Source organism: Hypomesus nipponensis, chromosome 13 (assembly GCF_054491055.1).
Source record: "Hypomesus nipponensis isolate SF chromosome 13, ASM5449105v1, whole genome shotgun sequence".
In the NCBI taxonomy this organism is placed as follows: domain Eukaryota; kingdom Metazoa; phylum Chordata; class Actinopteri; order Osmeriformes; family Osmeridae; genus Hypomesus; species Hypomesus nipponensis.
Window position 1 is genome coordinate 15,440,943 of NC_140373.1, and position 116,060 is coordinate 15,557,002.

The window sequence follows — 116,060 nt, forward strand, 5'->3', positions numbered from 1 at the left end:
GACCTATGGGTAATAGTGGGCCATTTGTGGTGTGGTAGTTACTCTTGGACTATACTATCAATGTTTCAGGATTTTTATAACTTTTTAACATTGTATACAAAATCGGAAAAGCAATACCAACAAGATCCACATGGGCTTTTTGTTAAAGTGTTTCTTTGCCTATACTATCTATGTTTCAGGATTTTGAGACCTTTTTACCATTGCATACAAAATCGGAAATGCAATACCATCAAGATCCACATGGGCCTTTTTTTCAAGCCAATAAGTGAAGGGAGGGGGCTTGGTGAGCCTATCCATTCCAGAAAGCCTTGTATCTTTGTGCTTTTGGGCGTGGCCTGTAGTGCCACCTATGGGTAATGGTGGGCCATTTGTGGTGTGGTAGTTACTCTTGGTCTATACTATCAATGTTTCAGGATTTTTATAACTTTTTACCATTGCATACAAAATCGGAAATGCAATACCATCAAGAGCCACATGGGCCTTTGCTAAAGACCAAGGAATGAGTGGGGGCTTGGTCAGCCCACACTCTCCTGAAATGTTGCGTGTGCGTCTTGGCCGCGCGTGTGTCAAGGGAAGGCTGAGTGTGTGTGAGATTTTGGAGCACGCGCGGGGAGGAGCAAGGGAGACATTCATTGGAAATTTGCCTAGAAATTAGCCAAGCAAGCATGTTTCAAATATTCACCAAAAATCGACCTTTCATCTTACAGTCAACTTTTTCACAGATTTGTGTTATGAACATTCTCAAGAGTTTTCATATGAACTTGTGATTGAATCAGAGTATCAGTTTTTGAATGGCTGATGTGTAAAGCATAATTTTAGCGTTAGCGATAAGTTCAATTTGCTTTATATCAATCATTGTTTGAGATATGAATTTGCCTTTGCACATGGTAACATGTTGTAGTGTCTTCCTCCGATCTACCAAGTTTAGTGTTGATATCTCAAAGATTTGCTGAGACATGACTTCACATCCTGTTTTGCGGCTTTTCTGATGAATTTGATTGGCTGTACCGGACAGACGGTTATGAGGATCAAAATTCCTTTGATAACTTTTGTGAGGCTTGGTCTGAAGATCATCTCTGGTGATTTTGAAGAAGATATGACAAAAATTGTAGGAGGAGTAGGCTTTCAAAGGTTTTTGATAAAACCGGAAATGGCGGGAAATCTATATAACCGGAAATTAACGCCATGGTGTGCGTTGAACTCGGCTTGATCCAGGGAATCCAATGGTACCTCATTTTTGAAAATGAGTCATACGGTTCAAAAGTTGCGTGTGTAAACACAAGTCCAACTTTGACCCATTGGTGGCGCTAGAGTGGTCTAATGGGAGACATGAAACTTGGTGTAGGTATAGAAGAAACTGTCCTTAATGAGTGTGCCAAATTTCACAAAAAGTTGTCGATGGGGTCTAGGGGCTGCCATTGACTCCCATGGTACAAGAATTACAAATAATAAAACCACCAATAACAATAGGTTTCCTCCTTACGGAGGAATCCTAATAAATATAACTGCAAGCAGTAATGGCGGATTCCTCCAAACACTGCGAACCATTGAAAAATGTTTATTTTTGACAAATTGTAACTGTATAGAAAAATGTATGCTGCAGAATTACCAATGGCATACCAAATCTGAAATGCAATACCATCAAGATCCACAAGGGCCTTTATTTCAAGCCAGTAAGTGAAGGAAGGGGGCTTGGTGAGCTTATCCATTCCAGAAAGCCTTGTATCTTTATGCATTAAGGCGTGGCCTGTAGCGCCACCTATGGGTAATGGTGGACCATTTGTGGTGTGGTAGTTACTCTTGGCCTATACTATTAATGTTTCAGGATTTTAAAAACTTTTTACCATTGCATATAAAATCGGAAATGCAATACCAACAGGATCCACATGGGCTTTGGGTAAAGTGTGGTAGTTACTCTTGGCCTGTACTGTCAATGTGTCAGGATTTGGAGACCTTTTTACTATTGCATACAAAGTAGGAAATGCAATGACACCAAGGTCCTCAAGGGCCTATGCTGATATTCAAGGAATGAGTGGGGGCTTGGTCAGCCCACACAGTCCTGATATGTTGCGTGTGTGTCTTGCCAAGCCCGCGCGTGTCAAGGGAAGAATGAGTGTCTGAGAATTTGGAGCATGCGCGGGGAGGAGCAGGGGACACATTTCATTGTAAATTTCCCTAGAAATTAGCCAAGCATGCATGTTTCAAAGATTCACCAAAAATCGACCTTTCATCTTAGAGTCAACTTTTTCTCAGATTTGTGTACTAAACATTCTCAAGAGTCTTCATAACATCAACATCCACAAGGGCCTTTATTTCAAGCCAAGAAGTGAAGTGCTTTGTGCTTTAGGGCGTGGCCTGTAGCGACACCTATTGGTAATGGTGGGCCATTTGTGGTGTGGTAGTTACTCTTGGCCTATACTATCAATGTTTCAGGATGTTTTTAACTTTTTACCATTGCATACAAAATCGGAAATGCAATACCAACAAGATCCACATGGGCTTTTGTTAAAGTGTTGTTGTTACTCTTGGCCTTTACTATCAATGTTTCAGGATTTGGATAACTTTTTACCATGGCAAACAAAATCTGAAATGCAATACCATCAAGATCCACATGGGCTTTTTGTTAAAGTGTTTCTTTGCCTATACTATCTATGTTTCAGGATTTTGAGACCTTTTTACCATTGCATACAAAATCGGAAATGCAATACCATCAAGAGCCACATGGGCCTTTTTTTCAAGCCAATAAGTGAAGGGAGGGGGCTTGGTGAGCCTATCCATTCCAGAAAGCCTTGTATCTTTGTGCTTTTGGGCGTGGCCTGTAGTGCCACCTATGGTTAATGGTGGGCCATTTGTGGTGTGGTAGTTACTCTTGGTCTATACTATCAATGTTTCAGGATTTTTATAACTTTTTACCATTGCATACAAAATCGGAAATGCAATACCAACAAGATCCACATGGGCTTTTGTTAAAGTGTTTCTCGGCCTACACTATCAATGTTTCAGGATTTGAGACCTTTTTACCATTGCATACAAAATCGGAAATGCAATACCATCAAGAGCCACATGGGCTCTTTGCTAAAGACCAAGGAATGAGTGGGGGCTTGGTCAGCCCACACTCTCCTGAAATGTTGCGTGTGCGTCTTGGCCGCGCGTGTGTCAAGGGAAGGCTGAGTGTGTGTGCGATTTTGGAGCACGCGCGGGGAGGAGCAGGGGAGACATTCATTGGAAATTTGCCTAGAAATTAGCCAAGCAAGTATGTTTCAAATATTCACCAAAAATCGACCTTTCATCTTACAGTCAACTTTTTCACAGATTTGTGTTATGAACATTCTCAAGAGTCTTCATATGAACTTGTGATTGAATCAGAGTATCAGTTTTTGACTGGCTGATGTGTAAAGCATTATTTTAGCGTTAGCGATAAGTTCAATTTGATTTATATCAATCATTTTTAGAGATATGAATTTGCCTTTGCACATGGTAACATGTTGTAGTGCCTTCCTCCGATCTACCAAGTTTAGTGTTGATATCTCAAAGATTTGCTGAGACATGACTTCACATCCTGTTTGGCGGCTTTTCTGATGAATTTGATTGGCTGTACCGGGCAGACGGTTATGAGGATCAAAATTCCTTTGATAACTTTTGTGAGGCTTGGTCTGAAGATCATCTCTGGTGATTTTGAAGAAGATATGACAAAAATTGTAGGAGGAAAAGGCTTTCAAAGGTTTTTGATAAAACCGGAAATGGCGGGAAATCTATAAAACCGGAAATTAACGCCATGGTGTGCGTTGAACTCGGCTTGATCCAGGGAATCCAGTGGTACCTCATTTTTGAAAATGAGTCATACGGTTCAAAAGTTGCGTGTGTAAACACAAGTCCAACTTTGACCCATTGGTGGCGCTAGAGTGGTCTAATGGGAGACATGAAACTTGGTGTAGATATAGAAGAAACTGTCCTTAATGAGTGTGCCAAATTACACAAAAAGTTGTCGATGGGGTCTAGGGGCTGCCATTGACTCCCATGGTACAAGAATTACAAAATATAACTGCAAGCAGTAATGGCGGATTCCTCCAAACACTGCGAACCATTGAAAAATGTTTATTTTTGACAAATTGTAACTGTATAGAAAAATGTATGCTGCAGAATTACCAATGGCATACCAAATCTGAAATGCAATACCATCAAGATCCACAAGGGCCTTTATTTCAAGCCAGTAAGTGAAGGAAGGGGGCTTGGTGAGCTTATCCATTCCAGAAAGCCTTGTATCTTTATGCATTAAGGCGTGGCCTGTAGCGCCACCTATGGGTAATGGTGGGCCATTTGTGGTGTGGTAGTTACTCTTGGCCTATACTATTAATGTTTCAGGATTTTAAAAACTTTTTACCATTGCATATAAAATCGGAAATGCAATACCAACAGGATCCACATGGGCTTTGGGTAAAGTGTGGTAGTTACTCTTGGCCTGTACTGTCAATGTGTCAGGATTTGGAGACCTTTTTACTATTGCATACAAAGTAGGAAATGCAATGACACCAAGGTCCTCAAGGGCCTATGCTGATATTCAAGGAATGAGTTGGGGCTTGGTCAGCCCACACAGTCCTGATATGTTGCGTGTATGTCTTGCCGCGCGTGTCAAGGGAAGAATGAGTGTGTGAGAATTTGGAGCATGCGCGGGGAGGAGCAGGGGACACATTTCATTGTAAATTTCCCTAGAAATTAGCCAAGCATGCATGTTTCAAAGATTCACCAAAAATCGACCTTTCATCTTAGAGTCAACTTTTTCTCAGATTTGTGTACTAAACATTCTCAAGAGTCTTCATATGAACTTGTTTGACTGGCTTACATGTAAAGCATTGCGAACCATTGAAAAATGTATATTCTTGACAAATTGTAACTGTATAGAAAAATCAATGCTGCAGAATTTCCAATGGGATACCAAATCTGAAATGCAATAACATCAAGATCCACAAGGGCCTTTATTTCAAGCCAAGAAGTGAAGTGCTTTAATCTTCACAAGAAGTGAAGTGCTTTGTGCTTTAAGGCGTGGCCTGTAGCGACACCTATTGGTAATGGTGGGCCATTTGTGGTGTGGTAGTTACTCTTGGCCTATACTATCAATGTTTCAGGATGTTTTTAACTTTTTACCATTGCATACAAAATCGGAAAAATATACCAACAATATCCACATGGGCTTTTGTTAAAGTGTTGTTGTTACTGTTGGCCTTTACTATCAATGTTTCAGGATTTGGAGAACTTTTTACCATGGCAAACAAAATCTGAAATGCAATACCATCAAGATCCACAAGGCCTTTGCAAAAGACCAAGGAATGAGTGGGGGCTTGGTAAGCCCACACTCTCCTGAAATGTTGCGTGTGCGTCTTGCCAAGCCCGCGCGTGTGTCAAGGGAAGACCTATGGGTAATAGTGGGCCATTTGTGGTGTGGTAGTTACTCTTGGACTATACTATCAATGTTTCAGGATTTTTATAACTTTTTAACATTGTATACAAAATCGGAAAAGCAATACCAACAAGATCCACATGGGCTTTTTGTTAAAGTGTTTCTTTGCCTATACTATCTATGTTTCAGGATTTTGAGACCTTTTTACCATTGCATACAAAATCGGAAATGCAATACCATCAAGATCCACATGGGCCTTTTTTTCAAGCCAATAAGTGAAGGGAGGGGGCTTGGTGAGCCTATCCATTCCAGAAAGCCTTGTATCTTTGTGCTTTTGGGCGTGGCCTGTAGTGCCACCTATGGGTAATGGTGGGCCATTTGTGGTGTGGTAGTTACTCTTGGTCTATACTATCAATGTTTCAGGATTTTTATAACTTTTTACCATTGCATACAAAATCGGAAATGCAATACCATCAAGAGCCACATGGGCCTTTGCTAAAGACCAAGGAATGAGTGGGGGCTTGGTCAGCCCACACTCTCCTGAAATGTTGCGTGTGCGTCTTGGCCGCGCGTGTGTCAAGGGAAGGCTGAGTGTGTGTGAGATTTTGGAGCACGCGCGGGGAGGAGCAAGGGAGACATTCATTGGAAATTTGCCTAGAAATTAGCCAAGCAAGCATGTTTCAAATATTCACCAAAAATCGACCTTTCATCTTACAGTCAACTTTTTCACAGATTTGTGTTATGAACATTCTCAAGAGTTTTCATATGAACTTGTGATTGAATCAGAGTATCAGTTTTTGAATGGCTGATGTGTAAAGCATAATTTTAGCGTTAGCGATAAGTTCAATTTGCTTTATATCAATCATTTTTTGAGATATGAATTTGCCTTTGCACATGGTAACATGTTGTAGTGTCTTCCTCCGATCTACCAAGTTTAGTGTTGATATCTCAAAGATTTGCTGAGACATGACTTCACATCCTGTTTTGCGGCTTTTCTGATGAATTTGATTGGCTGTACCGGACAGACGGTTATGAGGATCAAAATTCCTTTGATAACTTTTGTGAGGCTTGGTCTGAAGATCATCTCTGGTGATTTTGAAGAAGATATGACAAAAATTGTAGGAGGAGTAGGCTTTCAAAGGTTTTTGATAAAACCGGAAATGGCGGGAAATCTATATAACCGGAAATTAACGCCATGGTGTGCGTTGAACTCGGCTTGATCCAGGGAATCCAATGGTACCTCATTTTTGAAAATGAGTCATACGGTTCAAAAGTTGCGTGTGTAAACACAAGTCCAACTTTGACCCATTGGTGGCGCTAGAGTGGTCTAATGGGAGACATGAAACTTGGTGTAGGTATAGAAGAAACTGTCCTTAATGAGTGTGCCAAATTTCACAAAAAGTTGTCGATGGGGTCTAGGGGCTGCCATTGACTCCCATGGTACAAGAATTACAAATAATAAAACCAACAATAACAATAGGTTTCCTCCTTACGGAGGAATCCTAATAAATATAACTGCAAGCAGTAATGGCGGATTCCTCCAAACACTGCGAACCATTGAAAAATGTTTATTTTTGACAAATTGTAACTGTATAGAAAAATGTATGCTGCAGAATTACCAATGGCATACCAAATCTGAAATGCAATACCATCAAGATCCACAAGGGCCTTTATTTCAAGCCAGTAAGTGAAGGAAGGGGGCTTGGTGAGCTTATCCATTCCAGAAAGCCTTGTATCTTTATGCATTAAGGCGTGGCCTGTAGCGCCACCTATGGGTAATGGTGGACCATTTGTGGTGTGGTAGTTACTCTTGGCCTATACTATTAATGTTTCAGGATTTTAAAAACTTTTTACCATTGCATATAAAATCGGAAATGCAATACCAACAGGATCCACATGGGCTTTGGGTAAAGTGTGGTAGTTACTCTTGGCCTGTACTGTCAATGTGTCAGGATTTGGAGACCTTTTTACTATTGCATACAAAGTAGGAAATGCAATGACACCAAGGTCCTCAAGGGCCTATGCTGATATTCAAGGAATGAGTGGGGGCTTGGTCAGCCCACACAGTCCTGATATGTTGCGTGTGTGTCTTGCCAAGCCCGCGCGTGTCAAGGGAAGAATGAGTGTCTGAGAATTTGGAGCATGCGCGGGGAGGAGCAGGGGACACATTTCATTGTAAATTTCCCTAGAAATTAGCCAAGCATGCATGTTTCAAAGATTCACCAAAAATCGACCTTTCATCTTAGAGTCAACTTTTTCTCAGATTTGTGTACTAAACATTCTCAAGAGTCTTCATATGAACTTGTTTGACTGGCTTACGTGTAAAGCATTGCGAACCATTGAAAAATGTATATTCTTGACAATTTGTAACTGTATAGAAAAATCAATGCTGCAGAATTTCCAATGGGATACCAAATCTGAAATGCAATAACATCAACATCCACAAGGGCCTTTATTTCAAGCCAAGAAGTGAAGCGCTTTAATCTTCACAAGAAGTGAAGTGCTTTGTGCTTTAGGGCGTGGCCTGTAGCGACACCTATTGGTAATGGTGGGCCATTTGTGGTGTGGTAGTTACTCTTGGCCTATACTATCAATGTTTCAGGATGTTTTTAACTTTTTACCATTGCATACAAAATCGGAAATGCAATACCAACAAGATCCACATGGGCTTTTGTTAAAGTGTTGTTGTTACTCTTGGCCTTTACTATCAATGTTTCAGGATTTGGATAACTTTTTACCATGGCAAACAAAATCTGAAATGCAATACCATCAAGATCCACATGGCCTTTGCAAAAGACCAAGGAACACTCTCCTGAAATGTTGCGTGTGCGTCTTGCCAAGCCCGCGCGTGTGTCAAGGGAAGACCTATGGGTAATAGTGGGCCATTTGTGGTGTGGTAGTTACTCTTGGTCTATACTATCAATGTTTCAGGATTTTTATAACTTTTTACCATTGTATACAAAATCGGAAAAGCAATACCAACAAGATCCACATGGGCTTTTTGTTAAAGTGTTTCTTTGCCTATACTATCTATGTTTCAGGATTTTGAGACCTTTTTACCATTGCATACAAAATCGGAAATGCAATACCATCAAGAGCCACATGGGCCTTTTTTTCAAGCCAATAAGTGAAGGGAGGGGGCTTGGTGAGCCTATCCATTCCAGAAAGCCTTGTATATTTGTGCTTTTTGGCGTGGCCTGTAGCGCCACCTATGGGTAATGGTGGGCCATTTGTGGTGTGGTAGTTACTCTTGGTCTATACTATCAATGTTTCAGGATTTTTATAACTTTTTACCATTGCATACAAAATCGGAAATGCAATACCAACAAGATCCACATGGGCTTTTGTTAAAGTGTTTCTCGGCCTACACTATCAATGTTTCAGGATTTGAGACCTTTTTACCATTGCATACAAAATCGGAAATGCAATACCATCAAGAGCCACATGGGCCTTTGCTAAAGACCAAGGAATGAGTGGGGGCTTGGTCAGCCCACACTCTCCTGAAATGTTGCGTGTGCGTCTTGGCCGCGCGTGTGTCAAGGGAAGGCTGAGTGTGTGTGAGATTTTGGAGCACGCGCGGGGAGGAGCAAGGGAGACATTCATTGGAAATTTGCCTAGAAATTAGCCAAGCAAGCATGTTTCAAATATTCACCAAAAATCGACCTTTCATCTTACAGTCAACTTTTTCACAGATTTGTGTTATGAACATTCTCAAGAGTTTTCATATGAACTTGTGATTGAATCAGAGTATCAGTTTTTGAATGGCTGATGTGTAAAGCATAATTTTAGCGTTAGCGATAAGTTCAATTTGCTTTATATCAATCATTTTTTGAGATATGAATTTGCCTTTGCACATGGTAACATGTTGTAGTGTTTTCCTCCGATCTACCAAGTTTAGTGTTGATATCTCAAAGATTTGCTGAGACATGACTTCACATCCTGTTTTGCGGCTTTTCTGATGAATTTGATTGGCTGTACCGGACAGACGGTTATGAGGATCAAAATTCCTTTGATAACTTTTGTGAGGCTTGGTCTGAAGATCATCTCTGGTGATTTTGAAGAAGATATGACAAAAATTGTAGGAGGAGTAGGCTTTCAAAGGTTTTTGATAAAACCGGAAATGGCGGGAAATCTATATAACCGGAAATTAACGCCATGGTGTGCGTTGAACTCGGCTTGATCCAGGGAATCCAATGGTACCTCATTTTTGAAAATGAGTCATACGGTTCAAAAGTTGCGTGTGTAAACACAAGTCCAACTTTGACCCATTGGTGGCGCTAGAGTGGTCTAATGGGAGACATGAAACTTGGTGTAGGTATAGAAGAAACTGTCCTTAATGAGTGTGCCAAATTTCACAAAAAGTTGTCGATGGGGTCTAGGGGCTGCCATTGACTCCCATGGTACAAGAATTACAAAATATAACTGCAAGCAGTAATGGCGGATTCCTCCAAACACTGCGAACCATTGAAAAATGTTTATTTTTGACAAATTGTAACTGTATAGAAAAATGTATGCTGCAGAATTACCAATGGCATACCAAATCTGAAATGCAATACCATCAAGATCCACAAGGGCCTTTATTTCAAGCCAGTAAGTGAAGGAAGGGGGCTTGGTGAGCTTATCCATTCCAGAAAGCCTTGTATCTTTATGCATTAAGACGTGGCCTGTAGCGCCACCTATGGGTAATGGTGGGCCATTTGTGGTGTGGTAGTTACTCTTGGCCTATACTATTAATGTTTCAGGATTTTAAAAACTTTTTACCATTGCATATAAAATCGGAAATGCAATACCAACAGGATCCACATGGGCTTTGGGTAAAGTGTGGTAGTTACTCTTGGCCTGTACTGTCAATGTGTCAGGATTTGGAGACCTTTTTACTATTGCATACAAAGTAGGAAATGCAATGACACCAAGGTCCTCAAGGGCCTATGCTGATATTCAAGGAATGAGTGGGGGCTTGGTCAGCCCACACAGTCCTGATATGTTGCGTGTGTGTCTTGCCAAGCCCGCGCGTGTCAAGGGAAGAATGAGTGTCTGAGAATTTGGAGCATGCGCGGGGAGGAGCAGGGGACACATTTCATTGTAAATTTCCCTAGAAATTAGCCAAGCATGCATGTTTCAAAGATTCACCAAAAATCGACCTTTCATCTTAGAGTCAACTTTTTCTCAGATTTGTGTACTAAACATTCTCAAGAGTCTTCATATGAACTTGTTTGACTGGCTTACGTGTAAAGCATTGCGAACCATTGAAAAATGTATATTCTTGACAATTTGTAACTGTATAGAAAAATCAATGCTGCAGAATTTCCAATGGGATACCAAATCTGAAATGCAATAACATCAACATCCACAAGGGCCTTTATTTCAAGCCAAGAAGTGAAGCGCTTTAATCTTCACAAGAAGTGAAGTGCTTTGTGCTTTAGGGCGTGGCCTGTAGCGACACCTATTGGTAATGGTGGGCCATTTGTGGTGTGGTAGTTACTCTTGGCCTATACTATCAATGTTTCAGGATGTTTTTAACTTTTTACCATTGCATACAAAATCGGAAATGCAATACCAACAAGATCCACATGGGCTTTTGTTAAAGTGTTGTTGTTACTCTTGGCCTTTACTATCAATGTTTCAGGATTTGGATAACTTTTTACCATGGCAAACAAAATCTGAAATGCAATACCATCAAGATCCACATGGCCTTTGCAAAAGACCAAGGAACACTCTCCTGAAATGTTGCGTGTGCGTCTTGCCAAGCCCGCGCGTGTGTCAAGGGAAGACCTATGGGTAATAGTGGGCCATTTGTGGTGTGGTAGTTACTCTTGGTCTATACTATCAATGTTTCAGGATTTTTATAACTTTTTACCATTGTATACAAAATCGGAAAAGCAATACCAACAAGATCCACATGGGCTTTTTGTTAAAGTGTTTCTTTGCCTATACTATCTATGTTTCAGGATTTTGAGACCTTTTTACCATTGCATACAAAATCGGAAATGCAATACCATCAAGAGCCACATGGGCCTTTTTTTCAAGCCAATAAGTGAAGGGAGGGGGCTTGGTGAGCCTATCCATTCCAGAAAGCCTTGTATATTTGTGCTTTTTGGCGTGGCCTGTAGCGCCACCTATGGGTAATGGTGGGCCATTTGTGGTGTGGTAGTTACTCTTGGTCTATACTATCAATGTTTCAGGATTTTTATAACTTTTTACCATTGCATACAAAATCGGAAATGCAATACCAACAAGATCCACATGGGCTTTTGTTAAAGTGTTTCTCGGCCTACACTATCAATGTTTCAGGATTTGAGACCTTTTTACCATTGCATACAAAATCGGAAATGCAATACCATCAAGAGCCACATGGGCCTTTGCTAAAGACCAAGGAATGAGTGGGGGCTTGGTCAGCCCACACTCTCCTGAAATGTTGCGTGTGCGTCTTGGCCGCGCGTGTGTCAAGGGAAGGCTGAGTGTGTGTGAGATTTTGGAGCACGCGCGGGGAGGAGCAAGGGAGACATTCATTGGAAATTTGCCTAGAAATTAGCCAAGCAAGCATGTTTCAAATATTCACCAAAAATCGACCTTTCATCTTACAGTCAACTTTTTCACAGATTTGTGTTATGAACATTCTCAAGAGTTTTCATATGAACTTGTGATTGAATCAGAGTATCAGTTTTTGAATGGCTGATGTGTAAAGCATAATTTTAGCGTTAGCGATAAGTTCAATTTGCTTTATATCAATCATTTTTTGAGATATGAATTTGCCTTTGCACATGGTAACATGTTGTAGTGTTTTCCTCCGATCTACCAAGTTTAGTGTTGATATCTCAAAGATTTGCTGAGACATGACTTCACATCCTGTTTTGCGGCTTTTCTGATGAATTTGATTGGCTGTACCGGACAGACGGTTATGAGGATCAAAATTCCTTTGATAACTTTTGTGAGGCTTGGTCTGAAGATCATCTCTGGTGATTTTGAAGAAGATATGACAAAAATTGTAGGAGGAGTAGGCTTTCAAAGGTTTTTGATAAAACCGGAAATGGCGGGAAATCTATATAACCGGAAATTAACGCCATGGTGTGCGTTGAACTCGGCTTGATCCAGGGAATCCAATGGTACCTCATTTTTGAAAATGAGTCATACGGTTCAAAAGTTGCGTGTGTAAACACAAGTCCAACTTTGACCCATTGGTGGCGCTAGAGTGGTCTAATGGGAGACATGAAACTTGGTGTAGGTATAGAAGAAACTGTCCTTAATGAGTGTGCCAAATTTCACAAAAAGTTGTCGATGGGGTCTAGGGGCTGCCATTGACTCCCATGGTACAAGAATTACAAAATATAACTGCAAGCAGTAATGGCGGATTCCTCCAAACACTGCGAACCATTGAAAAATGTTTATTTTTGACAAATTGTAACTGTATAGAAAAATGTATGCTGCAGAATTACCAATGGCATACCAAATCTGAAATGCAATACCATCAAGATCCACAAGGGCCTTTATTTCAAGCCAGTAAGTGAAGGAAGGGGGCTTGGTGAGCTTATCCATTCCAGAAAGCCTTGTATCTTTATGCATTAAGACGTGGCCTGTAGCGCCACCTATGGGTAATGGTGGGCCATTTGTGGTGTGGTAGTTACTCTTGGCCTATACTATTAATGTTTCAGGATTTTAAAAACTTTTTACCATTGCATATAAAATCGGAAATGCAATACCAACAGGATCCACATGGGCTTTGGGTAAAGTGTGGTAGTTACTCTTGGCCTGTACTGTCAATGTGTCAGGATTTGGAGACCTTTTTACTATTGCATACAAAGTAGGAAATGCAATGACACCAAGGTCCTCAAGGGCCTATGCTGATATTCAAGGAATGAGTGGGGGCTTGGTCAGCCCACACAGTCCTGATATGTTGCGTGTGTGTCTTGCCAAGCCCGCGCGTGTCAAGGGAAGAATGAGTGTCTGAGAATTTGGAGCATGCGCGGGGAGGAGCAGGGGACACATTTCATTGTAAATTTCCCTAGAAATTAGCCAAGCATGCATGTTTCAAAGATTCACCAAAAATCGACCTTTCATCTTAGAGTCAACTTTTTCTCAGATTTGTGTACTAAACATTCTCAAGAGTCTTCATATGAACTTGTTTGACTGGCTTACGTGTAAAGCATTGCGAACCATTGAAAAATGTATATTCTTGACAATTTGTAACTGTATAGAAAAATCAATGCTGCAGAATTTCCAATGGGATACCAAATCTGAAATGCAATAACATCAACATCCACAAGGGCCTTTATTTCAAGCCAAGAAGTGAAGCGCTTTAATCTTCACAAGAAGTGAAGTGCTTTGTGCTTTAGGGCGTGGCCTGTAGCGACACCTATTGGTAATGGTGGGCCATTTGTGGTGTGGTAGTTACTCTTGGCCTATACTATCAATGTTTCAGGATGTTTTTAACTTTTTACCATTGCATACAAAATCGGAAATGCAATACCAACAAGATCCACATGGGCTTTTGTTAAAGTGTTGTTGTTACTCTTGGCCTTTACTATCAATGTTTCAGGATTTGGATAACTTTTTACCATGGCAAACAAAATCTGAAATGCAATACCATCAAGATCCACATGGCCTTTGCAAAAGACCAAGGAACACTCTCCTGAAATGTTGCGTGTGCGTCTTGCCAAGCCCGCGCGTGTGTCAAGGGAAGACCTATGGGTAATAGTGGGCCATTTGTGGTGTGGTAGTTACTCTTGGTCTATACTATCAATGTTTCAGGATTTTTATAACTTTTTACCATTGTATACAAAATCGGAAAAGCAATACCAACAAGATCCACATGGGCTTTTTGTTAAAGTGTTTCTTTGCCTATACTATCTATGTTTCAGGATTTTGAGACCTTTTTACCATTGCATACAAAATCGGAAATGCAATACCATCAAGAGCCACATGGGCCTTTTTTTCAAGCCAATAAGTGAAGGGAGGGGGCTTGGTGAGCCTATCCATTCCAGAAAGCCTTGTATATTTGTGCTTTTTGGCGTGGCCTGTAGCGCCACCTATGGGTAATGGTGGGCCATTTGTGGTGTGGTAGTTACTCTTGGTCTATACTATCAATGTTTCAGGATTTTTATAACTTTTTACCATTGCATACAAAATCGGAAATGCAATACCAACAAGATCCACATGGGCTTTTGTTAAAGTGTTTCTCGGCCTACACTATCAATGTTTCAGGATTTGAGACCTTTTTACCATTGCATACAAAATCGGAAATGCAATACCATCAAGAGCCACATGGGCCTTTGCTAAAGACCAAGGAATGAGTGGGGGCTTGGTCAGCCCACACTCTCCTGAAATGTTGCGTGTGCGTCTTGGCCGCGCGTGTGTCAAGGGAAGGCTGAGTGTGTGTGAGATTTTGGAGCACGCGCGGGGAGGAGCAAGGGAGACATTCATTGGAAATTTGCCTAGAAATTAGCCAAGCAGGCATGTTTCAAATATTCACCAAAAATCGACCTTTCATCTTACAGTCAACTTTTTCACAGATTTGTGTTATGAACATTCTCAAGAGTTTTCATATGAACTTGTGATTGAATCAGAGTTTTTGAATGGCTGATGTGTAAAGCATAATTTTAGCGTTAGCGATAAGTTCAATTTGCTTTATATCAATCATTTTTTGAGATATGAATTTGCCTTTGCACATGGTAACATGTTGTAGTGTCTTCCTCCGATCTACCAAGTTTAGTGTTGATATCTCAAAGATTTGCTGAGACATGACTTCACATCCTGTTTGGCGGCTTTTCTGATGAATTTGATTGGCTGTACCGGACAGACGGTTATGAGGATCAAAATTCCTTTGATAACTTTTGTGAGGCTTGGTCTGAAGATCATCTCTGGTGATTTTGAAGAAGATATGACAAAAATTGTAGGAGGAGTAGGCTTTCAAAGGTTTTTGATAAAACCGGAAATGGCGGGAAATCTATATAACCGGAAATTAACGCCATGGTGTGCGTTGAACTCGGCTTGATCCAGGGAATCCAATGGTACCTCATTTTTGAAAATGAGTCATACGGTTCAAAAGTTGCGTGTGTAAACACAAGTCCAACTTTGACCCATTGGTGGCGCTAGAGTGGTCTAATGGGAGACATGAAACTTGGTGTAGGTATAGAAGAAACTGTCCTTAATGAGTGTGCCAAATTTCACAAAAAGTTGTCGATGGGGTCTAGGGGCTGCCATTGACTCCCATGGTACAAGAATTACAAATAATAAAACCACCAATAACAATAGGTTTCCTCCTTACGGAGGAATCCTAATAATAAAACCACCAATAACAATAGGTTTCCTCCTTACGGAGGAATCCTAACTAACAATAACAATAGGTTTCCTCCTTACGGAGGAATCCTAATAAGAAAAGGTAGAATCACTTATGTGGCTTCGCCGCTTCGCGGCTTGGCCACCAATAATAAGAAAAGGTAGAATCACTTATGTGGCTTCGCCGCTTCGCGGCTTGGCCACCAAATATAACTGCAAGCAGTAATTGCCGATTCCTCCAAACATTGCGAAGCATTGAAATATGTATATTCTGGAAAAATTGTAACTGTATAGAAAAACCAGTGCTGCAGACTTACCAATGGGATACCAAATCTGACCAAATCCAAATATGGCTGCAAGCAGCAATGAGGTGGCCAAGTAGTCAAATGACCCAGAACACATTTTAGACATCCTCAAAAGAGGGTAACGAGTACAAGCAGCAAGTTTGGTGTGAATCCATCAAAGGTTTGATGAGATACAACCCAACTTCCTGTTTGCTGTCTTAATGGCACATTTTTATTGCCTATACCAGGCAAATGCTTTTGAAAATCAAAAAAACATATGATAACTTGTATGAGGCTTGGTCTGAAGATAATCTCTGCCAAATTTTGTGAAGATTGGACAACATGTGTAGGAGGAGTAGAGAAAATACGTTTTTTCAATGAATTCAAAATGGCGGCCGCATCAATTCAGCTATTATCACAAATTATGAGTCACATACAGGATGTCCCAAGATATCATGAGACAAAGGAATCACTTAATAAAGGCAAACAAATCAAAAGTAATTGGCCCAAACACATTTTTGCTTCCTGCAGCCACGCCCAGTGATCACATGACACCAAATTGTGTGTACATCCTCAGAAGAGGGTTCCAAGTCATCTTAACAAGTTTGGTGTTGACATCTCAAAGATTTGCCAACGTGTGATCCAATTTCCTGTTTGGCTGCTTTGTTGCCGATTTTGATTGGCTGTACCGGACAAACGGTTTTGAAAATCAAATATCTTTTGATAATTTCTATGAGGGTTGGTCTGATGATGATGTGTGCCAATTCTGGGGAAGATTGGAAAAAAATTGTAGGAGGAATAGGCTTTCAAAGGTTTTTGATAAAACCGGAAATGGCAGAAAAATCTATAAACCGGAAATTGACGTCATAGGGTGCGTTGAACTCGTCTTGATCCAGGGAATCCAATGGTACCTCATTATTCAGTCATACGGTTCAAAAGTTGCGTGTGTAAACACAAGTCCAACTTTGACCCATTGGTGGCGCTAGAGTTGGGAGACATGAAACTTGGTGTAGGTATAGAAGAAACTGTCCTTAATGAGTGTGCCAAATTTCACAAAGTTATCGAAGGGTTCTAGGGGCTGCCATTGACTCCCATGGTACAAGAATTACAAATAATAAAACCACCAATAACAATAGGTTTCCTGTACACTGTAGAAGATCGAGACCTGGGGGGTGTTTCATCAACGTCGATTAAGGGAAAGCAAGACTTATTTCGCCAAGTCAGACTTACTTTAGCGAGAGTTCCGTTCCATTAAGGTGGATTATTCTAGTTCGAGCTACGTAACCAAGGATCGGGACTAGCCTGATCCGTGTCAGGCTAAAAGTCAAGCTAAATGTGTTGCAAATAATTTCAAACAGGCGGAAACAGAATCTCAAAAGACAGTTCCGTCGAGTAAATTCCTGCGCGCAAAGCACTTTAGTCCGTGTTCGGGAACGTAAATTCAGACTTTTTGAAGTGCAGACATGAATGATTCTCGTGTTTAGGTCTACTTCATCTCCAAAAAATATAATAATATAAAATAACAAGTTAAGAAATAATGTCACTTTATCTGTTTTCAAAAGCCATTGGTTAATTGACATAAAATAAGGCCTTAGAAACTAAGCAGAGCCTCAAGACAAGTTACAATCAATTATGGCGTATCCGTTCTTTGACAAGCCTGTGGTGGATGAAGGTGCTCAGATTAGACAAAGAGCGTTTATCCCACCAGCCCCAAGGGTCTTCAGAGACAGAAGTAATGCTTCCCTGACCAGTATCTGTGGAAGAAGTATAGGTTCAGCATGCCCAGCATAGTTTATCTAGATAGATTTAATTGTCATTCTTAAATAAAATAAAACATTAATTATATATATATATATATATATATATATATATATATACAAATATATATATACTGTGCAATAACACTTTAGCAACTCTTAAGGATGGCAATGAACACATAAGAGCAGCCTACCATCCTTTGTAGAAAGTAATAGAAAGGAGAGTAGACTATAATAGTCGAAAGGAGGGTAGTAGACGGCAGTCTAGGTATGTAGTCTGCTGGAATCACACACAAGGAAGCAAACCCACTGTAGCCAAGCCTTGACACTGTTCAGTCTGTCTGCATCTGTCTGCGTCTTTGAATGTGGGACGTTCTTGAACTATGCCAGGAAATATGAAGGGTATACCTTGCTCCAAAGCAGTACCTGAATAATATCATCAGTTTTTCAGGTAATCTTGAAACACAAAGGATCAAAGAGACTTTTTATTCAATTGTAAAGTATTTTCATTGTTTAAAGTATCCTATATGTTGACAAGCCTCTATATTACCTCTCCTCTGGCTTCCCCAATATTATAGGTGCAATATACTGTCCCCATGGGTGTATCCAGGCCCATTGGAAGAATCAGGGGGTTGCTGCCTGGTGCCCCCATGATTGAAAGCGTTAATTAAAATGCCCTCGAGTGGCAAAAACTAGACCAAGTGTCCCTACTGTCTGCCATTCACATTGTGAAATATGCTTGAGTGCCCAGGATGCCCCACGCAATAAATGACAGTGTGGCCTCTATAAATGTAAAACATGTCTTAATGAGTTCCTTTATAGTATAGAAAATGTGATGCAGTACCCTATAAGGTACCCTTATAATGGCCTACATTTGTCTGTTCCCATGCCCTTACTTCCAATGGAAAAGGGTGCAGTTATGAAGTGCCCTTTATGCTGCCCCTACATGACAGTGTCCCAAATGTTGCCCTTTGCCCAAAGAAGACAATATATATATTTCCAGTAGGGCATGCTTTCCCAAAGTGAGGCTGTGACAACACTTGGCACAGCCACAGTCTGTCACTGTCCAAGCACCCTCTGGATCAGTGGAGTCAGACTATGTTAATTGGAAATACTCATAATATAATAATGATAGTCATGCTGAGCAATTTTAAATGACTGTTCTGCCAAACAAAGTGTGCCGTTTGGGTCACCTTCTGATCTAAAAAGTCAGTGCTGGATCTGTGGAATACTGTACCCATTTTTGTGAAATTCCCTATTTTCGTCATGGTTGAATTTCCCTTTTATCTTAAAGGGGCAATTGACTGTTTTTTGGGGGTATTTCACACTGTTCCTTAAGGTCTCCAAATAGGGTATGTAACATTGGTTGGGTTGAAAATGGCCCAGGTGCTGTTCTATGCCCACTGACAGATCCTCTGAAATGTTCCCGGGAAAAAACACTAGCTTTTTTCCTTTTATGGTAGGCTCATTAATATTTAGATGAGCTGCGCGCTGATTGGTTGGTTTTCAACGAGTGAAGCTGGGGAGCAAAAACGCAACACGGCCAACAGCAGCACTAGCTGAAGTTGGAGACTTGAAATGAAAATGGGCAAATAAATCTATTGTGTCTACACAACACTGTTTTCAACAGATTGACTATATATCATTTGAAATAACATTGAGATAACATTACTTGTTTCCACTTCTTTTGTTGAAGCAAACTGGATTGACTTGGGTGGGTAGAACGTTAGGCTACAGCTTAGCAACCAAACCATATCCTGATTCTACTCGGCTTCTGTTAACTAGCTAGCTCTAAATAACTTGCTGAAAAATAACATGACCAAGATCTGGACAAACATGCATTGTGAATTGTAGATTTACATTACACAGGTTATTTATTTGAATGAAACACAGTCAGGAACATGAATCAACGTTAGACCCATTGCCATAAACTAGGCTAAATTATCACACATTCTACCTATGCTCTTGTGTTAGCAAGCTAAACTTGTTTACATGCCTACAGTCTAGGTGTTACTAGTAACAGTTACTAGCAATTCTACCTCATCCTGTATGAAGCACCTGCCTTTCTCCAGTTCTTTCGAATAGATTATCTAGATAGGCGTTAGCAATAAGCCAGACTGCTGTTCGTTTTCTGGCTATTTTTCGGAAGCTTCCTTTCTAATGCCGACTACAGCTAGTCTAGCTAGAGTCATTTGATGTGTGTAGAAACTTATTTAGCTTTCTACCTATGCTATATTATACAGGAAACGTTAGCATTGCTAATAACTGTTAGCACAACATCATACTGTCCTTATAGGCGGTTGCAATGAGCATACGGTCGGAACAGCACCTCTTTCCAGGTTCAGCTTCCTAGCAAATTCTGCTTGCAATTGTCCAAGGTTGTCAAAACTGTCTTGGGTGAAATGTTCAGAGCAAATGAATGATTGAGTGTCGAACTTCGCCGGGATCTTCTCATAAGACAACAGCAGCCATGCCTGTTGAATGTTTGGCTCCTTGGGAAGACTGTGAGTGTTAGCCTTCCCTGTACAGCCTGGAACACAGCATTTACGGCCGTGGTCCATTTCCAATATCCTTGTTATAATTCAAAACGTTCCTCTTTGTAATTCCTTATAAGTAGCTTACACAGAGCAGCGCGCAGCTAAACTAGTATCGGAGATAGACGCTACCTCGGGCTGGTATGGATGTAAATTCGGGGGCGTGACAAAGATACAGACCAGAGCCAATAAGAGGGCGATCACCGGTCCTACGTCAGACCGGTAGCTTTGTTGAAAAGCTAGCGTTTTACAGCCAATTTTTTTCTTTTTGAGATTTGAATAGGAAAGAGGTGTCAATGGACTTTGATATTCACGGTATGTTCATTTTACCCACCGAACTGTCGTTATTCAACTATGACAAGGTAAAATTGGTTTTGCAGTCAATTGCCCCTTTAAAGCTCAGTATTGAGCCTATCAGTTAATAAATGTGTTTGGCAAAGTTATTTTAAAGTAATTTATTGATTTTGTTTAAGATGTGAAGACAAAAACATTATTGGCCCACATCGATGGCCTTCTTCAGTGTTTTGAATTTCATCCTACAATTTTCAATTGCTGCCACGTTCTTTTTTGGGCAATTATTCTCAATCTCCTGTTGAGAATATCGGCCATAGGCTATATAGCGTACTGTCAGAACGGTTTCAGACAGCTCATCAAATTACGCTAATTATTAGCTAATTAAATTATTAGAACACTTTTTTTGCCTCCAAAACATGATTTCATTTCATAATGTTCATGAAACATGCAGATGGTTGCTCTGAGCACAACAAATAACAGATGAAGTGAGTCATACTGTTTTTATCCACTTTTAACTGAAATATTTGGTATGTCCACCTTTTGCAGCATTACAGCAGCACATCTCTCTGGCATAGTGTCAATATATTTCCTGAGAACTTCCACACTAATGTTATTCCATGCCTTCTGCAATTCAAGCCAACGGCTGTCCTTTGAATGTACAATAGATCTGTCCTGTTTATTTTCCAACTCGCCCCAAATTTGCTCGATTGGGTTGAGGTCCGGACTTTCAGGGGGCCAGTCCATCATTTTCAATGTTCCAGCAGATTCCTTCTGTCACAGGTAGTTCCGGCAATAGTTAGAAGAATGTTAAGGGTCATTGTCCTCTTGGAAAATAAATCCAGGCCCATAAGACGATTCCCAGATGGTACTCCGTGCCTCACCAGAATGTTGTGGTATACCACTTATATACTACTTATCCATGGTGCCGTCAATTTTCACTAAGTCACCTGTTCATGAGACTGAAATGGCAACCCACACCATAATACTAACCCCTCCATGTGTAACTGTTGGCAAGAGACACTCATTTTTATATCTTTCCCCTCCCTCCGTCGAACATACACTCGTCGCTTGTTGCCAAACTATTCAAACTTGGACTCATCAATCCACAACACTTTACACCAATCTTCCTTCATCCATTTCTTGTGTTCTTTTGCAAATTTCAGGCGTTTCACTCTATTTTTCTCTTTCAATAATGGTTTCTCTGCTGCTATTCTGCCACCAAGTTAACTCCAAGTTAAGTCACTTAATGAGCAGGATAGACCTTGTACATTCAAAAGAATCACTCAGCTGTGTCCTATGACTCTTGCATCACCAGCAATTTAACCACGATCACACCTGACAATGACAACACAACTAATTTGGCTTCTTCTGTGAAAGAACATGATTGTGTGACATTGATAGTGAAATAGGCCTAGTTTGTTTTTTGTAAGAAAAATGACCTAAATCACCTTATGATGGCTATATTCTATGGTTTATACAACATAATGATGACTTTGTAGATGATGTCATTCGTTTAATGGGTATTTTAATGGCCAATTCAACAAAAACAACTGAAATCTCTTAAATATGCCAAGTGTTCTAATAATTTTGGCCACCACTATATATATATATATATATATAATTTTAAGTAGATTTGGTAGGTCTACAATGTATGCATGTTAACGGTCGTAATTGTTTGACAAGTTGTCTCCTTTGGCATGTTCATTGCGGCAACATTGCCCTTTTTGGGGACAGCTCCCCAAAAACAAAACAAATCAATTTACGCTGCTGAAACAACACCCCTCTGCTGACTTTACGCTTTACTTTTTGCGACTAAACTCCTCTTTTTCGACAATCGCCTGATCAGGGCTGCACAGCCTAAGCTTACTGAGGTCTAGCTTGAATTAGCGTTGCCTGTTAGTGGAACGGAACGTTAGTGGATCGGCTTGAGGCTTAAGTCTAAGTTGACGTTTACCCAAGTGAGACTTATTTGTGTTAACGCGACTTGTGTTAGCGATGTTGATGGAACACCCCCCTGGTCCTAACCAGATTCTCGTACATTTCATTTGTACGAGAGTCTGGCCTCGCTCCATTGACAAGCGTTGACTTCATTGTAGGCGGGTACTCTGTTGAAGTTTAAAACTATTGGATCTGCCCAGAGCCACTCTGATATGCCATAACCGATCGCTAGCGTTCGCCTTAGCCAATTTCTTCACAACTACTGTAACAGAGCTAGCTGCCATAGTTGGAAAATTAAACTTTTCCTAAACCCCGTGGGGAGGAGGGCCACAACATCATGGCCACCAACAAAACTCAAGAAAACTTGTTCTTGCTCTGGCTTTATCTGTTGGATATTCGGCAGCGTTGCCATAACGGACCGAATGGCTTCGCTGTGAGTACAGCGCCAAAATCAAAATTGAGAGGAAGTACGTTGGAAGGCAGAGCCAGGCTAGCTTCAGGGCGCTTCGCAGCCAGTGTGTCCCAGGCGTTAGCTAGATTGAATCTATGGTTCTGGATTGATTGCAATGTCTGAATGTCAGTTTCCACGCCAACTGGCCTCCTCTCATTATCATATTGGGAACAATGAATTAATAAATTAATAAATAAGTAAATGAATATATAAATGAAGGAATAAATCAATCAATAAATGAATACAAAAACAAGTACATACATAAATGTAGAATATATGTAACTATTGATTGACAACTGTGCATTAATTAATACATATATTTGTTTATTTCTGTCTAAATGCATGGATGTGGACATTTATTCATTCATAAATATGGCAGGTTTGGTCCTCCATAAGTGTGTGTATATGTATGTATGTATGTATGTATGTATGTATGTATGTATGTATGTATATATTTACAAGTATAAAAAAGAATAGCCAACAATTGTAGGTTATATTTGCTGTTTTCTGCAGTTACTGCTCTTACACACAACTCTGTAAATGTCTTCTTGTGCAAAACAGGCATCTTCTGTATGTTGTATTTGAGATGTTGTACAGAGAAACACTACATAATAGTAGTTATTTTTCTACATTTAATTTAATATGCTCATATGAGAGAATTTGAAATGCGGAATCTATTGTGGCCATGGATAATGTAAATATTTTGAGTGCACAGTAAATGTCAGTGTATTTTAGTTGAAAGATTTATATCCAATGAATACACTTGACTTTTTCCCCTCGCAAAGTTTTTTAATTCAGAATGTACAAAAACAGTAGGTAAGATTAGTTCATCACAAATGGTTAATTATTAAGTAAATTGAGGTTTAAATTTCTGATGTTCCTGAGTGAACATAAAGCTGCTAGTAAGCTTATGTAGTTCCTCAGTTACACCAACTGCATTGATAAGTCAGTCCAACATAAGTCAAAGAAGAATGTAACTGCAACAAAATCCGTTGAAGTCACATTCACATACTTGATTCCTGTAAAGATTAGAAGGTGTTCTGATGGGGACACCTAACAGATAAAAGATTGGTACTGTTATCAATAGCAGTGGACCAACACAAACTGTCTAAATGCTACATGATAAAAAAAATCAGCACCAACAACAGTATAAAGGCATCATTCTGAAATCAGAACAAACAAAAATCTAAAAGGTTTATCCAATGTAACTAAATAAAACACTATAATTTGTTTTAAATACTTAAAACATTAGTAATATATGAATACACTTTAGTTACTTATATAAGACAATAAAGGCCTTTTCAAGGTAGAAGACAGTAGACTATGGGCTACATAATGTACACAATGTCTACTCACCACAGTTTCCAGATAACATACACTATCTTGAGATACAAACTTTCCTATTCACATACAATAAACATATGGAAGATTACACAACACTCACTTGGTGTGCAAATAATGTAAAATACTTCACGTAAGTCTTACATTACAGATTGTACAGACCACACAAACAGTGCTACAAGGCTTCTACAGACAATGTACAACTTTCCTTTAGACATTTTGAAAGAAAAAGAACACTTTGGTCTTAGAATGATCAAGTTTTAATTGAGTGGTGGATGTGAAATATTCCAGGCATGTCAAAATATGTTTTTAGCCCGCACACTCTTAACCAGTGAACAATAAAGGAGCTAACAGCACAGAACAAGCAGCACAATTCAGTCAGGACAAAATGCCTTTTTGGGAAGATATGATTGGCAGCAAGGAATTTATGTGCAACAGAGTGTACATGAAATGTATTTAAAAGTGCCAAAGTAAAAGGAATTAAAAGTTAAGATTTTGAGTTGTAGAGTTAAATGATTTAACATAACATTTTCTCCTTGTCCGTTTAGCTAATTTACTAGTTAAGGGCCTAGTACTGTTGTAATGGCAAAACATGTCTCTGACATGGTGAACTTCTCTATAAAGGACTGTCTCCTGTACTTCTCGTTTAAAGTTAAATCTTTTAGCTCCAAGCAATGTATTACAACCAAATCTTTAAACAGTCACTGAATTTGACAGTAAATATGTAATGTATTCTTATAAGTTTCAAGTAATTGCGTACATACTCTGCCAAAATCATATGCTATATGTGGGCAAAACAAAGGAACTGTTATTTTGCTTGAACTTTTGAAGAGTTACTGCTTATGCTGTCCCTGAGCAAAATGGCAAGCAAAGTCATACTTATCACTGCACTTACTGCCACAGATGTTGCACTGGAACGGATTCTCATAGCTGTGGCAGCCCATGTGGATGGTGTAGAGGATGTTGTCTGCAAAGTAGGTCTGGCAGTACTGGCAGCTGTGAAGCAGCTGAGGGTCCTGTGGTGGCAGGCCAGGGACAGGTGTGCTAGGCATGCTGTTGCTAATGCTAGCTGAGCTGTGCTCACTGCTGGGGCCTGCTACTGGGCTGTAGTTCCTGCGTGCTGGGGGCTGCGGCTCTGTTGAGTTGGGGGGAGACGTGTGAGCTCCACCTGCAGACGCTTCAGCCGGTGTACGAGAGGCCTGCTGGATAAGAAAGGGTTTCTCATCCCTGTCTGGAGACACAGAGGTCTGGCATTCAGGAGGCAGGCTGGCTAATTGGCCTGCCAATGTTGACAATTGGTTCAGTGGGTTGTCCGTCATCATATGCCGTGCACCCTTGCCATTGCCGACATGTGCTTCATAAGCATTAGAATGCAGGTGGGGTAGCTCATGTGAGAGGTCATTCGGATAATCCGGGTTCTGCACCACCATGGATGGAGGACTAAAGTTGATGAAGAGCCTCCTGCTGTAGGCCAAGGAGCTGGTCCTCTTCTGCAGGACACTGAGCATCTTCCGACTGGAAAGTGTGGAGCGCGGCCCCTTCATTGGCAGCAGCTTGTGGCGGCGGCGACGGTGGTGGGACAGGTTGCTGCGGTCACTGCAGCGGAAGGAGCAGAGCTCGCACTTGTAGGGCTTCTCCCCAGTGTGAGAGCGCATGTGGGCCTCTAAGTGCCGCTCATAAGCTGATGCAAATGGGCACAGGTGGCAGCGATGGGGCTTTTCTCCTTTTCCACACCACACAAGGGAGAAGACAATAACATAAATGGAAAGATATGCATGCAAAAGATACAACATGACAAAAATAAAAAGGCATACGACAGAAGTGTCATAAAATGAGGAAAAAAAATACTACCCCATGTTAAAAATACTTTACCTGTATGGATGCGCATGTGCTCTATCAGCCGAGCTGTGCCTTTGCTGGCATAGTTGCAATAGCGGCACTTTAGCTTGCCATCGTAGGTCCTCTCAAAATCATCTGCAAGCAATCCTGAGCTGTCATCCAGTGACACCTCCACAGAAGGATGGTCCAGCCCATTATGCTCACTCTCTGTAGCAGCTGCAATAAGTACACACAGATAAAACAGAATGTCAAATTAGATGTTTCTTTTAGTGGTTTAGATTATGGTATTATTTCAGTTGATAAAAACTGTTGTTTAAAGTTTGTTTGTCAAAGTTAGGGCTTAGTCATCCTCACCAGTTTGTGGTGGAGATTCTGTTTCTCTGTCAACACCCACGGAACCAGAGATCATGTTAACATGCTGGGTTTGCTGTGTCAGATACTCTTGGAAGTCTTTCACAAAATCAAGAGGCTCTGATTTGATTTCTTCCATGATTCTCTTGTGGGTGGTGGTTACTGATTACATAAGGAAAAATACAATATTAGACAATATGCATCGTTAAAAAGCATTGTTTCCATATAATGTAAAGAACTCGCTGTCAATCAACATTATAACATGCAAAACAGTTAGCTACTGTAGCTAGCTAGTCCCACTACTGAAGCTAAGCAGCCATATCCCCCTTGCTAGCTAGTTACCTAGCAGAGCTAGATTAACTGGTTGAGGCCAACAGCTCCTCTGTCAAGTTGCTTACGTAGTAGGCAGTCACATCCGCGCTAATCAATGAAATGTCATATATCGGCGTGATTAGACATTGATTTATAAAAGCAAACTGTCAAACCCCAGCTGGGTTGAATAAAGACACTCTGCCGATGTAGCACACATAAAAGGACTCCGACTTTAAAATAGCTATATTATCGGAAGTTCCTATCTGGCGAATTGCAGGTATGGCGAACTATTGATTATTAGAAGATCATGCATCACAAACAGATGTTTAGCTTAACGTTAAGTCGTTATTATGAAAAGTCTAGATAGTGACCGCCGTGCACATGAACAAGAGGGGGACTAGTAATCAAGTCTGTATTCCACCCGGTCTACATAAATTGAAACACGTTCTTTTAAAGGTGATGTCCCGTATATAAACAACAAGAATCATGGCAGCCCCACTATTGAGGATCTCTACGAAGGTGAGGAGAAATGTAATGGAAACTGACAAGTCCATGAACATCATTGTCAAGCATGTTTTTTGTATTTTCTTTTGTCTAGCTTGACACTATAGACCCTTTTGCCGGTTTTGGACAAAAGTGGTTTTGTGTGCAAGACACGCTTATAACCCCATTACGTAACGTTCCATCTCGCAGTCCTGAAACGGACCTGCTACTACTAGCTAGCTAGATAGCTAGCCTAGAAAATTACAGTAGCTGAATATTTAACAATAATTCCATGACTCTCTATATCTGTCTGGTTCGATTCTATCGAGAATAGGGTATTATGGTTGCATGACGGCAGGTGTCTTGTTCCGCCCCAAGGACGTGCAGTTTTTCAGGGATGCAAACTCATCATGAGGAGTGAAAAAGGTGACAGTATTTGGGTTTGACAAGTGTGATGACTGCATTCCTCCACAGTTACCATGGGCTTGGACATGCAGTTGGATGAGTTACTATTCACTTTGACTTGATGGGTGTGATCTGTGAGGAATGAATGGCACCATACAATGGTGAAGGGCTACAACCAGGGATGGATTAACCAACGGGCCTACCGGGCCCCAGCCCAGGGGCCCATGAGCTCAGGGGGCCCCTAACCCAGAGCCTCTGCGTATTGTCGCTGTTATTAACTTGATATGTAGTAGTGCATTGATATGATGATATGCGCCGTAGCCGGTATATGCTAGGCTTAAGTCATTTATGTCTTTAACAGGGCCCAAAAGTCCTACTGATTAAACAAAAAAATAGCCTAAACATTCACTTTGAAGATGTCACAAGAAAGAAACCATCATGATACCTTAAGTGCAGTTTATCTATAGGACTTTAGTTAATTAGTTAGTTAGTTAGTTAGTAAGACTTCATTAATATGGCACATTTCATACAAGAATTGGAGAGAGAGAGAGATGGAGAAAAAAAAGAAAGGAGGAGAGAGGGAAAGAATATTTTTAAATATTCCAACAACGACGTTACCGGCAGTACAGTAGCTAGCTCAGATGGAATCGTGATTCAAATAGTACCATCTGCTAACTGAAAATATGCCCCCAAAAACATAAATAAGCTTGACATTCGTTTAGGGGGAAATCCCTCATTCATTAAAAGGTCAGTGGTAGCGATCATTGTCAGTAACAACGCAAAATGCGATATGGCCCTGTGTGGAGAAGTTGCCTTGGTAAATTGCATTGGTTGAATTCGATTTAACGTTCTGTTGTAGTAAGGTAGGCTGAAATCAAGGGCGTAATTATATGGGGGGACAGGGGGACACGTCCCCCCCAATATTTAAAGAAGGACAATTTGTCCCCCCCAATATTTGTTCATACTGTATGATTATGCGGGCAATATCGATGACTGCTAGCCAACGTCTTTCTTTCCTGCTCCGAAAATATCAAATCCCGGCCAGTCCATTCCCCAAATCCATTCAACTTGCCTTACACTATACATTAGCGAAACCTATTTCCCCTGATTTCCCTATAGCTTATACGTCAATGAGTGAGTTAGCAGGGCAACATCAGACAGACATTTGGCAAGTATTTATGGATGGTAAATATCCAGTATTTGGCTAACATAATCCTTGAGATAAGGACTAGGTGAATTACACAAAATCTTTTTGGAAATTACATTTGGAATTAGTGCGAATTTTGATTGCAATACTATAAAGCTTGAATGGGACTTTTGACAAGCTAGCCGGCAGCAACCTATACAGGCTAGCATGTAGCCTGGCTTTACAGCAAACTGGGATAGCAGTCATGCAGTGACAGGCTCGTCAAACTTACCAAATCTTTGATAGCGTTTTGGGCTACGTTCCTGTTCTCTGAATTGGGCTATCTAGCAAGTTATTTTAGACACCTGCCATTTGTTCCTTCTTCCTTCATCAATTTCATCCTTATGGAATTGCATTGCTGTTGTATTTTCAGTAAAGTGGCCAAAAATGAACGAGACTTCAGCAGCTGACGTCCGTTATTTCTTTGGAAATAAAAACAAAGTATGTTTCTGGAGATGTTATACATTATTAACAGAGTAGTAGTTCATTTAATATGTTTTAACCCTTGTGTTCTCCTCTGGTCATTCTGACCCATCAGTCATTGTGACCCACCGTTGTTTGCGACAACTTTACCGCATACAAAAACAAAGTGAAGCATTTTCTTTTAAAACCGTCAGGCTGTCTCAGACCCCCCACATTGCGAAGGTTAAAAGGAGAAAAAAAAAAGCTTTTGTATTGGGTAAAATTGGGTAAACACAACGATGGTTTGTTATGAACCTTTTGGTCATGTGACCCGAAGGCAGCACAAGGGTTAAGGTACAGGACACCAGACTGACATTAATAGCGCTTAACTGACATTGTGAGTGAATGTATACATCTATGGGTAAGATGGAGGTAATAAGCCCAATGCATAAAGTCCCACAGCTGTCCCCCCTCCAATGTTTGATTGACTATTTCACCCTTGGCTGAAATTAATTATTTTCATGAACAGATTGACAAAGTTTAGGCTGTAGCAATGGAGTTCAGTTTAGTAGTCACTAGTTAGATAGTTTCACCAATCAAGACTTTTGATTTAAGTAAGAGTAGTGCCGAACATGTTTTGTCCCCGTTTTGACTTCCTAAACAGCTGTGGAGATGTTTTTGATAGCCTACAGTAGCTACTAGACTAGTGTGGTTCGCGTAGGCTACAGCGTTGCAGTGAGCTACAGTGGTTTGAAACCACAGATAATGATAATTTCACCCACAAATCGTTTACTTGCTATCTAATGTCATATGAATCCTACAACGAAAATGTATTTGTGAGGAAAGTTTATTTGAACGATTGAAAACAGATGCATCATAGACTGCTGTAGTATGTGTTGCCCGGGCAACAGAGGCTAATGTCATGATGCTAATGCGTCAGTGAAATAGTAGACTACTATTTACGAAAGTAGATGTACTTCCTTAATAATATCAGCTTATATTGTACATTACACATCACAATTGTGTGTCATATCACAAAGTGAAATGAGCAAATCTTTTACACCCAGGCCTCTTGTGGCGTTTCTGCAGCTGCCTTGCAGTAAAGTAGTTAGCCTAGCCATCTCCCAGAAGTTAACGAGCTGTTTAACTAATGTTCTGCTAGAGTTAGTCAAGCAAGTTTTTGTGACGTGACGTCTGTGGCTAGGAAGTTAGCAACCGTTAGCTTCACTTTTCGCCACAAAAAATTAATTTCGACTTAAACCGTGCAACGGAACGTAAATACAAATACAAGCAAATCAATCGCTACCAAGACGAAACGTTTGACACCGAGGTTGTCTATGTAGTCCAAATATTGTGTTAATACAATGACTGTGGCTAGCAAGTTAGCAACCGTTAGCTTCACTTCGCCACAAAAACTTAATTTTGACTTAAACCGTGCAACGGAACGTAAATACAAATATAAACAACTCAATTGCTACCAAGACGAAACATTTGACACCGAGGTTGTCTATGTAGTCCAAATATTGACTGAGTTTTAGGGGTGGGAAAATAAATAAAAATAATAATAAATATATATGAGAGAGAACAATGGTTCTCATTATATATATATATATATATATATATATATATATATATATATATATATATATATATATATATATATATATATATATATATATATATATATATATATATATATATATAAAAAAATATATATAGCTGCAGGCAGCTATTCCTCCTCAACATTGCAAACCATTACAAAATTCACAAGACACATACACGTATTTCATACACGTATTTCATACATATACACAACATTTCAAGAAAATTGGATCAATGGCTTATTTTAAGTAATTCTTCACAAATTGTCTCGGAAGAGAAAAATCCATGCTGCCGACATAAGGCATGCGTACCAGCTTTCAGACATCTTGGCCTGATGGGGTCAAAATGCCACCCTTTTGAAAGGGGCAACTTTGAAGTGTGTTCTGTCAAGCCACCTGTGCTCTGGTCAGGCCCATCCATTCTTTCAAAGCTTTGATTGCAACAATAACTTTTATGAAAGTGAGAATACACTTTACTAAAGGATATGTGTAGGTTATGTATGTACTATTGCTTGCTCTGCCCACAAACTTTCCCCATCCATGCTGTTTCCCTCTTTCCCAGTGCAGGTCACACCAAGGCATGATTGCGGCGGCCGCATGAGGATTAGAAGTAGCCCAAAAAACATACCCCACACATGACACTGTTTTCAAAATTCCCCGAAACTGGTTAGAAATCCATGGTTATAGGAACTCTCCCTGAATTGAGCTCTCTAGAGTCTCAGTCATACACAACTGACAAGAGTCATGCAGGACACTGGACCATGGAAGAGATAATGTCCAGCTGTTTGCAAGTGTACCTTGTGATGGTACAGCAGCTTGACAATACTTTATCATGGTCAGACTCTCTGATCCCATTAAAACTACACAACATGCACAATCAGGATGAGTAACAATATTATAGTAACTAAAAAACAATAACACTACACACATTTAAGTGAACAAACACAACACCTGAAATCCCTTGCACAGCTGTTGTAACCAAACAATTTCCCACACCTATTTGCATTTTTAAGTGTGCACTGCATGCTGGGTACCCAAGGGTGCTGACGTTACAATATTTATCTAGCTGTCTTCCGACTGCGTAATATGATGAGATGCTAGCGATGCAAACATGAAAGCTTGTCTTGGGGGGTCATGCATCTCGCTAATCCAACTTTAAATGTATAAAAGAGAATTAAACCTAGAGGTTTAAAAGGCTACGTTTGTCTTAACTGACATGCACAAGCTCAGAGCACTGAGTTTCAACATCCATGTACACATTTTGTCTATCTTTTACTCTACTCTTAACACATGACTGTTTAACTTAATGTCAGGACTTCTCTGTTATTAATTGTCTCTGGAGTGGGGTGTGGGGGCTTCTTATCCAACAAATTACATCCCTGAACTTTTAAAACATATCAATGGCCTACTACAATTGTAAATATAATTTGGCCTCTTCTGCAATTGGGCCTTGATACAATCCAATATTTGTTGCCCATTCAGCACAGTTTTTGGGGACTTTCCACACCAGCACAATTTCCCCAGTTCCTCTATTCTGCACTAGTACACTATTTCTTTGAAACTTAATGTAGGCCCATTTTAGATTAGCAGTTACATACAATACAGATGAAACTCAGGAGAGTGAATTGGAGATAATGGTAGTGGAAAAGTGTTGTACAATTGTGCTTCTCTTTTTTGCCACTCCTATAAAACATATGAGGCACCACTGCTTTTGCTTATTAGTGTTTGCAATGTTGGGATGTAAACTATCGTATTTCTTTGATTAAACGCCGCCCTTAAATGCTGCCCTGGAATAAACACTCCATCAAAAATGAACGTTGTGTAATAAACGGCGCCCTCAATTAAACGCCTCACAAAAAAGGGTTATTTAATTGGTTAAATTTAAACATAGTATTTATTACACAAGTAAATCACAAGTGGAGTACTATAATTCCCATCAAGCACTGGCAGACACAAGTGGCTTTCTTGCTACAGGTTTATTTGAAGCTTCTTATCCAAATTTACCTGAAACTCACACTTTAACAAGAAAATAAAGACCACATTCGCTTGATATAAACATACAATGACATGTGCAGCATGTAAATTATGGAGGACCAAACCTGCCATATTTACAAATGAATGAATGAATGAATAAATAAATGTCCACATCCATGCATTTAGACAGAAATAAACGAATATATATATATTAATTAATGCACAATTGTCAATCAATAGTTACATATATTTTACATTTATGTATTTATTTATTTTGTATTCATTTATGTATTGATTGATTGATTTATGTATTCATTCATTCATTTATATATTCATTTATTTATTCATTCATTCATTCATTCATTCATTGTTCCTAATATGATAATGAGAGGAGGCCAGTAGGCGTGGAAACTGATGTTCAGACATTTCAATCAATCCAGAGCCATAGATTCAATCTAGCTAACGCCTGGGACACACTGGCTGCGAAGCGCCCTGGAGCGCCACAATATACTACGAATGGCGCGATGCTGTTCACACTAGACGCGCATTTCTCCACGCCGGTCACCAAGCCTTTCACCTTCTCTGAGATTTTCTTTTCTACATGTAAAGCTGACATGTACATAAACATGGCATAGGCTACAGGCTATTTAGGCAACTTGTTGCTCCAACAATAACCGTCGCAACGGCATCCCATTCCCAACATAACGTGGCAACGTTTGGCTTTTGTTGCCGTAGTCTTTGTAAAATATGTGCTATGGGGCATACAACTCCATTTAGGACTAAGCTACTTTTCATCTTCGATGATTAACTTTGTGTCGTCAATCTTCACAAATTTCTCTTCTGCTTGATTGGGGGCTATGTGCCAGATTGTCTATCTCGCTCTTACACACAGGACAAATATGTTGGTTTGACAATCAACAATCAGGATTTTTTATTTTAAAATGTTTACGTTTTTATCGGGTTAAACACATGGTTGGCCGGTCAGCGTAGTGAAGTTGGGTGTTAAGTGATAGCCCACAACTAACGTAGTAAAATCTTTATAACATGTTTGTTTATCCAAATATCATATATGGTGAATTAAATCTTTGTTTTCAACAAGGTCGGCCAGCCTGTCCATGTAGGCTATGTTGTCCATGACAGCAAGGATGGATGTAAGGCTACATAATCGAATACAAAGCGTGGAAAACGATTAGCCAATGGTGTGTCAAATACCGCCTACCTATTTTGATTGACACATCTCATTAACATATTGAGAAGAAGAAATACAGGAATGAATGAATGAATGAATAAATGAACACATGAATTAATAAATGAATGAATACATGAATGAATAAATAAATGAATAAATAAAAAATTAAATGAATAAATAAATGAATACACAAATAAATACATAAATACATGTAAATTATAAGGTAATATTGATTGACAATTGTGCATTAATTAGTACATGTATTCATTTATTTATGTCTAAATGCATGGATGTGGACATTTATTTATTCATTCATTCATTTTTAAATATGGCAGGTTTGGTCCTCCATAGTAAATAACATTCACCAAAGTAAAATACAGCCACAAAACAACATACGTAATTGGCTGCATGCTGTAGCCTACACAAGGGAATAGAGGTTTCCTTAGATCGCTAACGACCGCTATAACAACCTTAAACTTTTATCAGAGCATTAAATTGTCTGTGCTTTGCTTGCTGTTAGCTTAATTGTCGATTCTCACTCACAAGCATCCCAATAGGCCTTCAAAACAAAGGCACTTTACTTTTACCAAATAAAGTGACTTAATAATACTGAATGCAATTATATCTTTCAAAATTAAGACATGTGTTGAAAACAAAGTATACATTAATATAATGTAATTGCGACAATTACATTAAGGCCTATTGCAGGGGTGGGGAACGTCCGGCCCGCGGGCCGCATCATTTGGTCCGGCCCGCCATCCCAGCTAACACATTTACGTTGCCCTTACGTTGCCGCAACGTCACTCGTTGACCAAACATACGTTGGCGACGTTGCGGACCGTGGATCTGTGGGGCACCAGTAGGTTGCCGCAACGTCATCTTGTGACGTTGCCAGTCCATAACCGCAACGTTATTTTCCGACGTTGCCAGTCCGTAACCACGACGTCGTCGCAACGTTATTTTCTGACGTTGCCAGTCGGTAACCGCGACCTCCTAGCAACGTAATTTTGTGACGTTGCCAGTCTGTAACCGCGACCTCCTAGCAACGTAATTTTGTGACGTTGCCAGTCCGTAACCGTGACCTCCTAGCAACGTAATTTTGTGACGTTGCCAGTCCGTAGCTGCAACGTCAATTAAGAAACCTATATTTCTCATTTCTACTGCTTATATTGGGGCGGTTCATATGCAGACCTCATATGCCCAAAATGCTACTTGTTCTTGTATAATAGGCTACATGGTAGCCAACTTTAGGAAGACTATGTTTGTGTGATGTGTAGCCTAACTCAAGCATAAACAAGGCAGCATTTCCATGTAACATTCAGTCATTTTATTTCAAACAAAGTGCCAAACAGTGAATTAAAATCTTCTGCCAGTCTCCACTACAGGTCCTGTCTGTTGGCCCTGACAATGAAGCACAAAATAAGTTAGTGTCCTATCAAGCCTAACAAGTCATAAAAAAATCACATCTAGAATAATATACTTCATCAAAAAAAGATTATGGGATTCTAGTTTTTTGTCACATAGCCATGTGAAAGGTTGGATATGGAAGCTGCAATCATGATTCATTCACCTGGCTTGTTTTGAATGGGCGTGTTTGAGTGTGTCCGCTATGAGGAGCTCCACAGCCTTCTCTCCTAGTCCCGTCTTCCACTTCATCACAGCATCTGCAATTAGAAGTCATGAACTTATTGTTAGCACCAATTTGAACGTTGAACGCTGCGTGTAAGCCATAGTTCACGGCATCTCAAAACACCTACCACTCTTTCGGAACTCCAGCACCTTAAGGTATTCCTCAAGGTCTTGGAGTTCAGCCAGTGTTTGGGCCACCCGTAGGTCCATCACTGGCACCTCTTCAGTGTGTCTGCCCTGTCGTCGCCTGCATAGGAGAGCCTCTCGCTGGTTCTCCTCCAATGTCTCCATCTTCTGGAACATAAATCTAATCAAATGTCAAGTAGTAAATGTCAAATGACAAGTAAAACAAGTTTACAAGAGTTAACATGATTGGCATACACTATGGTTCTTCTAGATTAGCTGTAACATTGATGTAAATAACACATGTTACCTTGAATGGTTGTATACAAAGCATTAGTAAGACAATATTTTTTGTTTTGACAAATATGTATCCCCCTGCCACGATCAGAACAACTTAAGTATGCCTTACAATGAGTTGGCAATGCTATTGAGAAGCTTTGAGTGTCTTATATTTGCACTTGCCTGGCTGCCAGCTGTTTTCCTGGACCCCATATGGGTTGTCCTCCACCAGACCAGAGTTGACACCTAGGGGTCAGGTGATCCAAAGGTTTTCAGTCATGCTTTTGCTTTAAAACATAGCCGTTAGGGTTGCCATGGTTCCTACAATTATTGTCACTGTTGAAAACGGTCATTCATTACTTTACCATAATTTCCCAGGGACACAGTGCTAGGCCGTGTGACGGTGGTAGGATACTCTGTACAGAAATGAAAGTGGAATGTAGTTTAAGTACATAGTATTAGCATTTTGATGTAAATATAAAAGGATCAGCATCGCACATGTGTGATCGTTCGAAAGCAGGGCCCCACAGCGTAGCGTCGCACATGTGTGATTCTGAACATTACAACCGACTATTTTCCGATAGACAAACAATGTGACAAACGCTATAGTATGGCTTAAAAATGTACAATTAGTAGGATAACAAGCAACACTAGCAGGTAGGAACATTGCTACGAGTATTATGCTAGATTGCTAGGTAACGGAAGTTAATAAAAGCTACCTAGCTGCCGTTTTGGAAAAAACTCACTCGTGGAAGCGTCGGAAACATTTAGAACTCACGCATCTTAAGGTTAAAACAAATAAACGTATCCAAAAACAGATGGCATGTACAAATTGGAAGAATTAGTGACATGATACTTTTATAGACGCCATTGCTGTGCAAGCCATATCCGACTGATTTCAAAACGTGATCAGCCACGCGCTAGCTCCACAGTCTTCCAGAGCCAAAATAAACTACAGTATTTTCGGACAAAGTTTTTTCCAACAGTTCTGAACGTTTATTTTCACTGATTCTTTCGTGGGTGATTTGTGAGACGCTAAACTTTGTATGTATTTTCAGTATTTAACTTTCTGGAGGGTTTAGCCTTAACTCTACAGTACATTATACTAGCTTTACTACTAGCTAGTAGCTAGCGAAATCCTAACGTAAACAATGTTAATCTGAAACAGATAACCAGCCTTAATAGACTAAAATTCAAACCTATACGTAATAGCATGTTCCATCCAATTTCAGAAAATATGTTTATATATTTAAATCTATTTCTGTAAAGAAACTCACCTTTGACGTAGCTAATTTCCAGTTGAAATCCATGAGTTCAAGACGTTTGAATCCCAGCTCTTTACTGAAATCCCTGTTTCAGAGATGCGTTGAAATAGGCATGCGCAAAGTTGCTGCTCAGGAGCAGACTGAGGTGCAGCTAGGTTTGCTACGGAAGAATTGTAATATTCTGTGATGACTTGTCTTTGGTAATAAAACTTAAGAATCGCTGGCCTTTTGGTCACATTTAACAATATTGTATTTCAAAATTATTGCAGCTCAAATTTGCATTGTGTGTCATACAGCTTTAGTGTGCTGGACAAAGAATGTTTGCTTAATCATGTTACACATCACACACTGATTGCTTTTGTACATGTAAAGAATGAAATACTTATATTTTAATATAGGCCTAAGGCTAAGAATATAAGAATTATATTCCAAATTCAGTCTTTTATTTAAAGCTATATTACTGCATATGAGAAAATTGATGACCATGCTGGGACTGAGCTGCACATGAATTACATACATTTTATACATTTATATAATATTGTGTGATTGAAATTAATGTAGACTGGCTACATTACAAAAGTGTCAGAACTGAGAACAGTCCAGTGTGATCTCTCCATGGATAAACCACTGCACTCGAGATCCGTTGTCCTGCGACCAAAGAGCGACTAAACGGCAACTTAACCCATGGTACCAAAATGAATCCATCCGACCAAGGGACAACGTCACGGCAACGTTGTCCACGGGACCAAAATAACAGTATCCAACCGACCAAGGTACGACGTCGCGGCAACTTTGTCCACGGGACCAAAATTAACGTAACCAGCCAACCAAGGTACAACGTTGCGGCAACGTTGCCCACGGACCTAAAAATAACGTAACCAGCCGACCAAGGTACAACGTTGCGGCAACGTTGTCCATGGGACCAAAAAAAATAACGTAACCAGCCAACCAAGGTACAACGTCGCGGCAACGTTGCCCACGGACCGAAAATGACGTAACCAGCCGACCAAGGTACGACGTTGCGGCAACGTTGCCCACAGGTCTAAAAATAACGTAACCAGCCGACCAAGGTACGACGTCGCAGCAACGTTGCCCACGGGTCTAAAAATAACGTAACCAGCAGACCAAGGTACGACGTTGTGGCAACGTTGTCCATGGGACCAACTGGCAACATCCCCTTTATAACGTTGCTACGACGTTGCCACGACATTGCCAGAAGGTAACGTCGCGGGTTACCAACTGAGCACCTACTGGCAACGTTGCCGCAACGTCATGTGTTAGCTGGGATATGGCTCTCCATTCGACTTTTTCTTCACAACTACAGTATCGACCAAATTGGCCAAACAAGGTATGTACATTGAGCTTAAAGTGTACATGATCTAGCTCGATCGTTTTTATTTTAGCAAGTTTCACAGAAATCTGCAAAAATCGAGGCTCAAGACAGTCATAGCTAACCGTCACGAACAGACAAACCAGGTCTGGTAAGTGTTTGCTGCAGCTGGCGTTAATCCTACGAACAAACGCATCGTAACTGGAAAGTTTTTACTTTTAATTGACGATATTGAACACAGATGTAAAGTAACTTGTCTTTACTCTAAATATCTTCTCCGTTTTTAATTTGAAGTAGTAGATCTACATTCCACTTTGACACACTTGCAAGAAATGATCCGGTGGTAAGATGTAGCATGATCTTGTTATTTACTATAAAAAACTAACCAGGGACAACGACAACATCGGCAACCCTGCACTATGAATTATTATTTTGATGTCATCTTAAATTAAGTGTCTGAACAGGACTGGGTGTGCAGGCACGCATGATTAGTTTCTTCTCCGTTTTGAGATTCTAGGTTAGAAATGTTGCCAGTCTGTTGTCAATGACCAGCGGTTGCTACGTTTTTCCAGCAAGTTCCAGTCATTCCAGTGTTGTCCTCTTACCTTCAAATTTGTTCAACCCAGACTTGAGCAACTGGTTTTCTGCTCAATATTCACATTTTCCTGCAGCTCATCTTTCTGAAATGTTCTCCTTTTTGTTTAGCATTTTTCTTCTTATTTTCTTCCGTTTTCTGCCTTCATCTTGCTCCAGGTCTTTTCAAAAATACATTTCACAGCAGTATCTTCCAACTGCCAGTACTTTTGCATTTTTCTTCCCTTTTCTGGACTTTTCTGCCTTCATCTTGCTGCAGGTCCTTTCTAACATACATTTCAGGCCTTTTGAAACAGCAAATATTTTTTTGCTAAATGTTCATATTTTTATGCATTGTTTCTCTTCTTTCCGTTTTTTTTTCACTTTGTTTAGCATTTTTCTTCTCTTTTGTAGTTGTATGCCTTCATCTCAGTGTAGGTCCTTTCTAACAAACATTTCAGGCCTTTTGAAACCTGAGCAAATGACTTTCTACTAAATTTTCAAATTCTTCTGAATTTTTTCTCTTTTGAATTATTCTTCTCTTTTTTGTAGTTTTATGCCTTTGTCCAGCCCCTATTTAAAATACCTTTCGGGTGCTTTGAAGCTTCAGCTTATAACTTTCTACAAAATGTTCAGCTTTTTTAGCATGGTCAGCTATCCCCATTCAGGTTTTCAGCATTCTCACTGCTGTTTCGCAGGAACAGCCTTTTCTACTTATTGTTTATTTTCGCGCCCCTAAGGCTCAGTCAATATTTGGACTACATAGACAACGTCGATGTCAAAAGGTTTGTCTTGGTCTCAATTGCGTTGCTTGTATTTGGATTTACGTTCCACAGTTTAGGAGGTTACAACATTTTAGTGCCAAAAGTGCCTTTTGTCGACGAAGGGTAACCTGTGCTAGCTACGTCACCACGTCAACACACGTTAGCAACGACGCATGGATACAACGTGATAGAGACTTTCTAGCTCGCAAATTGGAGCTTGGATTACGAGAGAAAAATACCACCCCCAAAAAATCACAACCATTTGGCTTTGTAGAGAAAGCGATTTCAAGTGGAACTGCAATCTCGCATTTTTGATTTAGATTGTGACAGTCTTTGAAATTTGAGCGAGTGCAGGTGTCAGAAATATTAATCTATCAAGCATTGCACTGTCAGTCGGTGAACAAGTTTAAGAAAGCTTTATTGCTTGCGGCCGGCCCACAAGGAGAAAAAAACATCACACGCCATTGTGCTACAAAGTTTGTCTGGTTCACAAGTCTTCAAGTAAGACTATTTATTGTTGAGAAGTCTCCTCCCCTGCATATCAACTGTCAATATGATCGATCCCAGAGACAGAGTGCGTGTGCACGTGGAAACTTACAGAGTTCTCTGACCCTAGGTTTGACCATATGATTCACTCAGCACAGATAAGGTTAACACATTTATCGCACCTCTAGCATACTAATGATCAACCTCGATCAGTTTGTCTACGTAAGCCTAGTGTCATGTATAGGTCATGTGGGGAGAGGGTTCTCTGCTGACAAGGAATGCTGAACACAGAATCATTCTTATTACAGGATAACAGTTACATCTTCAATTTTCCCAACAGCAGGTCGCCCTTTGAGACCGCCTCGTCTTTTATGCGGCAGCAATGCTAGAAAGTGTCATAGTAGTATTTTTTGTAGCTAATTTTATAGTTCAATTTTACACGAAAAAACTGAGAGGAAAATGTTATGACAATATGACTATTGTGAAAACAGACAGGTGGTGAGATTTTAATATAAATTGCTGTAAAAACGTTGATTTATTTGCTACGTGAGAGCCTGTCAGCCTCCATTGACAATTGCGGCAGCAACAACAGTGTTGTCAACTGTCGATCTGCGACTGGTGAGTATTTTCTGATTTCGTACCAGGGTCAATTCTACATCTAAATGGACAGCAGTGTTTTAAAGATATGGCGAGTGCAAAGACAGCCAGCGGGTCAGCATAGTTTGTTATTTGTGTAAAATTTGGAATTTGAGTGAGACTACGTCTTGTTTTGACGTTAGCCACAGAGTCACAGACTTGGCTCGCCCATTGGCAGTGTAGTAGGCTACAGTACTGTCTTCAATGCCACAGCTATAGCTAAACTTTATTATGTCTTATTACACAGCTGTTCTTAATGCTGTAGAATGCTCCATTCACTTGAATGGGGCTTCCCAACGTTCTGCGGTGAATAATTTTCTCATATTTGACCGTTGCTATGCATATTTGACCGTTGCTATGCATATTTGACCGCTGTCAAGGGAAGTGGCCTTTTTGCCTCGGATTCACGTCTTTCGTAGCACTCGGCAAGTAGTCCGGTAACTTTTCAACCCCAGCGTACTCTGTTGCTTAGCGACGTCAGCTGATTTGAAGCCTAAATAATGCTCAAAGTCTATGAAGTTCAACGTCTTTGGCGAACTATTTCTCTGCTGATCAACAATACGAGTGGTACAAATACATTGTAAAAAGACACACTGTGTTAAATTATTTTTGTTGGCAAGTAGCCGTGTAATAAGCAGGATAATTTATAGAACGCAGGTCATTATCGTGGAAATAAGCCCCTTCATGGCGAAACAAAACTGGCGAAAACTCTGCTTCGCGTCGTGCCCAACAACTCCCCTTACCTGTTCTAAAATCAGAGCAGACCACGGCCTCTTGGGGCTTATTGCTTAATTATCCCTTACAAAAGAAACATTCTAATATCCTGCGCTTTCAAACAATCAGTGGAGTGTGGATAGCAACGGCAGCTAGCTTGCCTCTAGCAAACTGCTTTTGAATTAGCCATGTCCCCCTAAATTAATATCAAACTTATTTACGTTTTGGGGGGCTTATTTTCAGTTAGCAGACGGTACTATTTGAATCGTAATTCCATCTGAAATACTGCCAGTGACAACGTTGTTACAGTAGCTTGTTTCAAAGGGGGTTCCTTGTTTCAAAGGCTGTTCTTAATGAATTATGCAATATGAGTTGGCTAAATGCTTGAAAATATCACTAGAAGGGAAAAAGGACCCACGTGCATCTGAAGCAACCAAGCACACCCTACAATTTCCCCAGAAATTGTACCCTCTCTAGTTTATTTCCATATGTCATTATTTATTGTCACATTAAATTATTTCATGATTTATTTCAGGACTGTTGGTGTTTTCTGCACTGTGAAATAAAACAGTACATAAACCCAGTCAGTCTCGAATAGATTAGGGCCTTTGTGGTAGTGTAGTATTATCTCTTATATTGCCATGTCAAAAGATTGCCCTGAGCAACCCATTTGCATTGTGTTCATAGTCAGCCTAATGTTGTTTAAGGATGGGAGACAAAACTGTTACTGTTTAAATCCAGCCTCAGACTTGTGACCAATGCCATTTCTGAATTGACATATTGACATTCTTTCAGGGAAACAGCAATAGTCGGTATTTAATAGACCACACAGAAGTGGCTCAGAGTTCCCAAAAATCCATTGTAAAAACTCAACAACTATGTCTCTGTCCAGATAACATGACCTGTTTACTCAAGACAATCCACTGATCTTGTGTGCGGTTTAATGTCGGAAGTTTGGTAGAAGGAAAATAGTTCCTACATTCATCTTCTCAGAGCCAGGTCTGTGGATTACAGACTACTAACTTGTCAACTAGCTGTTTTATAATTAGCCTCATTGTTTGGTTACAGATTGGTAGATGGGTCTCCCAACCATGGGGCACTTGCCAGGTATGGCTGCAGAACAGGTCCACATGGTCTGCACCAGAGATGGCCTCAGACCAAGCTGCTGGCCTGAGAGTCTCCTACCCTCCCCTCCAGACTTTCTCTGAGGAAGAGGGAATGATGAGGGATGCTGGTGAGTGAACAAAAATGTTTGTGGGGAATGCCGAAGAACAGAAATGGTTATACCTAGGATTAGGGCTGGGAGATATCTCGATATTGTCCATTTTTACGATATTCGATGTGTATCTCAATATGTTTGCATTTGCATTTAAAAAATAAAAAATGCGATTTTCTTTTGCCCCCATTAGAAAACAACAAAAACTATTTAGATAGAACAGCTATTGTTACAAAGTACAAAATGTGTAGTGCAAATTTAAGTAGTTGCCATAACATGGTACCTGCAACTTAAAAAAATGAACTTCACATAGAACAATTCATGCAGAGGTCCTTATTTGACAGGACAAAGAGTGCCTGTGCAATTTTCAGTGAGCATGTGCAAAAACGGTGTCTGTGTGTGTGTGTGTGAACAAACACAGAGGAGCCAGATGGTGATCTTAAAACACAAGGACCAGCAAAAAAAAAAAAGATGTTCGATATTCATGATATTTGCAAATTGTACATTGTCAAATGTACAATTTGACAATGAGTTATTGCAATATTATTGCTAATATTCAATATAATCGCCCAGCCCTATCTAGGATTCTGTTTGAGTCTTGAGCCAAAGAAATCTCTTTACTGTCAGGGACTCTTTTTACTGTCCTTTTAATGTAAAAATATGTACAAATATATATTTATTTTTTTTACAGTGAAGAAGTTTGCCCAGGAGCGTATTGCCCCTTTTGTGTCTAAAATGGATGAAAACTCCAAAATGGATGATGAAGTGATATCTTCATTATTTGAACAAGGGGTGTGTGTCCTCATTACGATTATTGTTGCTGTGTCGCAAAATTTGAAATTAAGAATTAATATATGTTTGCTATTGATCTTAACAGCTGATGGGCATTGAGATAGACCCAGAGTATGGCGGCACTGGCTCCAGTTTCTTCTCTTCTATCCTGGTAATTGAGGAACTGGCTAAGGTGGACCCTTCTGTGGCTGTGCTGTGTGACATCCAGAACACTCTCATTAACACTCTGGTGGCCAAACTGGGGACCCCAGCCCAGAAAGAACAGTACCTCAGCCGACTCTCAACAGACATGGTCAGGGATATCCTTTCATTTATTATTTCAATGCATTGTATTAACTTGCACATACTGTATATCCCACAAAAATTGTGGACTGGGGTCTGACTTTCTTGTCCTGATCTTCAATCTTTGTCCTACAGGTAGGTAGTTTTTGTCTCTCTGAAGCTGAGTCAGGTAGTGATGCCTTTGCCCTGAAGACACATGCTGAGAAACACAAGGACTATTACATCATCAATGGCTCTAAGATGTGGATCAGCAATGCAGAGCAAGCAGGGGTGTTCTTGGTCATGGCTAATGTGAACCCTTCAGCTGTGAGTTAAACCTATTCACCAGTGTTGTAGTACCCGAGACCAGTCTTGGTTGTGAGACCACATATTGAAGGTCTCGATCATTTTTACTCGGTCTTGGACAAATAGGACTCTATTTCTAGACCGGTCAAGACCACAACTGTGGGAATATCACTAAATTGACTAAATTGTATTTGTCAGAAATATTAATCTATCAAGCATTGCACAGTCAGTCGGAGAACAAGTTAAGAATGCAATATTGCTTGCGGCCGGCCCACAAGGAGACAAAAGCATCACACGCCATTGTGCTACAAAGTTTGTCCACTATCATGTTGTGCTATTTAAACAGAACCGCTCTTGACAGTCACTGGTTAAAACAAAGGCATGCAAATGTCCCATGGCTCTTCCTTCATTGGCTCCCTTGCATAGACCTGGCGAGCATGTGTGCGTTTTTACGTGTGTGCATCCCCTGCAATGGACATTTACAACAACAACCCTACCCCCACTAGGTGACAAGCTAATGATCACCCCGCCTTCAGTCTTCCTTCTAGCTCTGTCAAACAGTATCTCCTTTAAATAAACAAACCCCCCTCTTCTTAGTCCTCAGCCCCAAGATAAGGGTATTGTATGTTTACCCAGAGTTCCGATTTGGGGGTAGGCCTCCCTTTGCACACCAGGAATGCTGAACAAAGTATCATTCTTATACAGGATAAGAGTTACATCTTTAACTTTTCTTACATCTCCCTCCTGTTTATCTTGAATACAATCTGTTATTCCAAAACCACACCTTCACAATCGGAAATACATAAAAATCTAAGTCAGGGGTTTCCAATCCTGGTCCTTGGGCCTCCCTGCCCTGCATGTTTTAGATGTTTCCTTGTTCCAACACACCTGATTCCAATGAATGGTCATTAGCAGGTTTCTGCATAACTAGATAACGACCCATTCATTGGAATCTGGTGTGTTGGAGCAGGGAAACATCTAAAACATGCAGGGCGGGGAAGCCCGAGGACCAGTATTGGGAACCCCTGATCTAAGTAATTGTAGCAGAGAGTCCACAGACAAAGCATGGTACCATCCACACCTTCCCCTACCCCCGACAAGGGAAGGGTCCTTCCCCTTTTGTCCTTATCTCCCAGAGTAGGAGCTTCAAATTCCTGACCCAGCATGGGGTCAGGAACAGAGACCATGGTCTCACATTGTCAGAACAAAAGGAATTACTTGAAGGAACTTACTTGTGTGGACTTACAAACATTTTCTAAAGGACTACATGGCTCATGGACACTAATTCAAGGACAGTAGTCGATGTGTTAGAATGTGTTTGTCTCATTTACCTAGAACGTTGTTAATTGATGTTTGATTATAACTTCCCTTCAGGTATAGTTAAATCAGTCAATCTTGGTATCAAAATAATTGTATCATACTAACAAAACCAGTTATGAACGTTGTATTGTTATATTCTGAAGTTTGAGCATTCCATGGACATTTGAGATAATGGAACTCAAAACTATCAGCCACTTCACACCTCTGGGCAGGTCCCAGGACAACGCCCAGGTGGAAGTAACTGACCAATGAGAGAGGTCACCTTCACAGGGATGACCCCCTGTTCTTTGGGGTATTTAACCCCCAAACGTACAATCACCCCCGCTTGTTCGTAGGATAAACTTGTGGGTGAACGCGTCACTCTCTAACCTATTCCTCTTAACCTGCACCTTCACTGAGCGCCCGGAACTTTGACGAGAGATTCCGATTCTGTTCGTTGGACATAACGAACCATTTGACTCCGTTCTTCAAACCGACAAAAGTAACTGCGATTTGCAATATTTCTTACTTGTGACATATTGGCATGTTGTGATTGAATTGTTGATGTTTGATTGTATTCTACAAATGATTTGACTTAATCATCGTTAGGTCAGTTTCCATTGATCGTCCATTGTTACTATACAAGCCTCTTCCTATCTCTACCTCTTCCTCAACTTCTCCCCTCCCCTCCACACGCGCTCTACGCAACCATTGTGTAGCGCGCTCTCATTAGAATTTAGGCCTACTGTACTGCTTTATCCCAACTAACCCATAACTTGTCTGGTATGTGTTCACTATAATTACATTCTCTTAAATAAATCATTGTGTATAATACTCGCTTATCTCTCACGTTATATGATCTGCTCTACTTTCATAGAATTTACTACTTAAGATTAGACTGATTATTACGAGTGCTATTATTCGATACTATTAAACAAGGTTTCCTCTGTCCCTTTCACGAATCAGAGGTGGTGCCCCCAAGAACTACTATACTTTATTAGAAATTAAGTATTACTAATCTTAAACGAGCAAACCACGCTACATACTGGTGCCCCGTGTGAGGCTTTGAAACAGATTGAAACGAGCGATTTATAACTGAGATTTTCCGTCTGAAACAGAACCCACCCTCCCACCCTTTTGGTTAAATTAACTTCCGTTATATTTAACTATTCCCCAAATAGCTACAGTTTTAAACACTGTTTGAATACTGCGCTGTGTACTGAATACTGATTGATTTGGCTTTGTCGTGACAACTGAATGTTTGTGGTTGCTATCTAACTTTGAGCTAGGATTGAGCGGAGGTACGCGCGTGCGCAGTGACACGGCGTCCCGTTTCATTTCATTTTGTAAATTTGAAGGCAGCGCTTCCAAGAGAAGGCATAAGAACCTTTTGACGGGTCGTAACCACTACTTATATTGGTACCATACACGCTTCTGAAGGTGTATCTTAGTAGTGTTTACTATTTTGGGTTAAGCGAATTAACCTTGCAACTGTTAAGTTGTTCCATGTCTCGTTAGGAAACAGACATGCGGTTTAGTCCTACAGGACTTTTATTTTGAAAGAGACTTAAGCGAATTCACTTTGAAACTGATAAGTTGTTCCGAGAAACAAACATGCGGTTTAGTCCTAAAGGACTTTTATGTTGAAAGACACTTCGCAGTTCTCTACTAAGCTATAGGCTTCAATATTGTTAAGCAATTGGCCATTGATTAACATAGCTTTTTAAATAAAGCTTCACTTTGTTTTGCATGTAATTCAACATTAATGTAAACACTCAACTTTCTAGAATCAATAAAGTAACAGTAAAATAATTATTGAGACAGTGGACGCTGCTTATTTAAGGACTTTTATTGTTTGCTAAACCGGAAATAGTTACGCTTCGTCAGCAAAACTTGTAATTTGATTTCATTCCGCGCACTTAAAAGTGGAAAGTTGTCAGAATATCGGCGCTGTTGACCATCCTGAACTGTAATTCTATTTACCCCTCATCAGTACCAACTTTAACACAGTCACTAAATAATAATTAAACGTAAAGTGTATTATTTTTAGTTTGCCCACTATATCTGCGAGCAGTCCAAAAGGACTTTTGTTTCGAAGTAGCCAAACAACGCAGCCTACTGCCACAAATTGTTACACAATTCTTAAATTGATAAACCCTAGCTTTCGGAAAAGCTTCACTGTTTTACATTCAATTCGACATTAATGTAAAGCCTTGCCCAATTTAAAGCTACATCAAAGATGCAGCAGCAATTTGGTTCATTATCTGTGATTTGATCTGCCAGTTAACCTTAATATTAATTTTAATTTGAATATTAATTTCACTTTTGGATTGCTAATCTTTGAATATTAATTTCTGATTTTAAGTAATATTATATATTTTTAATTATTATTATATTTTTTTTTTTTTATTATTTAAAAAAAAAAAAAAAAAAAACACTACAAACTAAAGTGCCTAAGAACTTTACCACAATAGCATTGTGCTAATAACCTCAATTAGCCAAATACATCCTTAGTTAACTAATCATGTCTCACCTCACGGAAGCTGAGAAATTGATGGCCTACCTATCAGAGAAAGAAAACCCCAAATATGTGGAAACTCTGACCGGTCTACCGTTTGAGGAGATCGCCAGGAAAACCCTGGAAGTGGTTGCAGAAAATGTGGGTCAAACATTGAGCAAGTCCCAAACCATCAAATGCTTATCCAGCCTCGGTCTCAACTATGCTGCCCAACTCAGGTTATCAATTGCGGATGTCAAAACACAATGGGCACAAGCTCTTCGAGATCAAGAAGATGCTCTCAAAGCGACAGAAAGTGAACGACAGCGCCGAGAACAATTGGAACAAAAAGCAAGCGACCTGGCTAGAGAACTGGAGAGTGCTAACACACAGCTAACGGAACAGGAAACACAACTGATACAACAGGAAATAATCCTCAAAGAGGCCCTCAAAGCAAGAGAAACAGAACAAGATCGACGAGAACAAATAGAACAGGAAGCCAGCAGCCTAGCCGAAGAACTAGAAGACGCTAAGACTCAGCTAACGCAACAAGATAGCACCCTCAAAGATGCCCTCAAAGCGAAAGAAAAAGAAAAGGACAAACGAAAACGTCTGGAACAGGACAACAGAGGCCTAGTCGAAGAACTCGAAAAAGCTAAAGCACAGCTAACGCATCAGGTTTCAACCTTCAAAGATGCCCTCAAACTGACAGCTGAGGAACAGGAAACCAGCAACCTAGTCGAAAAACTGCAAAAAGTTAAAACAAAGCTAACTCAACGGAAAATAGCCCTCAAGGATGCCCTCAAGGCTGAAAAAAAGGAACGAGAACTACGAGAGACGCTGCAACGGGAAAGCGAGGAACTTGCTGAAGAACTAGAAAACCTGAAAGACGAAATGCAGGGGGTTCAGAAAAGCAAGGACGACACAGAATCACTACTGTCAAACACAGCTAGGGTATTGAATGAAACGAATGAAAGAATATCACAATACGAAGATTTAAAACAAGAGAACAACACTCTCCAAACGAAGATCCAACGCCTGGACAATGATCTCAAACACATCACAGCGGCCCGTGAGACAATAAAGGACGAGTGGTATGAAACAAATAGGAAACTAATATCTACCACCCAAAAGCTAGATGCAGCGAATGCCAAAATCCATTCCACAGATGATATGAACACCGGCAGGAGACGGAGATTTGAAGATGCAGACCGGCTGAGCAGACGACGCGAGGACCAGGAATATGAGCATCAATTCCAAGCTGAACAAGGCCTTGACAGCATAGCCCCAGACAGATGGGATGATGGTGAAGACTCACGCTCAACCCATCAGCAAAATCCAAGAAAGTGGCAAGAATCAAAACCGGCAGTATCCCTTGATCTGCTCTCGAAAGTAAGCAGGCACATTGAAAAGTTCGATCCAGAAAATCCCACTCAGAGCATTGAAATGTATCTGGACCAACTAAACTATAATCTGAAACGCCTGCCGACAGCTACAGACGCGGACAAGCTGTACCTACTGAAAAACACTTCTTCCAGCTCAATCAGAGCCCTGCTTGACAGGCAACCAGAAGGAGAACGCGACAGCTACGACATGGCTTGCCGTACCCTCAAAGCGTGGCACTCAGAAACTAAAAGCTCTGGCTGCACTACCGCCATGCACACAAGACAAAAAACTAACGAAAACCCCAAAATATTCTATGAGAGGTTCCGGAAAGCTTTCTTTACAACAGAGAATCAACCCGGAGGAGAAGAAACTCCCATGTTCAAATCAATGTTTATAAACAACCTTTCCCAAGCCATACGACCCTTTATGATGACCTTCGCGGACCAGGAAACCATGACGGCTCTGCAAATAAGGGACATGGCATATAAATCCTGGGCGAACAACAACCGACCTCAGGAACCAAATGTCTATGTGGTGGAATCAAATTCACACCTACAACTAGAAGGAAGAGAACTCCAAAAACCCTACGAACACAGACCTGCCTACACGCAACACTCCTATAATGCACAAGACCACTCAACAACACCCGAACAATATCAAAGCAATTACAACAGACAACCCAATAACAACTACGACAACAAACAACACCCCCATCAGGCACAAAACTATTCAAACAAACGCCAAGAGTACCAACAAAAACAAGATAAACGTGACAAGGACATGGAAATCATAAAGAAAACCCTAACTGCCTTAGTTAGGAACATGGAAAGCGCAAACCAGAAAGAAGAATCGAAATCGGCATTACTAGAAGGCCCCAACGCGAATAACACACCTCAAGTGCCCCTCATTGGATGGGAAAAAGGAAAGAGGACCCAAAAACAGCACAAACCCACAAGAAGACAACCTCCAGAAACAACACACAAACAAGCGCCACAGTTACACACATTTCTGGGTAAGCTCTCCAGAAAAGGAAGAGCTCACCGAAGCTATGTCCCCGTCACACTTGAAAATGAAGTACCCTGCGAAGGATTGCTGGACACGGGTGCAGAAATCTGCCTTATTGCACCCACCTTGGCCGCCCAGCTGAAAGGAATAGCCAGGTCAAACAGAAGATGGATTACAAGTGAAAATAGTGAGTTCAACATCACAGGCTTCACCCAAAACAAAGCTCCAGTCACAGAAACACTCTACTTGAAGCTAACATTAGGGGAAATGTCCCTAATCCACCCCGTCCATGTTTCTCCGCTTGAGACCGAAAAACTGCTGATTGGACACGATCTACTCAACAGACTGGAACCCCTCATTGACTTCAAACGAAACCAGATGTGGACCAACGTCAAGAAGCCCTATCCACTGCCTCACCCTGAAGTCCACAACACAGTCTTCACAGTTGAAGGGGGGGACATCCTACGTCTGATCCACATATCTCAGAAGGAGACTCGACCCATGGACTAGATGGCCACTCCAGACCGCCCCAGAGCTACGCCACTCACTCATCGAGACACACAGTTCGAGGAAAATCAGCACTCCGCAATGACTGTCGACCAGCAGAAACCCACCTACGACGAGAAGCGTCACAGGTCCAAAAGAAGTCACATGATGCAAACTGGATGAGAGCGCAGAAAGTAGGAAGACCTACTATGGCCGATAAGCATCCCAGAAGAAGCACCCCAGCGGTGACAAGGTGGCACAAACCCCGGAAGAAACCACCACTACTCGCGGACAACAAGCCATGCACAGAGCCCTGGCCTGGCTTTATACCAGCAACCTGACCCTGTCAAACTGCTGAGGAAACAAGTGCACAACAGGTGCCTTGCCCAAGTGCCTCAAAGTTCACAAAACTAACCTTCCCTTAAACCAAAACAATAGCCAAATACCGTCACAAGACAAATATGGCTCCACCAATTTACCAAAAATAAATAAATCGGTACCAGACACCCAACATGACTGACCACAATAATATGCTACAATGCCTCATGAGCAAACTACCCTGGCCCCTTACAAATACGACTATGACTCCAGGAAGTCAAAGCCCACTCCCACTTTATTATTTTTTATTTCTATTTTTATTTTTTTATTTCTTTCTCCTTTCTTTTTCTCTTTCTTTCCTTTCAATTTTAGGCATAGGACCTTAACCTAGAGAAACTTATTAATAGGACCTAAGTTAGCCCCATTGATTCCTGCCTTGTTTAGAGTCCACTCATGCCAATGTGTCCAGTAGAAATGCTATCGTACTGTCGTGTTTGTCTTTTCTCTGCTCTTCTTACGTGCCAACAGCCCAACGACGTCGAGTCATCGGACGTTGCCAGCAGGGGGATATGTAGCAGAGAGTCCACAGACAAAGCATGGTACCATCCACACCTTCCCCTACCCCCGACAAGGGAAGGGTCCTTCCCCTTTTGTCCTTATCTCCCAGAGTAGGAGCTTCAAATTCCTGACCCAGCATGGGGTCAGGAACAGAGACCATGGTCTCACATTGTCAGAACAAAAGGAATTACTTGAAGGAACTTACTTGTGTGGACTTACAAACATTTTCTAAAGGACTACATGGCTCATGGACACTAATTCAAGGACAGTAGTCGATGTGTTAGAATGTGTTTGTCTCATTTACCTAGAACGTTGTTAATTGATATTTGATTATAACTTCCCTTCAGGTATAGTTAAATCAGTCAATCTTGGTATCAAAATAATTGTATCATACTAACAAAACCAGTTATGAACGTTGTATTGTTATATTCTGAAGTTTGAGCATTCCATGGACATTTGAGATAATGGAACTCAAAACTATCAGCCACTTCACACCTCTGGGCAGGTCCCAGGACAACGCCCAGGTGGAAGTAACTGACCAATGAGAGAGGTCACCTTCACAGGGATGACCCCCTGTTCTTTGGGGTATTTAACCCCCAAACGTACAATCACCCCCGCTTGTTCGTAGGATAAACTTGTGGGTGAACGCGTCACTCTCTAACCTATTCCTCTTAACCTGCACCTTCACTGAGCGCCCGGAACTTTGACGAGAGATTCCGATTCTGTTCGTTGGACATAACGAACCATTTGACTCCGTTCTTCAAACCGACAAAAGTAACTGCGATTTGCAATATTTCTTACTTGTGACATATTGGCATGTTGTGATTGAATTGTTGATGTTTGATTGTATTCTACAAATGATTTGACTTAATCATCGTTAGGTCAGTTTCCATTGATCGTCCATTGTTACTATACAAGCCTCTTCCTATCTCTACCTCTTCCTCAACTTCTCCCCTCCCCTCCACACGCGCTCTACGCAACCATTGTGTAGCGCGCTCTCATTAGAATTTAGGCCTACTGTACTGCTTTATCCCAACTAACCCATAACTTGTCTGGTATGTGTTCACTATAATTACATTCTCTTAAATAAATCATTGTGTATAATACTCGCTTATCTCTCACGTTATATGATCTGCTCTACTTTCATAGAATTTACTACTTAAGATTAGACTGATTATTACGAGTGCTATTATTCGATACTATTAAACAAGGTTTCCTCTGTCCCTTTCACGAATCAGAGGTGGTGCCCCCAAGAACTACTATACTTTATTAGAAATTAAGTATTACTAATCTTAAACGAGCAAACCACGCTACATAATTTATAATAAAAAATAAATAAATAATAAATACGACTATACAGCATTATAGTCTAGTAGTGTGAATTCACTTGACACAACAGGGAAACCCATGATATTGGGTCATCACACGTCCTGATGCATTCACCGGCAGACCTGGACTTCATCTCAGATCTTCTTAACCACACAAAATCAAATAGAAACAAAGATTGCAACAAATAAATCAATACAGAACTTATCAGGATACTAACATGCATACTTCATGCTAACATGCATACTTGGATGCATGCATGGTCAGTACTAAAACAATCAACCATTCCGTAAATTGTCAGTCAGGTTCTTCTAAGACAGTCTAAACCAGGCCCTGATTATGCTCTTCCTCTCCATGTTTGGTGATAAGCATTTCTCTCCAGAGGCCTGTTCCATAAAGCGAGTTTACCGAATAAGCCAGACTTATGTCAGTTAGTCGGACTCATTTCTAGTTAATTCGGGTCCATAAAGCTAGCTCAACGTAGTTCGAACTCAGTTACGATGGTAACTTTTATGCTTCGAAACTAGCTTGGTCCGGGTCAAGCTAATTTTCAGGCTTAGACCGTGTTCTTGCTTAACCAGATGTTCCTGTAACACTGACCCAACGGGAAAACGAGGATTTACCACGGACATTCTAATTTTCTTATTCTCATCAGTTCAATATGTAGGCTACATTTATAGAAAATCAACTTAAATAGCCTACATAGGCTACTACATTTAGCCTTAATTATGCATTAAACAATGATGAACAATGATTTGATACACAATATAGCCATGTTAAATGTATGGCTATATGGTAGTTTGTGATTTCAAATGTTTAGGCATCAGGCATAGGCCTATCTCAATCTAAATTATCAGAGTATAATTATCATAGCGATATAATTGTTAACAGTAGCCTACAATTGCAAAATGAACCTAAATCTATAGGCTACATCTATCCTCCATTTTACCGACACAACAACCATGTTAAAAAGTTAGGCTGCTGGGTAATGTATTGATTAATCGTAGGCTATTTATTTAAAACAATGTCAAAAAAGTCCATTTAGATGTGTGTAGAGGGTGTCAGTTTTTTAATCAACAAAGTAAATCGTTCATGTCAATCATGGCGTGTCATTTTACTTTGATGAAGCAGTGGATGAGGGAGCTGTCATAGTACACGGCTTAAAGGGAACGTTCTTTCTGGAAGAAGTCACATGGCCATGTGCATTGCTTTTGCCGTGGTGGATTGTATGATCCATGTTTTACCTTTCGGGCTGTTTGAGAATAGGGTTCACGTGCAATTAGCTTGACAACTTAAATCTTACTTGAATTAGTAGGATTGCGTGAGCTGAAATGGTCTTTTATGGAACCACTTTAGCCCTGCTTAACTAATGAAACTAATTCAAGTCTGGTTTGGGACTTTAAGTCCAGCTTTTTTGAGCGGCCTTTATGGAACAGGCCTCTGGTCAGGGAGTCATAAACCTCATTTAACCAAACAAAATCCCGTTTAACCCTTAAGTCACCCCAGATCACTCCAGATGTACTCCCCTGCAAACATACCTCAATTTTAAAGATTGCAAAAGTAGCTCATCCTTCCCCGAAGGTGATCTCCCACAGAGCAATCAGGACCTTAGGTCAACAGACATTTCTCTCCAGCCTGCTGCTAAGACGCATAACTTTGGCACACATCCTGAAATCTCATTACATGTTCTCAATGTCTTTTTCGTCAAATTAATATCAACTTTCTGTAGTACAAACAGGTTTCTCAAAAGCAAACATTAAGCTTTAATGCAACTCCCAAATAATACTTCATCAATTCACATAAATGAAACCGTATTGTTATCACCTCTTCCGACAGTCTATAACTGTTCTCAAAACATTCAAACTTCTGCCCTGGAACATAACAAAATCCACTGGAACATCATTAGGTAACTGGCAGAACGTATTCATGATAGGAGTGTTTGTACTTTAGCTTTATTGCACAGAAAAGTTTCTAACTTATATCAAGATAAAAACTTCACTTCTGAATCTATTTAACATTTGCATTGTTACCATTGTAACAGTTAAGTCATTACATCCATAGTCATAGCACCATTTACAATTGTTCATACGTTTTTCAACATACAAAACGGAATGTCCTTCCCAAGACAATTCCTATTGTTTCTCTATCACAAAGTCCAATTTGTCTGAACAACGCCATGATTGTGTGTGCATGGTGATTGTGTAATCTCCTCATAGACAATGTAGCATAGTTGATTAAAACGGCAACCTCAACGGACTGTACTATAGGCTCCACGCGAAATTTCTTTGATTTGGTACACTATCAAACCAAATGCACGCTTTGCAATGACTCACGTGTACCATGTTATCTCCTTGATCACCTCTGATACTAGCCAGGAATGACCCCATCCACCTTGGGTCATTTCCAGGACTTTACGTTTCAAATCCGTCACCACAATCCAGTGTCCTGATCTTAGGTCCTCTGACCACTCACTGGATTGGGACAGAGTCTCCCGCCTGTCTGTGAATTGCAAAATGAAATAGACTACACAGTAATTGGGTGTGCTTTGCCTTCGGCAAGGGCACAACCTTTTTGTTCTCTCACATAGTATTATTCTTTTCCCACCCCTAATCCTCAGTCAATATTTGTACTACATAGACAATAGGTGTCAAAAGTTTTGTCTTGGTTCTGATTGAGTTGCATATTTTTATTTACGTTCCGTTGCACAGTTTAGGAGGTTACAACGTTTTTGTGGCAAAGAGCGTCTTCTGTCAACGAAGGGCACTCAGTGCTAGCCTATGTCACTACGTCAGCATACGTTAACAACAACGCATGGATACAACTCGATAGAGACGTTGTAGCATGCAAGTTGGAGCTTGGATTATGAGTGAAAAATACCACCCCAAAAAATTCCCAACCATTGGACTTTGTTGAGAAAAACCATTTTGAGTGGAACTGCGATCTCGGATTCTTGATTTAGGTCATGAAAGTCTTTGTAATTTGAGTGAGTGCGGGTTGCCCGTGAGGCCGTCTAGTCTTTTAGGCGGCATCCATGCTAGAAAGCGTCATAGTAGTATTTTTGTAATTTTATAGTTACATTTTACACAAAAAAAACTGAAAGAGGGAAGTGTTATGATGATATGACTATTGTGAAGACACCCAGGTGGTGAGATTTTAATGTAGGTTGCTGTAAAAACTTTAATTTGTTTGCTACGTGAGGGCCATGTCAGCCTCCATGGACGATCGCGGCAACTGCGCCTGATGAGTATTTTCTTAATCATACCACGGTCAATTCTACATCAAAAGGGATTTAAAGTGTTAAAGTGCAGTGTTTTAAAGATATGGCGATTGCAAAGACAGCCAGTGGGTCAGCATATTTTTGTGGATTGTGTAAAACTTGGAATTTGAGTGAGACCGCGTCTTGTTTTGACGTTAGCCTCGGTTGCCCACTGGCAGTGTGTAGTACTGTCCTCATTTCCGGCGCTTTCAAACAATCAGTGAAGTGTGGCTAGCAACAGCAGCTAGCTTGCCTCTAGCAAACTTCTTTTGAATTAGCCATGTCCCCTTAAATTAATGTCAAACTTATTTACGTTTTGGGGTGCATATTTTCAGTTAGCAGACGACTGTTTGAATTGCGATTCTATCTGAAATATTGCCTGACAGTGACAACTTTGTTACAGTAGCTTGTTTCAAAGGGGGTTCGCTTGTTTCAAAGGGGGTTCTTAATGAATTATGCAATATGAGTAGACTAAATGCTTGAAAATATCACTAGAAGGGAAAACGGACCCACCTGCAACCGACTCAAGCAAGCACATGTTACAATTTCCCCAGAAATTGTACCCTTCTCTAGTTAAAATTTAATTCTCACAGAGGTCAGTTGAAAGTGACTGACTTGTTGTCGGCCCATTCCTGAATCTTCACAACATTTCTTTAGCTCAATAAAGTTCATGCATATTATGTCTTCTCTCAAATAGGGTATGCTAAAAACGTTTTTCTTGAATAATTTGTAAATCCATATGCTATGAACACTCTTTCGTTATCTCCATCCCTCCTGTTTGAGACTTTATTTATACCATGGTTTAAATCAGCACATATAACAAAATAGATTCTTTAGTAACACAAGTTCTCCTATAAATGTACATAACCCATCATTTTGGGGACACGTGCTGCATACATCCACATTTCCTAATGTTAAGACATGTTGTTTGGCTGCCTCTTTTGCTGCCACAACTGCTTTAGCATTCCCAGAAAAATAAAACCAATTTTATCAGTGTGAAGTATACATTTACAGATGACAACCTTTTCAGGAATTTGGCCTAGCCTACTTCTAGTAGAGCAAACAAGTTCTTTACAATTGATATCTGCCCTTGTAGAGGTGATCATTCCCGTATTTATCCATTCCTGAGCAAACATTTATAGCAACACAATACATCATTATTTGATCTTCAACTCCTACATCAGTTATGTCCAGAAATTACGATATTTCTTTGTTCCCTTATTTGACTAAATCAACTGTTAGTCATTACTTTCACTCCCAATTTTTTTTCTTTCTTGTAACTTAAGTTCAAGACCTATATAGTTTCAGATTCCTCTTTTTATCAAATCACACCTATTTGTTGTCAAAGATATAATAAACAATGTAATTATCACAAACCAGAATTTAATCTGAATGCTTTTTAAATGAAAATATCTAGACCACATAATGTTCTCAATGTAGCCATTAACCAAGCTAACATTTACCAACTATATTTTCTATATAGGCTATAGACTTGATGGTCCTTCCCAAATAATTTCAGAACAAATGTTATAATAACCCTCTTTATACATTAATACCATTTATTAATACAACCTCATCACAGCCTAACTGTTCATTCCAAACATTGCCAGGCTCTGATACAACTCTCAACCAAAACTTTAAATCAAAATGGAAATCAAAACCCAAATAAAAGAAACAATCAAACCCAAATAAAAGTACATTTTAGTTATTTTGTCTCATTTTTTACCAAATCGCATCTAATACCTTTATCAAAACTCTAAAAAAAAAAAAAAGTGTTTTAAACCAATAATCTCTTCACATATCTTCCTTAAATCAAAATAAAACAACATTTGTGAAAAACATAGCTTCAAAATAACTTAAACTGGAAAAATGCCATTAATTGATTCCATGTCAATGGATATTTGATGTGCACGTGGTTATTAGAAATCAGAACATTTCTTTTGTAAGGGATAATGTATAGTAGACCCGACGTGAAGGGGCTTATTTCCCCGATAATTACCGGCGTTCTATACATTATCCCGCTTATTACACGGCTACTTGCCAACAAAAATAACTTAACACAGTGTGTCTTTTTACAATGTATTTGTTACCATTCGTATTGTTGATCAGCAGAGAAATAGTTCGCCAAAGACGTTGAACTTCATAGACTTTGAACATTATTTAGGCTTCAAATCAGCTGAAGTCAGTAAGCAACAGAGTACGCTGGGGTTGAAAAGTTACCGGACTACTTGCGGAGTGCTACGAAAGACGTGAATCCTAGGCAAAAAGGCCACTTCCCTTGACAGCGGTCAAATATGCATAGCAACGGTCAAATATCAGAAAATTGTTCACCGCAGAACGTTGGGAAGCCCCATTCAAGTGAATGGAGCATTCTACAGCATTAAGAACAGCCGTGTAATAACACATAATAAAGTTAAGCCATAGCTGTGGCATTGAAGACAGTACTGTAGCCTACTACTACACACTGCCAGTGGGCGAGCCGAGTCTGTGACTCTGAGGCTAACGTCAAAACAAGACGCGGTCTCACTCAAATTCCAGTTTTACACAAATAACAAAAATATGCTGACCCACTGGCTGTCTTTGCAATCGCCATATCTTTAAAACTCTGCTGTCCGTTTGGATGTAGAATTGACCCTGGTACGAAATTAAGAAAATACTCACCAGTCGCAGATCGACAACACCGTTGACAACACTCGTTGACAACACTGTTGTTGCTGCCGCAATCGTCAATGGAGGCTGACGGGGCTCTCACGTAGCAAACAAATCAAAGTTTTTACAGCAACCTACAATAAAATCTCACCACCTAGCTGTTTTCACAATAGTCAACTCGTCATAACATTTCCCTCTTTCAGTTTTTTCGTGTAAAATTGAACTATAAAATTAGCTACAAAAATACTACTATGACGCTTTCTAGCATGGCTGCCGCCTAAAAGACTAGGCGGTCTCACAGGCGACCAGCACTCGCTCAAATTTCAAAGACTTTCACGACCTAAATCAAAATTTCGAGATTGCAGTTCCACTCGAAAAAGCTTTCTCTACAAAGCCAAATGGTTGTGATTTTTTGGGGGTGGTATTTTTCACTCGTAATCCAAGCTCCAATTTGCGAGCTAGAAAGTCTCTATCATGTTGTATCCAAGCGTCGTTGCTAACGTGTGTTGACGTGGTGACGTAGCTAGCAGAGGTTACCCTTCGTCGACAAAAGGCACTTTGTCGCCACAAAAACGTTGTAACCTCCTAAACTGTGCAACGGAACGTAAATCCCAATACAAGCAACGCAATCGAGACCAAGACGAACATTTTGACACAGGCGTTGTCTATGTAGTCCAAATATTGACTGATCCTTAGGGGGACAAAAATAATAAATAAATAGATAAATAAATATATATGTGAGGTAACAATGGTTTGTGCTCGCTGAAGGCAAGCACACCCCAATAATGCAGAACTAGACCCTCTGGGAATTCACCATTGTAAAATCTTAACATAACAGGACTCTATTTTAGCCCACACCTTTCTCCATCTCTCCTCAGTATTTCTGTAACTCATGTAAAGTATACTCAAACAAACAAAAACCTTGTTAGCAAATGTATCCAAATACTCATCACATAACATCTTTCAAAAGTAACCAAATTAGTATGTCAAAATTGCTCTAAATTCGTCCATTTCTCAATTTATGTCTGCACATGCGTCGTTACTTATTCTGGCTCTCAAATGTCAAGCTGCAATTGCTTTACTAGCCCATACCCACTGCCATCGCTGTTGATCCTGTCTGTAAGTTCTTGCAATGTCGCTCATGCTAACTCTCGGACTGGTTCAACTAATCGTACCTCAGTCTCTCGGACTGGTTCAATCTTTTACCTGTAGCCTTCACAATGGGGCTTTGGACTCATTATATTTTATTGTACTGGCATTCCCAAATCAGCAATAATCTTTCCATTTGGTTAGGTATTTGACAACCACCAAACAGATATATTTCAAATATCTCAGTTCTGGTCAGTCAGGCCGTAACTAATTCTGTTTCCCGGATCTCCTGGCACCATTTCTAAGCAAAACATAACCTTGTCTATTTACTTCACCGATTTTTCTGCTCCTGCATAAGTTTTCAAAACAATTAAAGTTGTTGGCCAAATCAGTTATAATTAGATCTGGTTTCCTGAACCACAAAGAATTTACAATAAAATCCAAACACAGTTTGTCTGCAAAGAGACACTCACTGAGATGCTGGCACTAGGCCTACATCAAACTTCTATTGGCATTTAGAAAGAAAACATGAAAAGTAAGCTAGGCGTAAGTGACGCTAGCAAAGCAAGCTACCCAACGTTTGCAATGTGCCTCTGTACCAAAACTCTTCAGAAATCTCCTTCCCCATTACACAAAGATATTTAGCTAGTATTATACTGTATACTGTAGCCTATGTTTCAGAGCGACGGGCGTTAGTTTCAATTGCTTGCCCGATTTTGTTTGTGATAACGAGCCAGGACACATAAAGCAATGTAATGATGACTATAAAGTTATGTTACATCAACGTTAACTCATGTAAGCTGCATACCTCTCCTGACTTCATAATGTTAAGTTAAACGCCACGGTACCGCGCTCCTTCACTTGGATGAGAGAGAGATTTGAAAGCAGAGACCGAGTACTAATGCGCCTCTAACAAAAAGAAGATTTTTTTGGGGGGGGGGGGTTTGCCTGGCCATAAGCACACAGAATTAAGAGTGCTAATTTTTAGTTATAATACAGTTATTTATTATCTAGTCAAACCAGTGGCAGGCCGTGCATTTCACACCTAGGCCTTCAGTGACGTACTTAATACACCTCATAATTTACATCAATATGACACTACGGCTCGAGAATCCATACAGAATCACACTTTCACATTACATCACCTCAATATAGGCTAGTCGAGCAACACTTAATTTGGGTCTGCATTTAGAATCAATAAGCTTGCATTCACAATCAAGAGTGGGAAACTAAGATCACGGATACTGTCAAAACTCAAAAATAAAAGGCGATTTTAAGAGATGTCAACAAAGTTTGTCCACCAAAGTCCGCCAGAAGTACGTTATGTGAGCTTAAACAAGTTTGTCCAATAAACTGCCCATTGTCGCCGTTTCATATGTCACCAACGAGACGATAACGAAACAAACTATTCATTGAAAATCAAAGTAAACAGATTATTTGCATTTGTTTCTGAGAATATGCAACAGTGAGACAATTGAACGTGTTATGCACCACGTTATTTACATTATATATTGCAGATGATCCAAATTTATTTTTTTATTTTTAGTAGCCTAACTCTCGCTAACGGATTGCCCTCTTTCTGGCTCTCATGAGTGCTTATCCAATCAAAGGATGCGTACATGTCAAGTTCAGTGTAAGGCAGGCCCAGAGTGGGCAATCTCAGAGAATGTATAATATGGGGAGAACTGCCACCAGAGCCTGTTTAAGGAGAGCCTGTCCACTCCCTATTATGCCCCATCGTACCGAATTTGGTTGCAGTTCCACCAGAGTTCCACTGGGGGTGATCGCGAGCGAGTGCATGCCGAATGGGAGTCTATGGAGCTAAACGGCTAAATTTGTCTCTTTCGCCTGATTGTTGTTGAGAAATCTCAGATTTTATTGTAGTTTTGGCATGTTCAACATGGATTATAGGTAGAAAGTTGAATGAACAGATACTTATGTCCTTTCGATTTCTTACAGGATGAGTCGTTGTTCCCCATAACACGCTAGCATTCTGCAAATGAATGCTGATTGGTTAGAGAAGGACTGACTACGACCAGAGATCCCGCTTGATGGCATCCGAAGCAAAATCAGAATGTCAGAGCATTAGCAACATTAGCAACAACATTAGCAAGCCAAAACTCTTTCTTGCATGTGTATTGACAGGGAGAGCCTAACCTGTCAGCTGTGTTGTCGATGCCTCGAGAGAAAAAAGGAACAGACAAGAACTTGCCGTAAAGTTGCTCTGGTTGTACAATGTGTGTGACGTCATTGACATTTTAAAAGACTTTTTAGAACAGAAAGGCGATTCAAAAAAAAAATCCAACACTCAGCAGTGTGTATTTTTTTTTGCCTCCCCTTTCTAATTTTGAATTCAAATTACTAGACGAAAAATTATATCCTGAGAAAAATTGATTTTGAGGGGTATAGCTCCGTAGACCTCCATTAATTCTGCACTCGCTCGTTAGTGCCCTCATATGGAACTAGAGTGGAACTGTAACCAGTTCAGAACCCGTAAGTTTCCCGAGAGTGGCAGTTCTCCCCATATTAGACATTCTCTGCTGCCACTCTCGGGTCTATGGAGCTATACCCCTCAACTTTTCTCAAGATATAATTCTTTGTCTAGTAATTTGAATGTTGAATTTGAAAAGGAAGGCAATACACACTGCTGGGTTTTAGATTTTTCTCGCTTTTTGTTCTACAAAGCCTTTTAAAATGTCAATGACGTCATACACATTGTATGGCCAGAGATACTGCATTACGGCAAGCTCTGATAATAATGTATCGCTAGAATGTATGATTCCCCTTAAGGTTACAGAATTCTTGTCAGAAAGATGCTTGACGTCGCCAGCGCTTTTCTGAAAGGCAAAAGGCGCTCAAAAGGTGCTGAAGGCAGCGCGTTTTTCTAATAAAAAAAAGACATCAAGTGTGAACACGGCCTTCGTCTGTCTTTTCTTTAAGTAGGCTACACACGTTCCGCATTCTGACACCGCAGCCTCTGCATGGATTGTACCATGTGAGGGAGTTCTCCCCTCCCAAATAGCGTTGGTTGCATAGTCCGTGTTTTCCAAAAAGTTCTCTCAGATAGGCTACTGATAGCTGGGCCGGGCAGCCCTACCGTAACGATACGCGTCATGAGGATGGATGGGAGTAAACCAAGAGGGGCTGAAAAAGCCAGTTTGAAAAAAATAAAGGCATTGGAGGAGGATGCTACCAAATGTAGGCTACTAAGCCTACCGATTTATTATCAAGAGGACAAACACTGGGCAACTGGTATTGAGAGATATAGGCCTAATGATTAGCATTAGCAAAGTAAGCTAATATCGTTGTAGCGTTGTCAACCTATTTGCAAGCAAAATATTACATTTAATTAAAATATTAGCCTTTTGGTATACAAAAAAAAGTGGGCTGGTGTTGGGCCTGAAAGCAAAATATTACATTTAATTAAAATATAAAACTTTTTGTTTTTGTTTCTTGGTCTCGACCCCTCAAAGTCTTGGTTTTGTCTCGATACACTTTGGTCTTGGTCATGACTTGGTCTCGGGTTAAGTGGTCTTGACTACAACACTGCTATTCACTCACAAATTATTTTATCCTATTATGGGGTGATAATCATTCCAACATTCCAGGAGCACAAAGACCACATATCAGGATGTAGGCTACACTTAGTTCAAGGCATACTCTTCCTGTTTTTGCAGGGCTACAAAGGCATTACCTGTTTCATCGTAGACAAAGACACTGAGGGGCTTCACATCGGCAAGAAGGAAAATAAGCTGGGCCTGCGAGCCTCCTCCACCTGCCCTCTTAACTTTGACAACCTCAAGGTCATATCAGATAAATTTCCTTTCAATAGGACTTCGTTGTTGTTGAAACATGACATAATGACACCAACCTGAGTCTATGTGCCATAGGTTCCAGAGAAGAACATTTTGGGGGAGATCGGTCATGGGTACAAATACGCCATTGGCATGTTGAACGAAGGCCGGATTGGAATTGCTGCTCAGGTATGCGAGCAAAAGAGTGCCCCCTCTCTACTTGTTCAGCCACATTATTGAAGCAATATCTAAATGCAGTGTACTTCTCGTTGCATGTGTCATGCCAGATGTTGGGCCTGGCACAGGGCTGCTTTGATCAGGCTGTGCCATACACCAGGCAGAGGGTGCAGTTTGGCAAACGGATTTTTGACTTCCAGGTAAAAGTTATTGAATTTGTATGGTAACGCACAGTAATCCAGTTATGCTAATGGATAATGTTTCTCACTCTTGATGTGTTTCAGGGAATGCAGCATCAGATAGCCCATGTGGCCACTCAGATCGAAGCTGCAAGGCTGCTGACCTATAATGCTGCTCGCTTGAAGGAGGCTGAAAGACCTTTCATCAAGGAGGCCTGCATGGCCAAATACTTCACTGCAGAGGTGACCTCGTAAAATGTAACTTGATATTGATGGTTAAACACACTTTGTGTAATATTTATGCCATTTATCATTCTGTTTTGTGCCTACAATTAGCTTGCAACTTTGACTACATCCAAAAGCATTGAGTGGATGGGAGGGGTGGGCTTCACCAAAGACTACCCTGTGGAAAAATACTACAGAGATTGTAAAATAGGTGAGTAGCCATTTATGATTCAGATTTGTCACTCATGACCAGTCCAAAGGATATGGCTCACATGTATGCTTGCAGTGTGAAGGCAATTGGGTTTATTAAAGTCACAACTACAGACTGACTGTGCCAGAGTAACATAAGAAGAGGGTTGTCCTTCGGACCTTCTCACAGGACTTTCTCAGTTTGACAGTTGCTAAGAGATAAAGGAAATTGTCATAAAAATTGGGAAAGGATCACTCAGGATGGAAAGATTCTTTATATTTAGTCAATTTCACACAACTTCCTTCTCCTTGGGAGTTTTCCTAATTAACATTGTTTTCCTTTCTGGTTTTCAATGTATAGGAACCATTTATGAGGGCACGACCAACATCCAACTCACCACCATGGCCAAATTCATTGACAAAGAGTATGATAACTAAACAGACCCAGGAAGGTTCGAATAGAGGCTAGCCACTTCTTTTTGTGACACTCCTTGCTTTTATCTAAAGACTGTAGAGGGTTTAGAGGTTTAAAAAGCATCAGGTTTTTTAATAAAACACAATGGATCATCCTTATGTTTGTTGTATGCTATGTACATTAAATGAATGTTTGCGATTCCCATCCACTATGGATTATCAGGTTACATTTGCCAGGCAGTCTAGTTCTGGTGTTGGTAAGGTGTTGTTAGGTTTTTCTTCATCCCAGAATAATTTGCTGGGATCCCAACAAAAATGCACATTGCACCGTATAAATGTCTCTGTATTTTCCCTTCTGTTGTGTTTTCCCTGTTGTTCTGTCTACCGTTCCCTTTTGGAGCATATGTGTTTCTGGTGAATAATAGCACAAAGGTAATTTAATATTTTGAAACTTTGAAACTCTTGACGCAGATTCTCATTATTATGACTTGATCCTGTTTTGCAGTATAAGCTAGTTATAGTTGATTCAGATACTTGTTTAAAAAACTGTGCCTTTATCACACCATAGTTACTTCGGGCTTTTAAGACTGAACAAAATGAATTTCTCATGAGAGGCATGCACTAAAGACCTGTTTTATGGCTTTTTGTTTTGTTTTCTATTATATTGTTTGCTTTCCTAAAAAGTGGGCTGTGATTTTTTTTTTTTATGTATGTATGGTAATTCCCATATGGACTGCCATTAAGATATGTAGATTCAGCAGTGTCAATAAATGTTGCATAAAAAATATTTCTATTCAATGTGTTTGTTCCAAAAACTACAGTGTGCAGTACTTTTCTTCACACTCCCTCAACACATGATCACCAACTGGCCCAAATGATCAATTATCTCACTTACTCACCTATTACATTTACATTACATTTATGCATTTAGCAGACGCTTTTATCCAAAGCGACTTCCAAAAGAGAGCTTTGCAAAAGTGTATGGGTCACTGATCATAACAACGAGATAGCCCCAAACATTGCAGGTAACCAAAACATGAGCATACATTGTGAAAAACTAAATAAGTCCCAAAGGGAAGAACCATAAGAGCATGTAGTTAAACAAGATACAATTAAACAGTGCTATGGAAGAATTCGAGTGGCACTGTGTAGATCTGAATAGTCAAGGGATATGAATCAGCGTTAATAAAAAGCAGATGAGATATAGCTAGCATGTAACATTGACATTTGCTCGTTTCCAAATCAGTGATTTAAAAGACCGTACTGTTCAAACTAAGAACATTTAAAGTAGCGAACTAACACGTTAGCATGCTTGCGCAGCTAGCCTATAATACCGTATTTCTTCGATTAAACGTTTCCCTCAAATAAACGCTGCCCTCGAATAAACGGCGCACCACAAATGAACAATGTGTAATAAATTGAAGTTCAATCGAATAAATGAGGGGCCCCCAAATAAATTCTGCTTAAGGCCCCATAAAGGCTTGGGCCGGCCCTGGGTGTACCTGTGGAAAAAAGCAAGCAACAAAATTGTATTACACAGCAAGTACAATAGTTTAAGTCAGTTACAACTAACCAACAAGAGCTATTAAGACAATACTTCTTTCTAAGGTTGCCAACTTTGTCACTATGAAATTCGGGACTAAAGGTGGCCTGCCGCAGCAGCACAGGTATTTTTTTGTGTGAATATACAGTGTATCGTTTTTAAGCCATTTCTCATAATGATAGCTTATTGGGGAATCATTGCATTTAATTAACCTATACTGATGCGCAAGAGCAAGGTTAGTGATTGGATGATGACAGGTGTCTGTGATCATTCTCAAGTGTTCTGATCAGCACTGCTACTGTTGCTGTTGTATCAGTCAGTGGTTAGATCAGCATATAGCAGTCAATAATCAGGGCAAGCGATGTCACAAATGGGACAAATAAATTAAGCCCAATATAAGGGACATTTTTGCAACCCTACTTCTTTCCCTGTAATATATATCTAATTTAATATAGTGTTGGGAATATGGGGTGGCTTCTTCCAGTATTTGTGTGTGTAAAACAAAGTGAAAGTAACTATATTGTTTGTGAATTGTTTGGTTTTGCTTAAATATGTTTGGCACCTTGTTTCATTTAAAGATGTATAGATCCTTCAGGTGCATTGCTTTTGTTCCTTTAAAAACCACCAATATCCAGTGAGCTTTGGCACTTTTTCCAATGTTAGTTTGTGTCCAGTATTCCTATTCCTTTTGTTTCCTACAGAGAAGAACACACACACACACTAACCACTACAAGGTTCATAAATATGATAATTCATCTGGAATCCTTAGTCTTGCTTGTGCGTGATAAAAGAACTCAAATAAACCCATAAAATTATAATGAGTGTTGCATGGTCTTTGATTAATGCTAAACCAGCCAACTTTGCAGCCCCACTTGCTGGTCCTCTGCACTAGATGGCAGCCTTGTGCATGCTTTCATGAACACTTGAGGACTCAGAAAATTGTAAAGCCACCAGATTGAAGAGCAGTCAATTACAAAACCCTTTTCACCAATTTTCTGACCAAATAAAATGTCATAAATGTCATAAAATGTCACAGAGGGCTTCACATACGCCCGTAGAAATGCCCCTCAACCAAACTAAACCCTCAAGGAAGACAAGTAAAAACTAATTTGAGAATAAATTAAAGAAACTAGTAGTAGAGTAGAAATAAAAGTGCCAATGGATGTTGAAACACAGAAATCGAAAGTTCAACTCAGGTCAGAGTTGGCGAATGTCAGTTTAAGCAGTGGTAGCCACAGGGCTGGGTGTGTGTGATCGGCACAGCATCTCAAGACAGCCAGGTATATGGATGGACAGGAAGGGACCAGAAACTCCCTTTTGTCCATCAAAGGAGACCGATGTCTGTGGCAATGGACAGTGATAATGGTTTTATTCAGTTTAATTATGCTCGGGTCCCTGGACCAAGGCAGCTGGTTTTAAATAATTAACTTTCATTAAATTTGCTAGGAAAATAAGATTGATAAGGTTTCCGATTGGATTGATTAATACTATTCCCTCAGACCAGTTATTTGTATACATTGGTATTGCTACTATTTCTTATGTACAAGAAACTATTTTGGACGGACTTATCAATAATAACATTTGTCACAACATGGTATCCAACATACTGTAAATTAACACTGCATGTCCTGTGTGTATCCAAACAGAGAAACAAAGTATATGATATGGCGTTTATCCTTTTACTTTTTAAGAGGTAATAGATAATGGACCATATAGCATTCAGGAATGTACTTCATTGGAGAGTATCCACCTTGCAGAATTAAAGACTGAGTTAAATAAAAATCTTAATGTAGCTGATGTTTGTGCTGTTTGCATTTTTTTTGTACAAGAGAGATTGTGAAGATTGCCAAATTGTGAAGTTTAACAAGCACAGGCTGCATAATTTGTTGCAGAAGTAGGTCTCCTTTGAATGCTGTTGAATTTTAACATTTTAACAATTTGTAACAGGCCAACATTGTCCTGTTTTATCACTTCCTGGAGGTTACATTTTCTTCATGTCTAAATTAGCCTGCAGGTAATTCTTAATTGAAAAATAGAATAAAGAACTAATGGCCTATATGTTTGACTGGCATGCAGAACACTTTCACGTTTGAATTGAAGGCTAACGAAATCCAAATGCAAATGAAATGCTTATAAATTTGCTTTTATAATAGGCTAGTTATTTTTATATAGGCCTACAATTAAACGTGAAGTATGTCGTTATCGTATCGTTATCGTAAACCTTCATTTAGGCTTAGGCTATTGCTTGTGAAGATAGCCTATTCAGTAATTGTAAACTATGGTGGACAAAGGATGCATTAGAGATTAGGTGATCGATAAGTGACTTTGAAATACCGAGTCGTCCGATGGCTTAGCCTACCATGCACACTGTGCTAACGAATGCCGAGGCTAAAGAACAATACAACAACAATAGTGTATGTCAACAGACTGGACCAATGATGGATAGGGTCTTCGGAATAAAAAAAAAAATTAAAAATCCATTTTATTTCTCACTTTGCTGTGGTCATTACTGTTTTTCAGATATGTTTGAAAATAAATTATAATTCATTTTTGCTATTAGCCTACTGCATTAACATGAACTTAAAATAATACAAACAACATGGAACTGGTTAGCTATAGCACACTGGTATCCTTTCATAAAAAGCTTTGTACAAATTGTGTGTAGGCCTAGCCTATAGGCTATAGGATACGTTCGATCCTAATAGGCCTACATAGAATGTTCTGGAATATTTAAATGGTTGATCTAATACAATGCAGTCTGTCCAATTGATCATAGGCCTACAAGCAATAATGTATCTCGTCCGAAGCTTGCCTACCTGGTCTTAGCCTAATAACATAGCCTAATAAGAGGTCTCGTGGCCATGTTAAACATGTTAACCAGAGATGCATCTCTTGTTAACATCTCTTGTTAACTAAAACTGCACGGAAAAACGTGCTTGCTCAGTCAAATTGGACGACCCACGCGTGCGCTATGCTATGCAGCAAGACGGGTTGACTTTTTTCACATGTTCCTGCCTATCCCCTCACTCTATTTCCTCAAATTTCATTTACCATTGTACGTTTAGTCGCTGAGGACTGTGCGCATTTAACTTGGATGACATTGTTATTTCATCGTTAGTATTCATCGCAATACTGACGCAGTAAGCTTTGAATCACTAGTGACATAGCCTGGATGCACTTAACACATTGACCAAAGCGAACATAAATTTGGGATAGCCTATACGTTAACATCGTCTGATGTTTTTCTTCTAAAGTTTTTTTATTTGCAAACATCTAATGGCAATGTCAGAGACTCAAAAGACCAGTCAATCGGCTAAAGATTCCCCATTCTCCATAAGGAACCTTCTGAACTGTGACAACAAGCCCTTAAAACGAAATACCTTTCTGGCCTCAGAAAGATTTGAAGGGGGCTTTTCTCTGTCCCGGATCGGTGATTTACCTTTTCCACGTTTTGAGTTACCGTCCCAGCGATTTGGACTATCTGCGCATTATCTGGAACGAACTTCTACCTGGTGGTACCCTTACTCATTGGGCACATCTGGGCATATAGTACACACTGCAGGTAGGCTATCGCATGCATTAGTCACAGTTACAGTTCTAAAAAATGAGTTCCCCCGAGGTGAAATTGTTTTGCTAACAAAGATAATTTTGTTTTCAAACAGACTAACTGACAGATTTTATTTATGACATTATTTATGATTTAATCAAACAGTCACAATTTAATACAAACCATTTAAACCCAATTAAACTAACAATATTATTGACCTTATGATAGGACAATAACAGTGTCAATGGTTTCTGATGTGTTTAAGGAAATTGCCAAATACGCTGTCCAAATGCTATGTCTTCAATGATTTTAGTATTTGATCTGAAATTAAATTGATTAATAGTTTTTGAAGTGTGAAAAATAGGCCTATGTGATACTTTTTCCTTTTAGCTTCTGAAAAAGCCAGTGTGCGAGATCAATCACCGGGCTTAGATGGAGGTTCTCCGCAGCTGGTTCAAAAATCCCAAGTTGATCTCAAAGAGGATGACGACAAAAGCGCTGATGACATTGTATTGGAGGAAAGTGATGTGGAGGAACAGAAGAGAGACGACGTGGGGGGTGACTGGAGGAGAATGGATGATCATGTAGATAAAAACCCGTGTCGCAAAAAGAAAACGCGCACAGTATTTTCCAGGAGTCAAGTTTTCCAGCTGGAATCCACATTCAACATGAAGCGCTACTTGAGCAGCTCCGAAAGGGCAGGGCTTGCGGCATCTTTGCACCTGACGGAGACACAGGTGAAAATTTGGTTCCAGAACAGAAGAAATAAGTGGAAAAGGCAGCTTGCTGCTGAGTTGGAGGCAGCCAATTTGAGTCATGCAGGTGCTCAAAGGATTATGCGTGTGCCCATACTGTACCATGAAAACATATGCTCTGAGACTGGCCCTGCTGGTAATTCACCTGCAAGACAGTCGCTTCTAACATTTCCTCATCCCATGTTCTACTCTTATCCAGTAGTGACATCCGTTCCTTTACTGAGACCAGTTTAGAGACTCCATTACTGTTTTATTTGTATTAGGCTATGCATATAGCCTATTGTGTTTGGAATGGTGTAAAAACGGTTTGTTTTGGACAGTGTAATTGTGGGCTATAGTGTGCTGTTTATCTAGCCTATTGTAATTATTATTGTTAGTGATAACATTCTGTTATATGTCCTACAGCCAACAACGCTAGCTATAAAGTTTGAACATTTTCATTTTGGTCCCCTTCAAAATGCATTTGTAATTTGTATTTCTTAACTAACTAAGCTAATGTGAAGGTAAGTGGTTGGGTCTGTGGTCATAATATTTAATTCCCTATTGTACAATGTTGGTATATGCACTATTCTTCTGTTCTATAGCTTGCTCGGAAACAGTGAGGACAATCATCTGTACATTATAACGTTTTAAAAGCCGGCATTCTACTGAAGAAAATAGACTACGCAGCCTATTTTGAAGCCTCGAAATATTCAGAATTTATGAATATTTATGAATCAGCAAAAGCCTGTTTTATTGCCTGTTGTAAGAACATCGCGGAAATAAATTCGAAATTAAAGGTACTATTGAGTATAACCTAGCCTAATACAAGTTTACCTTTATTATAATATAAAATAATGGATGTAAAACTTTTGAAATATTTGAGGTTTGGACCAAGGGCAAATAAAAGGTTGTGGAAATGGTGGTTATGTATATCAAGATATGTCAAGATATTAAGAAGCTAAGTTAAGCTAATACTCTTCATGGAACAACAACATGATTAATGTGATAAGAATTAGACAGCAAATAAAAATAAAAACATCAGCTTTCATTTCTTTCAGTACAGATTTTTTATATAATTTGCATTTTGGGCCAGTACTTTTTCTTCTGAGTCTTGATACAAAACGTTTACTGATATCTGTGTTGGTCCCCAAATCTTATCAAGAGTAAAATGTTGGCAAATACGGAACACATTACATGTATTGGACAGTCGTTGGGAACATAATGAAAACATATAAATATAGATAAAGCTAATGTAGGCATGGCTGGAGATGTTATTTCAGCCACAAAGCAAAATGAATTGAAACCAAGCAACTAGGGAATTTGTTTCGAAACTGCCGGGGCTCTTTAGCTTGGCCCATGTGTAAAAGTCTTGGCTTTTTACAAAACATGGGGACGTCAAGTAAATTGGCTGAAGAGTGTGCTATGGGCTAAAGCTTGACTTGGACCTTTTATTTAGAAAAATATGCGAATAATGATTATGAAATCAGATGATGGAATATGACAAACCTTGCGCACTGTCCTCTGATGCATAGTCTGCTGTATGGCCCATTGTTGTAGTTGGATACTCTTGTCTCGGACTCGGACAAAGAGACTCGGGATTTTATTTTAAGACCGGTCAAGACCACAACTGCGGAAATATCACTAAACTGCCTGTGCATTGTTTAATGTATTTGTTAATATCATAACTGTTATTGGATGTAAAATGTCACGATTCAAATGCAACCAATAACTTAACTCTTTTTTAATTAGAAGTTACCCATCGCCCCGCCTCGCCCCCCTAAAGTAAATGAAGAACATAGGCGAAACAGTGTCTGTCTGAAAATGTTGGCCAAATCAGCTATAATTAGATTTGGTTACTTGAACCACAAAGGCTACAATAACGTCCAAAAGAAAACACACAGTTTGCGTACATTTTACAAAGAGACGCTCTCTGAGACGGCTGGCACTAGGCATACAACAAACCTTTACCGGCATTTAGAGAGAAAACATTAAAAAAGGTTTAGCCTACGCTAGCAAAGCTAGGTACCTAACGTTTGCAATGCTCTGTACCAAAACTCTTCAGAAATCTATTCCCCCATTACAAAAATATATTTAGCAAGTATGTTTCAGGGCGACAGTCGTTAGTTTCAGTTGCTTGCAAGATTGCGTTTGTGATAACAAACCAGGCCATATAAAGCAATGATGAATGTAAAGTTATGTTACATAGATTTAGTTAAACGCTGCGGTACCGCGCTCCTTCACTTGGGTGAGAATGCGCTTCTAAGAAAAAGAAAAACGGCACTAAGCTACTTTAAGAGTGAACATTTTTAGTTCAAATAAGCCTACAGTTACAGATCAAATCTAAGGGTGCTTTCACACCTGACATGTTTGGTCCATTTCAATCGGACCAGGGTCCGTTTTCTCTGAAAGTACGGTTTGTTTGGAGAGGTGAGAACACGCATTCGAACTCCAGTGGGGATCAAACAACCGAACCATGATCCCCCTAAAAAGATGGGACTCGGTCCGGTTCCAAGTGAACCATGGTTCGGTTTGCTTTAGGTCTGAACGTAATTGGACTTAATATTGACCTATTCCAGGAAGCAAACCAAAATGTAGTGCATTGTTAGCCTGACGTTGTCATACTCATAATTCTAGTCAGAATATGAGTCTGAGAACTCTCCGTTGGGCTTTGACTAAAGGGCGTGTTTCGAACGAGCCTGGAGAACAAATGCCTCTTCGCTCAATTGGATAGACCTCCAACCAATCAGAGCAACGTAATATGTTGTTTGTTCAAAACGAATTCAACTTAAGCGCTCTTTTGTGACGTGGGTGATTACGTTACTGTTGTTCATCGGTCCATCACATAGAGTTAATATACCTAGAGACAGCTACTTCTGTCTTCCAAGATGGCGTCCACATTCATTTCTATGAAAAGTGCTCAGTGGCGCAGTGAGGCAAGCGAGAGCGCGAGACTAGACGCAGCCATCTTTCCACTTCCGTGTCTTCCGGTCTAGCTTTAAACAGTGGCTCTTTTTTCCCCTAGCTCCGAGACCTCGTGCACGCTTGCAACTAGCTGTACACGTCATACTTTGCGACAACCAGTCGCGAGCATAGATTGATGTGGTTACGAGCGTGTGAGCTAAGGCATTGCAGTGGCAGAATGGGATACAAGTCCGATAAGAATCAGACACATGATGCAAACTTAACATAAATTTATTCTGTCACTGTATAGTATTCCTTTCACTTGTTTTTTTAGAAATAGGCTATAGGGCTAAATATAGGGCTATTCTAGATGGAACTCATCACATAGGTTGCTTTTTTTCTTTGTGATATAAGTATGATTTCCAACGCATTGTATCGGATGAAATAAACTGTTAGCATGAACAGCTCCGTCTTTGTTCTCGCCAGGCAAAGAAAGCTTTATAGTTATTTTGGTAACCGAAATCTTCCATAATGCAGACTTAGCATAGCTTACTTTCTTCACACTGCCTTCAATTTAACATCAGTGTAGAAATATGGCCATGTGTTTTATATGTTCATCCTAACCAAACGCCTATTAATGGATATAACGTGATCTAACAAGATCAAATCAAATCAAAATTATTTGTATAGCCCTTTTTACACGCAAGCATGTCACAGAGGGCTTCACATACGCCCATAGAACTGCCCCTCAACCAACCTAATCCCTCAAGGAAGACAATGAAAAACTCCCAGAAAAACTCTAAACGGGAGAAAAAATTGAAGAAACCTTGGGAGGAGCAATTCAGAGAGGGATCCCCTCCTCCAGAGACGGTTGGTAAGAGAGAGGAGCAGAACACAAGCTAAACATAGTCATACAGTGTCAATGGGTTTTGAAACACCAAAAATCCATTGTTCAGCTTTATAGACGTTGGATGGGACCTGGAAACTCGCTGTTGGCCGTCATGGAGGCTGGTTTCCGGTTGACGACCTGGTCCAGCGTTGGTAGACCGACGACCAGGCAGGTCCTGACAGCTCAGACCCCCCACCCCACAGGGGATGTGGGGGGGGGGGGGACAGAGAGGAGAACAGGGATTAGAGAATGCCAGGAGCAGCTAACAGTTTCAGTCGTAATAGAATGAGATCCCCACCGGTCAAGTGTGGACTAGTGCAGCAATTTAACAAAGCTAAGAGGGTATTTGATGCAGCCACACACACCAAGACAGCGACAGCCCCCCTTGGTTGGAACATGAAATCTGTTCCGGGGGAAACAACTCTAAAATAGGTTATATTTATACGAATAAGGATGAAAACAACCAGCCCCCCGTTGTCTCCAACTAGTAAACTATAACAATAAAAATATACAGCAACGGAACTATTACAGTAACAATATACAATAACAGGTTTACTTTATTTGTAACATTTAAATGGGCAGTGTGAACATAAGCTAAAATTACAATTTAAAAGTTACATGTGATACACACATAGGCAAACGCACACCCCAGGTTTACATAGAAAGCACACACATTTAACAATCATAGGATTGACTAAACAAGAACGTTTTTAATCTAGTTTTAAATGTCGAAACAGTATCAGCCTCCCTAATTGAGACAGGTAATTTGTTCCAGAGAAGAGGTGCTCTATATGAGAACGCCCTACCTCCAGCAGTTTTTTTCTTAATTTGGGGTATTACCAGATAGCCGGCATCTTGAGATCTTAGAGTCCTTGCGGGGCAATAGGGTGCAAGGAGACCGGAGAGGTACAGTGGTGCCAATCCATGTAGAGATTTGTAAGTTAGTAGTAAAACTTTGAAATCAGCTCCCAACATAGTTCTCCATACGCTCCAGGAGAATCTCATGATCCACAGTGTCAAATGCTGCACTAAGGTCTAGAAGAACCAGAACAGAGATAGAGCCCGCGTCAGAGGCTAATAATAGATCATTGACTACCTTAGCTAATGCAGTTTCAGTGCTGTGGTGAAGACGAAATTCAGACTGGAGAGGTTCATAAAGCTGATTTGAGGAGAGGTGCTCAGTTAGCTGTTGTGCCACAGCTTTTTCTAAAATTTTGGAGAGAAATGGCAAATTTGAAATTGGCCTGTAGTTGCTAATACAACCTGGATCCAGGTTTGGTTTTTTAAGAAGGGGCTTAATAATAGCTTGTTTGAAATTGTCAGGGACTTGTCCAGTTACAATAGATTCATTAATAATACTAAGCATGGGAGGTCCAATATTAGGGAGAAGTTCCCTACAAAGTTTGGCAGGAAGGGGATCAAGAAGGCAGCTGATGGGTTTCGAGGAATCTACCAGCTCGATGAACGCTTCCATAGAAATAGGGTTAAAGTGAGTAAGAGCCTCAACATGCAGCATGCTGGGTATAGAGTCAAATTCAGTGTTGATGGCCACTCCTCCAGGACTAGTCTGTAGTTTGTCCCTTATTGCATAGATTTTTTGGTCAAAGAAATCTAAGAAATCATTGGGAGAGAGATCTGAACTAACACAGAGTGTACTTTTCTTGGTGAGTTTTGCAACAGTATCAAATGGGAACTTTGTGTTGTGTTTGTTCTTACTAATCATTTTAGAGAAATATTCTGATCTGGACCTGATGAGGACTTGCTTGTACTTCATTTGGCTGTCCTTCCAGGCCAGGCGGAAAACCTCCAATTTAGTGGAACGCCACTTTTGCCTTAGTTTTCGAGTGGACCTCTTGAGAGTGCGGCTTTCCTCTGAATACCATGGAGCCATTTTCTTGTATTTTCTTTTCCTTGGTTTGAGTGGGGCAACAGAATCTAGGGATAACTGAAGAACCAAATTCAGATCCCTTGTTTTAGCATTTAATGATTTATTTGGGACGTCCAGTGCTTCTAGTGCAGCAGGTAGAATATTAGCCAGTTCCATAGCTGTGTTTGGGGTTATGCAGCGGCTAGTAGAAATATTCTGGGTGCCTCCAAGGCTCTGGCAGAGATCCATTTTAAAGGTAACCAGGCAGTGGTCTGATAATATAGGATTGTGGGGGTGGACAATTATGTCACTAATCTTGATTCCCCGTGTGAGAACTAAATCCAATGTATGCGAGTGAAGATGGGTAGGTTTAGAAACCACCTGAGTGAGACCTGTGGAATCCAATAGAGCAGTAAAGGCCTTACTTAGAGGATCTTTTGGGTCATCCACATGGATGTTAAAATCACCCATAATTAAGACATTATCAGTATATGTCACAAGATCAGCACTAAAATCTGCAAATTCCTCTTGACAAGACTTAACAAGACTTGGTAATAATGTAATAAATAAAAGCTTGAGAATTGTGTCTAAAATATACTTTATTGGACATTTGCCTTTGAAAGGGGAATATTCGAAGAACCATATAGGCTACACGACGTTTCCATCAGATGTAAGTGGGGGTGAAACATTTAGTCACCGAGGACCTTCATTGTCCCACAAAAGCAGTCTGGCTTGATGACACGATCAACAAAAGAATAATGGGTGTGTTTAACAAAAGCTTCTGAAGGCAAGACTAATATTATTTAAATATAGGCCTATATAATTTCCTATTGTGGTTACCGGTTAAAGTATTAATCTTCGTCTTTGCTCCAGATAGACGTCAACAATCTATGCTCGCGCTTAACATATTATATTTGCCATCATGTCATGAACGTTTTTACGAAAAATCAAATCTGTTTTAAAATATCAGGAATAAACTATATTAACAACATGTCATGTATGTGTGACATTTGCTTAACTTGCTGCAACAGGGCAGGCAACTCAAGCCAGTTCTCCCTGTGCTCATTCAATATAAATCTGGAAGTGGGAGTCAGGTGGCTGAACGGTGAGGGAGTCGGGCTAGTAATCAGAAGGTCGCCAGTTTGATTTCCGGCTGTGCCACATGACGTTGTGTCCTTGGGCAAGGCACTTCACCCTACTTGCCTCAGGGGGACTGTCCCTGTACTTACTGTAAGTCGCTCTGGATAAGAGCGTCTGCTAAATGACTAAATGTAAATGTAAATCTATGGCTCATTCAGCTCCATGTAAATCGGCTATCAGCCAATGTGAACTATTGTGCTCGTGCCCTGTTAGTATCCGCAAGCACATTTGCAGGCAACTTTTATTGACGTAGGCAAATAAATGGGGTGCTAGTTTACACATTTCGGATTGGTCTCAAACTTAGCAAAAATCGGGATAAATTATTCTATGAAAAAGCTAGTAGTATGAGCCAGGTTCGAGAATCGAACACAAATTATTGGGGGAGATAGTTTTGTATATGTTGAGTTTTTTATATGTTGACTGGAGTTAATAGAATAAAAACGACCGGAAGAGTCGGAAACCTAACCGTAATGCAATACCACCTACATCCACCGGGGCCGTTGCTTCAAGCCGAGGGGCGAAGGGTGGGGGCTTGGTCCATCATCGTATAAAGCCCGCCCTGGCAATTTCATTGGTACGCCCAGATTCTGGCTTTCTGTAGTTGTTTCCCAATACGAGACCCTCCAGACCCAACTTCATAACAATTAAAGATAGAATTCCAGTCGCAATCCGCTGCTGTCCATTGTTGTTCGTGACTGACAAGGAAGTGATTTTCCCTCACACATTTTCTGTCCAATAGATTAACAACCTGTATGACCGCGTGTCATTGTTTTTTTTTTCAGACGTTGGACCGTGTGAACACTAACCGGACCTAATGAAAAATGCAACAAAGTAGCAACTCATCCACTGATTTGGACCAAGCAAACGGACTAATAGGTGTGAAAGCACCCTAACGTATTACCAAGTCCAGGGGTAGGCAACCCTGGTCCTAGAGAGCCGTTGTCCTGCATGTAGATGTTTCCCTGCTCCAGCACACCTGATTCACATGAATGGTCATTACCTGGTTTCCACAGAGCTTGATAACGACGACCCATTCATTTGAATCAGGTGTGCTGGAGCAGGGAAACATCTAAAACATGCAGGACAGCGGCTCTCTAGGACCAGGGTTGCCTACCCCTGACCTAGTCAAACCCAACTGCTTGTGTATTTTGAGTGGTTTTGATTCGGTTTCTGCCTTGGTCTTGGTCTTGACTCAGTATTGTTCTGCCTTACCGTGCGTGTCCACTACAGCATTTTTTAACGCTCTGCACCGCTTGCCTTCCCACAGTGCTCCACGCTCGGGGGGGTGTTAGAAAAGTTAATACAGATTTGTAGTTCTCTAAGGTCACTGTTGTAGTTTTTGTAAAACGGTGTCATGGACAAGTGTGCAGACTTGGGTTCATGTACTTACAATATCGATCATTATTGATATAAATATAAGTGCTCCTGTCTCAATCAAAATACAGCTTTTACACTGGATGATGCATGGAATCAGATACGCTGACTAGATGTTGCATGATCTTGTCAACTAGTAGGCTATAGGCTACAGTGCAGCACTTCAAACATTGTTCCAGTAACATTCGCTAGGTTATGGCCACTACACATTTACTGTATGGCTAGCGAGTGACTGCCAACCAGCATTTCAACGTTGAATGTCAATCGTGTCGTGTGCCGGGTAAACTAGACTTCCTATAGCTAAACTAGTACAGTATGCAGCTTGCACAGAAGAAAGTTAGAGCTAGGTTACGTACTGTAGCTAGCTAAAGTGACGAGACTGAATTTAACACACCAGGGACACTGACAATCTCGGCAACCCTGCGCCAGGTATACATTTTTTGTTAACGTCTCTTTAATCTTACAGAGGCGTATAAAACAAGACTGAGTGCGTAGACACACATACAATGAGTTGTTCTTCCATCTTCTTGTCAAACCTAGAAATGTTTACCATGACGAACAGTTGCTAGTTGCTACGTCACAAGAAACAAGAAACCAACCCGATTGGCCTACGCTGGCGTTTTCACGCTCCTCATTTACATAAAGTTGAGAAAATGCAACTTGCAACGCTCGCCTTCCCACAATGCCCTACACCAGCGTCAACGCCCGGTTTCATTGAAAATGGATTGGTAGCCGACGCTCCGCTCCGGTGTAGTGGACACGCACTGTTAGTCTTGACTCGGTCTCTACCCCTCACAGGTCTTGTCTCGATCAGGGCTGGACTTAGGGCGGTCGGGGCCACTGGGCTTGAATAATTTTCAGGCCCTACCTTCTATACATGACTTTAAATAGAACAAAATGATATATACACAAGCTAATGTATTAGAGCTACACGATTCTGGATAAATTGAGAATAAAATAGCAATCACGATTCTGAATAAACAACTGAACAAAATAACATAATTTATGTTAGCCTAATTGCTGACGTCTATTTAAAATGTTTAATTTATCTGAAAGGTAAAATAAAAACTTGGTTTGAATGAATGGTTCAATTACTCACTCAAATACTTTATTTGTTTCATGGATGAATCTGCATTTTTGAACGAATCTCCTGAATGAACGATTCAATTACAAATATTTTAAGTCATTATACCATGGTCTGGGTGAATACTCGATTCTTATTGGCTGCAGGGGTGGACACCTACTGAGTAGTTCCAGCAAAACTGTCTTTTCACTGTTCTAAATGATTGTGCTGGCTACATAGTATGAGCTTGTACAAAGTGTCTGAAATAACTAACTATAACAACAGTCAAAGCCCCCGTTTACAATTTTGAAATACTTTAACAAGCTATGTAATCACAACAATGAGTGACTTCAATATTTCTTAACCTATTTGGAAAATGTTACTTTTCTGAATTTACTGTGTCAGTGTCATTTAACCACTCATCTCACATCCAATTCTCTAATCACCTCGCTAATCTACTTCAGGCTGTGGCCAACAGGACATGTCAATTATTTCGTTCGTAAAAATCTTGATTTGATTTGGGGACAATGACATGGCTGGATAGCTGGCTAGTCTTTTTGTTAAATATACTGTCAAATTATAATTAGGCCTACTGTTTGGTGAATATGTCAACTTTAATGAGATAATCTCACATCCATTTGCTATTCAACTTGCTACACATGCTGCGGCCGTAGGCTACTGTATGGTTGATATACTGTTCGTTAAAATCTTGACATTGATTTGGGGACAATGACATGGCTAGTTAGCTAGCTAGACAAAAATTGTCAAATAAAATGTTCTGCTTGTCAACCGTACACAATGTTATTGCCTTCCCAATACGGGGCCCCGCCCATTTACGTTTACTCGCAGCGAAGGACTGAGCTATATTAGCCAGAAAGCTAAGTTATGCTAGCAAGATTCATACGCAATAACATTGTGTACGGTGGACAAATTGTAAATATAATTTGACAATATGTACAAGAAGACTAGCTAGCTAACCAGCCATGTCACTGTCCCCAAATCAATATGAAGATTGTCACTAACAAGGTAGGCTATCGGCCATATATCTATCACCTCCATTCTTCTCCGCCCTGCATATGAACAAAAGCTTAAACAGGTCAGACCGGTTGAGAGGTCAGTTCACCTATGGAGTGACGAGAGTGTGGCGACCATCCAGGACTGCTTTGAAACCACTGACTGGCTCAAGGAGGATGTTCAAGGAGGCAGTAGATGGGGACATTAACGAATACACAGACACTGTTTCCAGCTACATCCAACACTGCATTGATGACATTGTCCCCAAGAAGGTTGTCCGGTCTTTCCTAAATCAGAAGCCCTGGGTTGATGCCGCGGTCCGGGCCAAGCTGAGAGCCCGCACTGTCGCCTTTAACTCTGGGAACCCTGATGAGTACAGGAAGGCCAGATACGACCTTCTGAAGGCCATCAAAGCAGCGAAAAGGGCTTACAGGACCAAGGTGGAGTCCAGCTACCATGGCTCTGACCCCAGGCGCATGTGGAGTGGACTTAAAGCCATTACTAACTACAAAGGGAAAGGCTACAATGAGACCCAGTCCTCTGTCCTACTGCCAGACAAGCTGAATTCCTTCTACGCTCGCTTTGAAAGGGACAGTGACCCCCCTGCAGTGGAGCTACCTGAAGGCCAAGCCAGTGGTGTGCCTACACTAACTGTAGCCAAGGTGAGGCTGTGCTTTAAGAAGATCAACCCTCGCAAGGCACCTGGCCCAGACGGCATTTCAGGAAGGGCCCTCAGGGGCTGCGCTGACCAGCTGGCAGGGGTCTTCAGTGACATCTTCAACCTCTCCCTACTCCCCACCTGCTTCAAGAGGACCACCATTATCCTTGTGCCCAAGAACACCAAGGACACATGTTTGAATTACTATTGCCCGATAGCACTGACCTCTGTCATCATGAAGTGCTTCGAGCGGCTAGTCAAATCATTCATCTGCTCCTTGCTGCCCCCCACCCTGGACCCTATGCAGTTTGCATACCGGTCCAAAAGGTCTACAGACTATGCCATCACTCTGACTATGCACACCGGTCTCTCCCACCTGGACAAGGGGAATTCGTATGTGAGGATGCTGTTCATTGACTACACCTCAGCATTCAACACCATCATCCCCTCCAGACTGGTCTCCAAGCTTGTGGACCTGGGACTAAGCACCTCCCTCTGCAAGTGGATCTTCCACTTCCTGACGGGGAGGGCACAGGTGGTGAGAATCGGTGACTGCACCTCATCTGTACTGATCACCAACACAGGTACCCCCAGGGCTGTGTGCTCAGCCCTCTCCTGTTCTCGTTCACTCACGACTGTGCGGCAAAGCACAGCTCCAACCTCCTTGTTAAGTTTGCTGACAACACAACCATCTTGGGCCTCATCTCTGACAGTGATGAGTCAGCCTACAGAGAGGAGGTTGGCACCCTGACATCATGGTGTCAGGACAATAACCTCTCTCTCAACATCAGCAAGACCAAGGAGATGATTGTGGACTATAGGAGGCGGCAGGAGGAGGAGCGTGCACCCCTACTCATCAATGGATCTGAAGTGGAGAAGGTCAGCTGCATCAAGTTCCTCGGGGTGAACATCAGCAAGGACTTCACCTGGGGTCTCATTTATAAAGCTTGCGTACGCACAAAACGGGGCTGAAAATGTGCGTACGCCACTTTGCACGCAAAGGTTGTGATTTATAAAAAACAAACTTGACGGGAGATTGTGCAGTCCTCCACGCAAACTCTGACCCTCCCGTAGGCCTACACACATTTTGGAAACAGTTGGAATTGGCGACGCAGATGACCGTACTGTAGTCAGAGTGCAGAAATTGAATGTGGGAAGAACATTACTCGTAATATTTATATATTTTGTTTTCCTCACACACGTTTTTTTTCCTTCAATTTCATGATTATCATGAAGATTACATCCAGCAGTGTTATTTGCGCTTGTACTGAGTGATTCTTGTTCCATAAACACCTTGTACAATCCAACTCAATTTTTAAATAAAAATTCAGTGCTTCCTCACCATCAGATTGTCCACTACTGGAGTTCAGGAGGGGGAGATTCCCCGACTGCATAGAATACAGGATAACATCACATATCCTACCTTTAAATAACTGCAGAACACATTTAGTGTATAACTAAATATATTTATTCAATACTGTGCAAATATCCTCATATGTCAAAAACTTTTTATTTTTTATTTTTATTTAAAATTTGAGTTGGATTGTACAAGGTGTTTATGGAACAAGAATCACTCAGTACAAGCGCAAATAACACTGCTGGATGTAATCTTCATGACAATCATGAAATTGAATGAAAAAAACGTGTGTGAGGAAAACAAAATATATAAATATCACGAGTAATGTTCTTCCCACATTCAATTTCTGCAGTCTGACTACAGTACGGTCATCTGCGTCGCCAATTCCAACTGTTTTCAAAATGTGCGTAGGCCTACGGGAGGGTCAGAGTTTGCGTGGAGGACCGCACAATCTCCCATCAAGTTTGTTTTTTATAAATCACAACCTTTGCGTGCAAAGTGGCGTACGCACATTTTCAGTCCCGTTTTGTGCGTACGCAAGCTTTATAAATGAGACCCCTGGTCTGTTCACAAGGACAAGGTGGTCAAATCGGCCCGTGAGCGCCTCTTCTTCCTGAGGAGACTGAAGAAGTTTGGTATGGACTCAGTCATCCTCATTAACTTTTACAGATGCACTATAGAGAGCATTCTGACTGGTTGTATTACTGTGTGGTATGGGAGCTGCACAGACAGGGACCGCAAGGCCCTACGAAGTGTGGTCCGTTCTGCTGAGTTCATCATCGGCAGGAAGCTCCCAGCCCTACAAGACACCTACCACACACGTTGCCTAAGGAAAGCCGGCAGGATTCTTAGAGACTGTTCCCACCCATCCTTCAGTCTCTTTACCCGTTGCCCTCTGGCAGGTGTTACCGCAGCATCCGGTCGTGCACACGCAGATTGGACAACAGTTTCTACCCAAGGGCCATCAGGTTTCTGAATGGACACTGATATTTACATTTACATTTATTCATTTAGCAGACGCTTTTATCCAAAGCGACTTCCAAGAGAGAGCTTTACAAAGTGCATAGGTCACTGATAATAACAACAAGATAACCCCAAAGCATTGCGGGTAGCCAAAACAAGAAGTACACATTGTGAACAACCAAAAAATAAGTGCTAAAGGGAGGTAACCATAAGAGCACGTAGTTAAACAAGTTACAATTAAACAACATGAAACTCTGAGTGCAAGTGTACCTGTAGGAAAGCAATAAAAATAGGATTAACTAAAATAGAAAACAGTTTAAATCAGCTACCACTAACAAACAAGAGCAACAGTCTAAGCAAGAGTCATTGTGATCCTTGAGGAAACCAGCGTTGGGTTCAGCAAACCATTCCTAAGTACCGTTGTACTCCCGGAACAAGTGCGTCTTGAGCCTTCTCTTGAAGGTGGAGAGACAGTCTGTGTCTCTGATGGAGGTGGGGAGTTGATTCCACCACTGGGGGGCCAGGCAGGAGAAAAGCTTGTGTTGGGATCGGGCGGTCTTGAGCGGTGGGACCACCAGGCAGTTGTCTGAAGAAGACCGCAGGTGGCGGGTGGGGGTGTAAGGCTGCAGGAGAGACTTGATGTAGTTGGGTGCAGTCCCGTTCACTGCTCGGAAGGTCAGTACCAGGGTCTTGAATCTGATGCGGGCCGTTATGGGTAGCCAGTGGAGGGAGATGAGGAGCGGGGTAGCGTGGGAGCGTCTGGGTAGATTGTAGACCAGGCGGGCCGCCGCGTTCTGAATCCTCTGAAGAGGGCGGGTTGCGCATGCTGGGAAACCGGCGAGCAGCGAGTTGCAGTAGTCCAACTTGGAGAGGACAAGTGCTTGGACAAGCAGCTGGGTGGAGTGCTCAGACAGGTATATCCTGATCTTCCGGATGTTGTAGAGGGTGAATCTACACGACCGGGAGACTGCAGCAATGTGGGCCGTGAGGGAGAGCTCGTCATCCATGGTAACCCCAAGGTTCCTGGCAGAGGATGAGGGGGTCACCGTCGCAGATCCGTCAAGGACGGAGCCCTGTGGGACACCAGTGGAGAGCTGGCGAGGGTCTGACAGTTTGCCTCCCCCGGAGACCTGGTAGGATCTTCCCGACAGGTAGGATGAGATCCACTGGAGTGCAGTGCCAGTGATGCCCATCTCAGAAAGTCTGGAGAGCAGGATCTGGTGGTTAACCGTATCAAACGCTGCAGAAAGGTCCAGCAGAATGATGACGGATGACCTCGAAGCCGTTCTGGCAGACTGGAGGGCAGTGGTGACTGAAAGGAGGGCAGTCTCTGTGGAGTGGCCAGTCTTGAAGCCCGATTGGTTGGGGTCAAGAAGGTTGTTCTGAGAAAGAAAGTTAGACAGTTGGTTAGATACAGCAGGGCAGGGTTAAGGGAGGGTTTTTTGAGTAGAGGGGTAACTCTGGCCTGTTTGAAGGCAGAGGGGAAGGTGCCAGAGGAAAGAGAAGAGTTTAGAACATGGAGCAGAAAAGTTATCATAGAGGGGGAGATGGTTTGAAAGAGAGGGGAGGGGACAGGATCAAGGGGACAGGAGGTGGGGCAATGAGAGAGAATTAGATCAGAGAGCTCTGCCTCGGACAGGGGAGAGAAAGAGTTTAGACATGTAGTTGGGTCAGTCATGGAGGGTGAGGGGGTAGGAAAGGTGGGTTTAGGGAACCAACTGCTAATGTCGGCGACTTTTTTCTCAAAGAAGGAGGAGAAGTCGTCTGCTGTCAGGGTGGAGGGAGGGGGTGGGGGAGGTGGGTTGAGAAGGGTGGAGAAGGTAGAGAAAAGTTGGTGGGGGTTAGAAGCAGAATTCATTTTGTTAAGAAAGTAGAGGGTTTTAGCACTAGTTATGTGAGAAGAGCAGGATTTAAGGAGGGAGTGATACTTATCAAGGTCCAGACCGTCTTTGGACTTGCGCCATCTCCTCTCAGCTGCTCGAAGGGTGGACCGTTCTTCACGAATAACATCCGTAAGCCACGGGCAGGAGGGAGAAGATTGTGCAGGCCTGGTTGACAGGGGACAGAGAGAATCAGGTGATGCAGTTAAAGTGGTTAACAAGGTTTCAGTGGCAGTGTTAGTGGGGTGGGACGAGAACTCGTCAATGGAAGGGAGGGAGGATGTTACAATAGAGGAGAAATGGGAGGGGGATAGGGAGCGGAGGTTCCGCCGGAAAGTTACGAGGGGAGGGGAGGTGGGAGGGGTTGGAGGGAGAGAGACAGAGAATTGGATAAAGTAGTGATCAGAAATGTGCAGTGGGGTTACAGAGGTTAAGTCAGTGATACAGTTACGTGTCAGAACGAGGTCTAGCTGTTTGCCTGCCTTGTGGGTCGCCGGTGTGCTCAGCAGCGTCAGGTCGAAGGAGGTCAGGAGAGACAAGAAGTCGACAGCCTGCGTTCCTTGGAGGTGGATGTTGAAGTCCCCAAGGACTATCAGGGGGGTTCCATCATCCGGGAGGACGCTGAGGAGCATGTCCAGCTCCTCTACAAAGTCAGCTAGCGGACCTGGTGGGCGATAAAGAACAATTAAGCATGCTTTGATGGGATCAGTTAGCATAACATAATGATGTTCAAATGATTTGGCAGTAAAAGAGAGTGGTGTGGATGTGTATTTAATATGTGAGGAAAGAAGCAAACCTGTCCCACCACCCCGCCCGGATGAGCGGGGAGAGGGAGAGAAGGAGTGGTTGACGGAGAGCAGCTGGAGTTGCAGTGTTCTCTGGGCGGATCCACGTGTCTGTCAGCGCAACGGCATGAAGAGACGCCTGGGATGCAAACGCCAGGATGAAGTCTGCCTTGTTCACAGCAGACTGGCAGTTCCAGAGCCCTAAAAAATGGATATGGACATTGATTTACTGCACACTAGTCAGTTAAACACTGTAACTTTCAGCTACTGGTTGCATTATCAGTAACATTTTACTACTGTACCTCGCCACCAGGCTCCTGTATGGTCATTGACATAGTCACTGATCTGCAATTGTGCACTATTGTACTGTGCTCCACCTAGGTTAGAATAGGTTATGTTAAAATAAGTTTTATGTGCATTTAGTACGGTGGCCGACGTGCAAATGCGCTGCAAATTTAGAATCACATGCAAATAGACAAAACACAAGCAGAAAACATCTTCATGAGTTTGACAACACATGCGCAGCATTCAGCAAACGCGCTGCAAATACACACAACACAACCAAATACATAAACGCGCTGTAAATACATAAACACATTGCGAAAACGAAAGCATGTAAACCAAAAACGCTGCATCCAGTTTTCACGACGGAAGTTGTGCATATTTTTACATTTGTTGTCATTTTAGCAGACGCTCTTATCCAGAGTGACTTACAGTAAGTACAGGGACACAGTGAGCTGAATAGCAATTGGATGTGAGATGATCGCATCAAAGTTTACATTCTCCAAACAGTAATTATAATCTGACAGCCATGTCATTGTCCCCAAATCACGATTTTTACAAACTAAATAATCAGCATGTTGTGTGACACAGTAAATTCAGAAAAGTAACATTGTCCAAATAGGTTAAAAGAAATAGCCTACTGAAGTCAGTCATGGTTGTAATTATATGTTAGCTTGTTAAAGTCTTTCAAAATTGTAAGCGGAGGCCCTGTTGTTGTGGTTAGTTATTTCAAACACTTTGTACAGTCTCATACTATGTAGCCAGTGCAATAATTTCGAACGGTGAACGGTGGAACTACACCTCTGCAGCCAATCAGAATTGAGTACTCACGAGACCATGGTATTCACCAGAGCCTGTTTAAGGAGAGCCTGCCCACTCCCTATTAAGCCCCATTGTGAGTAGGGGGTACCTGCAGAGCCGAAGACCCCGGAGACCCCGGAGAGCCGCAGTTTCAGGACCGCAGTTCTAGGACCCTCGTTTTATCTGACAGTGCCACGTAGCGAATGGAATAAACATGGACTGGAACAAGATCATATTTTCCTGCAGTAGTGAACATTATAGGATTTCGGCTCAGAACAAGATGGACTAGAATCAGAGTGTAAGTACAGTAGCTAGTGAATCGCGTATGGGTATGTATAAAACAATTCTGGTGTCTTGAATTGGACAACGTTACATTGCAAAAACGGATTTTTAAGAAAGTTAAAAAATCCTTATTTCTAAAAATGTTGTCTTATTTCTAGACTAAAAAGAAGAAAAATCTTGCCAAGCAAATTTCACATAAGAAAAACAGTCTTATTTTGAGAAAATATATCTAACTTTTTCTTAATAAGATTTACCAACTAATATCAAGCTCAATTTAACTAGTAACAAGGTGTGGACATTTTTTTAATTATCCCAGCAAAGGAACAAGATTATCTTCCTTATTTTAAGATTGAGACCACTTGCACAACTTCTCAATTTAAGAATCTTAGGAAATGACAGCAATTTATTTAATTTACATGACAAACATGAAAATACAGTTTAACATAACCGTTGACTGACAGGGAAAAGGGTACTAAACAGTTTTGTGTTGCCCACCGCCTTCTTACCAAATACATTTCAAAACTTTCCATAACTTTTTGCCAAATTTCCATGTATATCTTCTGAGCCACAGCTGTTGTAATAACAGAATAACAGTGTGCCTTTTACAACACATCAGATAAGGCTTTGTGTAGCCCAATCACATCCCGGAGGTAATATTTCATTGGGACATAGACCATATCCTTGTGAGTAAAGCTGTAATGCGGAGTGAAATCTACAAGGTTATTGACAGATACCAGTTCAGTTGCTTGTGCCAAGTTTGGGATCTCTATTTGATATGCCATATAATCTCTATCATAACAAATGGTGTTGTACGGCATGAACTCAAAACAATACAATGATGAATTAATCACATAGATATTTCTTAAAAGTCCAAATTCTGGCAGATCAGAATTAACATCACTCACAAACAATGACTTTTCCCATATATATTTGTTGCCATTTAGATTAATCCATTTTACAGACACAGCATGGTTAACCTCATCATTTCCAAGAAAGGCTCTCGTTTTTTCTTTTAAGTATGACATGTTTCTTATTTCTGATATCGGTCCTAATGTACAATCATTTGACAAAATGGGTTGTTCAGAACTACTTGCATTCTGACAACATTAATACATTTGATTATGCCTTATTAAGGATTTGCAAACATTTTTAAAGTTTAGTTTTGAAGCCCACTGTTTGAAAAAGCAATGCTTTGATTCAAATCTCATGCACATATGATGAACCATTGGTCCCAGTAGCTTAATCTGAGATGGCACATGAATCAAATAATGTTGCTTTGGAGTGATGTTGTTATCTGGGAAAGGTTCTTCATATGTTTTAGATGCTGTTCAATAAGTGATTTCAATATGTTGATAATCTGTAGACCAATAACAGGAGCAAACAAAATTTGAACTATCTCTATCAGCTCAAGAATGAGTGTGTGGTACTCATTACCTTTAACTGCATCAATCAAAAATGGCAGAATCTTAAAGGGGCAATTGACTGTTTTTTGGGGGTATTTCACACTGTTCCTTAAGGTCTCCAAATAGGGTATGTAACTGGTTGGGTTGAAAATGGCCCGGGTCCTGTTCTATGCCCACTGACAGATCCTCTGAAATGTTCCCGGGACAAAACACTAGCTTTTCTCCTTTTATGGTATGCTCATTAATATTTAGATGAGCTGCGCGCTGATTGGTTGTTTTTCAACGAGTGAAGCTGGGGAGCAAAAACGCAACACGGCCAACAGCAGCACTAGATGAAGTTGGAGACTTGAAATAAAAACGGGCAAATAAATCTATTGTGTCTACACAACACTGTTTTCAACAGATTGACTATATCATTTGAAATGATAACATTACTTGTTTCCACTTCTGTTGTTGAAGCAAACTGGATTTGCTTGGGTGGGTAGAACGTTAGGCTACAGCTTAGCAACCAATAGGGAGGACAATAGAACGCGTCATTTTTGGCCAAGGCTAACCAACTGTCAAATACTGTGGAACGCCGGTAGCAAACGCATTGAATCGAATACTAAGTTAGCCTGAATGTAGCTAAGAACGCCACTGAGAAATCTGGCACCGGAATTTTAAGGTCCACGTCCTTTTCTTAGCTCTATAACTAGCGACTACTAGCGAGATATTAAAAACAAACATGCCAGTTAACATGTAGACACTTACCCCTTAATGCTATCAAATGTTGGTTGCAATGCACATTGAGAAAGTATATGAAAATAATGTTTATAGTTTTTGTTGCTTTGGCTACCTTTCATAGAAGGTCGGCACAACCGGGAGACATATCTTAAACGAAAGTTTAGGTTGTTTTCTTCAAAATAAGGTATGTTTAGTCAATTTTAAAACATATACATTTTGAGAAAAATCAAGTTGAAGTCATGTTGATGAAAATCCCATAGGAATGCATTGAAATCTGAACGTTCTATTGAGAAAAAGGTTGGTTTTTCCCATGTAACTGTTTTCAGCATGTCGGCACAACATTGACACTTCCTGAAATGCTAGGTTACGTATAAAGACGTCATCAGTCAAATTTTTAAGAAAATCGAAAGACATACATTTTTGTTTAGGCTCCCTGAATGAGTCTTTCAGAAACCTGTGACGTCATACGTTTTGAGCCTCTGTAACTCCCGCGCTTGATTCATGCTAACCTGCTTCCAATGCTCAATCAACTGATTCACATCATACATTGTGCTACTAGCCGTATTATATATACCCGTATGTGGATGCAAGTATCGGTCATGGTTACTGGTTTAAAACGTATATATTTTAGACACTTTACATGTATATTTACAGTGTGCAGATCAAAAAACAAACGTTGGTAATATAAAACCCACTCTCTTGGTGACTTTTTAAAAACATGTTTCTACCGAAATGATTCATGGTTGCGATATGCAAATGCTGTTGTCACGTAGCACAAATCGGAACCAATCATTACCTTTTTTGTCTGTCAGGAAATGCAAAACTATTTTTAAAAAAGCGCGAATATTCTTTCTTTCTGGCAATCAATGGAAAAGAAATTCTATGGCAGAAAAAAAAGAACTTCTGAAATTGCATTCATAGGTGAGGGGGAGCAACACATAGCCACTTGCGCTTACAAGTGTAGGTATCATTTTGTGGTAAATTACCATTAGAAACCTTAACAAATTCCTAAATTACGCGTAGCGTAACCTAGTATTTTAAATGCCAGTGCACCTTGTAACGTTTAATATAATTACAAATAACTTTAAACTCCACGAACATTACTTTGATGATAAAATATGGAACAGAGTACATACTGCTGTAAGTAAACTGATGAAACGATTCAATCATTTAGTCAGAGTTAGTGATAAAGAATCGTGTCTCGGTGTGGTGTTTGAGCTACTGCAGAAAGATCACCTTGAAGTTGGATGTAAAGGGAATTTGCAAGTGTTCGAGCAGGTAAATGCAGAGCTCAAAACAGAGAGAGAATTTAAATGACCAAACACTGTAGGCCTACTGGCAGGGCCGCCCATGGAAATGGCTGGGCCCCTGAAAAGGTTCAGTGAATGGGCCCCCCTAATAGGTCTTTAGGCTACTTATTAACGCATGTACGTGTGTGCTCTCTCTCTCTCTACATAAAACATATGTTAACTGAGAGAGACTTACTCAGTGATGGGAGCTTCATTATAGAAAAACAAATACATCTTTATACATAAAACTTAAACATAAAGTTTAATAAATATAACTGAGAGGCCTTAACAACTTGTGTGGCGCCGGGCCAGACACACACACACATAAAAATAACAATTTGACACACCGAGATCTGCTACACTCACACCACATTTTCTAGTATAAAATGCAATTTACCTGTCATCATCTTTGCCTATTATACAGCTATCTTCCTTGTCTTTCTGTCTTTTATAATGTATTTGAAGTCAACTTGTTTAGACATTTCACACGCAATGGCAAGTATTGTGATTGAGCCTCTCCTGGCTCATTGTGGAGCACAAGTAATTTTTATGATTTTGAGTTTACTTAAGGACCTTTCTCCTCCTGCCACAGTTAAGTGGTTATGGTAAAGTGCAGAATATCCTCAGAGCAATGAGCAATGCAGAACATGCACTTTCTCAGTGTCAGCTTTGCTCTAACTAGCTTCCTCTTGGCTAGCATCGTGGCTACTGCTGCTCGTCTCTGCCATAGATATATCGATGGTCTCTGCAGCCTGGCTGGGAGCATCTTTCGAAGTTGACTGGAAAGCAAGCAACAACAACCATTGTCTAGCATTGTCACCGGCTAACTTGGTCTAGCGTTATGTTGTGTAGTCTGTCCTGTACCCTGACTCTGTTTAATAATCAACACTTGGTCCAACCCTGCGTTCGCACCACTCGTTACAAAGGGTGAGGTCTTCACCGGTTAAGCCAACAATACAATGTTTATGTTTTAAGTAGGCCCTAATCGTGAGTATTTCAGTTCAAAATAAAATTGGTTATCATTTCTTAAAATATTTAGGCTTTGTGGTAGCTTGAGGATATTCATAATGGACCATTTTGAGATATGAGACAGAAGGGGGTGACTCCCTGTTAAGCCAAATGGTCTGCCATAATATCTGATAGCTGCATTGGGTAAGTAGTAGTAGTATTTGTTTGGTTTTAGCATTGGGTTGTCTGATCAAGTGGGCCTGTGCGGCACAGACAGACTTGGCTTTGCGATATTAAAACAGACAATGTCTATAAAAGTAGATACAGGTAGGATTAGAAGAAGTACAGTTTGGTGATATGAGACAGGGGGCCCTGTAATGGGGTGACTCCCTGTTAAGACAAACTGTCATAGTTAGTATAGAAGTAATAGATAAAAGTTGCTCCCCTGAACCTTCACCATTGATGCAGAGGTGCCCAATTGTCCTCTGAGAGCTATCAACCTGTAGGTTTTTTTCACAGGCAATGACTACATTTTGGACCATAGGTTTCATATCCCTATAAATAAAGTATATTATTTATAATACGATTAGTGTATACTTTTTGTCAATCATAAACAAACAGACGTGTTCAAATCACAGTATTTGAAAATAATGGACAATGTCACAACAAGCACACACAAACACCCTGTTCAACGTTAAATACACCCCCAAGTGGCCAAAATTTTACATTACAGCAGTAGTGCTAAACGTGACAAACATTTGCATATTTGTGGTCTCGATTTAACATAATTATTTATAGCGAAGTACTGGACACCGCATTAGCTCGCAATGTACAAAGAATGTAAGTCTGGATAAGAGCAGAAAATCTGATAAGAGCATCTGCTAAATGACAAATGTAAGTCATATTTCCCGCCCTGGCTGGAAGCAGAGCTCTGTGACGTAGAACAATGGCGTTCTTAAAGGGAGCTTCACAGCTTCTCGGTGCCACAAAACTCAAGGCTTAAAGCGGTGGAACGTTTCAAAAAATCACCTAAAATCACGCCTAAAAACTGGATTTATGAGAAAACTAATAGAAGTAACTGAAATCTGACTTCGGATTAGTTTAAGTTACGTTAGGTTACATACGGAATTGAAAGAAAAACGGAGCAAAACTGATGGAAATTTTTGGTCTGTCCTCCCTAATCATATCCTGATTCTACTCGGCTTCAGTTAACTAGCTAGCTCTAAATAACATGACCAAGATCTGGACAAACATGCATCGTGAATTGTAGATTTACATTACACAGGTTATTTATTTGAATGAAACACAGTCAGGAACATGAATCAACGTTAGCCCCATTGCCATAAACTAGGCTAAATTATCACACATTCTACCTATGCTCCTGCGTTAGCAAGCTAAACTTGTTTACATGCCTACAGTCTAGGTGTTACTAGTAACAAGTTACTATACTACTAGCAATGCTACCTTATCCTGTATCAAGCACCTGCCTTTCTCCAGTTCTTTCGAATAGATTATCTAGACAGGCGTTAGCAATAAGCCAGACTGCTGTTCGTTTTCTGGCTATTTTTCGGAAGCTTCCTTTCTAATGCCGACTACAGCTAGTCTAGCTAGAGTCATTTGATGTGTGTAGAAACGTATTTAGCATTCTACCTGGTATGCTATATTATACAGGAAACGTTAGTGTCAAGTGCCTGCCCATTAATAGGACACACCTTGACCACTCCACCCACTACAGGGTTTATAAATCTCTAGCACACAACACCAACACAGATGACCAACTCACATATGACTTTAATACAAAGTTAGATCTAATACAATAAAAATTCACTTCCCAAAGGACAACCACCCAACACAAGGTATAGAGTCTTTCCTTAATTAACAACGATACCAGCCTGGCATTTTCCCCAAAGCGTCCGATCCACGGAGTGGCACTCAGTCCCGAGCAGCAACGCCGCCCAAAGCTACGTCCACAGGCGATGACAGCTGGCAGTCGAGAACGTTGGGCGTGGTGTCCGTCTTTCGCAGTCTCGGGAGGTGTAAAGCCCAATTTATACTTAGGTCGCAGACACTTTTGAAAAGGTCGCCGACAGAAATGGCGTCACGGTCGACACTTTTAACCGTCGCTTGAAAGTGTCGCCTACCAGGAGAAATTTCTACTGGCGCCGATGTCGTCACATAGTGTCGCGCAAGTGTGATTGGCTAGATAGACGGCACGCGTCGTTGACTGCATTGTTTTGAATTTTCAGTGAACGCTCAACAGCTGTTTAAGATGGATGGAAAAGAGGAGAGATTGGCAGAGCAAGTTAGAACATATCCACACCTTTATAATGCCTGTCAAAATTAGCTACAGCCATTTTACTCCGAACGATCCCCTAGGCTCCAAAGCGTAAACAATGTAACCATAGCTATGTGTTTGCCGAAGTATAAATGCAGCAGCTTCAGCGACACTTTTTTTTCTTCGTCTGCGACCATTTCAAAAATGTCGGCGACATAAGTATAAACTAGGCTTTACGGCGAGCGTGGTAGAAAGTCCAACTTCTTTGTGGCCCTTTTCCAGCAGTGTTTAGAAGACAGGATTCTCGCGCCGATCCCCAGGGAAAGAATGACATACATCAGTCAGCATGCCTGGCGAACCACCCCTCACAAACAACCATTGCAGTATTATATCAGAACACAGCCAATCCAACACTCCCTATCTAAATTGGCCACAGGTGTATCCAATCAACAATTATCTAGGGTTCGTCCTGGCCTGTGACATTAGCATTGCTAATAACTGTTAGCACAAATACTGTCCTTATAGGCGGTTGCAATGAGCATACGGTCGGAACAGCACCTCTTTCCAGGTTGAGCTTCCTAGCAAATTCTGCTTGCAATTGTCCAAGGTTGTCAGAGCAAATGAATGATTGAGTGTCGAACTTCGCCGGGATCTTCTCATAAGACAACAGCAGCCATGCCTATTGAATGTTTGGCTGCTTGGGAAGACTGTGAGTGTTAGCCTTCCCTGTACAGCCTGGAACACAGCATTTACAATATCCTTGTTATAATTCAAAACGTTCTTCTTTGTAATTCCTTATAAGTAGCTTACACAGAGCAGCACGCAGCTAAATTAGTATCGGAGATAGATGCTACCTCGGGCTGGTCTGGATGTAAATTCGGGGGCGTGACAAAGATACAGACCAGAGCCAATAAGAGGGCGATCACCGGTCCTACGTAGGACCGTTGAAAAGCTAGCGTTTTACAGCCAAATTTTTTCTTTTTGAGATTTGAATAGGAAAGAGGTTTCAATGGACTTTGATATTCACGGTATGTTCATTTTACCCACCGAACTGTCGTTATTCAACTATGACAAGGTAAAATCGGTTTTGCAGTCAATTGCCCCTTTAAGTAAAACAAGCATTTGGCCTGAGGACTGCTTTAATTTATTGTCACTGGATGCTAATGTACTGTAGCTTACAGGGCTTGGTTTATCTCTGACATCATGTGGAGAGTAGGGAAATGCAAGTAATGCACTATTGAGAACATCCAAGTCAAGTTGTCCTAAAAGTACTAAGTGTTTCATCACACACTTTATTTCAATGGGGCAATGCATTCCAGTATTACGTGCATGATGTCTTGGGGTGTTTGTTGGATCAAGTTAAAAGCCGGGAATTCAACCAGGGAGGGAAGGGATCCTTCTGTTGATCCCCAAATGTAGTTTTTAAACAGTTTCTAAGATACTCAGTATTGGCCCTCTCAATATCACTACACTGACCCAGGCAAGACTGTCAGCTGGCCTGCTTGTAGGCTATATTTCCCAGCCGCGTTGGACTTCCCTTTGGGCACTCCCAAGGGGATGGGCAATGCGGGCCTCACCAATTAAAAACCGCTGACTTAAAAAGCTGACGCTAACCTAAGTAATGCAGGTGCTTTACCTATATGCCCACACGTTGTTAGTTTTTCGATCCATTGCTGATGTGAGGTCCAGTCTTGAGGTTGCTGTCCTTCCTTCTCTCTTTAAGTTGGTGCTGCCACTGTCAAAGTGTTCAGAATGGGTTTTTCGAATATGATACCAAAGTGAACTTGAACAGGTGCGACGCTCCTACTTCGAGCAGAAACGGATGGGGACTGAGAACATTGTGGATTTATCTAAGGAGCTCTTCTGCCGGCTCATAAGAAACACTATGTGTAGTATGATCTCAATTGCAAGAGCCACAGAAGATGCCAGATACCCCACCAAACCAGAGGTCAATGCCATGGCAAAGCGATTGGTGGAGTATTATCCAATGGTAAAAGACTGGGTATTTTTTTAATCTCCTTTTGATTATGGTTTTATTTTTATTGTGATAACATTGTCATGTGTCATATTTGATTGTTTACTATTTTTACCCGGCAGGAGCATGTGGCCAAAAAGCTCATGAAGAGGCTGTCGAATGTAAAAAGCCCAAAGAAGGGCATTCCTCCTGCAAAGAAACAACGGCATGAATTTAACAGAATATCAACTAGTGACTACGACGGGGATTCAAGTGCTTCTACGGTCATTCTTCAACGGTCCCCAGTCAGAGCCAGCACCCCAGTGCAACACCTGGATAGCAGTGATGAATGTATGTATTAAACTTAATACACTTTGTTTACATTAGTTTTTGTGAGAAGTAACAGCTAGTCTCAAGTTGTCCCGATGCATTTTGATTACTGAGATATGTGGGAGAGATTTCTATGCTAAATGTGCAACAACAACAAAAATAGGCAAAAGTATTAGTCGAGGGATGTTAGTATTCTAACAATGCAATAGTGTAACAAAATGTTACAGAGAATGACTGAGCCCTGTTACCTGCTATGTTCCTCCTTCTTAATTTGGAAACCTAATGTTGCTTTACATCTCTAACCTCACCCTCATCCTTTTATTCCTTCAGGTGGTTCCGGTGACGTCTTGGACAGCCAGAAAACCCAGGAAAGGCACTGCAAGACACTGTAAGAGATGTGCCAGTCCAAGAAGCCAAACAAAGCTTCAGTAACCCATTTGCTGAACTTGGAGTTTGAGTCAAGAAGACACTTTATAACCTCTGACACTCTAAAGGAGCAAGACCGACCCAGCAAGATTCTAGAGGCATATTCTTGTTTCAAAGACTTGGATCATGTAAGTGAATCCCCTGGAAACCTTTTTGTAGCTTTTAGTACATATTTGTGGACTAGGGTCCTTTAACATATCTACTACTTATGTTCACCACTATTGGGCAATATTCAAATGATGTGCAATAACCCACACTGCATATCACACTGTATATAAAACCATACTTATATTTTATATAGTGTCTCAACTGTGCACCGTACCACCACCACTTTCTTAACTACTTATTTAATTCCATGTTGTTATATTTTCTCTACGTATATGTTGGCACTGGAAAGGGAGTTGATTTTAATATAATTGTACATTTGTATAGTGACATTAAAGGCATTCTATTATCACCATTATGTCTTATTTGAAGAGACATCAGTCATCAAAATGTTGGACCAGCAATGGACATTATATACACCTGTTTTTTAATGTCTTTCAGGTCTTGGATGAGTTGCAAAGGATAATACAGCCAAACAATGGCCACTACGTCTCAGAGATGAAGACTAGATGGAACGACTTTTATTCAAAGGTCCAATTTTATGGGGCGATGAAGAAAGTGATAAAACCCCCTAAGACATTGGATGGAGGTGAGATCACTGTATACCTTGATTTGTCCAAGTTTATATTTTGAGATCTCCTGATGAGTGGTTACTCATACTGCCTTGTGTTGTGCTTTCTATCAAAATAGTAGAACATGCCACTGCTGTGTTCAGAGTCCTGCCACTGCTCTTTCCATCCAGCACTTTGCCACCTAGGAAGCTAGGTGCAAACAGCAAGGCTGTTTTCTATGGAAGCAAATCGTGACCAAAATTCAAATGAAAATGCATTTCCAGAAATGCTTTTTCATTTTAAGAATGTGGCTGCATTATTTGACTCATAAATAAAATTAGTAATCAATCATCCTATTTGCATTTTAATTTTCTTCTTTAAGACTGCTCATTCTTTCACTTAATTAAAATGAAAACGAAAAAGACATTTGAAGTTTAATTTTCAAATTAAAGACATTTGAAGATCAATTTCCAAAATTCAATTTGAAATGTAAAATTCGAAAATGAAAATGCATTTCCAGAAATGCGTTTTCATTTTAAGAACGTGGCTGCAAAATCGTGACCACAATTCAAATTCAAATACATTTCCAGAAATGCATTTTGTTTTTCAATAACATGGCTGCAAAATCGTGACCACAATTCAAATCCAAATGCATTTCCAGAAATGCATTTTCGTTTTCGTGTTCTGCCCGCAAAGAACTGCCCATAATTCGAAAACGAAAATGGATTCTGAGCGGCGCAGCAGAGTGACGTCAGTAGCCTCTCCTCTTCAGCTCCCTGCCAAGCCCCCACCCCTCGCCTCTCGGCTTGAGGCAACAGCCCCGGTGGATGTAGGTGGTATTGCATTTACGGTTAGGTTCCCGTGTCTTCCGGTCGTTTTTATTCTATTAACTCCAGTCAACATTTACAAAACTATCTCCCCCAATAATATGTGTTCGATTCTCGAACCTGGCTCATACGACTAGCTTTTTCATAGAATATTTTTTCCTGATTTTTGCTTTGTTTGAAACCAATCCGAAATGGGTAAACTAGCACCCCATTTATTTGCCTACGTCAATAAAAGTTGCCTGCAAATGTGCTTGCGGATACTAACAGGGCACGAGCACACTCACATTCACATTGGCCAATAGCCGATTTACATTGAGCTGAATAAGCGTAGACTTATATTGAATGAGCACATGGAGAAATGGCTTGAGTTGCCTGCCTTGTTGTAGCAAGTTTAGCAAATCTTTGTCACACATACATGAAATGTTGTTAATATAGAGTATTCCCGTTATTTTAAAACACATTTGATTCTTCGTAAAAACGTTCATGACATGATGGCAAATATATTATGTTAAGCGCGAGCATAGATTGTTGACATGTCTATCTGGAGCAAAGATTAAGATTAATACTTTCACCGTTAACCACAATAGGAAATTATATATATTTAAATAATATTAGTCTTGCCTTCAGAAGCTTTTGTTAAACACACCCATTATTCTTTTTTTGATCGTGTCATCAAGCCAGACTGCTTTTGTGGGACAATGAAGGTCCTCAGTGACTATGTTTCACCCCCGCTCAACATCTGATGGAAACGTCTTGTAGCCTATATGGTTCTATGAATATGCCCTTTCAGAGGCAAATGTTCAATAAAGTATATTTTAGACACACTTCTCGAGCTTTTATTTATTACATTATTAACACTTTTTGTTAGATTACGTTATATCCATTAATAGACGTTTGGTTTTCTAGGTTGAACATATAAAACAGAGGTCACATTTCGACACTGATGTGAAATTGAAGGCAGTGTGAATTTCGTGGCATTTCGTTTGAATATAAAGTTGACAGTAAGCTATGGTAAGTCTGCATTATGGAAGATTTCGGTTACCAAAATAAATATTAAGCTTTCTTTGCCTGGCGAGAACAACAACGGAGCTTTTCATGTTAACAGTTTATTTCATCCGATACAATGCGTTGGAAATCATACTCATATCACGAAGAAAAAAAGCAACATATGTGATGAGTTCCATCTAGAATAGTAGGCTACTATATTTAGCCCTATAGCCTGTGAAAGGAATACTATACAGTGACAGAATACATTTCCGTTAAGTTTGCATCATGTGTCTGATTCTTATCGGACTTGTACCCCATTCTGCCCATAAATTCTGCAACTGCAATTCCTTAGCTCACACGCTCGTAACCATATAAATCTATGCTCGCGACTGGTTGTCGCAAAGTATGACGTATACAGCTAGTTGCTAGCGTGCACGAGGTCTTCGAGCTAGAGAAAAAAAGAGCCACTGTTTAAAGCTAGACCGGAAGACATGGAAGTGGAAATATGGCCGCGTCCAGTCTCGCGCTTTCGCTTGCCTCACTGCGCCACTGCGCACTTTTCATAAAAATGAATGGGGACGCCATCTTGAAAGCCAGAAGTGGTTGTCTCTAGTTATATTAACTCTATGCTCCCTGCTGACCGAGCTACCCATCTTGTTCGGTAGGGGGTGGTGTGCACATACGCATTGCATTACATGACAAAATTTGCCGGGAAATTGACTGAATTGCCGGGTCTTTAGAGGACACATCACAGATTATGGCGCTCCCTCAAATTGTGCAGATACTTGTAAGGTATTTTCTTGTGGGCTTTTATTGTGACAGGGGTGTGTGGTTCGGATGTTGGAAGAAAGTGAGTGGAGTGAAATGCTATGTGTGGGGGAGATACAGTAAAGATGTACAAAGTGTGCCCAAAGACCGTGTCCGTCTCTAATGATTAATGCAACATAAACAAACCCAAACAGTCGGCTTCATATTGATAGAATTAGCTGAGCTGGTAGAAACTAATAATATATCTGAGACTGATGCCCATGACCGAGTAGACAGAGAGTCACAGAGAGCTTGGCTGCATACTCTGCCGTCACAGACATAGACATATATATGTCTATGGTCACAGACGTACACATTAATGAAGTTGCCATAGTAAACCTCTCTTCAGTCCTGGAACGGCTGGATGCTGTGGAGCCTCGAATGGGACGGGGACGACCAACCATCCACATCCCGCTCGAGTCCATCGAAAACTATTTATTAAATGGTTTAAAAATAAAGGACATAGCGGAGCTCTTCGGCGTAGGCCACCAGACCATCCGTCGGAGGATGCAAAGCAACGGATTTATGGAGCTAGAAAGCTGACAAAAGTATCTGAATTTGAATATGAAAGATCTGAAATATTTGTGTGTCGAATTTCATAAAACTGAAATATTTTGCTGTTTAATATATAATATCTGAATTATTTGTATGCCGAATTTAATTAAACTGAATTATTTTGATCCAAAAATACACATTTCAAAAATTCAGATTGCAGGAATTCAGATTCTTGAAATTCAGATTGCAGGAATTCAGATTCTTGGAATTCAGATTGCTGAAATTCAGATTCAGATTGCGGAAATTTAGATTTTGTCTGAAATAGGCCAAAGGTGAAACAGCTTGCTTTCACAGGGAAAAGTAGACGATTTCAGAACGACCGAACTTTACCTCAGAACAAAAGCTCAGTTGCTTGTTGGAGGAACAGTATGGAGCAAGTGCTTATGAAACTTGTAAAAACTTGTGTCTTCTCCTTTGCCAAAATCGGCAGTTACTGTCACCAAGTGGGTCGAGACAGACTCGGAGGGCGGCGGAGACCGAGGGAAGACGCGGAACAACTGGCAAATCTATAGCCTATATATTTATGTTTTGTTGTTTTCTGTGTTGGAGTTCTTTTAAGAGCTTGATGCCAACAACATCCAGCCTGATATAAAATGATCTTCAATTGTGTCTCTTAGTTATAATAGAAAATCCAGGTTGAATCAAGTCACGCTAGCTAATTACTGTATTGCCAATTTTGGATGGTCAAGCATATTTTTCATTGTCTCCTCATTCCTATCAAAGTCAATGTTCAGCCTATAGGCTATGTTCATTTGCTAAGTGACATTTCATATCGGTTATGGATAGTGAAATATTTGCTTTCTGAGAGATCGGACATAGCCTAGTATTTAAAAGTATATAAGGAGTTATCTATCAGAATATATCTGTAGTGCGGCCGGGTTTGATTTGATTCATCGTCCACACATCATCTGGAAGTCAGTTTCGATCAAATACCAACTATCTCCATACTACATCTTGCCGACGTATCTTCTACACATCAGGCGGACGTCGGCAAGACGTATGTGTGCTATCCCGGATGATCTGGGTCTTCCTCAAGCAACTAGCAACTCAGTTTTTTCTACTCGGTCACGGGCATCAGACTCAGATATATTATTAGTTTCTACCAGCTCAGCTAATTCTATCAGTGTCTGCACAATTTGAGGGAGCGCCATGATCTGTGATACGTCCTCTAAAGACCCGGCAATTCAATCAATTTCCCGGCAAATGTTGCCATGTAATACAATGCGTATGTGCACACCGCCCCCTACCGAACAAGATGGGTAGCTTGGTCAGCAGGGAGCTGAAAAAGAGAGGCTACTGAAGTCACTGCTGCGCCGCTCAGAATGCATTTTCGTTTTTGAATTATGGGCAGTTCTTTGCGGGCAGAAAACGAAAATGCATTTCTGGAAATGCATTTGAATTTGAATTGTGGTCACGATTTTGCAACCATGTTCTTGAAAATGAAAATGCATTTCTGGAAATGCATTTGAATTTGAATTGTGGTCACGATTTTGCAGCCACGTTCTTAAAATGAAAACGCATTTCTGGAAATGCATTTTCATTTTCGAATTTTACATTTCAAATTGAATTTTAGTATCTATTTGCGGGGGCATATTTTGAAAATTAAATTTCAAATGTATTTTCTCGTTTTCATTTTAATTAAGTGAAAGAATGAGCAGTCTTAAATAAGAAAATTAAAATGCAAATAGGATGATTGATTACTAATTTTATTTATGAGTCAATTAATGCAGCCACATTCTTAAAATGAAAAAGCATTTCTGGAAATGCATTTTCATTCGAATTTTGGTCACGATTTGCTTCCATAGTTTTCCATGTTCTTACGGTGAGAAAGTATTTCACTTTTCAGTTGTTTCATTTACTCATGCACACCAGAGGGGCATTTTTTGCCGTGTACTACATAAGGTATGGGGATAGTTTTATTTATTGAAGTTTTATTAAAGTAGCTAGCTAACTTCAACTTTGCTGTCGAAATAATTTCAATACACTGGAGTGGTTTTCAACGTCAAACAAACTACTTGATTAGCTAGAGCTAACATTCAGTAGTTATAGCACTAGCTAGCTAGCTCTGCACACATATCTTTTAAAAACGAACTTGCTCTGTTTATTTGTTTAATGAAACAGTAGCGCGACTTAGCTTATGTAAAGCAAGTATTGTTCAACATATTTAAGTTAGCTAAACGTTCAAAATAATTCTGGTACAATTATCTGTTCACTTATGATAATTTTATGAAATAAGAACTTTTGAACGTTTGTTTTGTTTTATTGAAACCATAGTGCGATTTTGGCAAGCCCAACTACTGTAGGTGTCTCATGATAAAGCCAGAACATTAATAAAACTTAAAATAAAAGTTATAGGTTAAAAGTAAGTGGATTCAATCTAACGAAATCTGCAGCCTAATTTTTGTAGGCCATCATATAGGCTACGGCTGAGTATGCTGAGGAATCTGTCCCTGCAGGATGCAGAAAAGGTCTTCATCTCTGGACCAGTTTATCATTGGAGGTAAGTAGAGAATGTAAATTTTCTGCACAATGCAATACAACTGTATAATCAACTATTAATACCTTTATTATCAACCACTTAAGTAATGCTAATTAATGTACAAAACCTTTTTAGGCTAACTGATATTTATGCTTACCTAGAAGTAATATTGTCTGTACTATTTCAGTGAAGTGGAGGAGTTTGATAGGGGGATATCTAATCCAATTGCGCACTGAAGGGAGACCATTCAACTAGTAAGTAGTGCTGTTACCGACATCACAATATGGGGTTTGAATATTGAAAGGTCAGGAAAAGTCAAATATCCATATTGTTTTTTTATATTTGTTTTTCTTGCTTCTATCTCTCATTGAATGAGGAAGTTGTATGGAGGTCTAGATGGAGGTCTAGATGGAGTGATATGGAGGGAATGGAGTGATTGTCATTGTTTGACAATGATTCAAAATAAACAATGTATATCTTGAATCTGCCCTGAGAGTCAACCTTGTTTCTTGCCTCTCTAACATTACACATTTGTGGTTCTGATTGAGTGACTGCAAAAGCCATAGCAAATAGAATAGAACTTCACTTTTCCAGGACCTTGTGGTGTCAGACACATCCAAAATGTAGCATGCACACAGGCATGTGCAGTATTTACAGGAATATGAAAGATGATCCGAGGCACGAAACCAGGATAAGGGATTAAGTCGGGATATTCAAGTTATCCTGGATGAATTTATATTTGAGTTGGTTGCACGAAAGCAGGTTGAATTAAACCCAGCCAAGTAACCATGGAGGTGTATTCTTTGCAGCTAGACTGCTCCTGAGCAGGCTAACAGCCAGGCTAAAATTAATTCTGGAGTCTCGTGTTAAATCAGCTGCCGCTCTGATCCGAAATAAACGTTTTTAACTGGTATTCCGCTGTCATCTGAATGTGTTCTTATGTATTTTTTATTAACATGCATTACCTGTCACTATTGCTATCACAAGTTTAATTTAAACCCTACTATTGCAGTTGTTAAGAAATGGTTGATGAAGTTGCAACTGTGATTTCAATGAAGTCAGAAATGAAGGCGATATAGCCTACACTGCTCAAAAAAATAAAGGGAAGAGTAAATTAACACATCCTAGATATGAATTAATAAAATAATCTCATTAAATACTTTTTCTTTGATTCCATTGATAATTGATAATTTTTATGTGATTTTGTTGTCAGCACATTCAACTATGCAAAGAAAAAAGTAGCCTATTTAATGAGATTATTTAATTCATTCAGATTTAGGATGTGTTAGTGTTCCCTATATTTTTTTGAGCAGTGTGTAAAGTCCCATTCACCTGTGTTTCTTACTGCACCATGGCATGCCCATTTCTGAACTAAGTTTTGGATGACAAAGCATTGATATTGAGACGTGCTTTCAGACGTGAGAGGTTAATACATTGTTTTACAGATATGCTTGAGTGTGGATTGAAGTCACTTATTTTTCTCGTTTCTTTATCTCCAGATACAGTTTCCTCAGTGTTTTTTTCTTGATTTCAATACCAAGGTCTAGATCCTGGAGACTTTTATTGACAGCAATCTGTGCATCTGCCAGCTCAATTAGCTTTTTCAGATGTTGAGTAGAGACATCTCACAGTTTGGGAATTCTGTAAACCACCCATTGATTAGCACAGCAGGAATTGTGCATGATTTAGATTTCCTTTAGCCCATACTTACTATGTTGCCAAGCCGGCTGTCAGGCTGTAGCCTACTGCGTCTGGATCCTGTTACAAATATATATTATGAGTGCTATATAACTGACTTTTATTGTGTTAATTGTGTGGTTTGAGTTATATATTCTCATGTGATGCCTTCTTGCTGCATACAAATTGCCCTTCTGGAGCAAAGAATAAACTGATCTGAAATGACTTCTCACCCATTATAGGCTAAATATGTATTTCCATACGATTTACATGATACCTCAGGCCTTCTGGAGTACAGTGACACAGTCTCCTCATCATCAGCTGCAGAAGCCCCTTCCCATACTGCAGAAGTTTCTTCACCTTGCCATATTGAATAGACTTCGTATTGACAGGATGTGCCAAGCCATGTGCTTTTAATGAATAATACCCACTGGATCTTCGTCTGGTGGCAGGAGAGTTACTGTGTCACTGTTTTAAACCAAGGAAGGCCTGTGATGGAAGGGATTCAGGGTGGGACAGCTAGGCTACTGACCACCTGCAAAAACCGCCCTCTTCATACAAGGTACTTTCAGGCCTTGAGTGTCCAGCGACACAGTTACTCTCCTGCCACCAGACTGTAGCAGAATATGTAGCAGGCATCTTGTCAGTCATTTCTACATAACATTTACAAACTGTTGAGGCACTTACCAGCCTGCAAAATGTTTTTATATTTCATCTTGACTTGTTGCCAGGATCTTTTTTGTCCAGTCATGTTTGTTCTGTATGAACATTAATTGTAGAAATATATTTAGAATCAGACACCGCTTATAGAGATTTGTGCATATGGGTGTAAAACATATTCTTACATTGTAAATAAGGATTTGAAATTAGGCCAAGTCTTTAGGGTAAATTTCCCAAGGAAAATTAATTCTTTCTGCTCACTTTTAAGGCAAAGTTGGATAAATAATAATACATGTTATTTACATAGTGCTTTACATGGTAGGCTACTCAAAGACACTTTACAGTAAAACCAGCACATTTAGCACATAAACACAGATACAGCATTACAACCAATACATAATCAAGCATATTAAAAGCAGTTACAGTGTACAACTTTCTTAGTAAGTAGATATTTTTCAATCATTACACTTTCAGTCGGTCCGTGATTGTCTGCCAGGCTTTTCTCTCTGTTTAATAACAGCAGCCGTATTTCCTTTTGTACATTTTATATGCTTCACTATGCTTCAATTTCCGTAATTAGTTGCTTCTTAGCGGGTGAAAAATTTTCTCAATTTCTGCATCAGTCAATCTGTGATCAATATCATGGTCAATTTAAGAAAGCCATGAAGGTGCACTTATCCCAACTATGTACATCTGGATTGACATAGCTTCACCTTCACCTGGTTTGGCAAACGTGCAACCGAATAAGCCGCGATGAACGGATCACACTAACTCCAGCTGCGCCTTTTCAGTTTTCCTGATTTCTTATTCTACTTTTGTGCAATAGCCCACTGATCCACTGATGTGATCAATGTTTTGAGTCATGTCCAATACAAAACATCATCTAGCATGCCCATCCACACCAAAGGAAGCATCCTCATGAAGCCCATCCACCATAGAGGTTCACCACCAGCAGCAGAGAAGACACAATTTTTTTTTGTGATGATGACATTTAATAAATTAAAGTACAACAGATTAAATTTGAACTTGTATTTCCTCAGATAACTTTGATATTTATGTATAATAGAGCTTAAAATAATTAAACGGATCACAGAATACGTACATTGCATAAGTTTTTTGACAGAACCCTGTGTGTGTGTGGAATTTGATTATCTGCAGTATGAATCAAGGATTTACTCATGTTTAGTAGTTGTATTCCCAACAGATGTGGTTACATTCTGTTAAAGGCACTAGAGATATTCCACAAACACAAGCCTAGCATGTGCTTTTAGTTTTTCCAGATGGGAGTGCATGATGCAGGAAAGTAAGGGCAGCATCATCGAGACTTCTACACTTCATGTAGGCAAACTGGAGTTGATCTGCCAGGTTCTGGATTGTCTCTTGTAGTTACAAAAGTATCAGACATTCAAAACTCTTTATCATCACTCATGTAAGAGCTACATGTTGGAAGTAATTGGGAAGCCTGGGTCTGCTCTTCTTTGGAACAAGGCAGATGGCAGAGGTCTTCCAAGGAGCTGGAACTGCATGTTCCAGCTCCTCCAAGGACCAGTTGAACAGTTCACAGAAGACAGGGCCAGTTGTTTGTAGCAGGTCTCCAGGAGCTTGTTATTACTGATGTTATCGGACATAATGCTTTGTTGGCTTTGGCTATTTGGTGAAGTTAAGCCCTCTAGAACGAGTTCAGAGTATCTGCAAAGGTGCCACAATCCTTTAGGCTCATGTTGCAGGGTGTACATTGGTTCTCTGTAGTCCCAGAAAACCTTTAAGGCCACTCCAGACATCACACATCTGTCCACATTGATATATTTTACACCTTTTCTTTAGGCTATTTTAGCGTCCTTAATTTTCTTAGGCCTTCATTTTATCACATTGAGATATTTTCCACCTTTTCTTTAGACTATTTTATCTTCCTTAATTTGCTTACTTAATTTTATCAAATGAAATCCATGAAATATACATTTTTTTTAAAATTTGATGTGATTTTAATTTCTTTAATTATCCAATATTTATTATTCGAATATGTTTTCAAATATTATATATTTCTATATTATTAGAACATATTTTCAAATATTATACCTTTCTATTAGTGCTGTCAAACGATTAAAATATGTAATTGCGATTCATCGCATTAATGTCATAGTTAACTTGCGATTAATCGCACATTTTTATCTATTCTAAATGTCCCTTGATTTATTTTTATCCCTTGATATCTTTTTGGAAAAGTGGTTTGGATTGCTTCATGTAAATGTTTTTTTTTATTGAAAAAAACATTGCAGACGCCTGGCTTTGACGAGGGGGCGGAGAATTCTCATCAGCTGTGTGCTTGGCCATCAAGTGTCACATCCCACCCTACTCCCTAGGTCACTTCTTTGTTTTTTCTGTGTACTCACCTCTCCTCTCATTTCAGTGTCTCCTACCCTGCCTGTGATTGACCTCCCCAGCCCTGATTGACAGCACCTGTTTTCAATCTAGCCCCAGAGTATTTAGCCCCTGTGTTTCAATCGGGAAGGGAGGTGCATGTATTGCGCTCAGTTGGGCCACTTTGGTTCTTCCTGCCCGTCAAAAGAGCAGGCTCACCAGTGAGAAGAAGAGCACTGGTGAGCCGAACGTTTTCTTCCAACAGATTCCCTCGTCTCCTCAAACAGGCCCGGCTGGTAGCACCTTCAACAACCCTTTGTCATCCTGTGTTGGTGGACTCGGGGGCAGATGAAAGTTTCATGGACGTTGGGTTGGCCGAAAGACTGGGGCTCGATCTAGTCCCTATGCAAGAGCCGTTAGAGGTGACTGCTTTGGATGGTCGTCTGCTTTGCAAGATAATCCAGCGCACTGCCCCCCTTCAGCTCCTCATGGCTGAGAATCACACAGAAGAAATTGTTTTTCTTATCTTCAGTTCCCCGGCGCAGCCTCTCGTCCTAGGTTTACCCTGGCTTGTTAAGCATAACCCTAACGTGAATTGGGCTACCGGCGAGGTAACCAGCTGGGGAGAGGGGTGTGCTCATGCCTGTATCTGTCTGGACCCCGTTTCCGACTGCCCAGACTCCTCTGTTTCTCCGTTGCCTGCAACTCCTGAGTCCCCAGTCTCCTCTTCTCTCCTGCCATCTTTGGACTCCGACTTCCCGGACCTTTCCAAGGACCTTTTCTCGCCTGTTTGATCGATGCTCTGATCCTGGCGCCCCCACTAACATTCTGGCCCCCTCTTGTGTAGTAGGAGCAGTCACGTGGGGCATAGAGGAGAGAGTCAGGCAAGGTAATGCAGGCAATCTCACTCCAGACGGCTGTCCCCCGAACAGGCTGTTTGTCTCTTCCCCTCTCCGTTCTCAGGTGATACATTGGGCTCATACCTCCCGTCTCGCGTGTCACCCCGGAGTTCGGCGGACTCTTTTTGTGGTCAGGCAACGTTTCTGGTGGCCGGCTATGGAGAAGGACATTGGGGAGTATGTTGCAGCCTGTCCCGTGTGCGCCCAGAACAAGACCTCCCGGTCTCCACCATCTGGCCTTTTGAAACCACTTCCGGTGCCCCATTGCCCCTGGTCGGATATATCCCTCGACTTTGTCACAGGTCTACCACCCTCGGAGGGTAATACCACTGTTCTTACGGTAGTGGACAGATTTTCAAAGATGGTGCACTTCATCCCTCTGCCCAAGCTGCCCTCTGCCTAGGGAACGGCAGAGGCAGTTTTGTCTCATGTGTTCCGATTGCACAGGTTTCCCAGGGATGTGGTTTCTGATCGAGGACTTCAGTTCATCTCCTAATTCTGGAAGGCTTTTTGTTCATTTGTTGGGGCCACTCTCTCAGACTGAGCGGCTCAACCAGGAGCTGGAAACAGGGCTGCGCTGTCTCGTCTCCCGAAACCCTACTACATGGAGCAAGCACCTCATCTGGGTGGAGTATGCCCACAACACACTGCCTAGTTCTGCTACTGGTCTCTCCCCCTTTCAGTGTGCCTATGGCTATCAGCCACCCCTGTTCCCTGACCTGCAGCCTGAAGTGGCTGTTCCCTCTGCACAAGTGTTTGTCCGTTTATGTCGACGGACCTGGAACAATGCTCGCCGGGTGCTTCTGAGAAACTCCAGCCGGTATAAGAGGCTGGCTGATCGACATCGCAACCCTGCCCCCGCCTACTGTCCCGGGCAAAGTGTGTGGTTGTCAACCCAAGATCTTCCCCTGAGGGTCGACTCTCGCAAGTTGGCTCCCCGGTTTGTGGGTCCTTTCCCCATCACCAGAGTCATCAATCCTGTGACTGTGCGCCTCCGGCTACCCAGCTCCATGAGGGTTCACCCCACGTTTCACGTCTCCCGGATAAAGCCAGTTAAGGTCAGCCCCTTGGTTCCTGCTTTTAGACCCCCGCCACCTCCCCGGCTTGTAGATGGTGGCCCAGTGTACTCTGAGGCGTCTCCTGGCTGTACGTCGTAGGGGTCGTGGACGTCAGTACCTGGTAGACTGGGTGGGGTATGGTCCTGAGGAGAGGCGATGGGTTCCCACCAGTTTCATAATGGATCCTACTCTTATTGATGACTTCCACCGCCGCCACCCTGACCAGCCTGGGACGTCCGGTGCCGTCCCTAAGGGGAGGGGTACTGTCACATCCCGCCCTACTCCCTAGGTCATGTCTTTGTTTTTTCTGTGTACTCACCTCTCCTCTCATTTCAGTGTCTCCTACCCTGCCTGTGATTGACCTCCCCAGCCCTAATTGACAGCACCTGTTTTCAATCTAGCCCCAGTGTATTTAGCCCCTGTGTTTCAATCTCTCTTTGCTAGTTTGTGTGTGTACCTTATGTCAGTCTCTGCCTTCTGTATCCAGTAAAGAAACCTTTTTGTGAATATTCTGAGTCGTGCTTTTGAGTCCACCACCTATCGTCGTTACATCAAGTGGTATTTTAGACTGGACTTGCTGCGATGATAGCTCAGTTTACAACCACTAATCACACGGATCACTTTGGTCTTGTCAATTAAACCATTTGGCAACTTTTTAAAAGTAAACTTTCCTTTCAGAATCTTATTGGCATCCATTTCGGCGTCTCACACTCGCCATCCACTCAAAACTTAACGTTAGCCTACTACCAGAGAATGTCTAATATCCGTAAACGGGCTCTGCTACTACTCTTTAACCGGCTCGCAAGCCAAACAAGTGTGTGTGTGTGGGGTGCCTGTTTTGTTTCCAGTCTAGCTAGATCCGGTGTGGTGTTGTATTTTTTTCTAACGTCGGTAGTTGTTGCAACAGCATGTGAAAAAACTACAAAGTTTGTTAGGCCAAAAAGAGCGTTTATCGCGCGATAAAAAAAATTGACGCCTTTCATTTGGGTTTGCGTTAATGCCGTTAATAACGCGTTAAACTGACAGCACTACTTTTTATATAATTGTGTCATCAAACATCATCACATGAGTTTTCCTTGATCTAGTGACACTGCCTTTCAATTCGCTAGATGGCGCTGTCAGGGTCCTAGAACTGCAGTCCTGAAACTGCGGTCCTGAAACTGCAGCTTTCCGGCTCTCTGGGGCTTCCGGGGTCTCTGGCTCTGCAGGTTCATACTATTGAAACCCTGGGGAAAATACACGCCGGGTGATGCAGGCAGTGGCCACTAGGGGTGCAACAATTCAACAAATCCACGGTTCGGTTTTTTAGGTTTGGTTTTGTTTCGGTTTGTTTAGAACATTAGGGGGAAGGAAAAAACATGACCATTTCAGTGTTCTGTCTGTATTTTCTCTGCATGAATAACATTGCCTTGCATCCAGAGATTTGATAACACATGAAATCAACATTATTTTTAACATTATTTCTAAAGCAAATGTTACTCAGGCTATTTAAGGCAAACATAACAATTCTTCAATTTTTGTTTTTCCTTTATTGAAAAAATAACATTTTCAATTCAAATGTTCACAATAGAATAACATTATGTAACATATAATCTTTCTAAATACTTAGCCTGCCATTTAAAACCAACAAAATACTTCAGTGTACTGCATTACAACATAAAGTGCAACATAAATTCAGTCTGTAGCGGCTTTACTTGTGTTTATTTACAGTCTATTCCTCGAGTGTCAGGTTATTCTGCAAAAAGATAAGTTTATCAACACACTCTGCAGCAAGGGAAAATCTGCTTGCAGTTATAATGCCCCCTGAAGTTGAGAAAACTCTTTCACTTGGTACAGATATTGCAGGGACACAGAGCTGTTGTTGTGCCAGTTTTGCAACGTGAGGATACTCTCATTTACCTGCCACCATCTCAGTGGGTTAGCATCCACATGAATGCTGTCTGCTGATCTTTATGAGCTGACCTCCTGCTCAATGATTCTGGAAAAAGGCTTGGTCTGTTCCTCTGCTCTGAAAAGCTCTCCAAATAGCTCAGCCATAGCTGTCTTCCTCTGGGAAGGAGGATTTCTCCTGTGGTTCTGTGCCCAGCGCAGCTCCCCCTGCTTCACTGCATTGACCCTAAGAGAAAGAATAAATTACATACATAATTTATTATTTTGACATAACAACTCAGAAAAACCTTTGGGTGAATAATAAACGATAACAACTGTAAAAATAACAGCCATCTAAACTGTATGTATTACATCAATGGTAAAATGATAAACAATACTTGCTATTCATTCTCTAGAATGTGTGTAGTGAGATCTTTGTAGACTTAGAGGCATCATCCAGGTAAGGCAGGGATTTAAACCTTGGATCAAGGGCTGTAGCTCTCTGGAGTCTTTAAGATCAGGGTCTGTGTGCCTTCTTTCAAGGTCTTGGGTGATTGCTGTTTTTGCCTCTTTTATGGTGACACTGTCTTCATGTGGGAGGATCATTGACACAGAGGGAGATGTCTCAGTGCTCATGAGGGCTGTTATTATTTTTAGTGGTTGTAGTAGCTGAATTAGTTCCTCTGCCAGTCTCAGTTCACTGGCAATCAATACGGCAATGCCCTTGTCCTTGACAGACCTCTTCACAGCGTTGTCCTTTAAGGCAGAGTAGATGGCAGGCTGCTGCTCCACATAACGCTCAAGCATGTCATGTCAGTATTCCATCTAGTTGAAACATCATGGATTAGCTTATGTCTTGGTGTGTCTAGCATTTCCTGCTTGGTTGACAAAACATGGTGAGCTGTGGTGCTCTTCTGACCTTCCCCAGGAGGCGGAACACTGCATTAAGTGAGACTTCCCTTTTAGCTGCAAGGTTTAGAACATGGGCAAAACATCCAATCTGTGGCCCAAGTCCATCAGCTTCTTTGATAGCATTTACATTGTTCTGTGCATTGTCTGTAGTGACTGGGATTGTGATGTTGGGCCTAGCCAGTTTCCACTCATTCACTGCAGTCTTCAATTCATCAGCTATATGTGTGCTTGTGTGGCTCTCATAAAGGGGACGTGTTTGTAACACTGCACTTTTCATCTCCCAGTTAAAATATAATGAAGACTCAAGGTCAGATAACTCTCAGTTGCCCTGGAAGTCCAAAGATCGCTGGTGAGAGTTGTGTAGTACGTTTGGGATAGTTGGTTCTCAATTCCCCCACGAGTCTGTTCATATAGCTCAGGGATAACTTTGTTCGTGAAGTGCGTTCGCGATGGCAAAGTGTAGCCTAGCGCGGTTCTAGGTTTTTCACCAAATGGCAAAATCCTGCATTGGTAACAACTGATAATGGCTGTAAAAGCACTGCTTTTTCTACGATTTTTGATTTGATTATTTTTGTATTTGATTATGTGTAACTGCTACATTTGTCTAGCCTGACATTGTCATACTCATAATTCTAGTCAGAATATGAGTCTGATAACACTCCGTTGGGTTGTGAGTACAGGGCGTGTTTCAACCGAACTCATAAAACAAATGCCTCTTCGCTCAATTTGGATAGACCTACAACCAATCAGGGCAACATAATATGTTGTTTGTTGAAAACGAATTCAACCCAAGCGCTCTTTGGTGACTTGGTTGATTATGTTACTGTTGATCATCTGTCCATCATCATATAAAGCCCTCCCTGACAATTTTATTGGTCTGAACAGCTCCCCAACCGGGCTTCCCCAGACCCAACTTCAAGACCAAATGTTTTTGTGGCTGGGTTAAGGTGGGCTGGCAGCCAGGCTATCATTTGTCATCCTAACGTCTAAACAATTGGAATAACACACAATTTTGGCAGAGAAGGCAGTGCGTACCTTGCCTATCCAGACTGCAAGTCACTGGCAGCCAATAGGTGTGTTCAACTTCATGCAGCGCCGGCATCGCCTGCAGCCGTCTGCAGCCCGGCTGACTTGAAGCAGCCAATGGCATTCTCAGTTTCACGATGCCGGCGCTGCATGAAGTCGAACACACTTATTGGTATTCTCCTTTTAGTCAACCGGCTGCAGCTGTCGGCGCCGCCGGCGCTGAATTAAGTCGAATGCACCTGCGACAGCTCCCGAGTGCTCTCTGACGTCAGTGTCTGAAATCGCTCACTCATTTCGTTCACTCACTGCTGAAATGTGTGGAGGACCAAACCTGCCATATTTAAAAATGAATGAATGAATAAATAAATGTCCACATCCATGCATTTAGACATAAATAAATGAATACATGTACTAATGCACAATTGTCAATCAATATTACCTTATAATTTACATGTATTTATGTATTTATTTGTGTATTCATTTATGTATTCATTTATTTATTCATTCAAGTATTCATTCATTTATTAATTCATGTGTTCATTCATTTATTCATTCATTTATTCATTTATTTATTCATTCATTCATTCATTCCTGTATTTCTTCTTCTCAATATGTTAATGAGATGTGTCAATCAAAATAGGTAGGCGGTATTTGACACACCATTGGCTAATCGTTTTCCATGCTTTGTATTCGATTATGTAGCCTTACATCCATCCTTGCTGTCATGGACAACATAGCCTACATGGACAGGCTGGCCGACCTTGTTGAAAACGAAGATTTAATTCACCATATATGATATTTGGATAAACAAACATGTTATAAAGATTTTAATACGTTAGTTGTGGGTTATCACTTAACGCCCAACTTCACTACGCTGATCGTGTTTACCCCGATAAAAACGTAAACATTTTAAACTAAAAAATCCTGATTGTTGATTGTCAAACAACAATGTGTAAGAGCGAGATAGACAATCTGGCATATAGCCCCCAATCAAGCAGAAGAGAAATTTGTGAAGATTGACGACACAAAGTTAATCATCGAAGATGAAAAGTAGCTTAGTCCTAAATGGAGTTTTATGCCCCATAGCACATATTTTACAAAGACTACGGCAACAAAAGCCAAACGTTGCCACGTTATATTGGGAATGGGATGCCGTTGCGACGGTTATTGTTGGAGCAACAAGTTGCCTAAATAGCCTGTAGCCTATGCCATGTTTATGTACATGTCAGCTTTACAAGTAGAAAAGAAAATCTCAGAGAAGGTGAAAGGCTTGGTGACCGGCGTGGAGAAATGCGCGTCTAGTGTGAACAGCATCGCGCCATTAGTAGTATATTGTGGCGCTCCAGGGCGCTTCGCAGCCAGTGTGTCCCGGGCGTTAGCTAGATTGAATCTATGGCTCTGGATTGATTGCAATATCTGAACATCAGTTTCCACGCCTACTGGCCTCCTCTCATTATCATATTGGGAACAATGAATGAATGAATGAATGAATAAATAAATGAATAAATAAATGAATACATAAATGAATATATAAATGAATGAATAAATAAATCAATTAATCAATCAATAAATCAATACATAAATGAATACAAAATAAATAAATACATAAATGTAAAATATATGTAACTAT

General features: G+C 40.7%; 5 protein-coding genes and 2 long non-coding RNA genes across 15 annotated transcripts; 5 read left to right on the plus strand and 2 right to left on the minus strand.

Annotated features, from left to right (window-relative positions):
- Positions 1 to 23,702: 23,702 nt before the first annotated feature.
- LOC146260404 (zinc finger protein Pegasus-like) lies at positions 23,703 to 27,200 on the minus strand. Of its 2 annotated transcripts, none has more exons than XM_084670794.1 (4): positions 26,799 to 27,200; positions 26,460 to 26,618; positions 26,139 to 26,321; positions 23,703 to 25,989 (listed from the first exon to the last, which is right to left on the minus strand). In XM_084670794.1, the coding sequence occupies exons 2-4, from the start codon at positions 26,593 to 26,595 to the stop codon at positions 25,100 to 25,102; spliced, it is 1,209 nt and encodes a 402-aa protein (XP_084526920.1). In that variant the 5' UTR covers positions 26,596 to 26,618; positions 26,799 to 27,200; the 3' UTR covers positions 23,703 to 25,099. The 2 variants fall into 2 exon arrangements, with proteins under 2 accessions (XP_084526920.1, XP_084526919.1); XM_084670793.1 differs by having other exon boundaries at positions 26,855 to 27,199.
- Positions 27,201 to 27,224: 24 nt separating this feature from the next.
- acadsb (acyl-CoA dehydrogenase short/branched chain) lies at positions 27,225 to 66,016 on the plus strand. 3 transcript variants are annotated; one of them, XM_084670790.1, is made up of 11 exons: positions 27,225 to 27,287; positions 42,876 to 43,041; positions 43,715 to 43,815; positions 43,901 to 44,107; positions 44,233 to 44,403; positions 63,929 to 64,054; positions 64,142 to 64,234; positions 64,333 to 64,422; positions 64,507 to 64,644; positions 64,738 to 64,837; positions 65,177 to 66,016. In XM_084670790.1, exons 1-11 carry the CDS (start codon positions 27,255 to 27,257, stop codon positions 65,251 to 65,253), a joined length of 1,302 nt encoding a protein of 433 aa, XP_084526916.1. In that variant the 5' UTR covers positions 27,225 to 27,254; the 3' UTR covers positions 65,254 to 66,016. The 3 variants fall into 3 exon arrangements, with proteins under 3 accessions (XP_084526916.1, XP_084526918.1, XP_084526917.1); XM_084670791.1 differs by lacking the exon at positions 27,225 to 27,287 and adding an exon at positions 41,056 to 41,075; XM_084670792.1 differs by lacking the exon at positions 44,233 to 44,403.
- LOC146260406 (uncharacterized) lies at positions 35,313 to 38,045 on the minus strand. Of its 6 annotated transcripts, XR_014729582.1 has the most exons (6): positions 37,317 to 38,045; positions 36,405 to 36,455; positions 36,223 to 36,285; positions 35,766 to 35,944; positions 35,579 to 35,672; positions 35,313 to 35,409 (listed from the first exon to the last, which is right to left on the minus strand). It is a non-coding gene; the product is annotated as an uncharacterized LOC146260406 (long non-coding RNA). The 6 variants fall into 6 exon arrangements; XR_014729581.1 differs by having other exon boundaries at positions 35,766 to 36,285; positions 37,317 to 38,043; XR_014729585.1 differs by lacking the exon at positions 37,317 to 38,045 and adding an exon at positions 36,786 to 37,183 and having other exon boundaries at positions 35,766 to 36,285.
- LOC146260407 (uncharacterized) lies at positions 48,110 to 51,079 on the plus strand. The gene has a single exon (XM_084670401.1). It carries the CDS (start codon positions 48,206 to 48,208, stop codon positions 51,077 to 51,079), a length of 2,874 nt encoding a protein of 957 aa, XP_084526527.1. The 5' UTR covers positions 48,110 to 48,205.
- A 4,023-nt stretch (positions 66,017 to 70,039) lies between the features above and the next one.
- Positions 70,040 to 71,308, plus strand: hmx3b (H6 family homeobox 3b). Its single transcript, XM_084670631.1, has 2 exons — positions 70,040 to 70,334; positions 70,710 to 71,308. Exons 1-2 carry the CDS (start codon positions 70,049 to 70,051, stop codon positions 71,306 to 71,308), a joined length of 885 nt encoding a protein of 294 aa, XP_084526757.1. The 5' UTR covers positions 70,040 to 70,048.
- A 25,263-nt stretch (positions 71,309 to 96,571) lies between these two features.
- LOC146260409 (uncharacterized) lies at positions 96,572 to 98,620 on the plus strand. Its single transcript, XM_084670541.1, has 6 exons — positions 96,572 to 96,633; positions 96,730 to 96,940; positions 97,048 to 97,255; positions 97,565 to 97,788; positions 98,207 to 98,354; positions 98,456 to 98,620. The coding sequence occupies exons 1-4, from the start codon at positions 96,572 to 96,574 to the stop codon at positions 97,624 to 97,626; spliced, it is 543 nt and encodes a 180-aa protein (XP_084526667.1). The 3' UTR covers positions 97,627 to 97,788; positions 98,207 to 98,354; positions 98,456 to 98,620.
- A 4,663-nt stretch (positions 98,621 to 103,283) lies between these two features.
- LOC146260410 (uncharacterized) lies at positions 103,284 to 104,992 on the plus strand. The gene is made up of 3 exons (XR_014729572.1): positions 103,284 to 103,394; positions 103,886 to 103,992; positions 104,159 to 104,992. It is a non-coding gene; the product is annotated as an uncharacterized LOC146260410 (long non-coding RNA).
- Positions 104,993 to 116,060: the final 11,068 nt, after the last annotated feature.

What these genes read in the sequence shown, in the direction of transcription:
- acadsb (XM_084670790.1), top strand. Translation starts at nt 27,255, where the DNA reads ATGGCAGCCCCACTATTGAGGATCTCTACGAAG. An exon ending in GCCGACTCTCAACAGACATG is followed by an intron (nt 44,108 to 44,232) that starts GTCAGGGATATC and finishes TTTGTCCTACAG; the next exon opens with GTAGGTAGTTTTTGTCTCTC. An exon ending in GGATTGGAATTGCTGCTCAG is followed by an intron (nt 64,235 to 64,332) that starts GTATGCGAGCAA and finishes GTGTCATGCCAG; the next exon opens with ATGTTGGGCCTGGCACAGGG.
- LOC146260409 (XM_084670541.1), top strand. Translation starts at nt 96,572, where the DNA reads ATGCAGGTGCTTTACCTATATGCCCACACGTTGTTAGTTTTTCGATCC. An exon ending in TGGTGGAGTATTATCCAATG is followed by an intron (nt 96,941 to 97,047) that starts GTAAAAGACTGG and finishes TTTACCCGGCAG; the next exon opens with GAGCATGTGGCCAAAAAGCT. An exon ending in CCTGGATAGCAGTGATGAAT is followed by an intron (nt 97,256 to 97,564) that starts GTATGTATTAAA and finishes TTATTCCTTCAG; the next exon opens with GTGGTTCCGGTGACGTCTTG.
- LOC146260404 (XM_084670794.1), bottom strand. Translation starts at nt 26,595, where the DNA reads ATGGAAGAAATCAAATCAGAGCCTCTTGATTTTGTGAAAGACTTCCAA. An exon ending in AGAATCTCCACCACAAACTG is followed by an intron (nt 26,322 to 26,459) that starts GTGAGGATGACT and finishes TACTTATTGCAG; the next exon opens with CTGCTACAGAGAGTGAGCAT. An exon ending in GCACATGCGCATCCATACAG is followed by an intron (nt 25,990 to 26,138) that starts GTAAAGTATTTT and finishes GGTGTGGAAAAG; the next exon opens with GAGAAAAGCCCCATCGCTGC.
- hmx3b (XM_084670631.1), top strand. Translation starts at nt 70,049, where the DNA reads ATGGCAATGTCAGAGACTCAAAAGACCAGTCAATCGGCTAAAGATTCC. An exon ending in GCATATAGTACACACTGCAG is followed by an intron (nt 70,335 to 70,709) that starts GTAGGCTATCGC and finishes TTTTCCTTTTAG; the next exon opens with CTTCTGAAAAAGCCAGTGTG.
- LOC146260407 (XM_084670401.1), top strand. Translation starts at nt 48,206, where the DNA reads ATGTCTCACCTCACGGAAGCTGAGAAATTGATGGCCTACCTATCAGAG.